This window comes from Balaenoptera ricei, chromosome 18 (assembly GCF_028023285.1).
Source record: "Balaenoptera ricei isolate mBalRic1 chromosome 18, mBalRic1.hap2, whole genome shotgun sequence".
Taxonomy (NCBI): Eukaryota; Metazoa; Chordata; class Mammalia; order Artiodactyla; family Balaenopteridae; genus Balaenoptera; species Balaenoptera ricei.
Window position 1 is genome coordinate 77,643,287 of NC_082656.1, and position 144,179 is coordinate 77,787,465.

Below are 144,179 nucleotides of genomic sequence, written 5' to 3' on the forward strand. Positions count from 1 at the left end.
ACCCTAGTCTCAAGCAATTTGTCTCCTGTTCAAGATAAACCTCCGTTCTCTTCTCACCCATCTTTACCCTTCTCCTCTGGATGTGTCTTTTTTGGTCTATGTTCCTCTTAAAGAGCGGACACGAGTTGTAGGTGTGATGTGTCAATCTGACTCCCTGTTCCTCTCAAGGTTGGCACCACTCACATTTGCGTTCTTGGCCTCCATTATTCTCTGTGCTCTCATACTGAGCCTTCAGCCAATTAATACTGCACATCTTTCTTGTAAAGGCTGCTCTGCATCCTCATGAAGACCCATCTATCCCGGGCGCTTATCTTTTGGACTTAGTGTGGGCTTTTATAATTCCATTATACTTCACATCCTCAGGCTTTTTTTTTAACCTTTTCAAGAGCATCTCAGTTTCTGAAATGTTTTAATGGGAGTCTGATCATTTCACGACTCTGTTCAAAAAACTTCAAAAAATACCTAGAAATCCACCCGATTAAGGTGAACTATTCCTAGCCTAGGATTTAATTCCCTCCTACTAGCCCCTCAGTAGACTTTCCAGTCTCATTTCCTGATCAGAAGTTGCACCTGTGTGGCTGGGGATACCCACCCAGCCCCCCACAAAAGAGAAAACAATCTAAGTCACACGTTTTCTGTAGTGAATCAGGGACTACATTATCTACCAAGACAGCTCCTGAATTGGTCCGAGGCAAAGGAGGTAGCATTTGTAAAAGCTCACTGACAACATTTAAGCTTTAAGAATAAGGTAACTGTTTTCCCAGGCAAAGTGATCTACTTCCTGTAAAATGTTTTTCAGCCTTCATGCTTTGGGATATACACTATTAATTATCACTGTATTTAAAGGTTTTTTTTTTTTTTTAATCACACTTCAAATTATTGAAATACCTTTGATCTTGAATTATCCACCTCTGTGAAATTACTCCTGTGTCCTCCTTCATTAAAATCTCATCACATTTTACTTCCTTCATGGCAAAAGGAACTTACTGTAGAGTGGATTTCTATACTTTGTTTTTTCCTTTCATCTTATATCTCAACCCCCAAACTATAAGATTCTTGAAAATTGTTTCATACTCATTTTTAACATCAATATCAACTAACACAAGCTGCTGCATGATTATTAGTTATATTGAGTTAAATCAGTGCTTCTTTCATCTTACAGTTTCTCATACACCAAATCTATCAGAAATCGATGTTTATGAAGAAGTCAAAGGAATGCTTTTCTATTTTGTACATCATTTTAGAAATGATTGAGTTCTTATCTTGAATCCTTCTTTGAAATTTGAAATGGGAACAAAAGAGAGAGAGAAAGTCATACTGTAGCATGAGTGTTCCAGGGGCAAAATAACGACCAGGAAGGTAAATGACGAAAGACGTGCAGTCCCAACAGGAGAGCAGCACTATGTGTTTCCCGGAGTTTTAAGAAGCAGAAGCAAATCAACCTGCATCTTGGGTATCTGATTCCCTCTTTGAACTTAATTTGAGTCATGACATTGCATGATGCAGGAGGCCATCTTTCACTGGCTCTAAGCCAGATCAATCAGTGTATCCCTATCAGAACTGTTTCCATGATCCAGGAAGATGGAAAGCAGAACTGAGGCCCATTAAATTCCATTTGGCTATTTCCATATTGCATGAAAGTGCAGATAAAGCCTATGTCCAGATTTACTTAAATTACAGTATGATGTCTTCTCTGTCTTCTGGCATGTCACTCAGTGTAGTCGGTTTCTTATATTGCTTATATATCTATGTGTGTAAGTTATAAATTCATGAACTTCAATATTTGTGTTTACATATGTAATTCACTTGTACCAAATTAGTAATATGGGAAAAATACTAATCCTTAATCTCAATGCCCCCTTGAGAATTTCAGGAAATCAGAACAAGGCGTCAGGACATTTATTTACCTAACAGACCCGAGGTAACATGAATTAAATATTAAAGAATCGAAAAGAGATGGAAAATAGGAAAGTTTGCAACAAGTGAGGAATCAATCTAAATGAATAGGAGACAGGGAAAGTAGTGAGATTATATGTGATATGTGAGTCTTATTGCTTATGTCATCTGAAATATCAGAGTCACATAGACATGCATTCCACTGACATTCTTTACAACAGCATGAATAAGCTGCATGAATAATAGATGGCAACACATCAACAAGAACAACATCCTGGTAAATGAGTAAGGCCGGGACAACAGCAAGACCTTAATGGTCTAATGTACCTATCATTCCATCTCTTCAGTGACAAGTTCTCTCTCTCTCTCTTTTTTTCTTTTCAATTTTTCTCTTTTCCGGAAATGTGTTTTTGCCTTATTAGCAAGAGCTTTATCCTTCATGTATTATTTTCCTACAAAATGATCTTTAGGTTCAATTCAAAAATATTACAAACGTGTGTTAGATGTATATTGATTGCATCACTTGTGCAACTTACCAAAATGCATTAACAAAATCAAAGTGTTAATGTTACAGAAGCTTGATTGAACCAAGCAGGATTTTCATATTTTCTTTAAAGTGGATAAATGGAAATAATGTAATACGTAAAGTTATTTTATGATTCAATATCTATTTTAAGTCTGACAATGTTTAATCAAAATTGATTAAAATGTGAGATTAGACATTATCTTAAGACATTGCTAAAAATCAAAAAGTATCTTTTGTTTTATGTTAACCTTGACAATTTTTAAATAATTGTCCTTTCATAGATTTCTGTAATTTAGTTAGAAATGCTGTACAAATATCTATATGAAGAATCATCATGATAAATTTTTTTCCCAAAGATTTTATTTCCCCAACACAGTTTATTTCTAAAAAGACTGTTAAAGATTAAACATTGAGGAGTACTTGTAAACTAAGATAGAGAGGGGGAAAGTAACATTAGCACATTGGTAACAAATATTTAGTTTACAGTATTGTTTAAAAATATTTGAAATATCTTTGAGCAAACAAAAAGTTCATTTATATTCTAGAATATTCATTTAAGCTATTTCTATGTTAAAATATCAATTCTATAATTTTTCAAGTCTGACAAATCAGTGCACCGATTTCCAGGCATAGGTTTGAAATAAAATATGAGATTGACCACTGTAAGCACTGGTTTGAGAAAAAAAACACACAAAAGTCTACTTTCAAAACAAATTTTATTCTAACACGTACTGTATTTTACATCTACTTAGAAAACTTCTAGTATAAAGGAAACTCTTGTGTATTTTAGGGCTCAGACCATATCTATAAATCTGTAACTTAAATGAACAGAAAAAAGAAATCACTCTATTCAATATCATGAAATCTGTATATTTAGGTAGTCTTCAAATATAAATCTGTAAATACTTACTAAAAAATAAATATTCTAATTCAGCAACTGATCACACCCATGTGCATATAAATACATTAATTATTTTTAAGTTTAGCCAAAAGTATCATAAAATAAATAAATCTTACATAAGTATGAGTTAAAATCTCTAGGGCATTGTTTATGGCACCAGAAACCTGGTGAATACAATTAAAAACTTAAGTCAATATGATATAATTCAGACATGAATATTTTCTTTTGCCACTGATTATCTTATGAAGGAAAGCAGAAAGTTATGAGTCTTATAATTATTGTAGTAAGTACATTATACCAAAGATGAATTTTAATTTCATAAAACATCTTCCTGTAAAGTACTTGATCCATCTAGGTGCAAAATAGAATGGTAACAAATATACTGTTGACCTTACAGTTATTCAGGGACTTAGATTAATAGAAATTTATATGGGAAACTATTAAATGAAATTAATCTAAAAAGCAAGTCATAGGACATACCTGGCCCATTGATATTTGCATGCTTTGTCTTCTGTCCTGCTCAAAACCATGGTTTCCTGGAATAAAACTTACTTCCGGGCAGAGTTTCTACTAGACTGCTAGCCAAGCATTAGAATGGAAGCAACACTGAGTACATGTTTCTTCTTGTTGTAGATATTTATACTGGGAGTAAGCCCCATTATTTACAGTGTATATTTGCGATTTCCACCTGGTCTGATCCCTCTGAGTTAACAATATTATTAGACTTTGTTTTTATTTTTTTTCTTACAAGTCATGAAAACTGCTCTCTCACAGAAGGGTAGGAGTCACAGTCTAAGCCTTCTTGAATTCAGTATTATCCACAGCAGTGAATATCCATAGCAGTGACTATACTTTAAAATAACTTGGGACGATCTGCATTTTAAATACTAATGCCAGGAGAATCTGGTTCAATTGGTCTGGGAATAGTAGTAGTTAATCCGTACGCTGTTAAAGGTCCTCAAGTGAAACAAATTTCAGCCAGAGTTGAAACCACCAGCATATACAATTCCCAGCACAGACAGATGACATAGAAAAATTATTAGTTATGAAAAAAAATAGTCAAAAGAAAATCACCTTAAAGAATCAGAGAAAACCAATAGTCAAAAGAAAATCACCTTAAAGAATCAGAGAAAACCGCTGTCACCAAAATGTATCTCCTGCAAGAAACAGGAGAAAATTTGAAAATTGCCTTTAAGATCTTTCTCGACAAGATTCTATAACCTATTGCATCTATTAAACAATGTTTTACCTTCAAATAAGTAGACTGGAAAAATCTACAAAATACATCAAGGTATCGGAATAGTATAATTATTATTGTTGTTTTCAAAAGTTCAACAATAAGGCATTGTGTTTAAATTTATAAAAAGTAAGATGATTAATATTAAGAGATATTTTATTTACATATTGAGAAAATGTTATGAATGCAGAAATATTTTAAAAACTTAAGATAAAGAAAAAGCTTAAGGAGCAAGGAATAAATGAATGTATACTAAATACTCGAACTTCAAATAATAATCCATCTATATTTTTAAAGATAATTTCATAGTACAGTTATTATTATTCAGATTGCCTTGGAGATTGAAGATGAAGAAAAGGATACATAGTACTGACTTGTGATAAAATTATCTGGCTGTATCTAGATATTTGTCACTTTTCCTCTTTTTGTCTGCCAATCCTCCCAGGCTGCTTCCCGCTTTTGCACAAGACTTTGTGCTATGTGGAGTCTCTCTCTACATTTTCCTCTACAAAAATCAAAGTGTGCAGTCCCTTCTTTCCTTAAGCCCCTTGGCATTCAAAATGAAATCATGTCCCAAAGTCACCACCAGGAATTTTGAATATTACCAACAATATAATACCACCAAGAATTTTGAAACTTGAGTGGATGGTGTAAAGATGAAAGTTTAATATTTGCATCCAAGGTTTTAATAGTCCAGTAAATGATGTACTAGGAAGGCTGAATCCAGGGGTTGCTTTCTCTGAATTCTCTAAATATTTTCATATATCTCCATTTCATTGATCAGTTTTCAATTTTTTCCTTTCAATGGCTTAAGCTTTAAAAGTTTAAGCTTTAAACTTTTCTTTTTCACTTGGGATCTTTGAGTGGAAGCACAATTAAAGCATTTTTATTAACATAAGCAGAAAAATAAGTTAGGATAACAATAGGAAACTTATAAATGTGTTCTTTTCCAGAACCGTTTTAGCAGCCTTAGCATATAAGGGGATTACCTCAAACAGAGAAGACAATTCTCATCTCACTTTCTATTTACCCAATTTTCATTGTCTCTAGACCTGGAACTTGAGTCAGAGCCAAGCCTAAAATAGGAGTCAACTATACTCAGAAAAAAATGACATAGGAATAGAATTGTTAAACATTTATATCAGCGATATTTGTGAGACTTTTCATAGAAATGAATTCTGAGGGTGCTCAAATAACCGGGAAATATTACTCAGGGTGGGTGAATATTTCCAAGTGGACACTTACCCAAAGATTCTGGATAGAGTAGGTTATTTTGAGCAGTTGGACATGTTTCTACTTGTTTAATAAGCATGCTGGCTAAAAAACTGGGATTAGGCTCAGTGGAAACCTATGAGAATATGATGCCAAAAATCCACTGGATTTAAGGTAGGGAGGATGCAAAAACTTTGGAATATGGAAATCCTAGAATGTCTGTCAAGATTATGACTTGCCTAACCATTCACTAGGTATGAATCTCCTAGGCCATTCCTTTCGTGAAGAGATTAGATAACCTTTTACCAATAGCTGAGTGATGCCACGGAAGACAGGTCTCTTTAAAAACATTGGGACTGGGAGTATTTGTGTTGTCAGAAACCAAAGACACAGGATTTACCCACAAGATGCAAAGGGCTGTTGTAGCCCCGAAAAACGTCAGGGCCATTGGAGTCATTAGAACTCCATGACCCATGGATTACTGTAGCTGTAAATTGACCATGGATTCCCAAGGATCATAATTAATGTCAGCCTACTAAGATACTGTTACATTTTTATTTTTTAAAAGTATTCTAGTTCTAGTGCATAGAAGCCTGATTCAGGCCACCAAAATAAAGTTTTGCTCTTCACTTAATTCCCAAATTTGAGTCAAATCACAGATCAAGTCCTTTAAATAAAGTGCAGGTTAGGGCTTCCCTGGTGGCGCAGTGGTTGAGAATCTGCCTGCCAATGCAGGCGGACATGGGTTCGAGCCCTGGTCTGGGAATATCCCACATGCCGCGGAGCAACTAGGCCCGTGAGCCACAACTACTGAGCCTGCACGTCTGGAGCCTGTGCTCCGCAACAAGAGAGGCCGCGATAGTGAGAGGCCCGCGCACCGCGATGAAGAGTGGTCCCCACTTGCTGCAACTAGAGAAAGCCCTCGCACAGAAACGAAGACCCAACACAGCCATAAATTAAAAAAAAAAAAAAAAAAAAGAGCCGGTTTATATTTCTGAATAAAGATATTGTGAGGACGTCAGAAGTTAGTTCCATACATATTTTGTAGTCTTCTGTAAAGGTGTCTGCATTCCTATACCAGAGTAACTGTGCACTAGTGAAAAGAAATACATTAGATACCAGCTTTACTTTAGTTTTGGGAAAACCAGAGCTCTCTGTCAATCTAGAGTCAAAGAGGAATTACACTGAGTTCAAAGACAATGAAGTTGTTCCTAATTCTGCTTCACAGTATGCCATGGATATTTCCCCAGTTCATGATTAAAAAGTCCTCCTCCCCCAAATGTTTTATTTATCTAAATTCTAAACAATTCATTGTTTCTCCTGAATTTAATAATATACATTTAAACATCAAGTTAGCATATATTTATTACTTGTTATTTAATAAATATTGTATTCTACATGGATGTGAAATTAGAGAACCTGCAGTTTTACAAGTGACTCTAAAAAACACTGATTCAGAGTTAGTCATCTATCTCCAGAAAAAGTTCATAGATATTTGGGATCATTTAGATTTGCTTCCAGCACAATGTCTATATCTGAATCTTGTGATACCATATATTCCTATGTTTTAACAGTTGATTTAAAATAAACAATTACAACAAAATGGTTATAAAGATGAAGAAAAAGAAATTGAGTAACTTTAATTCAGCCATTCTCTGTGATTATTTTAAATTTTATTCCTCTTTAATTTTTTTAAACTGCAGACATTCAAAAGCCACTAGAATCAACCCCAAAGAAACAAAAATATTGACAGTACTGTAATTTCGAGAATCTATTGTGCAATGCAATTTTTATCACTCTGCCAAACAGCCATCTGTTTAAAATGTTCCTTACTATATATAATTCATATATGCTGTTTCATAAGAAATACATTTTGAACCTAAAATTAATTAAAAGGGTTTGTTGTTCAATTCTAACTGAGGATAATGGACAATTTTAACTATCTTCTATTTAGCACACATATGTAAAGACAATTTGACAAAATTAGTTGTACCATATTTCAGATGTTTATTCAGAGCATATACAGCCTTCTGGAGAACCTCACCCCAGCTCTGCAAGGCACCACTGAGTTGGTGCTGGAATTGAATCTTCAAGAGGTCTTACTTACTACCATTCTACCAAGCCAGCTGCTTGGCATGATGGGGGCTAGGGTAAGATGGGTGAATTCTATGGACATGGGTTCACTATCACACTTCTTTTGCTGTGAAATGAGTTCCTGGGTCAGAAGCAGTGTGAATATCATGGCAGTGCACAAGATGTCCAATTTAATCAGCCTGCCACCAAGTAGCTGGCTGATCAGCCTTAGAATGGTCGGTCCCATGTTGGGGACTCAGTCTTGGTCTCTGCTGGTGGCAGACTGTGAACTCAGCAGTGGCTGTGGCCTGGTCAGCCTTGGTAAGTGGATTTCCATGTTATGAGTTCAATATAACCTCCTTCCCTCCCGCCATGGCCACTTGGTTCATAAGCCCACTGGGCGATGACGGAGATGGCTGAGGATAAGACTGACTGTATCTGTGGAATGGGTTATCCTATCCACTTGATTGTTAAAATCCTCCTCTGCTGAGATCACCCCTTGGTGACTTCATTAATTTAGTCAACATCACGCAATTCAATAACTTGAAAAGTATTTATATTAAATACAAAAATATAATCCATCAAGGGAACTTCTATGTTAATAAAATGAACTACTAATACCTCCTATTTCAAAGAGCTTTCACCCTCAAAGAGTCTGTTCTTCCCAAAGTTCACACAGATAAGGTTTGAGAGAGGTTGGGTTAGGACAGAGGTATCCTGCTACTCAGAGTATTATTTCTTTTTTAGAAAATTTAGTAAATGTCTAAAACCTAGGTGAGGAGGTTTAAGTTTCAACCTCAAGGTCGAAGAGTTGAAGCTGAAAATCCGTGTGGATTCTCGCCATTGATCTTTCCTTTGTGTACAGGTATTATCATTTCATCCAAGAGGGGGCTCTGATATGATCTTCCAAACTTAAATATATTTTTCAAGAGATCTATACAATAACGATGGCCATTGATTATTTCCTTTGTACTGGTCATTGTAACAGTGCTTTCATATATTATCTCCTTTAATCCACACAACAAATCTATGATGTAGGTATGGACTCTCCTATGAAGAAAATGAGACAGAAAAGGTTTAGTAACTTGCCCAAAATAATGCAGAAATAAGCAGAACCAGAAGCCTCTCTTATTTGTGTATGTCTGCAAAGTCTACGTTCGTAACTGTTACATTAAGTTGCTTCCCAAAGTTATAACTCATTTTATTAAATTCTAATGCCATGACCACTTTGTAACAAAGGGGTGTGTGTGTGTGCGTGTGTGTGTGTGTGTATGGTGTATGGATAGGTACTCTATAAATGGGAAATACATATGCATATTTGTGTTCATATTCATACTTGTAATGTGGTAACCTATAAAATGACTGTTATACTCCCTGGCACAAAGTGTCCAAGAAAGCAAAGGGTATATCGTGTAGTCAGCCACTAGCCTAGTTATTTTCACACATATTAGATATTTTACTGCTCATTACAACCATGAGTGATAGCATTTATTGCCCCCGTTTTCCAGATCAATACATTGAGCTTAGGAAATTCAGGTAATTTGCCCGAGCTGACATAGCTAATAATTGGAAGATGTGAAATCTAAGCCAGCGTCTGTTAATTCCAAAGCTCCTGCACTTCCGGGATAACACACTGCCAGTCTGCTTGCGATCCTGCTAGCCAAACACCGAAAGTTTCTTTTAACTGAGGAAGAGTTACTATTCCATGCCTTAAACTGCCAGACACAATGAGATTTTAAAGCCAAATTAAATAGAATAGTCTCGCGCATTCTCCTGAGTTCCCTGCAGCAAAGACTTAGTGAAATGTCAGGGTTGTAGCCGGGCAATCTTAACTGAAATGTACTTCTCTTCCTGGATGAAGTTAGCAAAACCCAAAACACCTGGTAATGTAAAATCTGTAAGCCCATTCCTAAAGTTTTAAAACTATTACTATAGTTTTCAAAAACACTATTTCTTTGTGGTTCACAGGGAAAAAATGTTAAGCTGGTAGCACTAACAGTTTAAAATAAATTTCATGAATGGATAATACCAAGATACTATAACCATGAGTTATTACCAACTTTAAATCCTGAGATTAATAGATATTTCTAAATAGGATGGTTTTTCAGAATTTTAGTACCCTGAGTTTTCAAAATCTATATCCTTTTTTTAAGAGACTATATCAAAAATACAACTTTGCATCTGTGACATGTTTTGTGGCCTCAATTTTATATACTCAAAGTGATGTTCTTACCAAATACACCTAAAACATCAAGATAGTTGGCATAATATTGCTGTTATAGATTATCATCAGATTCATCTCTGCTCTAAAGATTTTTCAACGAATGTTGTGTACAAATGCCTCAGTAATAGAATTTCTGGAACCACTAGAAGTAAGAATAAAAGAGAATTTAGTAAATTTTCAATGAATGAAAACATAAGCCGTTCTTTTTCTCTGAAAAAGAATTACTGAGATGCTTTGATACCCTTATTATGTAACTTTCTCTCCTTGAGTCTTTGTCTGGAAAATTGTCTTTGGGGTCTGAAGATACTCAGGGTAATGTGGTGGGAATTAGTACAACAGTTCATTTTATTCGTTTATTCAACAAGTACATATTGCCAGGCACTGTGTTCAGTTCTGGGGTGACAATGGTAAGCAAAAAGCAGACATGGCCTCTATCCTAATGGAATATACAACGTATGGCTAGGAATTCCACACGAGTTGTGACATCCTACTATAGCTTTTTTCTCTGAATTAAAAAAAAAAAAAAAATTCCCAGGTAATACTGATACAAGCGATTAGCCACACCATTTGTATGAAGAATCGTGCTAGACCATGGCACGAGCTCTCCAGAGATAATGTCTTTAGAGATGGCCTCTGGAAGCCTTGGAAGGCAGTGGGAGCCAATGGGGCTTGCAGTACACAAATCATGGGACTGAGGGTTGCTTGGGACATAACTCCTCTTCATGTGGGAACGCTTCCTCAAGCCACCACCCCTCTGAAAATATCTGGCGAGAACTGCTCTGAGGTTTGGAAGAAAGTCAACAGCCCTTGATTCTGGACAGAGCTATTATTCTAGTGAGTGAATGGAATAGCCAAAAATAAAAAATCACTTCATTTTCTCCTTGACAACAAGGAGGGCCTCAGGGCTGGCTCGTCCATGCCTTCTGTATCCTGAAGCAAGCTCAAGTTCAGAATTCACAAACTGAAACTCTCGAGCTAATAAAGACCTCGTTCCACGGGCAGTATTGGGTAAGACAGACATATACCCATTTGGAATTCTAGTTGGGAGAGGCCGGAGAAGGTGGAGTACTCAGCCTCACATCAAAGGGCACGGCTCTACCTTAACTGGTTTAAGTACAGGAGGAATAGAAAGCTGACACTGCCAGATGAAGCATTCACTGTTTCATTCACTCAGAAACCCACTTCAAAGGTTCATTATGTGTAATGATGCGTCACTCTGTTGATAGATGAGCATGAATTTCTTATAGTATGAGATGACGTGTGGAAGTCAGTCACCTCACTAATAAGCAGAGAGACTCTCCATCCCACAGATCGTTTTTTTAAACTGAAGTGTAGTTAGTTTATAATGTTGTGTTCGTTTCAAGTGTAGAGCACAGGGAAGAGATGCAGTTATGTATATATATGAATATATACATATATATTCTTTTTCAGATTGTTTGCCATTATAGGTTCATCCCATAGATATTAAGTTGGCTTTCTTGATAACGACACACACATCAATAATTTTTTTTTCTGTGTGAAAACATTATAAGTTGTTAGTTTTGGTGATGAAAGTTAAGGAAAGGTAAAATATTCTATGAAAGTATTGCTTTGGTGGCTGAAAACAGATATTTAGATTTAATGAAGGAGCATCATACCTTGTATTTATGAAATCATCCAGGGTCTAAATGGATCACTTTGAATCTTTAATTACATTTTATTGCATTTATGAAGTAAATTAAATGCAATAATGTTATTCACAAATTCGGTGATTTACAAAGTACATACACATTTTATAAATACTCAGGATCTTCTGTACAGATTCTTTATAAAAGTGCAAGCGCATTACTTTATTTGTAATTATAATTCTTCTAAAGTCTTTTCTGTTAACTAAAAGGAAAATTAACTGAATAATGATATAAGCTATAACGTAACAGGAAAGAAGTCAGCAGGATATTAAAACTTCCTAGCCCTCTCTGTGGTTTCAAATATTCCTTTGATTTCCATAAAAAGTCTTTAAAATTTGGTAGCCAGGTGATGTGCAAAAAAAGAAAAGATTGGCATCATTCACTACGCTTGGAAAGCTCCATATGCAAATGTGTCGTTCACAGGAGACAATCCACAAATTACACTTTTGACTTTATATCAGAATTCCATTTTTTTCCCATGTTTATATCACATTTGCTCCCTTATCTCACAACTGGTTTTTGGCACCCAATTCAAGCCAGACGTTTTCAGCACCCTCCTCATTTAACACGTATTTCCCTGATCTCCAAACAAATGCATCCCTTCCCAGCACAGGGCTATGACATTTCATAAGGGAACTCTGAGTAATTAAAAGATGTAACGAATATGTCTTTGCTAGAAGTTTATCAGTTGACAGTTTTATAAACAAAAGGGTGAGTCGCTATTCAAAGGAAAGTTTAGCATCACTTTTTGTTATTTGGCTTCAGCAACTTAAAACTCTCTCTCTCTCTCTCTCTCTTTCTCTCTGTGAGTCGGGCTCTATATAGGAAGTACATTCAGGGACTGAGTTTGTAGATATTAACATCATGTGTAAGTGGATTCCTCATATGAAAACCAACACAGTCCCTCTTTAAACAAACTAGGGGAATGACTACTTCCACAGATTCTTTCTGTCTGGTCAGGAAAATGTCTGGAGATAAAACTACTGTGAGATAATTCTTTCTATGATAAGCATACGGATGACAGCTTAACAGTGCTTTGAGAAAGAACAGATATGCATCTCTGTTAAGCAGATATATGACATTGATATTTTTATCAGCCATTTCCTTTAGTATTTTACTCAAAATGCACTCAGCTGTTAACTTTCTAGCCAGAAAACATTCAAATGAATAGAGATAATCCTCAGGCACTTGAAGCCCACTTTAGCCACTGAACTACAAGTGGCTTACCACTGGCCCAAGTTTCTGGGGTCTAATCCGAGGGATTTTGTACACCGTTAGTTTTTTTTTTTTTTTTTTTTCTAGAGGGAAAAAATAATTAAAGTACAGCAACTTGGCCCATGATGCATAATTAACAAATTCTATTTTTAAATTAGTAAACTCTACCATCCCTCCCAGTTCAGTGATTAAAGGCAACCAATGCAGCTCCTTGCACAACAACAGGGACCAGTGGCTTAAGACTTTATTTACAGCGTAAAGAGCAGATATAGGCCACAACGAACAACCTTCAGTCTTGAAGGCTGTGGGAAGGGAAGCTGGAAAGATGAGGATAACAGTGCCTTGTGGAAGAAGGAAGAGAATTCAGATCAGTTGGAAACCGGTGGGGTTTTTGCTGAGGATGAGTGGCATTTGTAAAGCTTTCCCACACAGCACCATATTTAATCAGTAATCTATTATCTACAGATTTTAGGTGGAGACGTTTTACACATTATAACATATATATATATATTTATACTTACATGTATCTTGTATATATATATATAGAGAATATACATGCATAATAATATACATATCTTGTAATGTGTTAATATTATATACTATAATATGTATATTGGTCAGTAGGGTATGGTAAGTAAATTTCAGTCACATTTCAAGCTTTAAAAAGTTTGAGTAAGTGAGATCACAACAGTAAATTCTCTCTGTTCCCTTCCACAAGTTCCTCTTGGCCTTTGAGTGTGTAGCTCCAGAGCTAATAATCCATTAAGCCACAAGGAGTTTGGAAATCATGATGGTGCCACTGTTATCACAATCCATGGACTTAGAAACACAGCTGTCTCCACTGGGCACAATTCTCAAAGATGTGAGAGCACATTACTCCCCTAATCGTGAGGACAGAGCAGAACCGTGTGTTAAGTTTTGTGAACTGACAGCAGCTATACAGAAACCAGCCACGTGCTCCACAAGGAGGCTAGGACCAGCACGTAGCTATAGGTATAGGTACAGGTATAGACATAGGTACGGCTATGGATGGATATAGATACAGATGTATAACTACAAATACAGTTATAGATATGGAAGACAGAGAGAGAGAATCTCCAAAGCAACCACATATTTTCCCTCTTGTTTTACACAAGGTCATGTCTTGAGAATTTTAGAATCCTGGGGTTTATTTTCTCATTAAGAATATAATCATTCATACCTGAAGCCAGAACTGCCTAAGTATCAAACATTATGTGTTCGGGCTTCCCTGGTGGCGCAGTGGTTGAGAATCTTCCTGCTAATGCAGGGGGTACAGGTTCGAGCCCTGGTCTGGGAAGATCCCACATTCTGTGGAGCAACTGGGCTCGTGAGCCACAATTACTGAGCCTGCGTGTCTGGAGCCTGTGCTCCGCAACGAGAGAGGCCGCGACAGTGAGAGGCCCGCGCACCGCGATGAAGAGGGGCCCCCGCTCGCCGCAACTAGAGAAAGCCCTCGCACAGAAACGAAGACCCAACACAGCCAAAAATTAATTAATTAATTAATTAACAAAACAAAACATTATGTCTTCATTCAACAAATAGTTTTTGATTGACTACTGCAATATAGGTAGAAAATAAATTGAGGCTATGATACAGATACATTAAAAAAAGTCTGGCTCCTGCCTTCAAGGGGTTTGAGGTGGAAAAAGGTAATTTAGCATGTGCTGTTCCTCAATCAATATAACCACTGAAATGCAATCTGACCAGTAAGAATGACATCAGCACCCAAATATTTCCCTTTTCTCACTGTGGGAAGGGTATTCCTAATTAAATATAGAACTATGGCTCATTATTGAAACACATCTAAAATATTACTGTAAGTATAATAACATAATCAAGAGGTCTAAATTACCGGCATTCTAGGGAACTAGAAAACCCTAAAAGAGTTTAAACATTACTGTTGTTAAAACACTGAGGCATACCTTGGCCTTGGGAAATTATATTCAATAGTGTCAAGAGCAATAAAATCCCCTTAAGGTAAAACGAACAAATATGAACTATACCATCAAACTTTTTCTTTAGTGCAGTGGTATTATAATGAATTGCAATCTTCATGTTACACCTTGCGTGATGTCAAAGGACCAAAGTTAAGTATGCACTCGCCTCATCAATTGTCCTCAAAAGTCCCACATTCTTGGCTATGACACACAGAACGAATGTATCCCCAGAGGTCAAAGTGATCTGATGGCTTGAGAGTCATCTGAAAGGTTTTGTGGATGACGGCACCAATTTTTGAAGATCTCATGTATTACAATGATGCAGGAGAAAGATGCTTGTTGGCACCAAGTTTGTCTGTTTTCCTGCAATCTGTGCACAGTTCAGTGACTTGGGGCTAAAAGGAAAAGGAGGCAGAGAGAGGGGAAGTAGGTTTGGGTACGTGTGAAGACGAGAATTACATGTGGAGAGAAACTGCCGCCAGCATGTGTATGGTCCACTATTCTACTCTAACTCTGACACCTCCCTCCCCACCATCACCACCACCTTATTGCACAGTCTTCTAAAAAGACCTGCTGCTAATAGTTAATATGTACAGTATTACCTTGCTCCTCCTCTGAAAGCAACTGGGAACTTCACCTTAAGAAGGTTTTGGAACTCAAGACTTCTCTTGGTATTTAAAGCAGCTAAATACGTTTTGCAGTACAATTCTACAAAACTACGGTATGTCTGGACTTGCTTATACCATTACTTATGAGAAAGTATGGTGATATAGGGAAGAGATGAAGGGACTATTCCAGAAATCATTACGTTTTGTTAATAGGCTTATTTTCACGACCTTCACTTTAATTGTTCACTCCTCTGCCCTTTCCCAGGAACATTTGCACCAACTTTAAGTGCAGCAATTACCATGTCTGTCATACCAAAAATACACAATAAATGAAAGGCATGGAGGCACACACCCTCCAAAAATGATCCAGAGAAACTGGTTAAATTTCTAACAAAGCATCGTGCACCATCACATCACAATGCCAGTAAAACGGCACGTGCACACACATTCCATGGTAAATTCTTAAGTCATTCCACAGTCCTGTTGAACAGACTTAAAATTGTGTTGAACAAAAGCCATTCTGCTGCACTCATTTGCAAAAGATATAATTAGCTGTTCTTTCAGTTTCCCGGATAAAGATGGCACATATGAAAAATAATAGGTTGTCAATACCCTAAAGGGTTAGCAGTATGAACTCAACAAAGGAATCCACTTTAGGGCAACAACAGCTTATTTTCCCCCTAATATCTGTGATATTTTAGGATCCCTTATGGCATGAAAGCATATGTTTAAAATGCAACAGTGAGTGTATTTCTATTTTACTTTTATCTTTAGGTCCTCAAATTCTTCTAATCACAATTTTTAAAAAAAAAATCATGACCAATAGTAAGTTTACAAAGCAGAATAACATAGAAGAGTACCTCTAAAAATTAGTTATCAGGGTGAATTTTGACCCACAAAATGTATGTTAACCAATTACTTTCATTTTTGGGCTTCAAAATAAATCATTAATCGATAAGCATCTATTGAGGAAATACTATGCTTCAGTCATTGCTTTCATGTAATTTTGGAAGAAAAAAAAAGGAAAAGAGGAAAATAGATAGGTTAATCACAAGTTCTACATTGCACCAAAGTTAATGTAGAACATATTAGATTGTTATACAATTTCTGCCTATCTATCTATCTATCTGGAAATTTATCAATACTAAGTGATCCTTACCAGATTTTGGACCACCTCTGGCTTAAAGATGTTATGAAATCTTTGCCCTCAAAATCGCAAGTAGTTGGGAAAAAACCCTCAGGAGGTGATGCATCCATTGTCAGGGAGCACCTTTACCTGTGAGGCCACTAGCAACAGCAGGTTAAGAATGACAACCTTAATTATGAGAGACACAATACAGTTAGAGTGCCATTTGGATCCACGGAAACTTAGGTAATAGACAAGATATATTTACTTCTCCATGTTTTATGATAATAACTGCCAACAAAGAAGAGCAGACAAGCTGACAATCACAATTGGCAACAGAAGCTCATATTCTGCAGTGAAATTGTAGTCTTTTACTTTCAAACATGATTTCTGTTAAAATTTCTGCTTCCCAGGACAGGTGGCTCCTGGGATTGGGCCCCATGTTGGCAGGATGCACTAAGGACTGTAAAAGGTGAGACACTGATAAGCATTATAAACTGGGCGGAGGATGGGGAGGACTCTTCTAATGGCACTTTGTCAGGAAGCCAACTCCTTTCTGCTTAAGAGGTAATGTGGGCTTATGAGCCAATAAATTATCCCTCCCATCATTCAGGTACTTAAGAAGACAAACTAAGAGGCCACCAAACCTCCTCGACAGAGCAGGGAATAGCTTTTAGAGGAAATGACCATGCAAGACTAAGATATTCATCAAGAAAATGAAGGCAGATGTGAGCTCAAAGCTGGGTTGCTCCAGCAGCACTGCCTAGACTCTCAGGCTCACAAGATCTCCTGTATCCCCAAGAGACAAGGCTGGCCAGATCAACCAGATCAAGAGTCCAGAAGAACATGTGTGGGGAAGACTGTCACGATGTATATAGAGTACAGGGCATGCTAGAGAAGACTCTAGAGAGAAAATACATATCTACGGATGAGCATATCTATTGAAACCCTAATAGAAAATGATGGGGAAAAATCCAAGAGACAATGGGAAAGACTCTATCATGTAGAGAAAATTTTAGAAGGACCACTGAAAGCAACTCAGATGAAGTACTAGAATTTAGAGCAGCAGTTGTGGAAGTATAGTGCACGGATCCGTGGATGTCGCTGAGACACTTTTAGGGGGTCTGCAAGGTCAAATCTATTTTCATCATAATAATATGAAGACATTTATTTGCTTTTCTCCCTGCTGTGTTGACATTTGAATGATTGGAGCAAAAGTAATATTGGGCGCAACTGCCCAGGAGCACAGATCTAGTGCAGGAGCTACTGGAATAGTTGACATTGAAGTCTTCAACACTGCATCCTTTGCAGACGAATGCATAAAAAACAATGCTTCCAAGAAGGTCCTAAACAAAGCAGTGAAAAGGTTAACTGTATTAAGTTTCAACCCTTGAGTACACGTCTTTTCCGTAGCCTATGTGACAAACCAAGCACTTTGGCTGCATACCCAAGGGGAATGTTTGACTCCCAGGAAGAGAACTCATGCAGTTGTTTCAGTTGCAAAGTTAACTGGCTGCTCCTTTCGTGAAATTTCACTTTTTGCTTGAAAGAACAAGTGATAAACTGTGGTTATTTGGAAAAGGGTATTTGGTAGACACCTTCTCAAGAACAAACAAAAAGTTGAGTCTTACATTAAAGAAAACATCTGACAGTATGTATTGCCCATGATGAAATGTGAGCCTCCACGTGAAAAGCAGAATTTTGGAAAACGTGTGTCTGCCCCCACCAGCTTGGCAGCCTCCCAATACTTAAAGGCCCGTTTGAGATCAGTGGTGATCTTCTTGCGATTCTATGATGAAATGAGTCAACATGTGGAAATCTATAAAATTCAGTGAACAAACATTTTCCAAATGACCAATGTAGTACACTACAAAACCAATTTTCAGTAAAAGATCTATTCAAAGTAAGAATGACCAATCAACTTTAATGTAACTTTATAAAAAGTTGGTTGATATGGTTTCAGGTTCCACTTTGCAACATTAGACAAGTTAGCACTTGTTGAGTTTTGATGCAGTACCAAAAAAGAATATTCACAATTATCAGAAAAGGTAATTTAAATACTCTGCCATTTTACATATCTCTGGAAGGCGAGATTTTTCCTCCATATTCTTCAACCAAAACAAAAGATTACAGTAGGTTAACTGCAGAAGCTGATGTCAAAATCCAGCGGCCTGCTATTAAGCCAGATATTAAAATACTTTCAAAAATGTAAAATAACACTCTAAAACACTAATGTGTTTTAGGAAAATATTTTAGTAAACATCTGATTTATATTAAACTATAATGGGTTTCTTATTGTTATACTTAGATTAATGAATATTTTAAAAACTTTTCTCAGCTTTATTCCTAGTATAGTTAATATTAATAGATATGCCTTATATAAGCCAAAGCTCTGTAGGACCCTCAGTAATTTTTAAGAGTATAGAGGATCCTGAAATAAAAATGTTGAGGACAAGTGTTTTCTAGAAAAATCTTCTCTCTTTCTTTGAACTCAGGACAGTGTCCAGCACAGTAGGCACTCAAGAAATATTTAATAAATGAAGTAATTAAACATAGGTTCAGTTTTCTCTAATAGACAACTGCTAGTATCTTTTAACAAGAATAGATTTTTAATAATTGCACACTTTTATATACCTATATTTAGTTGGCTGTTCAGTTAATTCAATGAGTCTTTCCAACACTTTTTATTGAGATTTCACACAACGTAAAATTCACCCTTTTCAAGTGCACTCTTTAGCGTTATTTTAGTATAGTCATTGTGTCGTCCAACACTACTATCTAAATCTAGAATATTTTCATCACCCCAAAAAGAAACCCTGTATCTATGAGCAGTTAAGCCCAATTCTCCTCTTCCTCTAGCCCCTGGCAACCACTAATCTACTTCCTGTTTCTGTGGATTTGCCTATTGCAGATGTTTTACAATACATGGTCTTTTGCATCTGATTTCTTTCACTTAGCATATTTTTTAGTTTCATCCATGTGGTAACATGTAACAGTACTTCATTCCTTTTTATACTGAATAATATTCCATTGTATGGAGATATCATATTTGTTTATCCATTCATCAGGTGGTGGACATTTTTTCCTACTTACTATTATGAGTATGCTGCTATGAATATTTATATACTTTTTTTGTTTGAACGTATGTCTTCTCTTCTCTCAGGCATTTATGTAAGAGTGGAATTGCTGGGTCATATGGTAATACTATCTTTAACTTTTTGAAGAACTAACAAAATGATTTGCACAGTTGCTACACCATATTACATTCTCACTAGCAGTGTATGAGGATTCCAGTTTCTCCATATCTTCACCAGTCTTTGTTATTGTTTCTTTATTATAACCATCCTAGTAGCTGTGAAGTGGTTTCTCATTGTGGTTTTAATTTGCATTCCCTCATGATTAATGATGTTGTGCATCTTTTCATGTGCTTGTGGCCATTTGTATATCTTCTTTGGAGAGTAATCTATTCAAATACTCGGCCCAGTTTTTAATTGGGTTGTCTTTGTGGATTGCTGAGTTGTAGGAGTTCTTCATATATTCTGGATGCTGGATGCTTATCAAATATAAGTTTGCAAATATTATCTCCCATTCTGTTGGTTGTCTTTCACTTTCTTCTAGTGTCCTTCGATGCACAAAAGGTTTTAGTTTTAATGGAGACATCTATTTTTCTTTTGTTGCTTGTGCTGTTGGTGTCATATCTAAGAACCCACTGCCTAATCCAAAGACACACAGATTTTCACCTATGTCTTCTTCTGAGAGCTTTACACCTTTAGTTCTTACATTTAGGTCTTTGATACATTTGGGGTTAACTTTTGTGTATGGTATGAAGTGAGATAGGGGTCTATTTTTATTATTCCGTAGGTGGATATACAGCAAGTGTTTTAATTTTAATGATTACTCATTATTGTTCCCTTGTCATGGGATGAATGATGCCAGAAAAGCTCTCTGTGGTGCCTATTTTTGTCTGCTAAGCACATTTCCCCTTTTCTTTATTTTTCTCTGATAGATTCTGTCCTTTTCTCTCAGTCTGCCACCTAGGGAACATTTTAGGGCTCCCATGGTTGTGGTCCTATTGAGATAACCTGTACAAAAGAAATGACAGGTTGCTTAAGCTTACATCCTCTGTCGTTAAAAACAAAGCATAGTATTTTTTAGAGTATCTGGCTATGAGTCATTTACAGGGTGACCTGAACATGGTCCGGCTTTTAGGCAATCAGAAGGATCTCCATCTGGCCCAGCCTTTAGCTGTAGCAATTCTGCTTCTTAGCCTCTGTAACCAACCACACCAATAATGATGCCCAAAGAAACTGTAGGGTATTCATAGAACTTGTAAAAACTTGAAGAACCAAATCCTAAATTCAGACACAGACCTCGTAAAAATGGTTTCTCTTATAAAATAGATTTTTAAGAAGTACAAGTGTCATAGTAAAGAAACAGATGTGTCCTACCAAAGTATTGTCTTACCTTTCACTTTATGCTAGAGGCATATACAAAAATCCAGTGCTGCATTAGGAACACTTGATAGGAAAAGTGGATATAATTAATCTGGTTGATAACAGACCTTTTCACCATTTTCTCTGAAAGAAAAAGAAAATAACCCAGATCTGATGCCACATCTGCTTAAATTTTAATCTGGAAAGAGAAAGTCATGTTCTAAGCTAGTGAAGGAGCCTTTGAGCTCATCTAGTCCAGAGGAAGAGTGTAAAACCCAGAGGAACAATGTGACTTATCCAAGGGCACATGACTGGTGACTTGCATTGACATGTCAATAGTAAGTTTAGATGGAGAGCTAGAATAAGAACCGTTTTGTTCTCACTTCCAGGTAATATGCTTTCAACTGCATGACCACCTCCTATATTTACAGGCCCAGTGGATTTTTCTGCCTTTTCCCCCCCTCCTTATCACAAGCCTCTTGTCTAAGAAGAAAGGCAAGAAAAGCAGCTACAGTTTTTTTGGAAACACACTGTTAAACTGAGTCTCATTTTGCAAGATTGCAGATTTCTTTTGAATCAAAAATTATAGTTTCTAAAAATGGCTATGAGTAAATTGTGCATATGATTTTTTGTATCATGTAATATTTTGAAAAATTAAAGGGAATGGAATCCAATGTCTATACCCAAACTCCATGGCTTTTACAAAAGCAGTTTGATCATAATTATTAGTTCAAAAAATATTTATGAAGTGCTTAACATCTGAGAATATTTATATTTTTACAGTGTTTTACAGAGTTAAACAGGCATCCGGTTTAGTAAAGCCAAGCAAAAATCATTGAGGGTATTGTAGATTGCTATGGGTATAAGATATATATATGACATACAAATTGAATAGATTTATTGGATCATTAACTGACCTACGGTTAATAAAAATATTATTAAAAATAATACTTTAAGGATAATGCATAATAAAATAGACTTTGTTTTTACTCATGGCATTACTTTCTATTTCTAATGAAATAAAACCCAGTCAAAAAGCTTTAAAATATAGTTTACATAATTTTGCTTAAAGAGGCAACAGAGCTTAGAACTTAGAGCTTAGAGTGATATTAAATTACATTTTCAGGTCTGCAGAATATCTTTCTAAAATTAATACTAGGACAGTATATAGGAAGTTCACATTTTATATGAAGTCTGCATCAAGACCTGGAATTATTCTAAATTCAGAAGCCAAGACAAATTCTGACAAAGGATGGCCAATATCACCATTTATCTGCTGAAATGGTGTCATCCAGCATCAATAGACCCATTTTGTAGTTCACTTGGTCCACAAGCTAAAGAATTATGCAAATCTCAACACATTTTTAACTTGAGAGAATTGCATTACTGTGTATATTGGAAATAGCCTGAAAATCTATTAATTTTTATCACACTATTTGAAATGCGTGTATTTAAATCCACGTGAAATGTGATCTCACCTTAAACTGACAAGAACATTTTAAGTTATGATCAATGGGAGAAATGGTACCATTCCTAATATTAAGAAATGGCCAGAGGCACATTGCAGCTATACGCCATCATTTGGGAGGGGCCTCCTGGGAAACATCTTAATGTGGTAGCTTTTTTCCAAGGGATGGCTTTCAGCTTTTCAGGTTAAAAACTCTACATGTTGTGGATAACCCATATGTCAGTTTCTTGGTGGACACTCCAAAAAAGCTCACAGGAGAAAGATGTCTACGCCATAATGAAAATACATTTGCTTACAATGTGAAGTCAGTATGCCAAGAAGACAAACTCATTACATCAGACGGTCATTTCAGCTTTTCTGCGTTTAAATATCTATTTGAGCCACCTAGATCTACACCGTGGTAAAATATTTATTATTTGGCCATCCACAATTAATTCATATGTTAAACAGATGTCAAATATCTACCTTGCCTAATTCACAATACATCGTAAAGGTAAAAAAAAAAAAAAAAGATGTCACATTAAAATATGCATACTCTTTGGAAAAAAGATATTAAACTAAACAGGAAAAGAAGGGTTCTACATTGTAAATTAAAACATTAAAGACGTTTTATGAAGATAAAGAGACTTACCTGTCCCTATATGAAATTTACTTTCTTTGAGTATTTCCTTCTATTCCGGGATATTCATGTTTTTTATCTTAAGTTTTTTAGTTCAAGATATTAGTAAGATGAACTAGTATTTTCATTATCATATATCATTACTGACAATAGATTAAAAAATTCATATCTATGAATAATTTTAGATTTTAACAAATCTATATGTAGTATCTACAGAATCCTTTGATGGATAACTCAGAACAATATTTGACCAAACTTACAGTATTTTTCAGGCAAAATCTGTAAGTAAAAATAATTCAATCTATTGATTAGTAAGTCGACTAAGTAGGTGCTTTCAAGATAAGACTGAGAGGGGAGCAAACCCACTTTGCTATCCAGTGGAAACCAATGGAAAAGGTTATTATCTGGGGGCAGAAGAGCATGATGGTTAATAGAAAATACACAGGAGACAAACAGACCTGGGTTTGGATCTTGTATCTGACTTTGTACCAGGTGACCTGGGAAAGTCACTTCATATTTTCTTTATCTTTATCTTTCTTTCTTTATCTTTACAGGTGCTATCTTTATTTCACTTATTTTGTTTTTTTGTGTATGTGACATTTTTTGAATTGAAGCATAACATAACGTATAACAAAGCACATAAAATGCAGTCATGCAATCACTACATAGACTGAGAAATAGTGTCCAACACCCCAGGATTCCTTACGCCCCTGCCCTGTCAATACCCTGTAAGCACGCCTACGAGTCCTGTCACCATTACATAGTTTTTCCTGTTCTTAGACGTCACTTGAATGCTTGCTTAATGTTTCTCGTTCTGCTCATCACACTTGATCTTCTCAGTGATATTAGATATCCTGATGCCAAACAACAAAATCCCCTACCTCCCTCTTTCCTTCTGACCATGTCTCCTCTCCTTTCACACATTCCTTTCTTCTGTCCACACTTCATTTTGAAAAACGCAGAGGTCCTCTTCTCCCTGCCATCCTTCCCCTCACCCTCCTCTTGTCTTCTGTCTAGTGCCCTCCTTTCTTCTCTCCTCTCTCCTTTTCTCCCCTTCATATTCTCTCAGATTTGCTTCTTTCCCAGCCATCCTTAGTCTCAGCCAAGGAAGAACTATTCATTTCTCCTCTCCCCTATGAAATCTTGGAGTCAGCTGGGGTGACCCCTCTCACACACCCCCTTGTTACCAGTTACCGCCTGCTGTGGATTCAGTTTAATCAACACGTTACCATCTCTTGTACTCACTCACTTTTTAAAAATTTACTGTTGCTGCCAAAATTGGTTCAGGCTCTTTGACTCACCTGTTTCCACATTCGATCCATTCCCCATAGGAAGTCAAAATTAGCTTTCTAAAATGTATAGCCAATCACCTAATTCTTTACCTTAAAACCTTCCAATAGGTCTCCATTACATTAAAAAAATTAAATTCTCTCTCCCTAGATATATAGATGATCTTCCTCCCAGATCACTTCTCTAATATCTTACAGGTTTTGTTTCTTGAATTGGATGTTCTACCTCCTTCATGCTTCACATATTTGTTCATCCTGCTGTTGCCTCTCTGTTCTGGAAAACACTCACCTTCTTGTCTGCAAGGATTATACCTTCATTTATCCTGAGATTCAATTCATCTGTTCCATGAAATCATTTTTTTCCACCTAAGTATAATTGACTATTTCCTTCTTAGTGTCTCTATCGTACCTCTGTGTTTCTGTCCTAACAGCTTATTCCAATTATTTTATGTTCTAATATCCTTAAGGGTAAAAAACATATCACATATAACTCTCTTTCTATAGGGCTAGCGTAATGTTGGCATATAATGCATACAAATACATTTTAATTAACAAGAACATTTTTTTTTAAAAAAAAATTAGTTAACAAGAGTAATTGAACTCTTACTTTGTGGACAGCATCTTTAACTAGGCGTTAAAGAAAGCTGTAACTAACTAGTTCCCTTCCCCAGGATCTCACAATCTATAGACAGTTAAAGATACGCATCCAAACAACTCCAATATAAGGCACAGAGTTTGTCTGCAATCATAGAGGTATAAATAACAAATAAATGTAAGAACACCAAAGCGGAAGATGAGTTTAAATCTGACTGGAGGGTACAATTACAACGTAGACCACATAAATGATATAGTGCTAGTAAAACTGGGGGTACCTTAAGGGAAGGTTACGAAATAATTTAAGAACCATTTTGAGAATTTGGATTCTATTACACATGTAGCAGAGCCGTCAAAGACAGGATAAGCAGGAGACCAAGTTAGGAGACTGTGCACTTAAGACCGATGTTGAAGTGTTTATTAGTGGGCACTCTGTGACACAATGTGCTAAGTGTTATGGAAGATGCAAACATCAACTATTTTTTTTGTCTTCATTAAAGAGCTTAAAAATCTCTTGATAGAGAAAGACTTGGAACTAACACAGAAGGCATCGAGATCCTAAGAGAAGCACAAATATGGTAGCCCGGAAATAGTTTTTTCTGCTAGAATTTATGCTCCCTGAGGAAAAAGCCTGGTCTGTCTTGCTCTCCAATACATCCCATTTTATGAAATACGCATCATGTGCTTGTCTAGTGAAAGTGGATGTATTGAAGAAGGTTTGCGGGATTAGAAAATGGCTTCTTGGAGGTAGCAACATTTACATAGAGCTTTGACAAAAGTTAAGGCCTTGCTTTGATGACCAGTAACCACTTTCTTCTTTTCTGGCAAGGGCTCTGAGTTTCCTTGAGGGGAAATTACTCTTGTATCCTGGGCTCGCTCACGGAAGCTGCCAAGCCAGACGGCTGTCCTGACCTGAACACACAGGGTCACCAGGGTCTCTTTCTCAGCATCTGACCCTTAACTGGAAGGACACGTGGGAGGAAAACACCCATGCAGCTGATTTACCCTTGGGGAGGGACGTAAACGAGACGAGAATGAGGTTCTGTACAAGGATGCCCAGGGCTACTCTTTCTCCTGTCCTTTCTGAGTCTGGCTCTGTAGCTGCGTCTTTGATTCTCTAAGCTACCCCTCATCCCTAACTTCTTTGCTTAAATCAGGCAGGCACAGTTGATTTCTTTGATTAGTAGCTAAAGAACACAAACTGATGCAATAGTTAATGTACCAGGAATTTTGGTTTCTGTTGTTGTATTTACATAATTAAGTATGACAACACAGACCATGTTGTAACTAATTTCATAGACTATGTCTCAGTTGGCTAAGCATCAGGGCGTCTTGGGGAAAACACACTCACACAGTTTCCAGTCAACCAACTCATAGATAACTGAGTTCTAGGAAGTCTTTACACAATTTTGGTGTGGAATGCTAGACAATTCACCAAGCTTTTCTGAAACTTAGTTTCATAAAAGTTGACACTCTTTACTTGCCTAATATATGACTTGTTATCTGATCATTAGCATGAGTCTAGTTATGTTCTTTATTCAAACTACATTGAGTAAGGGAATGATTGTAATGGCTTTGCCAGCGTCCTTGGGATGTGCTGACATGGAATACAGCCCCTTTAAGCCATGCTTCACATGTGCCCATTTAGGTTGTGTAGAGAAAGAGGGAGGGTTTGTGAGAAATTAATTTATTGACCAAGTGCCCTTCACTGATGAGTAGAGAAAGAAGTTACCTGTGAAAGAACACATTCCTTTTTTTCCTCTCCTTTAATGCTTCTGTTTGTTCTGATATGCTTTTAAATAAAATATTAAAAATCTTCAAGGGAATAAAAGCCAGTGGATTAGGTGATCGAATAAAGAATGTGTTAGTCTATAACAGGAGTGGACCTCAGATTTCAGAAGTGAAAGACCACTGCACAGGGATCCAGGATCCCAGTTTCCTCATAAATATTCTGCTGGTCTTCATGTTTTCAATCTGGAAAATAAAAACTAATAACCATATGATTTTAATAAAAAGATGACCTGGGTCAGGGCAGGAAATTTCCAAGTAGCCCCTCAGTTGATTCTTGGGAGTGGAGAGAATGCCTGGGACCCCACAGATGGTTTATCAGACCACTTTTCACCTGCCTTGCCTCTCTTTCATCCTACCTAAGAAGGAAATGATGTTTATGAATATACTTCTATATTTATAAATTGTTTATGAGACCATCAGAAATTATTCTTTGGAGTCAAACAAATTGTGTGTTTGCACACTCATTTTTTAGTTCCCTAGAGAAGCTTATGGCCATAATATTGAAAATAATTTAGTTATTTTTTCCCTTATCAAGTACAAAACATAAATCTTCCATAATCACCAGGGGATCACCCTATATTTAAAGACTTTAAAGAAGGGAATTTTTTTTAAATGTGTTTTTTTAAGTCTTTATTGAATTGGTTACAATATTGCTTCTGTTTTATGTTTTGGCTTTTTGGCTGCGCGGCATGTGGGATCTTAGTTCCCCCACCGGGGATTGAACCTGCACTCCCTGCATTGGAAGGTGAAGTATTAATCCCTGGACCGCCAGGGAAGTCCCTAAAGAAGGGAATCTTTAAGAAGAAGATCCCTCAGACAAAACAGTCACTGTCAAAATAAATTTTTATATGTATTCCAAAGCGCTTGTGCTTTAGCCAAAGCCTGTAACTTCTTGTTATAATATTCCTAAGTAAAAAGTTCATATCATTTGTGGAATAACATAAGAAAATAATTTTTCCCCTCTGAATTTAAATAATTCTAGAGTTAATTAGTAACTTGGGAATTAAAATAAACAACAATAGATCAGGTTCCTTAAAGTCGAATTTTACATATATCTCACCTATACATAAAAACTCTTGTTCATTTTGGCTGATATTAAATATAAATATAAATTATATTGGATTTTGTACACAGAATTGAATTCCTGTCTTGGTCACTTATTAAGAAATCTCAAATAAATGGCCTAACCTTTCTGAATCCCACATCTGTCATTTATAAAGTAGGGATAGTAATAACTACACCACAGGTTTGTGGTCTGGCTTAAATGAGGTAATATGTGTAATAATATGGCAAACTGCTATCTAACTATCTGCTGTTATTATTATGGACAGAATGTAGAAATTGATGTCAAGAGTGAGGAATATCTCTCAACAGCTGACCAGAATAATCAGTGATGATTTGAGATTAAAATTGTAGCATGTTCATTGAGCATTTATATAAACTATGAACAGATTCAAATGAAATCATTATGGACACACTCATATCATACTATAAAATGCAATCATATGGCAGGAATCTATGAATATAAGTGCTCGAAAATAAAACCATCAGCATATGTATTTTAGTTAAGGCACAGTGAATATTGCATAAGTAAACAATATTTAAGTAGAATTTGAAACTCACAACTTGGCAGGCATTGTTGAATCAAGGCCTTTCCACTTCTGATGAACAGTAATGCAACAATTACTCATTTTTATTTTCTTTAAAATAAATTCTTCAATTATGGACTTGTAAAAAATATGATTGTAAATTATAACTTACACTCAGGAGTTAAAAAATAAAATAGAAGAGCCATCAGCTTAAACGGCAAAGTCATATTTCTGTTTTTAATGTTTTAAATTTTAATGACTTTTTTGGGACTACAGAACTTTAGAAGAGAAGCTTGTTTTTAATGTCATTTGAGATATGGTGAGGCTAGCTCTAAGTAGTATATTATATTGTTTTATTTAAATACTATTGGAACATAGGATAGAATTGGATAATAAGGAAACATAAATGTGTTATTAAAGTTCTATGTGAGTAGAAATAGATCAAGTGATTTTTGAAAGACGTGTTCACATGACAAAACAATATGTATCTTTATTCTATTTTGGGAGTGAAAGCACTATGTCTCTACAGATAGAGAATCACGCCACACAAAAAAGCACCATATTAGACCATTTTTTGGAAGAAACTTTGAAAATAACTACGAAAAATAAGTTTGAAAGCTCTTCTGAAATTTTCAAGGGTAATTTTAAAGAAATGTAAGAGGAATTGAAATCAGGCATAAAACAATCCAGGGTACCAGTCAACAGTTTCTCATTTTCTTTGGTGTTCTTGTTTTTTCCAGAAATGTTTCTGCTACTTGTAAGACTGCCACTTTAACAATTAAAACAGGGTGGACTTTTTCATCCCTGACAGTCAGCTCATATTGTAATTCCTCCTAAAAATGTTGATACTAGATTACTAAGTCTTGTAAGTATCAGATTGTAATTTCATAGTCATCAATTAAATTCAATAGTGTACTTTGTCACAAAAATTAATGACAATTTATATGAGATGATGAATCTGAAAAAATATTATGGAAAGCTTAAAAATAGGAAACAATTTTTGCCGCTGTCCTATGGTAAAATATGTCAAAATGCTATGATTTACCACTGTCATATAGTAACATGTTTCAAAATGCTGTGATAAGTATTAGTATAAAAATAGATCAATCATTACATGTAGCTTGCTGTGAAGTGCTTTCCCAAACCTGTTGGTACAAAAAGGGATAAAGAATGAAAATGCCCTTGCACTATGTGTTTTGCATAAGAGACACTAAACAAATGTCAGATCTTTTTCTCCTCCCCAGAGAATTAGCAGAACTAAACAACTTAGGACAAGTTAATGTATTTATATAACCCTCAATCTATCCCTAATTTTGATGTTCCTGGGGGAGACCCCTCCCTCCCTCCCTCCTTCTCTCTGTACGTTTTGTGTGTGATTCTCTTTATTAGGAAGACCCTGCAAATTTTATATTTCTATTATTAATTGCAAAGACTGCTTTCTTCTGTTAGTTGAAACAAATATTATGTTTACTGAGCACCAATAATTTATCAGTACTTGTCTAAGGTTTAAATGTACAAAGACAGAAAATGGAAGAAATCCTTGATGGGAGTGGCACTTCTAATGGTAAAACACTTGGATGAGGATTATTTCAGTACAATGTGATAAGTGCTAGGAGAAGGATCGTACCAGGTGTTAACCTTTTATTTCAGTATATTTATCTATCTTTGCTAAACTAATTCAAACACTTTTGTGCCATGCTGTATTACAATCACTTATTCCTTCACGGAGATAGCAGAGCTAGTTTTCTCAGTAAGATACTTCTGATACTTATAGCCTTTATATGATACAATACAGATCTTCCTCAAGTTATGATGGGGTTATGCCCCAATAAATCTGTCCTAAGTTAAAAAGAGCCTAAGTAGAAAATGCACTTAATACATGTAACCTATCTAACTACATGGTTGAGCCCAGCCTACCTTAAACGTGTTCAGAACACTTACATTAGCCTACAGTTGGGCAAAATCATCTAATGCAAAGCCTATTTTATATAAAGTGTTGAACATCTCATGTAATTTATTGAATAGTGTACTGAAAGTGAAAAACAGAATGGGTGTCTGGGTGCAGAGTGGTTATAAGCGTATTGGTTGTTGACCCTCGTGATCATGGGGCAGACTGGGAGCTGTGGTTCACTGCCGTTGCCCAGCATCACAAGAGAGGATGGGACCACACATCACTAGCCCAAGAAAAGATCAAAATTCAGAATTTGAAGTACAGTTTCCACTGAATTCGTATCACTTTTGCACCATCATAAAGTCAAAAGTTAGTTGAACCATCTTAAGTTGGGGATTCTCTGGACTTAGAACACAAATTATGTACCATATAATCAATAATGCCTATAATGTAATGTACATATATTTTAAATTCATTTGTAATGCATATTCTTACAGAGTTTTGGCACTTTACACAATGTACTGACTTTATAAGTTACTTAGCAAAGCAAATTATGTATTTTCATCACCTCATATTGAGTGAGCGTGTGTGTGTATCTTTTTTGAAAGACATGCAAAATGTTGAAAGAGTTGTCAATTAAGTTTATTTATAATATTTTTCATGACTTTTCCCCTCTGCTATTAAATCTATAATAACATGTAGTATATACACTTCATGTTTTAATGACATTGGCAGATGTAAGCATTTAGTAAATTGAATTTAGAAAACCAATGAGATAAATATTAAAATACAAATACTCATTCACTTCAATTATTTGAAGCCCCACAGTTAGAAAATGTTGACAGGGAAAGATGGCCTTTGCCCTGAAGTATGGGAAAAGAGTGATATATTTGCATAAAGTTTCTAGATTCTGTAGAAACTGAAGACACTTTATAAGGTTTTCTAGGGTCAAGTGTTATATAAAACAAATGTAAAGCAATAAACACAGTTGGAGTTTTGTCCAGTCAGTGGTGGATAAGCTATAATTTCATCATTTAGTCCTAAAGGAAAAGTTGTAAAAACAAGAAGCATAGCTCATTTTCTTGTAAAAACCTAACTGTTCTATCAAGGAAGGTCAGACAATTTTCACCCCAAAGAGTATCTGTTTAGCACAATGCAGTTAAATATATAGCATGTGTACATGAGGCTCACTCATCTGTCTTCGGTCTCCTCACAAAATAAGCCAAGAAGCTATCAGTTTAAGATGTATATGAGAGTTAGAAAAAAAAAAAAAATGACTGCACTAATCAAAAACATAGTGGCTGTATATTTCACTCCTATGCTATTGTTTGTGTTTGATATATGAAGCCATTAAACACAATTTTGAAGGCAGAGCAAGGCATCAAGCAATTAGGATATGGGTAGCACTTGCACAATTATTTTTTTTCTCATGACTAAGACATCAGAATGCCTTCCAAATATCCCTAGAACACCAGTGCTCCCTGATGTTAGTATTGGGTGGGTTTCTCTAGGTTAACTCTTCCTCCTGAAATGGCAAAATGACTTGCTTTTTTCCTTACTCGTTAGAGATATAAGAATTATAACTTTTTGGAGTTTAGAGATAAACATCTGAATTCTGCCGCATTCACGCATGGGGCCAGAGGTGTCACTGCAATAGACAAAGTCCCCATTTCCTTCTCTATGTAAGGTAAATCATATCTACTTCATGGGGCTGCTGTAAGATTGACTGAAATATCAATAATATGTATGAAACATTTTGGGCAACGTCTGGCAAACTGAGTGTTATCATTATTATAAAATTGTTCTCGTTAGAGTGTCCACTCATCACTTGCAGTTAGTAGAGAACTTCCATGGGGTACAAGACATTTAGATTTAAAAGGATCCTCCTCTAGAACAGGGGCCTGCAAACTATGGCCCGTGGGCACCATCTGTCCTTATCAGGCCTGTGAGATAAGATTGATTTAAAATTTTTAAATAGTTGGGGAAAAAACAAACAAAACAAGAATAGAATTTCATGACAGGGGAATATTATATGAAATTCTAATTTTATATAATGTCTATAAATATGTATCCATAAATAAATATATATAATATATAAATAAACAGTGTCCACTAATAATTTACTGAAGCACAGCGCCATTCATTGGTTCGCTATTGCCCATGGATTCTTTCATGAGACCTTATGGTGCACAAAGCTGATACTATTTACATCTGGCCCTTTCAGAACAACTTTGCCCCAGAAAGACTGTGAGACGTGTGAATTACCTGAGGCAACTCTGTAAACTTTCTGTGAAAAGTGAGGTTTGAATTAAGTGATTCCTCAGAGACCTTCTGACCTGGTACTAAAAGGAGGGTTTTCAGGGCCATAAACTAGGTGATCTCCTTCCTTGCTTACTGAGCTCTGTGATCTTGGAGAAAGTCTTTATTTCTCTGTCATTCTTTTTCATGTCTAGCTACCTTAAATGAGTATTTTAAAAATTGAATGTTATTATAATGTGAAAAACTCTTAGCCCAGCGACTGACATGCAGTTGGTGCTGAATAAAAGTCATGGTAGGTAGAGTACAAAACACTATCCCATAGAAACACAGACTATTACAGCTGGAAGGAACATGGCCTTCGTATTTTCTAAATCAGGTGGAAAAAAATTCCAAACAGCTGACAAGTCTTAGAAGTAGAATTGGGAATGGAAACGAAGGCTACCGGCTCTTAATACAGTAGTCATTTTGAGTGATGTGTTTACTACCCTTCTTCAATTCACTGATACTGAGCCCTACAATGGAAATGAAAGGAAGAATTTATAGTCTTTTTGAATGGCAGGATTTGCCCTGTATCTTTAGTGGAACAAGAGGATTGTGCAAGAATCAGAAATTTTAGGATTTTTAGAAATTTTAGTACTGGCATTCTGACTTCCCAGAAGAAAATTCTATGAAGTTACGGGTTTAGCCCATGTTTAGTCCACTTCTATTAGAAGCTTTCATGGTTGGAGTTTTTCTCCTGATTTTTATATACAAGAGGCAAATGCCAAAATAGTAATGGTACTATTAAAATTCTTGGTAAGGTTTCGTAATATTAACATAATTTTTAACAATGTTAACGTTCCGTAATTTTTACTGTGTGATCTAGAGACCATCAGATTATTTCAAATATTCTGAAACTATAATAAAACAAACTATTCAGTTGCTTATAGCAGGGCTAAGTTCAAAATTAAGGAAACATAAGTGTCAGTTATTCACAAAATATAATTAGTCAGAATGGGACGTTCATTCCATCCTCTGTGAGTTCATTGTATCTTTATGTTTTCAATATAATAAATGATCATTACATAGCATTCAACACATGCCTATATAATAAACATGCTAAAGTAAATAAACTATGAGATTAAATTTATTTTATTTTTAGATCAAGGATAAAATTATGGTTTTCACAACAGAATTTGGTTTAGTCAATATATCTGTGAGAAACTAATTTCATTAAATGTCTGGTGAAAATTGAATCATCATGGTTGTTTTTAAAGTGGCTTTTGTGAATTGATCAAAACAAAAATTCGTGGGAGGAAGTTAAGTTTTAAATCAACATAATATGCTAACTAGAAAATTCCGTATATTTTCTATTCTGTATTGTGTATATTTTAACTGGGTCCACTGATTCTAAAGATAGTTATGAGTGAAGAGGAAGCATCCAGAGAGCAATATGAAAGTATGAACAATCAAATATAATAACTATTTATTAGTGAGATTTATCAAAAGGTTATAGCAAGATTGCACTTCCAATAGTACAGAACTTGGAACGGTAAAATATTTTCCTCAGCTGTACACAACTTTTAATCTTACTCAATGCCAATGCATATTGGCACTTTATTTCCTCATTTTTAACCACTTACATTTTAACTGAAAGTATTATTCTTGATTTTAGAGTTCAGTGGTTTATTTTTATCTCTCAGCAAAGAGGCTTGGGTTTGAATCCCATCACGTTGGTAAAATCATATCCTGGGATTTTCTAAGGAAAATATCATTCTGGACGTTTTTGTGAATTTAATTTGGAGCCACCTGCTGAGTTCTCAGTAGAATATCTGATAATTTAGAAACCATTTCTCCAATTTTTTTAAAGACAATCAGGAAGAAAAGAGGAAACTTTATTCTACGGTCTCTTTCTCATTCTTCTCCCATAACAAATAGATCTAGAATGAGTCTTGGGGGTAAATATCTGAAAGAAATGCTAGAATTTAAGGCAGTATATTAAAAACATAAGTCTAGCAGATTTTCTTTGTCAAGTTTATCCTATAGGCTCTGAGGTTAAGAAAAAATATCAAATAAATAAAGGTATACATCATATTTTTGTAAGGAAAATGATATCCTCGGTGGGTACATTTTGACAAATTTATTAAACTAAGTATATTTATCCAAGATCCAAGGACTCTTACTTTCCCCTAACCTAAGCTCATTACACTAATTTCAGTTGTGCTTTGTTATAAGAATTCTCAAGATCCATAAAACTGAGCTACTCTACAAGATCAGGATGGGATGAAAATCAGTGTCTTTATGAGGCAAAAGGATGGCTTAATCATTGGCAAGGATCTCACACGTGCTTTTCATATTACAGTTTCCCTCATTCTTCATGTGTCACTCCAAAAATTTTATGAGAATATTACTTATGCTATCCAAACACATCCCCCAGTCCAGATATAAATTTTCACAGGATGACCATATATTTAGAAGTTCTTCCATTGATCCCTGAGCATGTCTCCATATGCTTAGCAGATTTGCTCCTTTACTGGGGAGAATAATGTATCCACTGATGAAAACTTCTTGTTCCCTATTCAATGTGTATTTGGGTTGCCTCTTCCCCCCCACTGTGCATACAGATTATTCTGCTGCTAATGCCTGACGTGCTGTCGGAGGAGTTGAAATAAGACATGATACATGAGACAGAAGAGAAGACATACCTGGGAAGGAGAACTTCCAGGACAACTTAGAAAATAAACTTGAACCAAATCCCACAATGATCTTGGAATCACATGCTGTGAATGTCTGGTGAAACTATTGTGTGTTTGCTCTGTCTCCATAAACTTACTGCAAATACAAAATTTACTGGAAACTAAGAAGCCACGTGATTTTGAGCCCCCCCTTTACCTATTCCAATTTTTTAATTGCTTCAATTGTCTTATTTTACTTCAGTACTTTCAATAGCCAACTGAAGCCAAATTACTCAGTTTTGCAAATTTGTTCTATGTTTCCAAGCTATCTTTGGATTTGGGGATTAGAGCTGAAAACTAACTAAGAAAAAAAAGGCAAAAATACGTTTTTTAAAACTACCAATCATATATTAACTGAATTGACTTCAAGAACTTACCAGCCAGTTTTGAATTAAGTATAGTGATACAAACAAAAATTAATAAACAATTTTCTGATTTCAGGGCCTCAGAATTCACCTGAGTCAAAATGAACACAAAATGTAACTACAGTAAATAGAGTATGATTCGTCTTTCAGCTAAGCATAATTTCCCTCTCCTTAGTAAATACCTGGGTCATATACTACATACTTTAACCAGTGCCTAGTTGGATCACTGTTACATAGTTGCTTTCCTAGCCTCAGTTTAGTTATATTTAGTGGCCTCTTCATGATCAAATATGATGTTCCGGAACCATCTTTGGTATTTGGCCGTAAGACATGCTGTTTCATTTATAAAATCTCACTCCAGCCAGATGTTCAACATAGGTTATTAGGAACATCCATCATATTTTGAAAATTCCTTGCAATGTGCTAGACAAGAAATCTGTGTACTCAAAAATAATGTAAGCATGAAGTAAGACAATATACTTTGCTTTAGCATTCATACCTATTCTGGGTCAATCAAGGTATGCCAACATTTGAGGAAGCTACAAATGAGCGTTTGAATAAACATAATATTTTCAATTTGCCACATCATATAATGCGAAAACTATGCAATTACATGTCCATTATCTGAAGACTTTCAAAAGTATCATCGCTTATTCACATACACACTAAATATATTTAAGCTTCGTCATCATCTGAGCTAGTCTTCCCCTTGATCTTCTATATCAATTCAACCATCAAAGTTATATTTACTGTGCTTTCAAAACAAAACTCATGGATAACCCTTCTCCTCTGAGGAAGAAATCTCTACAGGAGTTTTCTGAAGTATCCTTCCATCTAGATCTCTATACTAATGATTTAAAAAAATTTTTTTAAAGAATATTTATTTATTTGGCTGCACTGGGTCTTAGTTGCAGCAGGCGGGATCTTTAGTTGTGGCATGCAGGCTCCCAGTTGCGGCATGTGGGATCTAGTTCCCTGACCAGGGATCGAACCTGGGTCCCTGCACTGGGAGCATGGAGTCTTAACCACTGGACCGCCAGGGAAGTCCCCCTACACTAATGATCTTAAACTCCAACACCCTCCTATTTCCGGGAGATGAAGAGCCGCAGGCCCAGCCTTAGTCGTAACAACGCGGAGCTTACAGGCTCTGTTGACAGTGGCAGTAAATACCCAGTTCCTGCTAATCATTACCATGTGGAACTGTAGAGTCCGTTTTACCAGGTCTTTACAATTTCAAAAGAGTGCAAACTTTTTTGTTGGTGGTGTCATTTCATTACTTTTTTGGGGTCAAACATTTTATGGGCCGGTTCATCTCTGGAAACGATGGTTACCAGCTTGATCTCTAGCTCCAACTGCCTCAGATGGACATTCCCCTTTTCTCTGTGTCTGACAGAAAAGGATGCCTGATTGATGCTTGGAAATACTTCTCATTATCCTTGAGATCAAATCCAGCCCTGCTAGCCCGGAGTCCATGGCTTTCTGATACCCTCTGATACAAAATCATCTTCCATCCCCAGCAGTCAAGCCAAACTTCTCAATACCAGATGAGACTGCCTCATGTTTTTTTCACTTCTGTTTTCCTTATTCTTTCTATTTTTCCTATAATAACCCTCTTCCCTCTGACTTCTCAGTTCAGCTGATTCTTACCTTTGCTTTTAATATCAGCCCAAAGCTTGTCTAATCTAAAATTTCTCTGACCCCTCTGACTCTCTTCCTCCCTCCTTCCTTGAAATCCCTTGACCATTTTTTTCTGTACCATATTCACTCGACATCATTTAGAAGAATGACAGAATTCATAAATTCAAATGGAATTTGGGCAGACACAGTGTAGTCCAACCCTTTCACTTTACACTGGTCCAGACACAAGAACAGGCTTGTCTAATACAGAAAGTTAATAATAGAGAAAGGACTCCAATCCTGCTTATAATTGGTTTTTCCATTTATCTCGTCTTATCAATGGTATTCGAAACTCCTCAAAGACAAAACCATGCTCTGTACTTCTTTCAAATCCACACTATGACAATACCAAAGGCAAGTTGCTATGAAAAACTTTTAAAAACTCTGAAAAGCTGAAGAATTCTTAGGTTTTTGCCTCCAACTGAAGCATGGACATTCAATCAGAGACAAAGGATGGAGCTGCTCTCTACAGAGGGGTCAAATAGCGATGATCTGCGAGACAAAGTCAATGTTGACTTTGCTGCCTTTTCCCATCTCAGCTGGGTCCAACATGCCTTTGCATAGCCCTCCCTCTGCATAGTAGACAGCTGAGCCCAGGTGCCTATAAGTTTTGATCGTGTACTTAGGAGAATAAGTGATGCTGCAGTGTTGCCCTAGGCTACTGTGATTACGTCACGAGTGTGGCTAAGGTTGGACTGAGTTATTTCCTATCATTTTGCACGGCTATAGTAGGTATTTCATCTGGAAAACTAACCACTTTTATGGTTAAATGTGGATTTGTTAATGCAAATCATAACTGTTTACTAAGCATTCTAATAACTTTTGTGATAAATTTGAGTATCATAATTTTATATGTATTGCATTTAATTAGTGTGTGTATGCGCAAAGGAGACCACGATGATACACTTTATTGAACTTGCGGATTTGTTTAACCCTCCAATTCCTTGACCCTTTCAGACGTTGTTTCTCAGTACAACTATGAGTAAATTCATGAAGACTGTTTTAAATATTATGTCGCCAAGTATTATATAAACACTGTAATACCTGTCTGGGTTATATGAAACATGCTTTTCTTCCTTCATGCTTTCTGAGAACAATACAGAAAGAAAAAATGGATATAGACTTTAGAACTAGTCAGGCCTGAGTTTGAATCCCAAATCCACAATTTACCTGTCTCTACAAATTACAATCTACCAACTATGTTACAAGAAGTTGTTTCCCTAGTACACACTGTATATAACACTAGTATCAAAATAATGATTGAAAACATTAGTCAGCTGCCCTCCCCGTTTGCCTTCAGCGTTTTTCAAAACATACTATAACTTTACTGCCACTGTCTGTAATGTGGAAATAGGCTCATTTTCTCTATCAAAAACAAAACAGGGGAATTACAGCTAGAGTGACTTAGATAAGATAATGGAAAGGACTTCCTGGATGCTTATACCCATCATCCCAAAGGTCACTGAAGTAGGGGCTTTCATGCCCCGATGGGAATTAGTGAGAAAGACACAATTAACTTAAAAGGTTCCATTCTCTGGAATGGTTTTCACAAAAATGTGTGCCTTACTTTTTCTACTTCTGTCCTAAGGCCCAGCTACATTTTAAAGGAGCCCTGTCATTAAATGATGACACATAATATAGTTTTAAAAAGCACAAGATTGGGAGTAACATATACACACTACTATATAAAATAAACAACAAGGTCCTACCGTATAGCACAGGGAGCTATATTCAATATCCTGTAATAAACCATAAGGGAAAAGAATATGAAAAAGAATATGTATATATATGTATAACTGAATCATTTTGCTGTACACCTGAAACTAACACAACACTGTAAATAAACCATACTTCAATTTAAAAAAGCACAAGATGAAATGGAAAACAACAAAATATAGAAGCACAGTCTTGTGATCTTAAAGTGAGCCTATAAAAAATGAAAAGAAGGAGTTAGATTCTGTTCCTGCAGCTCACATATCTTTTACTCTCTCTCCCATTCTCACATCAGGATTTAAAGTTTAAACATTATATTGTGCTCAACTCCTAAGGACATCCAGGAAACTGGAACCTTGCACAAGGCCTCCTGCTCCTTTTGTTCATCTGACAAGGGCCACATGTTGGAGCTAACAGGCTATTCTGTTCTTATCTTCCAGAATTCACATGTCTCAGAAAACCAGCAGGCAGCAGAAAAACCACCTGGATGCTGGCCACATCTCAAGAGCTGAGCCAGGCTTTGGTTCCTGCCCTAGAATTTCCTGACTTGGGAGTAAAAATCCCACACTTAAGCCATGCTGTCACTTAGATGGGTTCCATTGTGATGGCCTATCTACAAACCAACATTTTCTGAATAGGTCCTTGTTCCATTTGGTGCTTTCCTGAGGCGGTTTTATCAGTGTTCTGATGTACAGTAACCTGATAAGCCTTTATTTAGTATCCATGTATCACTCCTTAACCTTTAAGGAAGACTGCTGGCAGCCAGGCCTTTCCCACTTGGGTAATGATAAAGTGTTCACCACTATTTGACGCAGATTAACCAGGTACCGTTTTGGCAACCTTAGGTCTCAAGATTTAGTAAGACTCTCTACAATAATGTCAGACTCTGGAGCACTAACTATTTATCTATGAGAAGGTTTGAACGCTTGTAAATTTAGGTATATATGTAAGTTTATATCTCACACACACACAAAATCAGCATTTGATAAAATTATGTTAGCTTAAATTAATATATCTTTCTTTCCAATTTTTTTAAAATTGAAATATAGTTGATTTACAATGTTGTGTTAAATCGATATGTCTTAATAAGAAAGATTTACTCCAGGACATAAGAGAAGTTAAATCTCCAAAAGTCAAGCTTTAAAAAAAAAAAAATCTTTTATAGTGACTTTGCCTCATACCTCAGCTATTTGCATTTTAAGTGTCTATAAATTAATGATGTTCTGAAGTGTTATGGTCAACATATTTTTGTGGTTTGGCAGATTAAGATCCGTGTCAAAAATGTTGAGAGACACAAACACTTTATTACTTGAAAATCATGGTATAAGATAAAAAGGTATCAGGTGAACACAGAAAACAGTTTTCTGATCCAAAATTTAATCTGAGTCTTGTACCTGATGGAGCCTACGGAAGCCCATGAGGGTATTATCAGGATATTCTTAGATCGTGAAACATCGGGAAACAACTCATTGTAATCACGTTTTGAGAGGTGCTCATTTTCATTCATTTAAGTTTGGTAATGGGCAGCAGCCTACTTAGAAGAAATATCCTTCAAACTTGGCCTTGAAGGGTACGTGCAGTTCATTGCTGAACAAGAGCCATGTTAGGACCTGAGAGTGGAAAAGCCATGGCCACATCCTCAGGCCCCTGTTGTGTCCTGTGACGGAGCTTTTGACTTTATTTTGTTCATAGTGGAGAGTTTCACTCATTTGTAGTCAATCATTTTAAGCCGAAAATAAAACCAGTGTCTCCTGGGAAGCTGTCTGAAACACAGATTCAAGCCCACCCTAGACTCACTGAGCGTGCAAATCTGGGGGCGGAGCCCCAGAACATTTTTTTACTAAGACCTTCAGGCGATTCTTAATGCTTACGGTGCTAGGGGTTGTTTGGCCAGAAACCTAAAAGCAAAACAACTAAAAACCTTGCCACAAGCTCAAATGTAGACTAACTCACTACTCTAAGTACAAAGGCACGTGCATGAATTCTCTATGCACGCATCATGGAATGTGTCCACTGAATTAAAACTACCCTAACCTTGTATTTAAACGCTACTGGCCGTTCTAGGAGTTAGTAATAATGATAATGTGTATGATACTTTAGGTGGGTCTGAAGAAACTATGAGCTTAGGAAGGATAGATCTGGTAGCGGTGTTTCCCAGTAGAGGAGATATTGGCATTTTGTGCAGATCAAGACCTCATTTTCATTTTGCAGACCTAACGTGAGTAGTGAAAGAGGTTTAGTACACTTGGCCCTACCTTCTAAATTCTAACAGCATCTCAGAACTTGTTATACTCGACACAGGTGTACATACATCCCAATGCCTCAGGAGAGCTGGGGAGGGCAGGGGACAGCCAAGAGGCAACGGCGCTGCCCTGACGGAGGACAGAGACCCCTGGTGAGAGCACTGCGGAAGGGAGAGTCTGCTGAGCTGGTCACAGGAGAGTTAGGGTATAATTTTCTGGCGTAAACCCTCTGTGCCTTGTTGCTTCACTCGTGAAGTTTGGACTGGATGACCACTGTTAGCAAAGGACGTGGTGCCTTGCTTAGTGCCGGGCGCAAAGCAGGATCTCAGTAAACCGTCACTAAAATGAACTGGACATGTGTACCATCCCCTCTTGACTCAAAATTGTTCTGTTAAAAACAGATTACAAACAACAAGGTGTCAGAGAAATGACTACTGTTGTTACTTTTAATTGAACGAGTCCCTTCTTCATTGTTCAAATCCAAACACAAATTAATGAAAAGGATGAAATAATCAAAATATAGAAGGTAGAAAGCATAGGCCCAATACGTCTATGAATCTTTCTCTAAAAATAATTCTACATAAAACATTAGATAATAAAGTATGCTATTCTTTTAAAAAGGTTATTCGGACACACTACAAAGCCGTTACACTAATGCTACACTAATAACACACAGTATGGTGCTACAGTAAGAACATATAAATTGACCAATGGAGCCAGATAAAAAACACAGAAACAGATGTATATATACGTGGAAACTAAATATATGACGGGGGAAAACCAGGTTGCTTAGGAGAAGATACAGACACATATAACTCACCATGTGTGGAGGAAAATAACAGCACCACATACAAATTTGTATTCCAGGGGCACTAAAGACCCAAGTGTGAATGGCAAAACTATACATTTAAAGCCTGTTACTACTATTATTAATAATTAAAATAATGATGGTTATAATAATATTAAAATAGGTTTAGAATTCCTTACCCTAAAAACGCAAAGCATAAGGTAAAAATAATTTTGTCAAAATTAGGGGTTTCTGTTCAACAAAGATCAAAATTAGCATATTCTAAAAGATCTTTGCAATACCAAAAACTAACAAAGGATAGATGGAGTAAATATGGAAGGGATTCAGAAACAGAGGAAACCCAAAAGGCTTAGAAGTGCATGGAGAGATTCTCTAACTCGTAAGTAATCAGAAAACATAAAAACAGGCAGCAGTGAGCTTTGACTTTAAACACATGAGATTGGGGATGAGGGAAATTAAGACACTCTATGTCCTGACTGTACCAATGTAACCCAGAGATCACGCTGACAGCAAGCTCAAGTGTGTGCAGCCCCAGTGGTCTCCTTCTGGATCAAAGAGAAAAGCTTACACAGTCTTGGAAGATGCTCATCTTAGCCTGGATTGTGGCCACGGGGAACTGGCTGCCTTCTAGGTGTGTGTCACAGTGGAAATGAAAACATAGTAACAGGCATGTGCTTAGTAGACTATGAGCAGTTAGACATGCACATATTTAAAGTTTGCATTAAAACGTACTAAATTCTATCAAAAGCTCTGATGGACTGACAGAGTGCAGCAGCCATCCCGCTTGTCATTTTTACGCAGCATCTCAAGATCTGTCTGGCTCCCTTCTGACTTCATCTGAAGCATGTGCACTATCCAGATTTTAAGACTGATTCCACGCAGCTATGAAACTTGACTTCCTCTACCTGCTAACATCCAGGCTTGGCCACTTCTAGTGACGTGCCTAGCAAAACGTCAGGTTTCATTGTAATATTCTCACATGCTGTCAATCATCCTGACCCACTGGGTGTGTGCACTTGCCTTTTTCTCCGCCCACTGCTGATGAGTCCTTTTAGCTCTCAGTTCATTTGCATATCAGAGGTGATGGGCAGACTCGGACATAACTCACTGGATCAGGTGATCCGTGACGTTTACTTCACTGATGTGTTCTAGTGACTTAAGTGCTCTAAGGGTAGAGGCTGTAAAAGTTTTTCAAAGTACTACGTGATTCTAATTCATTATTTAAATATTTAACACATATTAACCCAGTACATACAAGTTATAATATACATCCCCAGCCAAACAAATGTGGCACTAACTTGAGTTTTTCTCAGCAGACTGGCAGCTACATGTTATGAATTACCAAGAAAGTTTCTCTTAGTTCTATTCAAAGTGTGGTCTGTTCACCAATATCAGACCAAAACTGTTACAGACACTGCTGATATGCATTCAGAAATTGAAAGTAAGATTTTTGGACACCTTAATAGAAAAGTGGTATTGCCATGACACCCATGCCTTAATGGACTCATCTCATGGAGCTGGTTGGAGACCAGTCAGGGTTTGGTTGAACCTGGTGAACTGTTATGTGTTACAAGCTACAAACATGCCGTGTGTGCTAGATCAAACATCATCATGTTGGCTCACAACACAGTGGAAATCGATACAAATAAAAAACCTGCTTCTTCATCGGAGATTATCTGGGAAGGCGTGACCATTCTGCTCATGTGGTCAGGGGAAAGGCTCACTGTGATAGAAGCAAAACCCACTTTCCCATGGGTCTGACCTTACCTATGCCTTCGGAATGTAGCTGTTTCTTAAGCCAGACGGGTTATGGATAAGACTGGAGGTTAAAGGCTTATGAAAATTAAAACCCACCTGAAAGTCAACTGATGGTCCTATCGATTTTTATAGATTTCTCAGAGAAAAGGGAACTCACAAATAAAGGGATGCATCTCAGCACCCAATTACTAAAATAAGTCCATTCTGGCACTAAAATTGTGTGACTTTTATGTCAAGCATAAACATGTATAAGGTTGAATGAGTATAGCAGAAGGAGTTAGTATGTAAAAAGAGTGGGGATATTTCTGCTTTTATGGATGACGCTGTGGCTTTGGAATAAAAGTGATTGAGAACTGAGCCCTCCCTCTCCCACTCTCTGTGCAATCTGCTCCAAACCACTTTCTCTACGTGATGGTTTCATCATCCTCAGTATGCGGGTAATTCCCTCATTCACGGATCCTGTAAATAACCAGGCCCTCAACGTGTATTCAATGAGAATTCCTTTTGGAAGTTACAAATATTTCTATTTTTATGCAATTAATGTTTCCTTATACTTACATTTCAACAAGGAACATTTTAAGGACAGGACGGCAAAACCTCAAATCTTTTGAGAAGCTTCTTATTTTAGAAACACCAGAATATTCTGGCTGTTTAGCTCAACTCAATCTTGTGAAAAAAATTAAATCAACCCTGGCAAGTTGTAGATCTTAATTACAAGCCTAACAGGAAAGAGATTTGAGAGTGAACTGCATTGTAACAAATCTTCAAGTATATATATATATGTTTACATATTTGTGTGTTTATGTTTGAAAGCATGTGCATATGTGTGCAGGTGTGAAGGTGTGAGTATATTAAAATCAGAGGTGACCTCTATGTATATATATATGTTGTGAAGCTAGGAATGAAAATTAAAAGAAAAATACTTAGAAAATATATTTGTTAGAACAAATTATGAACAAATATATTTTCATCTTAGAAAATATATTTGTTCGTAATTCATAGCCACAGCAACAATTAGGCTCTGGGTTTTGTTTCTTGTTTTTGTTTTTTTAAAGTGAAGTATAGTTGGTTTACAATATCGTGTTAGTTTCAGGTGTACAGCAAAGCGATTCAGATATCTATCTATCTATATGCTTTTTTTAGATTCTTTTCCATTATAGGCTATTAAAAGATATTAAGTAGAGTTCCCTGTACTATACAGTAAATCCTTGTTGTTTATCTATTTTATATACAGTAGTTTGCATCTGCTAATGCCAGACTCCTAATTTATCGTCCCCCCACCCCTTTTCCCTTTGGTAACCATAAGTTTGCTTTCTATGTATGTGAGTCTGTCTCTGTTCTGGTTTTGACACGTCAGAGGGTCAGGCAATGTCACTGTTTGAGTTAGAGCTTTAGGACCAAGACCGCATGCACCGTAGACTGAGCAATAAACATCCGCAGAGGAGAAGTTTCTAATTTTGGATTTTATATTAGTACCCAAGGCCTCATAAAGCTGTGGGAAAGAGAGATAATAAAAATAACATGGAACATTTAAGATTATATATTTCCCAGTTCTTACATATTTATATCATCCTAATTTTCCATCAACACTCTTGACTACACTTTTATAGAAATTCTGGCATAAATGAAGCTTACAGATTCATTTAAAGAATGTTGCATCTTTAGCTGATGGCACCTTAGCATGAATTAGGCAGGACAAATACCCAGACTGGGTTCTACCAGCTAATGGCTCCAATTAACATAATTAATAAGAGAAGGGATTTAACAACCATAAGAAGTGAAACCTGTCAGGCTTGTTCTTGGATAGAAAGCTTCAGGTCATCTTTAGTAAAACTAGACAAAGAAACAATATCAAATTAAACCAAAGTATCCTTTTGTGTGTTGAAACTTTGCCCCTCCTTTTGTGTATACAAGTTATGGATTCATGGAGTTTCTTTCAAAGTCCCATGTTACCTTCCATAATCATTTCCTCGAATTTCTTTAAAGGTGGAAAGCACTGTTTTCCTTGTTTCACTCAATTCAACACTTTACTGTTTGCTTTCACTTCTCTAGAAATCTTTTACATGTGTTTGGCTTATCCTCTCACTACTAATATAATTTCTTTGTGGAAAAATGTTGGGTAAGGCTTTTGTATCTACCACAGAAACTAAAGAGTACCTGATACATGGAGGATATATGGAAAATTAATGCTGTGAAGAAAAAAATATCTGTCACACCAGAATATACTCTGTATTCATTCCAGAAAGTTTGTTAATTATCACTTTGCCCATAATATTTTTATGTATATGCATATAGAAAACACAAGCTCTCAAATACACCTGAAATACAATGAGGTCAGTATCACAGGCAGACATAGGCTCCAACATTCTTTAGTGACACTTTTACAGCCTGCTTGAATGGGAGTGTTTGACTTGATAGACACTGCTCTTGATCTACGTAGCTATGTGATTGAGAAGACAAAAACCTAAGATACACTGACGACTCAAACTGGGTCAAAAACTATTATTTCATAAGATTCATCTTATCAGAGTAATTCTTTAGGGCCAAACAGTGGTAACATTCAAAACGGTTAAAATGCACTCTTGCTTCATCCCCTCCATTCTCGCATTCCTCTCCCGTCTTCTGAGGCCCTCTCTCCTCTGCTCCCCTAAAACTCTTCTGATTACTCACAGCTCTCTGCTCTGGTATTCCTCCCAGGCACACTTTTCCTTTTATGCCAAAATAACTTCTCTCTCCAACCACTATCAAAATTTCTATTTCCTTAACGGAAATTATATCAGATGTGTGGAGAAAAGTAATCTGATTTTTAAGCCATTTCATGTTAAAATGAAGGTGACTTTTCTATGGTGCTTATAATATACCAAGGGGTGCCATGCATTTTAAAGAGGACATTGGTAGACTCCAATAAATCTCTACCTGGAAGAATTTCCTGAGGGAGGCAAAGCTATCTTGCTGCAGTGGAGACTTCTGGACTTTTTTACTCTGCCCTGGGCAAGGGAACACCTGGGCAGGTGTAAATCTGACCTTGCAGCTGGGCCCTAATCCATTCAGCAGATTGTGAAATGGGTATAAATGCTCACTCTAAACTTGTTATATTTGTTCAAACTGTTTCATTCTTTTGAAAAACATAAAGCACTTAGAAATTCTTTTTAAAGAAGTCTGCATCTCTGTACATACTGATTCTGACCACTTGAATGTCCCCTTCAGCTACTGAGATGGAGACTGTCTTTTAAGATGTTCAAATGCCAACTCCTCTGACAAAATCCCCACAGATAAACTGAGCCAGAATTGATTAATTTCACTTAGAAATATGGAAAGACAGCGTTCACATTTGTTATTGTCTACCTTGTATTATAATTTAAGTAAAACTACTTAAGCTCTTAAAGCCATTTTTTTGGTCAGCTATCGTTCCCTAACATTTGAAGGAATCCTAAAAACAAAAGAAAATAAAGCCTGTATTTTCTTTGATTGTCATTAGATAACTATTTTCTGAATGTTTTCAAAAGTCACTATTTTTAATATTGAAAATGTATAAAATACATTTCTACCCCACAAAAAGAAACTAACACAGCAAACGTTGGCCATAACGTTCTATGGCACGTACAAGACTAGACAAAAACTCCAATGTTGCATAGTATTTTCAGTTGTATTAAAATTTCTAATCAAGCGTACAGTATTATCTGTCCTGTACTGTATTAAAAACAAAAAGTAGAGATCACTGAAAATTTTGATTTAGCTGTTATGAAACACATACTTCTACTGAAAAGTCTTCTGCATCCAAAATGAGGCCATTTTACCCATTAGTGGAAAATAAATCCATTTTGCCCTTTTTTTTTTTTTTTTTTTTTTTTGGTTCATTTTAATCTCAGTGAAATAATACAAATCTTGGCCCGCGGCATTTCCTGTGGCTTATTAACCAGCTGGACCTCAAGCCATCATGTCCTCTCGGGCAACCATTAGTTCCTAGGAAACACTCTTTGCCTTGATCATTATTGCATAATCAAGACAATTTTGTGTTCCTTTAATGTAATGTCAATTATTGAGGAGAAATATAATACTCAAAAAAAGTGATGACACTGCTTTGTACAAAAAAGAAAAAAGCAAGTGATCAGTCCTAGGAGATTTTTTAATAACTGTCCTTCAAAAGAAAACCGACATCCAAAGTTAAGTTGCTAAAGATCTTATTTCAATATTCTTACTTGCAGATAATCTGGCAAAATGGATAAATAAAGAATCCAACAAAGGAGACACCTGCCTTCAAATAAATTATTACAGAATAGGCCCAGTCCTTTGGACTGTAAGCTGCAGTGTTTGAATAGCATTCCCAAATTTAAGTAAGCAGCAAACCGAGCAGCCAAGAATATGTACTGAGCTCTTTTGGTTTTAAAAAAAAAAAAAAAAAAAAAAAGACCCTTCTCTTCTCTTATTCCTTCTCTATTATAATCAATGGACTTATTTTGCATTGAAAAGATGAGAGAACAAAAGGGACCCTACTGACGCAAACGTATGGTGTGCTACAACTTGGGCCATAAATCAGAGGAAGTCAAAGTGCAAGAAGCTGAAATACAGGTGATTTAATCAACTTTAAGAATATCCTGAAGGAAAGAAGGGATGAATTTCTAACACAGGAAATGCTTCTGTGAGTTTTCTTATTGTAACAGGCTCTGCTTAGTGAAATAGGCAGGCCTCACATGGGCCAGAAGAGGTAGAATTGTTGAGTGAACTAAGGAAAAAAAAAAGGGAAAGAAAGCAACTAAAACGATTCTTTTACTTACAAAGGGAGGCAAAAACTTCAAATGAACAATCTTGTCAAGTTGTCATTTGACAAGGCAATATCATCAGTGTAGAGAGTATAAATATTGTGTACGTTTATGGTTAAAATTCAAGCTTCTGAGAATTTGCTTTGGGCCATTCTGTAAGAAGAGATTCTGGAACAGTGCTCTAGTGACCACTCCCCTCCCAATATATAGAGCTAGTGAGATTTCCATGGATTTTCTGCACTGGAGTAATTTTCTCAGTACTGGAACAGACAAGGTCACGTCCTGCAGGGGTAGGGGGGTGGACAGGCCATTTCCAGTTGCATACTTATTTTGTCTGGCAGTTCAGCGTTATACACATATCAAGATCAGCTGCTGATCTTGTTGGAAATTTTAGCAAACAAATTCAAAACAATCTGTTAACAGGAACTGTATTCTTACCTGATAGAGGTCAAGTGAATCTGAGCCTCTCCAACCATTCTCAGTTCACTGTTGTCCCTTCAGCATCTTGTTTGTCTGTCTACCGTCTTCCAGAAAGTCAAATTCATTCATTTATGTTAGAGCTTGGCCACTGTGTGTTTGTATTTAAAGCTGTTGATAAAGCATTTAAAGCGATTTTGTTAAAAATTGGTGCAGTAAAACTGATTAAACATTCTTGGGTGGCTGTTTAACTTGTTACTGTAGCACAATACATTACGTGGCAGATTATAACCGATGTGTGTGAAATAAATAGACTGTGGTTTATTTTTAAGTATTTTTTGTTGATAGCCCATCTAAAATTGTTTTGGTGTTAATAAATATGCTATGAAAAGGACTGGATAGTTATAAATATTCATATGACTTTACATATTTATCTACTTTCCAAATTCACAAGTGTGTCCCTCAAAACTTGTATGCCCAGTGAGTCAGCAAACCTAGTTCCAGGTGTGACAGTCACAAGGCTTTCCTGCTGTGATTTCATCTGATCCAATCAAGGCAGTTGTAGAGGATCATCACGTTTGCTTTTGCCTGTTGGTCTCTTCCAACTATGACTGTGAGTTCAGCAGGCAATTAGCTTTGTCCTCTTAAACTCTAAAATCATAACCTAAAATATACACAGCCTGTCTCTTAAGATAGCAGAATAATCTTCTGCAATCACATGCCCCTCATAATACCTGATTGGATATATCATCTTGACAGTACTTACTACTTGATTGAATCATAAATGCTTCTAATCACAATCTCTTCATACTTTCACATTTTAACCAGAATAGACAATGTGAAATGTAACCTCCCTTGTCAACCCTACATATTTTAAGCAAATAATATATAGATATCATAGATTGGGAGTTTGGGATTAGCAGATGCTAACTATTATATATAGAATGGATAAACAAGGTCCTACCGTACGGCACAGGAAACTATATTCAATATTCTGTGATAAACCATAATGGAAAAGGATTTAAAAAAGAATGCATACATATGTATAATTGAATTGCTTTGCTGTACAGCAGAAATTAACACAACATTGTAAATCAACTACACTTCAATAAACTAAATTTTTAAAAAATAGATAAAAGATAGTAGATATAAATAGATATTGATAGCTCAATTTGGGTATATGTCTATAAATATTAATGTGAATTATAGATACCCGCATATGTTTTCTAGAGCTTATGCTCTTTTTTTTTTTTTCTTTTTATTCACTTCCAGAGGCTTACATTGGCTTTTATCGAGGCCCCAAGTTATACCGTCTTGTGCACCCAGCCCCCTCCTCTGAAACTTCTTGCTACACTGTGTTGTCTGTTACCAGTGATTCCATCATTCCTCCTCCTTGAATCTCAACCTATTCCAACAGCTCTCCTAGATCAGACACAAAGCTCATTGCAGTTTACATGGTCAGCTGTGTTTAAGAAATAGAAAAATAGAAATAGCAGGGATCACCATACTCCTCCAAAAGGACCAACTTTTACATATCATGACAGCCTCAATGTCCCCAAATGATTCCCTCATTATAACAAGTGAATCAGTCAAGACATAGAAACTTAAGAATCAGCCACCCTTAGAAAAAGTGAGTTGACGACCCTGAGGCTTTAAAAGTGGTGTTATCTCACATTCTTCTACTGAAATGTTGCATTAAAATATTTACATATTTTTTTAAAAACATCTTTATTGGAGTATAGTTGATTTACAATGGTGTGTTAGTTTCTGCTGTGTAACAAAGTGAATCAGTTATACATATACATATGTTCCCATATCTCCCCCCTCTTGCATCTCCCTCCCACCTTCCCTATCCCACCCCTCTAGGTGGTCACAAAGCACAGAGCTGATCTCCCTGTGCTATGCGGCTGCTTCCCACTAGCTATCTATTTTACATGTGGTCATATATATATGCCCATGCCACTCTCTCACTTCGTCCCAGCTTTTAAAGCTAATTTTCTGTGGAGGATGAGGAGGCATCCATTTACCATTTATCTCATAAATTTCGAGACTTGAAACTAAGTTCTCGATTGTATTCTCCCAAAAGCTTACTTGTGTGAAAGCTTTTGAGCTGAATAATAGGGAGAGCTTAAAATAAATTCCCACCAGGAAATGATGTTTAATGGAATTAAATGACATAGCATTTCCTATCTAAATGATGCACTGGTTCTAACTGAGCACAAAGAGAGGGTCCACCATTATGCCTATTGATTAGACACTGCAGAAATGTTAGCAAAATTGGTGTTTATTAAAAAAAAAATATGTGAAATATTAGGAGTTAGAGTACATTTAAGTCAGAGGTACTTTCCCTAAGATAAAAATGGCTGTTTCTCACACCCCAAACACCATTTATTTTTGTTTTAGTGGTTATTGATTTCATCATCAGTGCATGTCAGTTACATTACAGCTACAGCTGAGTTATGATAACTCATAAAAGAGCCAGAGTGGGAAGACGATGAGGTTTCCAGATATTCAGGGAGATGCTTTTCACTCAGCAAGACAGTATTTTCTGGGTTTGGTGGCAACGTTCTCTTTGGTATAAGTATTGACTTTCTGGTAATCCTAACTCAGTCTTGTTTATTAAGAAGGACAAGTATCATTTGTCATTTTTCATGCAGAGAGAAATAAAAGTTGCAGTTAAAAGCAGATCTCCTCAAACTGCAGTGTCGTGGAGGTTACTAAAAGTCTAACCCTCCGGCAGCCAACAGCATAAAATGATCTTTTAGTTTTTTCACTTTGTATAAATTTGAGAGAGTGTCTTAGAGTCACATTACCATGCAGAGCTGTTGCTCAGCCTGCAGCCACTGGAGCAGGTTCTGATTGGGTAGTCTCCCATGCTGTTTGGTTACTGCCCATCCTTGTACCAGGTAAATGCTTTGCAATACTTGTCTACCCTGTAAAAGCACAACAAAGAAGTGCCTGTCAAGCCCTCTCCCCAGTGCCTGCTGCTGTCCTCTCTCTCCTGGACTCTTTTTTCTTAAATTGAACTATAGTTGATTTACAATGTTGTATTTAATTTCTTCTGTACAGCAAAGTGACTCAGTTATATATATGTATATACATACATGCATATATATATATATATATACACATGCATATATATATATATATTTTTTTCATATTCTTTTCCACTGTGGTTTATCACAGGATACTGAATATAGTTCCCTATGATATACAGTAGCTCCTAGACTTTTGAAAGTGCCTAATGTGCTAATGGCTTCCCAGTTCTTTTCGGATAGATTCCAGACTTCTTGCCTAATCAAGCCCCTGGCTTCTTGAGCATCCTCTCAAACTGCTGTCCTTCACCCCCTGCTTTCTCCTCAAGTGTGAGTTTCTTTCCATTCCTTGAGTGGGTCCCACTCCTGGTCTTTTCCACTATGACCTCTCCTGGAATGCCCCCTACACCCTGCCCAGGCGGCCCCGTATCTTACAGATTTCCTTCAGCTCAATCAATAATTCTTCAGGAAGAGGGAAAATTTCCCTGATCTCTACTTTAAGCCAGTTTCATTGACTTAGGCCTCTTTCCTTCAGAATCCTCATCTAAATTTGAATCAAGCATACATCTATTAATGTGATCATTTTATTGATATTGTTTTCCCAGATAGGACTATACATTTTACATGAAACCTATTTACATTGACCATCACTGTAAACACAGAGCCTGGAATGGATGGACATTCAATCAATATATGTTCTATCAAAGAACAAGTGTTTGTCCTTATGAGGAAGCAGGGTTTTACAGCACCTTAATTAATTATATTTTTATATAGGAACTGACTTTTATCTTTGCAAACAAATTTTAACTTGTCACACTATGGTTGATTTGTTCCATTAAGCACATTAATTCTGGAATTCAGAAATACAGTCATTGGATTGATAAATAATCAATGAGTCATAAAGATTAACTGGGTATACCAAAGCAGTATCCCTCCCTGCCCCCTACCCAAGAAAAATACATATATCAGGCTTTTTAGAAAACAGTTTTTCAAATTTAATTTTAAATTATCATTATGATCCTTCTAAAGTGCTAAAGAGAAATCTAAATATATGTGATATTTTCGAAGCTCCCATACTACAAGCTTAATGTTAGAGAATGTTAACCATCTATTAAATGTTATTGGAACAGCAGAGTAATAACATTATGAAAGAATATGGTTTTTCTCCCTCTGAATCCTCAGTGGAATCCTAAATAAGTCACTTAAACAAAACTACAAAAATTAACTTACTTAACTATAAATGTCACATTAGCTATTGAGTATACATGAAGGTCTGCAGAAGAATGTAACATATTAAAGAAACATTGGGTTTTTTATTATTCAAATACTATGCAATAAATAAAATTGCAAAATTATTTTTTACTTTAGATTTTAGGACAAACCAGTAAAAGAGATTAGTCAGGGGTCTGCATGACCTCGTATAGGTTAAATTTAGCCTGCTGGTTTTATATCAAAAACACAGTTCTGTAAGATCTGACAGACCTGAAGACATACACATTTAAATGGACAAGACCTTGCATTTGTTTAATCCTTGGTAAAGTTTCAAAGTATTGCTCTTTTGGATTAATTTTAAGTCTGAAGGATTCCATCCAAATCTTGAAATGTCTTTTGACGTTGTATTTGAAAACGTGCATGCATGTGCGTTCATGAAGGGCAGAGACTTGATGAATGTTCTCATTTGAGTTACAACCAAAAACACAGCCTAGGCAGCTGCCGTGAGCTTTGTTATTACAATTTTGTCCTGACATGCGAGTTGGAAAATGTTGAGAGCGTTAAAAGCCTGCACCACCCAGTCTCCATCACATTCAGCTACGACTTTCCCCCCACAAAAGACACAGAACAGCACATAAGATGATTCAGACTTACGCATCCTCAGCCGTTACTGGATTACTTTCTAAAACCTTGACAGACTTTCCAGAGCATTTTTGAGACACTATCTGACAGTCTAAAGTGGTCAAAAACCCTATGCCCAGCACGCTGTTCAGTTTCTCTTCCTATACTGATATATTTCAAAAGAATGAACAAACATAAAGAGTCATGTTTTTTAAAAAAGATCCTTTTCAAAGTTGAAAGAAATTTTTTCTCTCAAAATGTCCTACTGAAATTATTAATATAAAAATCTAAAGGCATATGATTCTTTAGACTGACATTACACTTATTCTGTTTAGATAACTAAGTATATCCCAGAAGTATCATCTCACCAGGGTTTCAAGTCCTTTCTTCAATAAGTTGCACCCTCCCATCAAAAATCAATGTTTACCTCCCAAAGTCAATAGGGGATTTTAATGTGAGCAGAAGAGAGATTTTTTAATCCCTAAAAGTTTTCTTTACAAAGGGGGAAAAAAATGGTAGCTATTAATCAATACAAAATCCAGCACCAAGAGAAGAAATGTATGCTCCCAGAAAGCAGTGTTTTCAGAACACCCATTTAATCTTTAGCAAGGAAAGAAAAGTACCTTCTCCTAGATGATCTTTCAGGCCCTTTGCATTTCTCGAACCTTATGGGGCCATAATCTCTTTTCCATAAATCCCAATTCCAGAAGGTCTTTATTCCTGGAATTATGTTACAGTCTCTTTAAAACCAGATTTGGAGAGTTGGTATACGAAAATTTTTCAGTGAATCCTTAGCTAGCTTTAAATTTTACAAGTATAATTTTTCCTATCTTAGATATTTTATACACAAATGGAATTTATTTCCACACATTTGGCTGTCATATTTCTGTGCAGAATTACTACTGGTGTGAGTTTAAGAAAACCATTGCATTCAAAAGGCTATTTATAAAATTTTCCTTTATGTGCTCATGAAGAAAAGGGTATTAAACAACCATATTGGCTTGTAACTCCAGACACTGTTTCCCCCGTCAACCTGGCTGTTCATACAGAGGACTAAGAATGGATTTTTAGTTTATTTAAAATTAGCCAGAGAATATTTGAAACTTTAAATCAAATAACCAAATATTAATATAGATATACAAATTAGTACATGGAAAGAGCCAATGAAATTTAGGGAGCCTTCATTATTAAAAAAGAAAAAAAGATTGACAGTAAACAGCAAATTTAATGAACTGTTGGTTGATATAATCCTGAACCATGTATATTAGTTTAACATGTGATACTTTTTTTTAATGTGGCAATTACTATCTAATCTCTCTGGAACTTTTACAGTTCACTCTAAATCACTTTACAATAAATAACATCTATTATTACACTGAAAAAATTTTGAATAATATGATTGAGAGGAATCTATTTGCCCATTTCAATATGATCCTTTTAAATGATTATTATGTAATCATTTCATTAATAATGAAATTATTTGTAAAAATTTTACAAATACCAAAAAAAAAACCTCCATTAATATGTCTGTTTATACTGCACAAAATGTTCAAATGTCTCTTTTATCAGTGTGTTTTTTCTTGTTAAAAAAAACCCTCCAAAATAGCCAATGTTTATTTTTTCATGCAACGAATATTGTTTAAGTACTAACTATAAACCACAAAGCATGCTAGGAATGCCAACATTAAAAAAAATGCTAAAGTGCTATTTTTGACAAAAATTAAGTTAAAAAATAAAAATTATTTTGTTGAGTGCCATTGAGTTTATGAGGCAATAGTTGTAGTAAAGAAGTAACGAGAATATAAATTGATGCAAATGATTTTCATAGTATTTGCATAGCATTTGGAAATGCTATTCTATGTTTTTAATATGGAGTATGACTCAGCAACCTAATTTTAAAGACTCATCTTGCAGTAGTCTGTAATATATCTGTGGGTAGAGAATATGGTAGATTGATACATGGACCAGTAAATAGAAATATGGCTAATGCTCATTAAGGCATTCCTTGTCTTGGGGGAAAAATGTAAACATTAAATAACCACTGAGAGTAATTTACACATGGAAATACTATACAGTCATTGAAAGGAAAGAGTAAATCTATCTATCTCTCTCTCTATATATATATACATATATATATCAATATAAAATAAATACCTCATCTGCACAGCGAGAGACTTCCCCTAAGAATAGACAAGCATTTAACACAATATATATCATTCATTACTTTCAGAGACAGATAATATTTGAATTAGTAATACTGAATTTGTTTTTTAAAATATTTCTCCACTTTAGGATAAGCACAGCTTCTGAGCAGAGACCAAGCCGACAGGGCCTCTAAGAAATGGACAGGTAGAAGTTAAAGGGTCCTGAGTATTTTCAGTGAATCATGGCTTGAATTGCTCTTGAAGCATTTCCAATGTACAATCAGACAATTTTGTTAAAACCTTTCCCTAAAATGAAAGGATACAAACTTTCTTTTATAATAAATAAGAGTGAATCTACTATCATGTATTAGTTGATTGACAAATAACAGTGGCCCCAAAATACAAATTATAAAAATTATTATTATTATTATTATATTGTTATTATTGTTGTTTTCTTCTCCCTCAAACTAACTTCCAATCGTGTTGAGAAGTGTTTTCTGTTTGGCTTTGGAGTTGGTAACACAATATTAATATTTTCTTAATTTGTTTCTTTTTGAAGTGTTCTTATGCCCTTCTTCAACATTTTAACATTTCTTATTCTTTTCTCAAGGGAAAATGTCTGTGGACTTTAAAAGTCAAGAACTACAGTTAAACATATTTTAAAAATTTCAGTTTTAATCCTATCTTTTCACAGGTTTTTTTGACTGCTGGCATTTATGTTTGCTTTCTGCCTGATATAATTGCTTCTTATTTAAAATCCTCAATTTTTAAACTGAACTATTGGATTACTGTTCACAACGATGGTTTGGAAATCTCTTCAAGAGATGCACATTTTTCTATTTTTTTAACCTTTAAAGAAAACAAGTTGAAGCATGCTGTGGTAGATATTTCTGCAACAACCTAGTTGTCTCTGGAATTGCACACGCTTAACACTGTCTTTCAAAAAGAAATGTCATTTGAGAAAGAGTGGTCAAGCCCTTCTCTCCCAGACACAAACTATTTCTTCCCCAGAGCAGTACTTCTCAATTATCCTTTTCTGTCATCATCACCTCCTTCATGTCTGGGCTCATCAACATTTCAGCCAAGTTACTATGCTTCAAAGTCACTAGGAAAATCAGGAGCCCACACAGAGGTGATCGTCTCACACACACACAAAACCCTATGACAGGGCAAGAGAGATCAAATATTTCAGATAGAAAAGTGGGATATTTGTCTAGATAGGTGGCCGGAAAGTCTAGTCTGATTAGGAAAACTCTGTTAAGCACAAAGTATAATTTGCCTTCCTATTGAATCCAAGCAAAATGAAAATCTCTGCCCTGGACCAAATGGAATGTAGCAAATAAAACAGGACTTAAAACAGGGTCCATGATGAATACAAAATATCAACTTTCTGTTAAACAGTAACAAGGTATCTTATTCACCCACTTGCTTGGCAACATTTCAAGAGATTGATAACATGCACCTTTTGTGAGGGAAAATGGGCACTCTCACAATGGTATTGATGGGAGTGAATATAGCTTTTTTTAAAGTCAAACTGACATTACCTATCACAATTAAAATATGTATGACCTTTGATCCAGGAGTTTCACTAGAAATTTTACTTCAAGGGGTCTGTCCTACAGAAATACTAGCTTATTTACAAACAAAAGAATATGTCTAGGGATGCTCATTGAAGTGTAGTTTACTAGCCAAAAATTGGGGGAGAACTCTCAATTAATATAAAAGTGGTTAAATCAATTATAGAATATATCTTAAAGGAAATTCATAGAGCAATTAAAAAGAAAGTTATAGATTTATATGCACTGACTTGGAAAAATATTCATTGTAAGTAAAACAAAAAAGTGCATTGCAAAATCATTTTTATTTGGGGAAAAACAACAAAAATGTATATTCCTAATAAGCATAGAATAGAGTTTGGGATTAACATATACACACTACTATATATAAAACAGATAAAGAACAAGGACCTACTGTACAGCACAGGGAACTATACTCAATATTTTGTAATAACCTATAAGGGAAAAGAATCCGAAGGAAAAAAATATATATATATACATATATATCTGAATCACTGTGCTATACACCTGAAACTAAAACATTGTAAATCAACTATATTTCAATTAAAAAAATTAAAATTAAATTTAAAAATTTTAAAAAGAATAAAGTCTAAAAGAATATAAAATGATCTCTTGATGATGGCTATAGAGCTAGGGGCTAAAGAGGCAGAAGAGAAGGAAAGGAGGAATTTCATTTATTTCATATCCATTCAAAGATAAAAGTGGGATTATGATAAAAAACAACTTTATGAACAGATGTAATTTTTTTCTTTAAATAAACACAAAAAGTTTGTATTTCACAGACCAAGGTATCATTTATACTAGATTTATTTTTGCAGACACCTAAGTTTCATGAACTGCCATTCATCAAGAAATGGAGACATGGAAAGAACTTTAAATGCAAAATGTTAGATTTCAATTTTGTTTTAGGCAACTGTGGAAGTGACTCTTTTGTATATTTGTATAACACTATAAATGTGTACCCCACAGCCAAGGAGACTGTATAAATTTTCCCCTGGCATTGCTACTATTTCCAGCACTGTTCAAGAGTCTATTTTATCTTCACTGTGTATATATATATATACACATATTCAACATTCATTAACATTAGCATTTATTTTGGTTCCTGTTATGTGTGTGTATATGTGCTTTTATTTAATAATGTTAGTTAACATTTCCTTTTTTTTTTTTTTTTGTAAATAGTGATACTATGATTTGAAAAGTTTGGCCCAGTTCCCAGACTTAGGTCAAGCTAATACACGAATACATTTAGTCCAGTTTACTTTTTAATTGGAATTTGATGTTAAATGACTTTGTTTTGGAAGACTATTCCTCGTCATGCAAGTTCTAAAAATGATTCTGAAAAAGACAAAGCCTGGTTTCCTTTTCATCTTTATCTGTAATAAGAAGGTGGATCTAATTTGGAAATTCCAATTTACAGCCTATGTATTTTGAATAACATGGGAGGCTTAAAATTATGTTGGACATGAGAAATTTTTTCTAGCTTAGTCTCTGGCATGAAATTATGTTTTATTATTTTTGCTTGCCTCAGAACTTTGGAAAAAGGAAAAGTATGCAACTACAGCAAGAATTACAAATTTACAATGTCCGAAAACAAATCCAACCTCCTTCTCCTAATATGTATGGTTTGGTTATATTTCCAAACATCACCATCTTCATATCAGACATGAAATTGAAAATCTCAGGGTTACTGTTGACTCTTTCTTATTCCTGGCTCTTAAGTCTTTTGTTTATTTTTATTTTTTCTAATTTCATAGTGGAAAAAATTCCACTATTTTTTTCTGATTTCTTGTTTGGTCCTCTGTAACTTTTAATATAAATCAATGAGTTTCTTAATTGTCTTTTGTAGTTCACTTTCTTTTCTCTCCAATCCCTTATTCATTTCAAAGCCAATACAACCTTATATTTACTTCCTTTTAATTGTTTCTCATTTTCTAGTTAAGTCAAGTTCAAGAGAGCATTCAGGCATCTTTTCTGTCATTCTGGCTATGCCCAAAAATTACTTTTGGTGAGTTTTAAGCTAATCTCTGGACCACATGCATGAGATTTCAATTCAGTATACTGGGAATGGACCTATGTCCTGAATTTCTAACACAATTTATGGTGTTTTAGTGGTGTTAAAAAACCCCTCTGGTAATCTAGTATCAATACAATAGCTGGCTAATAATAGGGCTAAATATATATATTTATGGAGCAAATGAATCACTGGTGCTTTGTGTGACTAGCTCCTTCTCAACAAAGACTTTTCTGGAACCCTGCACAGATGTGCCCCTGCTATGTCTGAAATTCCTACTAAATTCTAAGTTGTGAACAATATAAACTTGTCCACTCTGCAAACAACCTCCCCTGCTTACAAATTCTGTAGGCTTAATCATTCCTGAGTTTTCCTTATTTCTCACAGATTTATATCCTAAAAATTGGCATCAGGTATGGCAAGCTACCACATTAAAAATCTAGAAACCTGGACCAGACACATCACTGCAGTCTTGAATGCCTACATGTAGGGACTCAATAAAATAACCAAACAGCTTTAATTGAAAATGGCTAATACTCATTTAATATTTTACCATTTACAAAGGGATTAACCACAGCAATACCAATCTTGAGTCAGTTTCCCAATTCAGGAAGGATTTTGGATATATCAAACACTACATTATTTTCACCAAGCTGACAGCTGGTATGCCTAAATTCATCCTAAAATGTGTGTCTGCAACTGCAAGTCATTGGGATGAAAATGAAAACAATTAATTGCCTGACGATTCCTTAGTGACCAATGTTTGGCTCAATAGATTCCAAGTAATAAGAACATTGACATTTGAATGAATATCCATTTGAATGAAGAGTAGAAGATGAAGCCATGGACAACATTTCCTTTTAAAATTTACTAGAAAACCAGAAAGTGGAGTGAATTATATAATGTGTGTGTGATTATTACATATTGACATCGGGCAAAATTATCAACTATTACGTAGTCAGTATTCTGATTACCTTTTGCTGCATAACAAACTGTGCCCAAATCAGGTGGCTTAAAGTTAATGGTAGTTATTATATTTCATGATTCTGAGGGTCAGGAATCTGGACCAGGTGTAACAGGGAAGGTTCATTTCTGTTCACAGTGTGCAACTTAGCTGGGAGGACACAAATGCCTGGAAAACTGCATGGCTGCTGGGCTTCTCCCCTCCGCTCTCCCTTGCGCATCTTTATGAAGTTAGCTTGCGGTTCCTCACAGCATGGCGGCCTCAGTGTAATCAGACGTCTCCCACCGAAGCTCAGGGCTCCAGAGCCAGTGTCCCAGGAGACAAGGTGTAGAAGCTGCCAGAGCTGGTAGCCTAGGCCCAGTATCTGATGTAGCCTCACTTCTGCCATATTCTATTAATCAAAACAGAACCTGCCCAAGGATCACCCATGATCAAGGGGAGGAAACCTAGCCCCTCAACTCTCCCTGGGAGGAGCATCAGAGAGTATGTGACCCTCTTTAATCCACAGCAGGCAGTCGGAGTTCCAATGTATAAACTCCCACTCTGCCTGCCTGTACTAATCGTTCACAGGGATTTGTTTAGCACCGTGTAGACATGGGGGTTATCTTTGTGCTTATTTTTCAGTTAGAAGGGAGAGGCACTAGGTTAGAGATTTTTTAAAAGCAAAAGTCTGGGAGTCAGTAGAACCTGCAGCGAATTCTCCTGTCATTTCCCAACTCTACATGATTGCACCAGTTATAACTAAATGTGAGCCTCAATATTCTCATCTGTAAAAAACAGTAAATGTAATACTTACCTGGCTGGATTTGTTAAGAAGATTAGAAATATTATATGGGACATACCTGATACCTATTATGTATGTGATCAGTGTTTTCTATTTTTATTCCCTTTTGCAGGACATCAAGTAATCTACACATTACAAGTATTTTCTTTAACTTTTAATTCAAATGTAAATTGAGTAAGGTATTTCATAGATTTCCAAAGCCATAGTCTTCTGGGAAAATCTAAAAACTCTTTAAACTCCCTTGCTGTGTTACTTTTAATCTTTATATTTAGATTCTTGAAGAAATTAGATTAAACTGTGGTAAAACTGTATAATACTTCTGACATTTTCAAAAGTAGAGCGACTTCAATTAATTTGCAAGATACAGACTCCAATTTTTCTAATTAAAATATAACTTTCGGTTGCTGGAGTGTTAATAACCATTCAACACTTATAATTCAGGAAATGCACCTTGTGAAACATATAGAAGCTTCTTCAAAGTTTATAAACAAATATCTCTCCATGCAAAGCCAAAAATTAAATCCTTTCACTCAATCTCACGCTCCGTTTGTGAAATATTACCTTACGTAGCAAAAGAGATTTTGCAGGTGTGATTGTTGTTAAGAATCTTGAGGTGGGGAGAGTAACCTGAATTATCCAGGCAGGGCCAAACTAACCACCTGAGTGCTTAAAAGCAGAGACTTTAAGCAACTTAAGGTAGCGATTTTGCTTTCACATGAAAATCTCGAAAAGAGCACCTGGTAAATACCTTCATGCACAAACCCAATCCTAGGTCTATAGTTCCTCATTTAATTATCTGTCCAAGTTTAATTTGGTTAAATCCCTGGACAGTTAAAATGTTTTCAAAAGATACGAGTTAACTATAGCTGCTTCATAGAGCTTTTCTAAACTCTCACAGTTAACTTAAAATATTATATGCCAAGATAAGGCCTTGTGTTAATTTTCTATCACTGCCAGAGCAAACTATCATAAATTTAACAGTTTAAAAAAACCACATATTCATTATATCACAGTGCTATACATCAGAATTTCGACATAGGGCTCACCGACTGAAATGAAGGTGTCGGCAGGGCTTGTTCCTCCCGGAGGCTCTTGGAGAGAATTTGTTCACTTACTTTCCCAGCTTCTTAGGGCTCCCAGCCCCTTCCTCCATCCTGAAACTCAACCGCGTTGAGTCCCTCACCAACCTCCCACCATCTTGCCTCTCTTACCACAGGTGAGAAGAGTTCTCTGCCTTTAAAGACTAGATTAGATTGGCCTCACCTGGATAAACCGGCCTACTCTTCCCGCCTCAAGGCCCTTAGCATTAATCACACCTGCAAAACCCCTTATGTTGTAGGAGGTAATATATCCACAGGTTACAGAGACTCAGAACTCGCTATCTTTGGGGGGCTATTGCTCTGCCCTACCACAGCCTGTGATAGCATAATCAGCACACAGATTTTCTTAAGATTTTTCTAAATTGAATTTTATTTTTCTGAAAGGTACAGACAATTCATATTAGATGGCTACGTTTTCAATGTTGCTTTGAGAGTTGGCTCCTCCTACTTTTAATTTCTGACCAGAAATGAATGGTTACTCGAATATCCTGGCTCCCCAAGTAATTTTATTTACTTTTATTTAGTAGAATAATCTTATTTCAATTAATAGACTATCTTTAACAATCCTAAAAAATTATAAATGTTAGCTGAGGGTAACGGAAATAAAACATATTTATAGCCCAATCAATGCCTCACGGGATAATTTGAGAAGCAAAATAATTAGACACAATTTCCTTTGTAAGGCATGCAGTACGTTAATTTCTTCCACTTAGCCTTTAGCAAAGCTAAGACTGTTGGAATGAAAACAAGCTTACTGTCTTCTAATGACGGCCATGCCTTGGAACACTATTCCCTCCAGAGACTTGTCCCTAGTTTATGGCATCACAATAAAATATTATGAAAATAATTGTGAATAAACAGAGTGAAGCCAGACATGAAAGGAAGCGAGATCTTGGAATAAATACCTCTTTCATGCTAATCTCCATCACTAGACAAATTCATGAATAAAGAACGTTGGGATGACGAAGGAATTTTTTTCCAAATGTATATTTTCATCCGATCAAGGCTCACTTTAAAAAACAAGTGTAAAATTAGGGAAGGCACCAAAGTCAATACACTTCAGTATCTATAGAAAGAAGTAGGTAAAGCATCTCAATTTTCTACAGGTAGGAGAGATTTATCATCCTTTGTTACATATTTAAGAACTATACCGTATAGTTCAATTAAGTTAGTGCTAGACAGAATCCTGAAGCCAAAATACTGAAAGGCAGAGTTGTCTTTGAAGTTCTCTTATCACTCACCCAGTCTTAACTTCCTAGGTGCACCCTGCTGTGTGCCCTGGCCATGAGTCTCTACTTTATCTTACAAACTCCCTGCAGCAAAACTCATTCTTTGACGTCATATTTTATTAGGGCCTTATGTTCTAATGTTGACAATAAGTGAAAAGTAACAGATTTTACAAACTCAAGGTTATAAATTACTTTCCAATTATGGTTTCACTACTCAAAAATAAAGTAGATTCAATTGACTTTTAGGTAACATTCCTTCTTTCTCTGTGATAGCTTTCAAAAAAGAAAGCCCTAAATTTGTAAAGAAAAAAAAAAAAAAAAAGAAATATCAAGCTGTTTTTTGTGATGTACAGGGGAACCAGTTGAGGAAAATTTTCTGTCACTACCTAATTTATTTTCATCCTATTTCTAAACATTCAGAAGTTAACATTTAATCTTCTGACAGTTGTGTTTTCCCAGTTTCTGATGAATGCAAAGAAAATCTCTCCATGTCCCTTTTATCTCAGATTGAAAATTATTTTTAAGTTTTCTATTTCTTGGATGATCTCTTATTATTTGCTTTTATAATAAATTTCAACCGTTGGAAATTCTGGAATTCTGGTAATTCATCTCAGTTTCCTTCCTTTTTTTAAATCACCATGACTACTAAATAAAAGATGCTTTTAATTTCATGCATTCTTATTGTTCTCATTTCTAAATCAACCAACAAAATACCAAGCGGCACATTCATTAATATTGACTATATGACTTATTAGATGTTTATGAATTATAAAGGCTAGACTTGTTAAAGCAGAATTCGTTAAGAAATACTACCTATATGAAGATAAGAAAGCAGTACAAACATGCAAAACCAACCAGAACCCCTCCTACTATAAAATTACTGTTTGATAAGTGAATTAGAGCAAATGCATCGAGAGTAAGAGTGGCCTTATCAGAGTGTGGCAAGTGGACTTCGTATTTACCAAGGTGAAGGATGTTAGTCTGGAAAACATGGTATAGAGTTTGAAGTAGGTGCCAGTCCTGGGGCAACAAGGATATCAGAACAGATTTGATAGGGTATTTTCAAGCAGACTTCTAGGAAATGTTCATGCTTTATTATGAAAGACAAGCCAATGGGGCAGAATTTCAAATAAGTTTTTGCCACTCACTAGAAAGTAAAGAAGGGAGTGCTTATTGTCTAGAAGCTAAATTAATGATAAACGATAATGTATTAAAAACGTTTAATCGTAAGTTCATACAGATGTAAAATGAACACATAGCAAACAATTTGCTTAAATCATTAATTAACAGGACAAACAATAAGATGTTACAACCATTTCAAAGGGGAATTTAAAGTTACATTTTAGGTAAAACAGGTCTATTCACAGGGCAGTAATCAATAGCATTTCACTGGACACAATAACTTTGCAATTTTAAAAGAAACTTATTTGCATTAATATTATGTTCTTATGATTTACAAAGTTATAAGATAGCTCAAAAACTGTGAAAGGCAGAGACATCTTGGAGGATTGTGCTGCACAGGTCATTAACTAAGCTTTTCAGTCCATTTCAAATTTTTTTTTATTCATACCTACATACAACATCATACCTCATTTCCTTTATGCGTCCAAATTAAAGGAATTATTTCTACCCAAATTACCAAATATCCCCTCCAAAAAGGCGATTTCAAGCAACACACTGCATTGATTAAGGTCTTTATTTGTAGAAATTTTATTCTAACCAAAAACTTCTGCAAAATTAGGTAAACTACAGAATTCCTATAATCTCTGCATAATCACTAAAACGTCATGTATGTTAAAAGATGATATAGCTAATATCCATATTTGTCATTTTAAGTAGTGTTGCAGGAAAGGAGTATTAAAGAAGAAGGATGGAAGGAAGGGAGGGAGGAAGGAAGGAAAGAAGGAAGGGAGGGTGGGAGGGAGGGGGGAAGGAAGGAAGGAAGGTCATCCAGACATTTATTTTCAAATGCCACGGAAATATTTATAGAGATGATTATGTATTTGAATCACTTACTCTTCACACCAGCCCTGAGCAGAGAATAAATCTACTTCACTTTAAACTTTGAAGCATAAGAAAACTAACTGCTTATAGTGGACTTTATGAAAACAACCTCTCAGGATTTTTTAAAATCAGAATATACTCAATTTTTAATTACCTTCTAGCTCAAAAGTTCTTTATTTCCCTATTTTTTTAAAACTCTGTTTAAAATAAGTATTTACAAAACTATGATGAATAAAATCAAAGAAAAACAAAATACATGGAGAGATAGCCCATAATCATGGGTAGGAAGACTCAATATTGTCGAGATGTCAGTTCTCCCAACTTGGTCTATAGATTCAATGCAATCCCAATCAAAACCCCAGTAAGTTATTTTACGGATATTGAAAAATTGATTCTACAGTTTATATGGAGAGGAAAAAGACCCAGAAGAGCCAACAAAATACTGAAGGAGGAGAACAAAGTTGGAGGACTGATAACACCCTACATCAAGACATTATAAAGCTACAATAATCAAGACAGAGTATTACTGATGAAAGAACAGACAAATAAGGAATGGAACAGACTACAGAGCCCAGGAATATACCCATGTATGTATGTAGTCAGCTGATAGCTGACAAAGGAGCAAAGGCAATACAATGGAGAAGAGAGCCTAAATGGTGTTGGAATAACTGGACATCTATGCAAGAAAATGAATCTAGACACAAACCTTACATCCTTTACAAAAATTAACTAAAAATAGACCACACACCTAAATGTAAAACACAACATTTGAAAACTACTAGAAGATAACACAGGAGAAAACCCATATGGCCGTGAGTATGGTGATTTTTTTTTTTTTTTTAAGATACAACACCAAAGACACAATCCATGAAAGAAAAAATTGATAAGCTGGATTTAATTAAAATTAAAAATGTCTGCTCTCCAAAAGAAAATGTCAAGAAAATGAGAAAACAAGGTACAGGTTAGGAGAGAATATTTCTAAAAGACCTATCTATCTGTTAAAGGACTATTACCTAAAATATAGAAAGAAGTTCTAAAACTCAACAGTAAGGAAGGAAAGACCTAATTAAAAAAGGAGGCCAAAGACCCAGACACCTCAACAAAGAAGAGATACAGATGTCAAATAAGCATGTGAAAGATGCTCCACGTCAGGGAAATGCAAATTGAAACTACAAGCTACCACTACACACCTATCAGAACGGCAAAAATCTGGAGCACTGACAACAAATGCTGGTGAGGTTGTGGAGCAACAGAAACTCTTAATTCATTCCTAGCGGGAATACAAAACAGTGCAGCCACTTCGAAGGACCATTTGTCAGTTTCTTACAAAATTAAACACACTCTTACCATACGATCTACCAACCATGCTTCTTGGTATTTACCCAAAGGAGGTGAAAACTTACGTCCACACAAAAACCTGCACGTGGGTGTTTATAGCAGCTTTATTCATAATTGCAAAAACTTGGAAGCAACCAAGATGTCCATCAATAGGTGAAAGAATAAATAAATCGGTACATCCAGAAAATGGAATATTATTCAGCGCTTAAAAAAAAAAAAAGACTATCGGGCTTCCCTGGTGGCGCAGTGGTTGGGAACCCGCCTGCCAATGCAGGGGACACGGGTTCGAGCCCTGGTCTGGGAAGATCCCACATGCCGCGGAGCAACTAGGCCCGTGAGCCACAACTACTGAGCCTGCGTGTCTGGAGCCTGTGCTCTGCAACAAGAGAGGCCACGATAGTGAGAGGCCCACGCACTGCGATGAAGAGTAGCCCCCGCTTGCCACAACTAGAGAAAGCCCTAGCACAGAAGCGAAGACCCAACACAGCCAAAAATAAATAAATAAATTTAAAAAAAACAAAAACAAAAAAAACACTGTTTAAAAAAAAAAAAAAGACTATCAAACCATGAAAAGGTACGGATGCACCTTTAATGTATATTACTAAGTAAAAGAAGCCAATCCGAAAGGACTACACACTGTATGATTCCAACTATGTGACATTCTGGAAAAGGCAAAACTATGTAGGTAATAAAAACATTAGTGCTTGTCAGAGGTTGGGAACTAGGAGAGACAAACAGGTAGAGCACAGAGCAGTTTCAGGAGAGTGAAGATACTCTGTACGCTAGTATAATGATGGATACATGGCATTATACACTTGTCCAAACCCATAAAATGCACATCACCAAGACTGAACTTTAAAATAAACTATGGACTTAGGGTGATTTTGATGTGTCTATGTAGGTTCATCCTTGGTAAAAAAAATGTACCATTCTGGTGTGTTATGTTGATAATGGGAGAAGACATACATGTGTGGTAGCAGAAGATACATGGGAAATCTCTCTACCTTCCCTTTGATTTTGCTGAGAGCCTAAAACTGCTCTTAAAAAACCAAAACAAAACAATCAAAAAAAGTCTTAATTTAAAAAAGAAGGTATTCATTGATTTCTTCATAGTTTCTCATCACACAGACTCTTTCTAGTCCTTGTTCTTAAAGTTTATTCCTTTGACGAACTACTTGGAAACTTTGTTAAATTTGCAGATTGCCAGGCCCTATACCAGCAGTAAATTTGGATGGTCTATAAAATAATCATCTTTATCAAGCACCCTGGGTGATTTTAATGCTGGATTACACTCTGAGAGCAACAAAGCTATAGAGAAAGAGGAAAATAAGTAGAAAACAAGTATCATAATGGTAATATGAAAAAGGAAAAGTATGAATTTCAGACTGCCTACTCTAGTGGTTTTTTTCTTTGTTTTAATAGAAAATACTTAAAACATTTTTTTCAGATTCTTTTCAACAATTTGACTATCTTATACTCAAACTCTGCCCAGCTGCAATATCTGATTCTATCTTTCCCTTCTCCCGTATGGCTGCTTTGTAATAATTTCTTATTTGGCCAATAGGGGTTGTTTTTTGCCTACATTTTTTTTTTTTAAATTTTCTCTAAGTTAGTCATCGTAGACTATAAGCAAAGTTTAAATAATTTCATTTTATCTTTCTAGACTTGTATAAAAAAGAGAGTAAGCTAGAATCAATGGCAAAATAAGATTTTTAAAAATAGTTCAGAAATTCAGTGATCCACTTTTGGTTTTCTTCTTTTAACTACTGATAATTTAGTGTTGACATTTCATGTTTTATCTGTGGCTATTTTAATTTGTCATTTACAATATTCCTGAGGCCCTTCAGTTTGCCACAGTAAAGTATAGCTGAGCAGCTAGAAAATGGAAGAGTCACTCAGTGAAACTATATTTATAGGGACAGTGACAGAACTATTGCAGAGCAATTCCACAGTGATTTTTTAGTCATACTGATGAGCTATAATCTGTCTACGAAGGAGTGAGGCTATAGTTTATTGGTTTGAATCAAAGTTAAATTAAGATGAGTTCTGTAAGAGGTTATTTCTCCTCATTCTCAGTCTAGAGTTCTAATCAGAGCTACCTAATCTTTGCACTACAGGAAAATGAATTAAATAAATTCTCACATCTCCAAAATGAAGCTAATTTCTCCAATTTTCTTACCAGAATTTCCTCTGGAACAAGGAATTAGGCAAGAACACATTGTAGATACAATCCTGTGAAAATCATTCATATGCTAGAAATTTACTTGACGAGAAGAATCCAAGTCACAATTCTCAATTCTAAAACAGATAATCTAATTTTAAAATATTTATATTTAACTTGCCTGTATTAAATATTTCATGGTAACTTATTTAATTCACTAGAAATAATGAAAAGAATTTAGAAATACTGAATAAATTTGTTGTTGCCAAATACTTAACATCTGTATCTTTGTTTCATTGAGACAACAGTCCATGTGATGATTCACAATAGTCTTTCCAAAAATACTTAAACCACACAAGGCATCATATAGAAAGAACTTGTTTTAGTTGTCTAGACATCTTTTAAAAAATGTATACTCAGAACACTGCTTATTGCTAGTAAAACGTATATTCAGCATGTATATTTTAAGAGCATGGTCATTTTTACTGTTAAATTAATTAAACAATGAGTCCATTAGACAGAGGTGGATTTAATGTCTTAGTAGTTCCATAAAGAAACCCAAACCTAAACCTGTAAATGTCTCCAAGTTAAGAAATAAAAACCTAAGGACAATCAATCACAAACAGCCAGCTAGGTTTTCCTAAATAAGGCAACTCCTTATGCTACAGCCAATTAAATAATTTCCTTGCTTTGCTTCCACCTGTTCTCTCTAAAAGTCTCTACCCCAGCTCCCATTGGTGGAGTGCTCCTAACCACTTCCTGTTTGGTGCTCCCCGACTGGAATTAATTTGCCCAAATAAACACTGAAAATGTGTAATATGTCTCAGTTTATCTTTTAACAGTTCAGAAGTGTAGTCTTACAGGCCACCTTTCATCTCTCAAGATGGTCTCAGGACAATGGGCGAGACATTAATCAATATGTGACAATGTTCTATCCACTCAGATTTTATAAAATACAGTTAGATACTTCTTCTACAAATTTATAATCAATTATTTCATAGTTAAATGAATCAATTTGAGGGTTTTAGAATTGAATAGCTAAAGTCAGTAACCACATATACAAATATAATGTCATGAAATCTGATATGCATCCATTTATAAAAATTATATGAAAGAATCAGCCCCAAGAAAGTATTCCCGAATTGGAAAAGTTAACATTGTAATGACTCTCTTCAACTTGGAATGGGGAGGTGGGGAGGAGAGGAAGTTGGAGAAACGCCAGAGTCAAAACTTTCCTGAGAAATAAAGAAGAGTTGAAAGAGCATTCTTTTACAAGTGTCTTGAAGGCTTTGAAAATGTCATTCCTCTTCTAGAAATCTCGTGACTTTTAAAAGTTATGATAAATCTAAAATTAAGCAGAAGATAGTATTTCCCTTTGCTAACACTCACCTCTCATTTTTTTCTGGACAATTCCAGTGTGAGTCTAAATGGCAATTTGCACTGTCATTTTGATACCCACCGTTAGATAAGAAAGCAGAAGTTAAGTCAACCTCAGAAACCAGATACCCAGACTCCTGGGCCTTATTTCTTAAGCCACACTCCCATTTAATATATCCACTGTGGCTTTTACCATGACAAAAAAAGTAATTGGATCCATGAATGCAGAGCTTTGGAGGGTGCTATCAGCATTACACATTATCTTTCATCTTGAAATCACACAAAGCTTTATTAAACTGTTCAAAAAGGAAGTGTTATTGTTCCCATGTACCTCTCTCTCCCCAAAAGATAGCTCAAGTGGATTTATCAGGTGGCTAAATGGAGGTACTAAAGAGGTTAAATTTAATTCAGGGGAAGATATTTCCCTTATGAACAGAAGAGCTTTTGTAATGTTGGTGCTAAAATGGTCCCCTTGTCAAAGACTTATGTCCTATGTGGTCCTCCCAAACAAGTTAGAAAAGAGACAGAAACTGTGTTTGGTACATTTGAGAACTAAAATGTAAATTTTCATTCCATGGCACGCTCTAATGCAGGGAGGTTAAAGTGTTTCAGATTTATCAACGGCTAAATTATACTAATCAAAAAGCAGTATTTATAAAAGCAAAGTAAAGGGAAGAATTGATTTAGAAATTACCTGGGTAATTTAAGCTGAAAAATATTATTTCATGAACCTTTAAGACATTCTGAAATGCAAACATTTTTCATTTTAAAAAAAGGTTAAATTTGTAGATACTGTCTATTATGTTTAAGGCAGAAGGTAGGATATCCGTTTTGTTTTTATTGGAATATCCACTTACAGAATCTTGGTGGAAAAGTGTCTGTATAATGTCTTCAATTATTCACATTTATTTTATGTATCTCCCATAAAGAAAAACTAACAACTCTGCACTAATCTTTTAGAAACACACAAACATATATACATACACTTTTCTTTATTAAATCAACCTTAAATAATAATCATTGGAGGTTCTCATCCTTATGCCAATTTACTAAAACTTTATCTCAATAATTCTCCACATTAATACAATCTATTACTAATTTTTTCCAGCCCTCCCAGGGACATTTTTACTCACCATTTAGAGAAAACAAGAGAAGAAAAAAAAAATGTTCTTATCTGAAACTTGAACTTATCAAAACTCACTTGTCTAGAAATTAGCCTGGGAATATCCAGGCACTGGAATTTCTCACTTTTTATTTTCTTTCTCAACTTTAAATACTGAAAGGATAAAGACATTTCCAAATGCCTATGTTCTGAATTTTCAAATAGATCACATTTAGAGCTCTGAAAATACAATAATCAGCTTGCTTCATGATTCCCATAGTAAGTAATATCTTTTTAATATTCATAATCATTTTCATGCAGTGTTTTTTTCTTACTGAAGTATAGCTGATTTACAATGTTGTGTTAGTTTCAGGTGTACAGCAAAGTGATTCAGTTATACATACATATACATCTATTTTTTTCCATCCAGTGATATTTTTACAGAAAGTGAAAATGATGCCTTCTCACACTGAAACATTCACCTGTCCTGAATCACACAGGTCTTTTTTAAAGTTTTAAGTTACATATAAGGTATCAAGAAAAAACCAGGGGGAGGTCAACAGGCCCAATTCTCTCTGGGTGATTTATGATGTGGGTGTGAAAAAGGAAGTGGGTATACAAAAAGAGGCCTTTCTTTTTCTCTACGTCTGGCGAACGGCTGTAGACGGAGAATGAACTCTTTGGCCAGATACAGTCCCAATTTCCTTCTTCTCAACTCACTTTATTCGGCTACACTATCTGGGGGGGACCAAAGCCCTTTGAGCCTTGACACCACTTTAGCCATCACCGTCTCAGAATCGCCAGGTGCCTGCTGGTCAACTGGTGCCCGATGCCCTATCTCCCTGCATAGCTCTGACATCACCAAACTGCTAACGGCTCATGGTAGTACATCCGAATCTGCTTAGGATGTTCTCTGTAAATTCTTCTGAGAAGCCAGCAGCAACATTTGGATGAAATGTGTCCATATTCCCAGGTTCAGCTGAAGAACTATGCAGACCTTCCTTTCTGTCGTCTCCCTCCTCCAATTCTCCTAATCCCAGGCCTTCGCTCTAGGAAGTCAGGCCCACTTGGTATAAAGCAGACATTTACTTCAAAAGCTCTGACCTCCAACCGATGGGACCTAAAACCACACTCCTCCCAGACCTGGGATCCGGAGGGTCAGTCTTTGTGCTGCTGATTCCTCCAAAGACATAGTCGTCCATCAAAACTGAGATACCCTAGTTTGAGTGTAGTCATATCAGCTATAATTTCTCCTATTTTCCTAAGTTATACTTCCTGCAGTCCAGATAGATAAGTGATTTACTTCCGAGTTACATACTTAAAATATTGTGGTTATAAAAATAATTTTACTCATATGAATATAAAAATAAATTTTTATATTTCATATAAAAATAAACTAATGTGTAAATATAAAAATCAAACTAAAAACATCTTTAAAATGTATTCATGAAGTGTTTTAAGAGAAAATATTGTTCTTAAAAAGATTAATTAATAAATATTGTAATAACGAATTAAATATGACAGAAAAACATATTTTGAGATAGATACCTGGCAACATCAGAACAATTTTAATTCCTAAAATAGGCACGTGGATTTTAAAATAATAGAGAGCTTTGAGAATCATTTCCAGAATTAATTCTGTGCCTTGGACGTTAATTCCTTTGCCTGTCAAAATTCATTAAAATTGATTTAACTTCTTATATTTCAGCCTTTGCCCCAAACTGAAATAGAATCTATCATTCAAAATAATTTTCACAAGATCTCTACTGTTCAGTATTACTTAATAGTCTGTAATGGTAGTTCATACCATGAAACATAATTGGTTTCCTGGTCACCTCTGACGAACTAGTTAGGCAATGATAATACGCCCAAAGCAGCTGATCAGAAACTCAACTCTTAAGTTGATCTTAGGCTGAACACCATCTTAACGATACAGCTGCACTTCTATTTGAAAGGACTGTCGTTTTTTACACAAATGTATCATATACAAACGCATTTTTTCAAATAGACCTTTTCTTCAGATTCAGTGGGAGGTCACAGTGTGTAACTTTCATTACAGAATTTCTACGGGGCTTCCCTATTGCGTAGCTGCATCCCTTAGGTACATGTTCAATAATCACCTGGCATTGAGGAAAGCCGTATCCTGTGTGGCTGTCCCCACTGAACAAAGCAGGCTTATGTCCATACCAATTGTGCCTTTACAAACATGTACAAAACCCCAGAGAGAAAGGTCACTCCTTTCTGCTCAGGAAGGGACAGATTACACATTTTTATCCAGGGGTAAACAAGCAAAAAGGGACTTTCTAGTTGTCTTCATCCAGAGACTAGACCTTCTCTGCTCTTTCCATGGAAGGGAACATGAAAGATATTTTAAACCAATTGATTCTCCTGTTTATTCCCGGCCACTCCAGCCCAACTGTATCCTTATAAATACTGCACGGCACAAACTCTGATTTTCCCCACGCTCCTCCTACTAAATCATGAGAATGTGTACTCCATGAGGGCAAGACTTTGCTTTGCTCTTTCTTTATTCCAAGCACAAAGAACCATGTCTGGTGTGTAGTAGATGCCAAAAACTCAAACAAATATGCGTTCAATGACAGAAATGAGTGATCCTCAATGTTCGGTCAAATTTTGTCTACCGTTGTCTCCTCCTTTATGTGTTGCTTATTGTCACACAGATTGACCATATTATCATTCATTGATTTATTCACGTGTTCAATAACCATTTATTGAACACTAAAATACGTTTTAGGCTTTGTGTAGTGTTTTAAGAATTCAGATGTGAATAATCTGTTAGGGGGTCTTTCTCTCTCTCTATCATTGCTATGAGCTTCTTTCCCTTGTAGAACAAAGTCTCCCTACCTGTCCCTTCTGTGCTGCTCCTGAAACAAATATCGTTTTGCTTTTGCATGTATTTATTTATTTTGTTTTTTTCGAGTTTTCAGCCAATCACAATGGAGAGAGAGGAAAGACCAAAAGAGCAACAAACATTAGGGAAGTGTAATGGGGTCTTGTCTGTGGTCCTTCACATTTATTGAAAACTTTTAGAATTTTGTATTAGTTTGCTAGGGGTGCCATAGCATGTTATCACAAATTGGGTGGCTTAAACAACAGCAATTTATTGTCTCAGAGTTTTGGAGGCTAGATGTTCAAAATTAAGATGTCAGTAAGTTATGGTTACCGAGGGGGAAAAGGCAGGGGAGGGATAAATTGGGAGATTGGAATTGACATATACACACTACTATAGATAACTAATAAGAGCCTGCTGTATAGCACAGGGAACTCTACTCAATACTCTGTAATGACCTAGATGGGAAAAGAATCTAAAAAAAAAAAAGAGTGGATATATGTATATGTATAACTGAATCACTTTGCTGTACACCTGAAACTAACACAACATTGTAAATCAACTATACTCCAATAAAAATTAAAAAAAAAAAAAAGGATGTCAGCAGCTTAGTTCCCACTGGAAGCTCTGAAGGAGAATCTGTCCCATATCTGTCTACTGGTCTCTAGTGGGGACGGCAATCCTTGGCTTGTAGCTGCATCACTCCAAGCTCTGCCTCTGTCGTCACATGACTTTCTTCCCTCTGTGTCTCTGTGTCTCTTCTCCTTTTTCTATAAGGACAACATTCATATTGGGTCTAGGACCCACCCTACTCCAGTATGACCTGATCTTAATTGATTGCATATGCAAGACCCTATTTCCAAACAAATCACATTCTGAGGTTCTGGAACAGACAGGAAGTTTAAGAGGACACTATTCAACCCAGTACAGACTACTTTCCTGAACTTTAAACAATCCATAAAAACTGTTCCTCTAATCGCCCTACTTTTCCAATGTCTTATTTAGCAGAAGTCTTTATGAACTCATTCTTCCAGAAGTATTTGTGAAAATAAAGTAGTTTGGGATAATAGTCTTGCAATTATAAAAATTATTACATAACATGTATTGTATTATTTATCATTGAAGTAAATGAGAATTCTCAGCAAGCGACATTTTACAAATTAAAATAGTAAAATTAAAATTGCCTGTCACTAAAATTTTATCTTTTTTATCCGAATGAAAACTAATGATTTTAGCCTTTTGGGAGGCTTTCATTTTTTTGTTTTTTTTTAGTCAGTGTTTGAATAATAGCAGATTGTGCTATGTGAACTGGCAGATATAATGTTGCTTGTTATTTCTGGCTTGGGTATTACATAGAATTTTACATTTAATCTCAGTTGTAGCACGTCATTAGGAAAGATGGAAGGTATGTCAATGGTAGGCATTTGTCATTTGGTTTTCACTTGTTAGCATCTAAACCAGCTTCCTTTTTGAAGGGGGAACTTCACATGTTAATCAGGTGAGGTAGACCTTCATTTCCAACAAGACTCTGATGGGAGAACTTCTTCTTGGTATTGAATTCTTTGGGGAGTTTTCTTTGCAGGGAGTAATGAGAGATATTAATATGACCACTGTCTTTCTCTTGTCTCCTTCAGAAATAGTAATGATCATGGGCACAATTTGTTCAATACTCTCTAAGAGTCAGGCCCTGTGAAGACAGAAATAAATTGAAGCACTTCATTTAATCCTCCCAAGAAGCCTATGAAGCATGTGCTGTTATCATCCAGACATGGAGAGGAAGACATGGAGGCTGAGCTTGGCTCTATTACTAGCTCAGTGTTGCAGGATTAGAATCCAAATCCCTGTAACTCCAGTGACCCAGGTCTAAACCCACTATACATACTGCCTGTCCCACTCTCTGAAAGGACTATTTCAAATATTTTGTACTCATTAAAATTCTGACCCTTCATTCAACCACTTAAATCTCAGCAGATGTGCATTCCTCCTAAATCAAAGAGAAAATAAAAACCAGAAAAAGATCCCCTTAATATCCCACCATTAGGACCCAGTATTCAGACCTATCTGCTCCATCCCTCCCCTGAGGAAAACATATACCTCCCACCAAGCCTCTGTGACCCACCCTCCTCTGTGGTAGTGGAAACAAACTATTGATTCAATTATTCTCTCTTCATTGGCTGTCTTCATCAATATTTAATGTGCTAGGACTTGAACCAACTTCATAACCAGAATCATTTACCCTTCAGCTAACAACCTCTTTCTCTCTCTCTCTCTTGCTCTCTCATTCTTGTGCTCTCTCCCATTCTCTCTCTCTCTCCCTTTTTTTTATGGATGGAAACATGATTTTAATCAAGCACCAATCACATCTAATCACTCAAGAATGAGGCAATAAAAGAAGGATGAGGACATAGAAATAGTCATTTACATAAAAAAGTAATGATCAATATATAAAGTAGACAAAAGAGTAAGTGAAATATTTGCCAAATGCAAAAGGAATCATTGGTGTCTCTTCTTTTAAAAGACAAACCTCTAAAAGGTCTGTCTTTGCTATCTCTATTTTATCATTTCTCAGTCAACTTATTCTCATGTGTCCCATGCCTAATCGTTCAACTAAATTCTTTTGCCTTAGTCCATGATGTAAACTTTGAATCCAATGAATGGTTTTAAGTACTAAATGTGCTTTACCTCTACCTAGCATTAGAAGAAGTTGCCTGGTCCCTACTCTTGGCTTCTATTATAACTCACACTCCTTGTGCTTTATCACTCTGCTCTTTTCCTTAATCTCCTTTGCCAGCACCTTCACTTTTACTTTGATGTAATTTTTTTAGAATGTGTAATCATACGGTAGGTTTATGCTTAGATTTTAAAGAAACTGCTCAACTGTTTTCTAAAGTGACTGAACTATTTTGCCTTCTTACCAGCAGGAGATGGTAGTTCAGTTCCTCCATATTCTCACCAATACTTGGTATGGTCAGTAGTTTTAATTTTAGCCATTTAATAGATATGTAGTGCTACCATTGTGCTTTGGTTTGCATTTCACTAATGGCTAATAACTATTGAGCATTTTTCAATCCATATTGGCCATGCACGTGTCTTTGGTGAAGTGTCTGTTAAAGTTTGGATCTTTTTTTTATTAGATTGGTTGCTTTCTTATTATTGAGTTCTGAGATTTTTTTATACATTCTAGATACAGATCCTACATTAGGTATATCATTTGCAAATATTTTCTTGTAGGCTATGGTTTGTCTTTTAATTCTCTTACAAGGACTTTTGAAGAGTCAAAAATTTTGTTTCAATTCATTTTAAAATTTTGATGAAGTCCAATTTGTCAGTCTATTCTTGCATGAATCATGCTTTTAGTGTTGCATTTGCGAAATCTTTAACTCAAATTCATAAACATAGTCTCCTATTATTTCTCCTGGTAGATTTATAGCTTAAGGTTTTATATTTTGGTCAACGATTCACCTTGAATTACTTTTTATATACAGTGATGGATATCATCAATGTTCAATTATTTTGTAATAAATACCCAATTGTTCCAGCACCATTTGTTGAAAAGATGACACACTTTTCCTCCAAATTCCCTTTACCTCTTTGTCCAAAATCAATTGTCCATATACACATAAGTCTATTTTAGGACTCTCTATATTGTTCCATTGATCTATTTGTCTATCTTATTGCCAATATCTGTATTAAAATTATTCTGATTCCCAGTTTTGTTTTTCTTTTTAAAAAATTATTATGACTATACTACTTCCTTTGTATTTCCATAGAATTTTAAATTCAGCTTGTCAATTTCTACATATAGCTTACTGGAGTTACATGGAATTTATAGCTCAATTTGGGGAAAATTGACATCTTAAAAATATTGAGTTTTCTGACCCATAAAAATGTATTTTTCTGCAATTTTTAAGATAATCTTAATTTTCTCTGTAATGTTTTAAATCTGTAACTGTATAAGCCTTTCACATATTTTGTCAGATTTATTAAGTATTTTTTATTTCATGCTATTATAAGTAGCATTTTTATTTTAAACTTCAGACTGTTCATTACTGTTATTTAAAAATATAATTGATTTTTGTATATTGAGCTTATATCCTGCAACCTTGCTAAAATTACATATTTGTTCTAGTAGTTTTCTACAGATTCCATTAAGTTGTTTATGTAGCTCATTATATTGCCTGCAGCTAAAATCAATTTACTTCTTCCTTTCCAATCTGCATGACTTTTCTTTATTTTTCTTACCTTGCTGCTATGGCTGGACTCTCCAGTACTATGTCAAATAGAAGTTGTGAGTGCAGTTATCTTTGTCATGTTCCTGATTTTAAGTAAGCAATTATAGGGCTCAATTTGCCTGCTTTTTTCTGGGCTTTCAAAGATTTCTCTCCTTGGTTGCCTGACATCCCATGTCTTGCAAACCATTGTTTCAAATGTTCTGTCCGTTTTTTGTTTGTTTGCTTGTTTGTCATATGTCAGGGTAAATCTGGTTCCTATTTGCCCATCTTGGCCAGAAATGAAAGTCCGTTTTGGCCTTTTAAATGTTTAATGTTGACATTAGAATTTCTTCTCTTCTAAATATTATCTTGCTGGGGAATGTTATCTACTTTCAGAGTTCTGATTATCATTTATACACAAATTACTCTTACGTTTATATCTCCAGCCCAGATCTCTCATTTTGAATTCCAAGGGCATTTTTCAGTCACCAAGTCAACATACAGTTTCACATGAAAATTCACAGACCAGTTAGACGTGGCATGTCAAAAATGAACCCATGCTCACCCCATCACTTATTTGATCTATAGAACTTCCTGTCTCAACAAATGGCATCATCATCTATTATTTGTGTCAGAAACTTGGAAGTCAACCGTAACTCTACCCCATCCCTCAAATCCCACTCAATCACCAAGTCCTGTTGAGTCTACCACCATAAATATACTTAAAAACTTTTTCATGGTTCCTTTCAACTACCCATCATGTCATTTCCTTTCAAAGCCCCCTCTTAGGTTAAGTTATGTCTCCCCCAAAGATGTGTTAAAGTCTTAACCCCAATACTTGTGAATGTGACCTTGTTTGAAGTAGAATCTTGGCAGATGTAACTAGTTAAGATGAGGTAATTTGGATCAGCCCTAATCCAATATGACTTCTGTCCTTATAAGAAAAGGAGGAGAGACACAGAGGCAGACACACATGAAGAAGATAATGTAAAGAGACACAAGTAAAATACTATGTGATTTAGGAGACAGAGATTTGAGTAAGGTATCTACAAGCCAAGGGATGCAAAGGATTACCAGCAAAGAAGCTAAAAGAAAGGTATGGAACAGATTCTCCTCTAGCACCTTCAGAGGTGCCCTGCTGACACCTTGACCTCAGACTGCTAGTCTCCTGAACATTATGTGGTTTCAAGTCACCCAGTTTGTGGTACCCTGTTACGGCGGTCCTAGGAAACCAATAAATTCCCTATTACCTCATTTCAACAAGGGCCTCTCAATCTCCTTCTGTGTCACCTGGCGTCAGTCTTAGCCTCTTTATATGCTACTTTCCACGCAGAGGTCAGAGTGGGCTTAAAAGGCAGATCTGATCACATTGTTGCTCTTATTAAAAACTTTTAGTGACTCATTATTTAAGGATGCAGTCAGGGATTTTTAATGTGGTCTAAATGTACCCCAATCATCACCTCTCCAGCCTCCTTTCTGAAATGCTTTCTCTACCTTCAGTTTTTTCTCTCCTTCAGACAAGCCATGCTCATCTTGCTTCTGAGGATTTCACACATTGCTATTCCCTCTGCTTGGAATACTCTTGTCCCCTGGTTGACTTCAATAAATTCCTTAGGAACCTACTGAGATGCCACTTCCTCAGAGAAACCTCTTCAAGGTAACTGGTAACAAAATCATGTATTTATTTCTCTTCCACTCTCTTTCTCCATGGACTAATATAGGGACATACATGTACAATATGACATGCTCATTTATTCAATAGTGAATACAGTGTAAGTGCAAAGTATCCTTGGGCGTCACTATCCATGAATATGACTGTGTTCTCAGCCTCAGCAACCTCAGTATCAACCATTTTCTCCCACATTCTTTTCCTCACTCTTTCCCTTCTCCACCCCAGCTCTACATTTCCAATCTATTCCAAGGTAAAATTAATCACCCAAGCCCAGAAACCTGTAAGGACTCAGAGAACGGGGGGAGGAATCAGGACGAGAAAACAATGAGGGAGGAACAGAGAAGCAGGAAAACCATGACAGACAGTGGCGTATAGGGAGTGACACCATTGGCCAGCTGGCTTTGAAAATGCTAGTCTTACATTTATTCAGTTATTCATCAATCATTTTCCACATTTAACAAATCAATAAATGGATTGGTTCTTCTTATGTATATTTATATTTGTAGTCCTGGCTGGACATCCCCTCTTCTCTCCTGGGGCTTTTGTTGTTGTTGTTGTTTTTATTATGGCCATCTTCGGGGGTTTTTTGTTGTTTTTTCAAACATGATTTAATTTATACCATAATATTCTGATGGAGCCAGGGAATAATGTAATTTGTTCTATTATTTTTATAACAAGAGCTTCTGAGTTCTGTACCCAGTAAGAGCCATACTGGCAATCACTTCCAATTACTCAGTGTTTTTGGAATTTACATTTTAGAAATCGTTTACTGCCCCTGACACCTCCCCCCTTTACTTGTACAAAATATATCTCGGCGTGATAAGGTGGAAACTGAAACTATTACAGGGGAAATAAAAAAAAAATCAGTCTGCAAGATGATAATCGAATACTAGAGGGAACAAAATACATAATCATCAGTAAACTTGAAGTGAAAACTAGAAAATGATTTAACCAATTTTGAAAATGTAGCTATGTACTATTTTTGAATAAAAGCCTATGTAAAATATAGTGAATTTCAAATATCTGCTTTTGTTTGGTCTAAAATGAAATATTTAGAGAAAATTGATCATCAAAGTCCTGTTCAACACAGTTCCTATAATTGCCTGCTATCTATTTCACCTTTTCCGATGGAGTTAATGGAGTGACCAGTGTCAACAGGCAACATTTAAAAAGCCATTTCTTTGCGATTTAGAATACTTTGCCACCCCCGGGGACATGCTTTGAATCTGGCAAGAACATTAGCTGATCATGCTACTTCAATCTGACAGCTTCAGATTTTTAACAGGGGAAAAAGGCAGAACTAATGGATGTGAATAAGCTTAAAAGCAAGGGAACTTATCAATCACGGTAAACAGCTGTATTTTTGGAAGCTAGTAGAGGTACTTCTAAAAACACAAAAAGTCAATAGATATTTTTCTGGCAACTAATAATTTCAATCAGGTCTTCTTCATTTGTCTCTCCCCCCACCCCAAACCCACCTCCTTTCTCCTCTTAGTCACTATAATATTCTTGTCAGCATTGATTAACGCGAAAATGTTCTCTTTACTCTTTCCAGAAAGGAATGACACAGCATCTAATTTTATGAAGAGATAACTCTAAAGATGAATGAAGCAAATCAAATTATTAAAATGGTTATAATCCTTTTTCTTCCTTTTTTGATTGCATAATAGAGAGCGTATACACACAATGCTGTCTATAATTGGTACATTACTCGGTAACGACTATACCTATTTATCTTTTTACTCAACCTCAGGCACATAACATTTTACATGTATATTTCAAAGAGCTTGGAAATGGGATTATCTGTTTTGCTTTACAATCATTTCAAAATATTCTACTATTGTATTCCTACACAGAGGCCTCTGACCCATTCTTTTCCAGAACAAATTCATTTTAGAATGGATTACTAGTGTGACAATGATTAAGAAAGCACAAGAAAACTCCGCTTACTCCACCGGAAAAGTGGAAAACATTTAATTTTATTCTCTAAAGGATTAGGATCAGGCCAAGCCGTCGGGCCTTAGACTGTGATGAAGTAAATGCCCTCAATATGGAACCCCAAGGCTACAAGCCTGTTTCAAATGCTATGATGGTCCTCTCTCAAACTGAGAGGCCACTTTTCCATTAACATAGCTTGACTATTTGGGGTAGAACTTAAAAGGCATCAGGATTAATTTCCTCCTATGCAGGTTGCATGATGTCATTTGCAAGGGATAATGCCACACTTAAAAGGCAGCCACACTCCAACGAATTAACTGTTCACCAGGAGAGACAAACAGAATAAACACACACATTGCATTAGAATACGACAGGGCCCAGGTATCATCATGGGTAGTACCCACAGGGCCATGTGATTAACTGTCTACTGGGTGTGTCTAGGACTTTTTCGATGGAAGGGAATATTTTCTGAAAAATTGACTTTTTTCCAGATAGAGAAACATTTACACGTAGATGGATAAAATTTAATGTCAAGTTTAATAGCATAAGCTTTAAAGTCAGCTGCCTGAATTTGAATCTGTGCTCCAACATTTTCTAATCGTGTGACCCTGGGAAAGATACTTAACCCCAATACCTCAGTTTTCTCACCTGAAAAATGAGGTTTAATAATTGATTTTAATTCTTTCAGAGTACTACCCAGTGTTTGCATTGGGTTTGAATCAGGTCTGCCAGGCTTTTTCTTTTGGGTAATATTCCAACAATTGTTTTGGAGAAATAATCTTTAATACCTGTACTGTTTAAAAAAAAAAAAAAAAAAATTTCCCCCAAAGACAAGTCAGATAGGTTTTTGTACTGAGTAAAATCATATGAACAGATCAGCTTTTTTTGTTTTTTTAACTTTCAAGTAGGCTAGACTTGTCTGATATAAACCTCACAGACACAACTAAGTATCCACAATTTTAAGGCAATCCCCATGACTCTTATAAAGCTTTGCCCCTAACTAGCAGATCTAGCTCAGATTTGCCTAGGACAAGTTTAGCTATAGTTTCCTTGTCATGAGTGAGGCTTGGGAGATCAGAGTTCCATCCCATAAGTTTGCAGTGATTAGTACTTTGCCTGGAACATGAGAGCATCCCATAAGTGTAAGGGTTATTATCATGGGAAAGCCAATTCTATGAAAACGGAGGCCTTATCCATCTTTTCTTGAATATGCAGGTATTTTAATATGTAATCAACTGACATGAACATACATACTAGCCAATGTTCAAGTAGAATATTCCAGTCCAGGTTACATGTAAACTGCTAACATCCATTTGTCATAGTGAGCCCCTGATTTACCTTCGCTCAGAATTACACTTTAGAATAGATGTAAAGTATGCTCATGCTATTCTACCATCTGCCTGAGAAGCTACATTCAAATATAAACGTGTGGCAGACAGACCCAAAGGGGAACCCCATATTCCCACCTGCTGGTGTTCACCTCTTTGTGTAATCCTCACTTACTTGTGTCCATACCTTTCTGTAACCCCTGCTCCCTGAAGGTGAGCAGAAGCTGTGACTTACTTCTACTGGAATATGGGAGAGAGGTCACAGGATGTCACCCCAGTGACAAGGTTACATCACACAAGAGTATGTCCTGGCCAACTGAGGCCAGACCTCCTCTGAGGCTTGATGAAGTAAATGACCACGTTGGAAAAGTCCTCATGGCAGAGAACTGTAGGTGGCCTCTAGGGACTGCAGGCAGACTCTTTACCTAATGGGGACCCCCAGCCCCAGCTGGTAAAAAAAGCCAATCATACAGCCACAAGGAAGGGAATTCTACCAAAGCCAAAAGAGTTTGGAAGCAGATACTTCTGGGACTTCCTTGTTGGTCCAGTGGTTAGGACTCTGTGCTCTCATTGCCATAGCCCTGGGTTCAATCCCTGGTGGGGGAACTAAGATACCGCTAAGTGATGCGGCTTGGCCAAAAAACACCAAAAAAATTTAAAAAGATTCTTCCCCAACCAAACTTACCAGTGAGAACTGAGTCCTGCCAGCATCTTGACCGCAGCCTATTAGACCCTGAGCACGGGATCCAGCTACCAGCTAAGCCATGCCCAAGACTCCTGACCCATCAGTGTTGTGAGCTAATGAACACGTGTTCTTTTAAGTCATTAAGTTTCCTGGTGATTTGTTACACAGCAATGAATATTAATACAATAACTAATCAGAATGCTGCCTTTGGCTTGATATTACTTCATCTCTATTATTGAAAGTTATATGGTCACATGCATACTACTTTGAGAGCTATTTTCATCAGTAAAACAAACAAATAATACAAAGTCAAGAGTCCTGTGGAGTGTTCTGAATTGTTAGTGAACTTGTGTACAGAAATATTCGGAGATTAATTTATCTCAAATAGTAATGAACATCTCCTGTCACCATTGTTACGGATCTATAATATGGTACATTGAACACGGTATTTTCAATTGATACTGCTGACTGACCCTTTGCTACTTTTACTAATTCAAGCTATTGTTTTAGGGAGACGGCTAATGACTAAAATGTTACTCATTAATTTTTGTAAATTACTCTGGAAATATTTGTTTCTTATGTTGTTTCTAAGACTATTAATAAAAAGAGAAATTACTGCTGAGTTATGTTTCACTTTCCTTCAAAAGCATCTGATGAGGTAAAGCAAGAAAGAGGAAAGAATTCGTTTGTGCATACCTGTTCAGATGCAAAGCTGACCTATTATTTTTTTTAAAAGGCGTTTTTTTTTTTTTAATGTGATAGGATTGTAGTTGCCAACTATCTGGTAAGTGAGTGATAAAATACCATTTCTATGCACCCACTGGCCTGTGGATTTTCATTTTTTTTAAATGCACTTCAGGGTTAACAACTGACTTCTGTTGATGATGTGATTAATCCTCCTGTGTCTGTGCACAACACAGATGATTTGCATATCTCACCTTGGCAAAGCTGCTTCAGCTAGGGTGGATTTTTAGTAAATACTTCTAAGAAAAAAAAAGATAGAAAGAAAAGGATGATGTGTCTAGTAGAATAGCTATAAAGGAAATCTTCTGTCCTCATCTCATGGGATCATATCTTTGTAGATACTGTACTTGGTCCTTAGACAAAATCTATCAATTGTAGATCTCACTCCAAGGATGGGATGACCTACTGTCTGCAATTTCTAAACATATACCAATTTTTATTGAAATTCATGTACATATATAATTTTTATACATGTAATATGATCATATATATATATAGATATATATATCTAAAGATTTTACAAATACTGGGCTCTACGATGTTTTAGGAGTCACAGATGTAGGGAGCAAAAATAAAAGAAAAACTAGCAAAGGCTTGTTATGCAAGAAATAAACTATATAGTCACTTTTTTTGCTGCTCGTTTTAATCTAGCTACTAAACTTTCCTAAGCCACAATTTACTCAGTTATGAAATAGACATAGTAAAAAGATTTATCTCATAAGTCTGTAAAAGAGTTAAAACCTGAAAAATCTTTGGGTCCAGCCTAACACACAGAAAGAGCTCAGTAAATGTTAGCGACTGTGGCGGGCTTGCTATATGCTATATATTATGAGTTAAGAGACGCTATGCTTAATAGATTGGATATGCTCCTTTGCATTGTGCTTAGAAGGTTGGATTGTCCTGGGCAAAGATTTATATAAATGTAAACCAGGTGTCTCACACTTACTCAGCCTTCAGGGGTGGGTCATGCTTCCCTTTAATGCCTAAATAGCAATAGCCCATGTCCCTTTGTGTATTATGGCAGAAAATCTACTCTTTTATGGGGTTTCTCTCCCCAAGTCTTTCTGGGAATCTCTAGAAAATGCTTACATATCCCACAACTTTGTACGTCATAGTTGCCTATTGCCCTTCAGCAAAGCATCTGATTCTAGAAGCCTCCGGCACTTTCCCACATTCATCCCTGTTTTCTTTGTTTGGCTTCCTCAAGCAGATGCTGCACCCACACCATGCAGCATCGCTTCAAGGCTGGATCTGTCCCTTGGTCCCCAGCAACACAGCTAAAATCAGCCTTTCACTGGGCATGAGTTTCACTGAAGTTTGCAAGACACAGAATACATGACCATGCAGAAAGAATCACACCCGTCAACTTTCTACTGCATAACGCTGCTTGATAAACAACCAGGAAGCCCAGAGGCCGGCAACAGCAAACAGTCAGTCCTTGCTCATGACCCTGGTGGTCCACGGTGGCTCAGCCAGAGGCTGCTGGCATTGGCAGGACGTGGCTCTAAGCCGTGATTTAGACCTAGCTCACCCGCATGCATGCACCTCCTCATTCTGGGACCCCTGGTGACATGGAGCATGTTCCCCTCTTGACAAATGGCAGAAGCACAGGAGGCCAAGACGTATCACAGAAGTTCACTTAAAACCTTTGTCACATTATGTTTGCTAAACTTCCATTAGCTGAAGCAAGTCAATCAACCAGATCAGAGGCAACCTCCAGGCCAAGGGATGTGCAGTTAACATACCCTCCTGGAGGGTCTATGAAGTCACAGGGCAAAGGGACGGGAGTGTCATCCTATCACCGCAGGGAGGGCAGAGTTGAGAACGGTGAAGTGGATATCACCTATGACCACTCTAAGACTTATTAGGCTAAGCCCCCTCCAAAGGGGTTTCAGTAATGGTCATTTTCCCCCTTACCCTCATTTTTTTTTTTTTTTTTGGCAAATTGTAAGACCCAAATTACCAGTGAAAATGTCTTTGACAGATTTATTACTAGAAGGCAATTTTTAGTGTCCAGAGACGCTGCAAAGGGTAAAGGGTTTCCTAAAAACAATAGCATCCCATGATGGGATTGTACTAGCAATGAAGAAAATCTTCTACAATATTTAAACAGCTCATGGTGCATGTTTCATTGCTGATTTTTCCAAACTGACATGTTTCTGAAAAAAAAAGTTTGTTTTGTGTAACCAAATAACTCATTCTTTTTTTCTCTCTCTCTCTCCAAAACAAAGGGAGAGTGACCTCACAGTATTGCATTCAAGATACTTCTATGGGAAGAGGCACCTTATTTGCTGGCTGCATTGGCCGTCTTTTTTTAAATTCTAGTCTTCGATATGGCCAAGAAATATTGGGCGATCTAGTCTCGGCCAGGATTTTCCACTGCAAACTGTTTCAAGTAATAGATCTGCAAAAGGAGTAGGTTAATTTAAGAACCGTCAAGAATCAAATAGGCAAAAGGTAGGTGAGAACCAAATGCTACAGGGGTGATAACTAAAGACTCTCCCCAGGGAATGGGAGGACTTTCACTTTTCCAGATCCCTTGGGAAATGAGCCCATCCACAGTCAAGTCACTTTTCTGGACAGGCTGCCTGCACAGAAGACATATAAACAGAGACACAGGTGACAGATCAAAGAAGGGTTGCATTGAGAGCAATAGGTACTTTCAGTAAGATATAGAAAGCCTAAGATGAGTTTATTTCCTGAGAACAGGTGCAAAGGTACCCAGTTACGATCTTGGCAGTTTATGGGTTCTCAGATTAGCCAATTCATGTTAACCATGTGTTGGTCCTTCCATGTACTTGCAACTCTACCCGAATACCTCGGGTAATCATTGTGTAGCCTTGAGCTGTACCCCATTGAGTCATGGTCAAATTGACAATAAAACACAATGGTTTGTATCATATACTTAAAGACACCGGAATCAGACAAATAGAATAAAACAACAGAAAAATGTAAAACACATAAAATTTGGAACAAAATAAAAGAATTTTATTTTCATTTTGTTAAATAGATAGAGGTGAAAAGATTTGTGTTTGTGAACACTGGGTGTGTTTATGAACACAAAGTCAGGAGTGAATAATAGCAACATTTAAGATTTTAAAATATCAGCAGACTAAATGTAAGAAATAGGTAAAAAAGGTAAATATTTCATACAAATGAAATGATTAACAATTACTTTTAGCAAAATTTAAATTATTTTTAGAAAAATATTTACACTACCCACGTGGTTGTATTTATATTTTATCATCCCATCTGCAATCATTTCTGCTTTTGTAAAAGCAGAAAAACAGTTAATTCTGAGACTGCTCAGTATTGGTAAACTCACCGGTGGTTTCCCTAGATATAATCTGATATACTTCTTGGAAAATAAGTAAATAGTTTTTGGCTCCAAAACAAACACAGGAAGTTTTACGAAACTTGTTCTTACAATCTTCTCCACATGTGGCTGAGATCTACTGAAAACTTTGCTTTGCAGGAACAGGGCTGGAAGGTGAGAGCTGTGAGAGGTTCAGCAAAAAAGGCAAGGCTGGTCTCTGAAGGGTCCCTACCTGGTAGGAAGGAGGGAGACACTGAAAGGATTAAAGCAAAAAGAAGTAACCTCAGATCGTATTTTACAAAAGTAGCACAGACTGGAGTTAGAGAAAAGTACATTTGAGGGAAAATGGTATCTTAAGTAGAAAAAAAAATGAGAATGGAGGTGAGGAAAATGAAGAGTTACTAAGTAGGAAGAAAAGATTCCTGTTTTGTTTTGTTTTCTCCAAAACCATATCTTCTTCAAAACTAAGACTCCTTCATACAATAGACCAGATGCTCTCCTTTGGCAATACCAGTGGAACACTCATGGCTCTAAGAGAGATAGGTATCTGACAGCCATGCCCCATGATAAGGAGAAATGCATGGTTTCTTAGAATGAGTGAATTTTGATTTTTCCTTCCTGTCTGCTGGGGAAAATTTAATGCGCTCTGAGGAGCTGACCAGTGGATGATGGCGGTAATTTGGTGAAAATCAACAATTAGTCATGCCTGGTGTAGTGAAAAAATAAAATTGCATAGAAAAATGAAAAGACATGAATTAGGAATTGCAAAACACAGAAGCAAAGAGGCTGTTTTCCCATTAATTCACCAAGGGGATAAGCAAAGTGCATTTCCATATGCCAGAATCCTAAACACAACCCAGAGTCTAGGAAGCTGACGAGACTTTAACAGCCACCTGCAGAGAATGTGCGGCATTCCTCCCTTTCCAGAAGCAGCACCAGCTACGTGTGATCTGACAGCTCTACATAAACGCACATATAACTTGCGTTATTTAGGGTGCCTAAAGATTTCACTTAATCTGCAAGAGAAGACTCTTCTAAATTATGACATTCTACTTTAAATTCCTATTCTTCCTTGTTTGCCAAAAAGTCCATGCTTGGCATTTCTTTCCCCATACCTCTTGCTTGTGATTGCTCTCTCTTTCTCTTTTATTACGTTTCTTCACGTGGAACTTACACTTCCTTGAGGGGACTTGCAAAGATTTTTTTCAGAAATCATTTTTCCCCATTCTAACAGAATTTCACATTAAAGTTGGTCTCCCAAGTGATCGTCCTTTTTGCAGTCATGTTTCTTTTCTCTCCTAGTCTGGCTGACATCCCAGATGGAGATCATTGGTTCCACAGTTGATTGGCCCCTTGACTATGGACTGAAGAGTTCCTGCATCCATGTCCATACGTATAAAATGTCATCAATGTAACTGATGATATATTTCAAAAAGTCTTTCTTCCTGGTTCTTTGTATGCTTTTTCATAGGTGGAAAATGGTAACACATCTCTGCATAGTGATTCATTTCTTGTATTTAAGTTCCATATGACAGAAAATATTCTTTGTATAGATCACCAGGTCCAAAGAAATACTCAAATGTGACATCTATTACCCACAGTGTGTAGACACACTTAACAGTTCTTCCCCCAAATTTCATATAGTGTTTCAATATCATCATATTAAAATGGTTTCGCATATAAATGTCTAAATTAAAATGTATGTACAATCGAATGCTATTATGGAAAAGAGAATATGTTGGATCGTTATTTGAAATTAGAACTTATAGTGGTTATTGACATTTTTCAATCAGACATCTGTGCCCTCTTCTTCTAGAGGAATCCCAATTTTCCTCTAGAGGAAAAACATAACAAAATCAAATATATAGATTATACTAATGTCTATTTATAGGCATATGTATATATGTGTTATATGTTCATACCCACATATCCAAATACTTTATATTTAAAAATTAGTCTACTCCTTCAAAATAAGAATTTACTAGCCCTAAAGAACACTGTATACAAAAGTTCTTTCAAACTGTAAAAAGTGGTAATTTATACTTAAATGTCTTGAGTATTTCAAGACAAAAGTTGTCATCTAAGCCTATGCTCTAAAAATGTCTATAATAGAGTTTAGTACCTCTTGTGTAATATTGTATGCATTGCATTTTGTTACACTTATTATACAAATTGAAATGAATAATAATTTGCAGTTTTACATCCCATGAATATTTTTTAGTATTCTCCAGCAGTAGTTAATATGCTAACCAACCTTACTGAAAGGCATACAGATGTGGAAGAAATCTATCTCGGGATTTTAATTATCACCTTGTCAAATTCAAATTATTAACTCGTGAGTTCATTTCCATAAAGTATCCCCTTTGCTGTTCCATGACTTAACATCTCTACTTTTTCTTATCTCATTTGTATCTATCTAGAAGCTCTAATCCTTTCAAAGGAGATACTTCTCTGTAAGACTGTGATCTTTACCATAAAGGATTTGATCAAAAAAAAATTTTTTAATGCTTCATTCTGGCAGAAGATAGGTCTGTACAAGGCATAAAATAGACTTACTATCAATAATGTCTACAGCATCTTGAGTTGAGTGTCCTGTGAGGAGCTTAAGCGCATGTCCCGAGCTGAGCTAAACATGTCGGCTCAGCTGTTTCACGAAGAACTCTGGTCTGAAGGTCTGGGGGCAAGGCCTCTGCACGGGGCCCACTATGAGCAAGTGAAACAGACTAAGCACAAAGGGAAAAAAGGTGGAAGGGCTAGGGCTGAGGTGAGATTGCCAGATTTATGTCCTTTCCAGATGAAATGTGGATCCTCTAGCAAGAGGAGGTGTGAAGAGAGAGGACCTTCAAGATGGCGGAGGAGTAAGATGTGGAGATCACCTTCCTCCCCACAAATACATCAAAAATACATCTACATGTGGAACAACTCCTTACAGAACACCTACTGAACGCTGGCAGACCTCAGACTTCCCAAACGCCGTGTGGCTGACAGGGTCTTGGTGCTCCGGTTGGCTGTCAGGCCTGAGCCTCTGAGGTGGGAGAGCTGAGTTCAGGACATTGGTCCAACAGAGACATCCTGGCCCCACGTAATATCAAACGGCGAGAGCTCTCCCAGAGATCTCCATCTCAACGCTAAGACCCACCTCCACTCAACGACCAGCAAGCTCCAGTGCTGGACACCCCATGCCAAACAACTAGCAAGACAGGAACACAGCCCCATCCATTAGCAGAGAGGCTGCCTAAAATCATAATAAGGTCACAGACACCCCAAAACACATCACCAGACATGGTCATGCCCACCAGAAAGACAAGATACAGCCTCATCCACCAGAACACAGGCACCAGTCCCCTCCACCAGGAAGCATACACAACCCACTGAACCAACCTTACCCACTGAGGGCAGATACCAAAAACAATGGGAACTACGAACCTGCAGCCTGTGAAAAGGAGACCCCAAACACAGTACGTTAAGCAAAATGAGAAGACAGAGAAATACACAGCAGATGAAGGAGCAAGGTAAAAACCCACCAGACTAAACAAATGAAGAGGAAATAGGCAGTCTATCTGAAAAAGAATTCAGAATAATGAGAGTAAAGATGATCCAAAATCTTGGAAACAGAATGGAGAAAATACAAGAAACATTTAATAAGGAACCAGAAGAGCTAAAGAGCAAACAAACAATGATGAACAACACAATAAATGAAATTAAAAATTCTCTAGAAGGAATCAATAGCAGAATAACTGAGGCAGAAGAATGGAAAAGTGACCTGGAAGATAAAATAGTGGAAATAACTACCACAGAGCAGAATAAAGAAAAAATAATGACAAGAATTGAGGACAGTCTCAGAGACCTCCGGGACAACATTAAAAGCAACAACATTCAAATTATAGGGGTCCCAGAAGAAGGAGAGAAAAAGAAAGGGACTGAGAAAATAGTTGAAGAGATTATAGTTGAAACCTTCCCTAATATGGGAAAGGAAATAGTCAATCAGGTCCAGAAAGCACAGAGAGTCCCATACAGGATAAATCCAAGGAGAAACATGCCAAGACACATATTAATCAAACTATCAAAAATTAAATACAAAGAAAAAATCCTGAAAGCAGCAAGAGAAAAGCAACAAATAACATACAAGGGAATCCCCATAAGGTTAACAGCTGATCTTTCAGCAGAAACTCTGCAAGCCAGAAGGGAGTGGCAGGACATATTTAAAGTGATGAAAGGCAAAAACCTACAACCAAGATTACTCTACCCAGCAAGGATCTCATTCAGATTCGATGGAGAAATTAAAACCTTTACAGACAAGCAAAAACTAAGAGAATTCAGCACCACCAAACCAGCTTTACAACAAATGCTAAAGGAACTTCTCTAGGTAGGAAACACAAGAGAAGGAAAAGACCTACAATAACAAACCCCAAACAATTAAGAAAATGGTAATAGGAACATACATATCAATAATTACCTTAAGTGTAAATGGATTGAATGCTCCAACCAAAAGACATAGACTGGCTGAATGGATACAAAAACAAGACCCGTATATATGCTGTCTACAAGAGACCCACTTCAGACCTAGGGACACATACAGACATTCCATGCAAATGGAAATCAAAAGAAAGCTGGAGTAGCAATTCTCATATCAGACAAAATAGACTTTCAAATAAACACTATTACAAGAGACAAAGAAGGACACTACATAATGATCAAGGGATCAATCCAAAAAGAAGGTATAACAATTGTAAATATTTATGATCCCCAAATAGGAGCACCTGAATTCATAAGGCAAAAGCTAGCAGCCATAAAAGGGGAAATCGACAGTAACACAATCATAGTAGGGGACTTTAACACCCCACTTTCACCAATGGACAGATCATCCAAAATGAAAATAAATAAGGAAACACAAGCTTTAAATGAGACACTAAACAAGATGGATTTAATTTATATTTATAGGACATTCCATCCACAAACAACAGAATGCACTTTCTTCTCAAGTGCTCATGGAACGTTCTCCTGGATAGATCATATCTTGGGTCACAAATCAAGCCTTGGTAAATTTAAGAAAATTGAAATCATATCAAGTATCTCTTCTGAACACAACGCTATGAGACTAGATATCAATTACAGGGGAAAAAATGTAAAAAATACAAACACATGGAGGCTAAACAATACACTACTAAAAAACCAAGAGATCACTGAAGAAGTCAAAGAAGAAATCAAAAAATACCTAGAAACAAATGACAATGAAAACATGACGACCCAAAACCTATGGGATGCAGCAAAAGCAGTTCTAAGAGGGAAGTTTATAGCAATACAATCCTACCTCAAGACACAAGAAAAATCTCACATAAACAACCTAACCTTACACCTAAAGCAATTAGAGAAAGAAGAACAAAAAGACCCCAAAGTTAGCTGAAGGAAAGAAATCACAAAGATCAGATCAGAAATAAATGAAAAAGAAATGAAGGAAAGAATAGGAAAGATTAATAAAACTAAAAGCTGGTTCTTTGAGAAGATAGACAAAATTGATAAACCATTAGCCAGACTCATCAAGAAAAAAAGGGAAAAGACTCAAATCAATCGAATTAGAAATGAAATAGGAGAAGTAACCACTTACACTGCAGAAATACAAAGGATCATGAGAGATTACTACAAGCAACTATATGCCAATAAAATGGGCAACCTGGAAGAAATGGACAAATTCTTCAATATACGCAAATCAATCAATGTGATACACTATATTAACAAGTTGAAGGATAAAAACCATATGATCATCCCAATAGATGCAGAAAAAGCTTTCCCCAAAATTCAACACCCGTTTATGATAAAAACTCTCCAGAAAGTAGGCATAGAGGGAAACTTCCTCAACATAATAAAGGCCATATATGACAAACCCTCAGCCAACATCATTCTCAATGGTGAAAAACTGAAACCATTTCCACTAAGATCAGGAACAAGACAAGGTTGCCTACTCTCACCACTGTTATTCAACATAGTTTTGGAATTTTTAGCCACAGCAATCAGAGAAGAAAAACAATAAAAGGAATTCAAATCGGAAAAGAAGAAGTAAAACTGTCACTGTTTGCAGATGACATGATATTATACAGAGAGAATCCTAAAGGTGACACCAGAAAACTACTAGGGCTACTCAATGAATTTGGTAAAGTAGCAGGATCCAAAATTAATGCACAGAAATCTCTTGCATTCCTATACACTAATGCTGAAAAATCTGAAAGAGAAATTAAGGAAACACTCCCATTTACCACTGCAACAAAAAAGAATAAAATACCTAGGAATAAACCTACCTAAGAAGACAAAAGACCTGTATGCAGAAAACTATAAGACACTGATGAAAGACATTAAAGATGATACAAACAGATGGAGAGATATACCATGTTCTTGGATTGGAAGAATCAACACTGTGAAAATGACTATACTACCCAAAGCAATCTACAGATTCAATGAAATCCCTATCAAACTACCAATAGCATTTTTCACAGAACTAGAGCAAAAAAATTCACAATTTGTATGAAAACACAAAAGACCCCGAAGAGCCAAAGCAGTCTTGAGAAAGAAAAACGGAGCTGGAGGAATCAGGCTCCCTGACTTCACACTATACTACAAAGCCACAGTAATCAAGACAGTATGGTACTGGCACAAAAGCAGAAATATAGATCAATGGAACAGGACAGAAAGCCCAGAGATAAACCCATGCATATATGGTCACCTTATCTTTGATAAAGGATGCAACAATATACAACGGAGAAAAGGCAGCCTCTTCAATAAGTGGTGCTGGGAAAACTGGACAGCTACATGTAAAAGAATGAAATAGAACACTCCCTAACACCATACACAAAAATAAACTCAAAATGGATTAAAGACCTAAATGTAAGGCCAGACACTATAAAACTCTTAGAAGAAAACAGAGGCAGAACACTCTATGACATAAATCACAGCAAAATCCTTTTTGACCCAGCTCCTAGAGAAATGGAAATAAAAACAAAAATAAACAAATGGGACCTAATGAAACTTCAAAGCTTTTGCACAGCAAAGTAAACCATAAACAAGACGAAAGGACAACCCTGAGAATGGGAGAAAGTATTTGCAAATGAAGCAACTGACAAAGGATTAATCTCCAAAATATACAAGCAGCTCATGCAGCTCAATATCAAAAAAACAAACAACCCAATCCAAACATGGGCGGAAGACCTAAATAGACATTTCTCCAAAGAAGATATACAGATTGCCAATAAACGCATGAAAGGATGCTCAACATCACTAATCATTAGAAAAATGCAAATGAAAACTACAATGAGGTATAACCTCACACCCGTCAGAATGGCCATCATCAAAAAATCTACAAACTATAAATGCTGGAGAGAGTGTGCAGAAAAGGGAACCCTCCTACACTGTTGGTGGGAATGTAAATTGATACAGCTACTATGGAGAACAGTATGGAAGTTCCTTAAAAAACTAAAAATAGAACTACCATATGACCCAGCAATCCTGCTACTGGGCATATACCCTGAGAAAACCATAATTCAAAAAGAGTCATGTACCACAATGTTCATTGCAGCACTATTTACAATAGCCAGTACATGGAAGCAACCTAAGGGTCCATCGACAAATGAATGGATAAAGAAGATGTGGCACATACATACAATGTAATATTACTCAGCCATAAAAAGGAACAAAACTGAGTTATTTGTAGTGAGGTGGATGGACTTAGAGTCTGTCATACAGAGTGAAGTAAGTCAGAAAGAGAAAAATAAATATCATATGATAACACATACATATGGAATCTAAAAAAAAATGGTTCTGAAGAACCTAGGGGCAGGACTGGAATAAAGACGCAGATGTAGAGAGTGGACTTAAGGACATGGGGAGGGAGAAGGGTAAGCTGGGACGAAGTGAGAGAGTGGCATGGACTTACATACACTACCAAATGTAAAACAGATAGCTAGTGGGAAGCAGCTGCATAGCACAGGGAGATCAGCTCTGTGCTTTGTGACCACCTAGAGGGGTGGGATAGCAAGGGTGGGAGGGAGACGCAAGATGGAGGGGATATGGGGATATAAGTATACGTAAAGCTGCTTCACTTTGTTATACAGCAGAAACTAACACACCATTGTAAAGCAATTATACTCCAATAAAGATGTTAAAAACAAAATGCCCGCAAATCAGACTGAAAACTAATTTTTTATGAACTGTATCAATTTAAGGGAGACATTAAAGGGAAGAGACTATGATTTACTAGACATCATTTGAAAGAGCATCAATGCTGCAACGGTGTAGGTTATTTCAGTAGTGAGAAGATTTGCAGTAGCCACAGGATTAAGAAAATGCATGGGCCTCATAATTTATGCTGAGACATATCTGCTGGTGAAAAGTGGGAAGAGTGGCAAAAGAAATAAAGAAGTTTATGTTTCTCTTCCTGAGTCAAGATCAAGTATTTCTAGACAGAAGTTTCGGAGAAGGAAAAGTAAAGGCTTATAGGACAAAAGAGACTTTAGTTCATTCCCTTAATCATTCATAAAGGGACAGTATTCAACATTTAGATTTACTCAGTTTATTACGGCTTAAAATATTTATCTTGAATTAAAATCAGAAGTTAGTATATGTTTGAACACACTGGGCAGCTTTTATAATAAAATGGATGGAAAATAATACCTTGTTTTGACTTTCCTGTAATTTCAAAAGCTCTCACTGAAAAGACTTAGTGTTATTTAGGGGGACCCTCAATAATTATTAAAATGTGTTAAAGTATAGCTTCAAATATTTCAATAAGCATTGCCTCTAAGAACCTCTATTATCACCTGTCATGCACCCACCCCCCAAAGTTACAAATGAAGAATTAAAACACTACTTTTAACTAATGAGGTGGTGGCAGTGAATCGGTGACTAAGCTAAGGATCCCACCGCCATCAGATCCAAACCCAGAAATGTTTCTCACCTCCAAGTGTTTATCAAAAAGGCTGATTTGCCGAGTTAAGTACATGTATCAGGACTAAGGTTTCATATCATTTATTAGAGGAGAGTGAATACCAGGCAAAATCTATTGTGCTGAGGAAAATCAGGAAAATGATAAGCGCTTCTGAAGAGAGTCCCTTAAAATGAATGGAAAAAAGACCAAAAAGATCTGAGTTAGAAAAAAAGCAAGGCAGTCAACAGTAACCAGGACCATAACCCAGACAAAATCAATCTGAGGATCTTTCTCGGAAAGGACTTGGCTGTCAGCGCTCCCATCTACTCCAAGCTCTTCAATGGTCATTACTGGATACCCACTTCAGAAATACGTCTGGAGAGTATCCCTTTGATTTAAAGTGATAAATCAAAGTAACAGAAAGTACTTTTTAAATAAACAAGACAATCAGTAAAAAAGAAATCTAGTGTAACTCTTTTGCTGAAACTAACATATTTCTCTTTCTGTGGTCCTATCAGACAGAAACATGTAAATTTCCACCACGTGTCACCCACTTACCTAGTCAATATTTCTTCACTTTTTAAGTATGCTGACTGACATTTTCTCTCATTCATCCTTGAGACGCTGTCTAATTCTCCCAAATATTGTTGGACGAATTGCTATGCAATTTCTCTTTCCAGGCAGCCTCATCATGAATGAACTTTATTCAGACCTCGAGAGGAGTGACAGTTCATGTTGTCACCATGGATGCAAAGGCCACTATTCTGATTCATAAGCCAGCCAACTCCTCTACAGAGCTGCAAATCAGGTCTTGTTTCAGAGTTTAAATAAGTAAATACAACTCTGTCTTCCCATCTGAAAACAAGCCAACCCAGCACCACTACTGCAAACAGATTTGTTATTTCTTTTTTCCAAAAGGAACATTTATATGCATTCGGGAGACAAATATCATATCTTGCTTACATTTTCATGGGCAAACTTCTGTGTATCTTGTCAATCAAATTCCCTTTTAAAAATCCTGCTATTCCATCTTCTTAATCTGCCTCCTCATTTTATTATTCCTCTTTCCTCTTTTCCAAATTTCCCAGACTCTCACTTATTTTCTCCATGTTGACTCTCACATTAGGGATGGCTGGTGAAACCACTGCCCCATTGTTTTACATGTTGAACACAGTGAATGTGCCACAGGTGAACTATAAACAAGCAAACACCAAAGTTAGGTCTGCAATCCAAAACTGCCAGGGAAAAACCAGGAGAAGAGTTAAAATGGGTCAGGCCACAATTCTTTTGCACATAATGCTTTTTCATATTTCCGGCCATCAGAACTAATTTAAAACTATTTTGTGTGCATGTAAGAAACTTTGAAACAAATTGTTTTTGCTGTGTTGAATGCAGAGGAAAAACTGCCAGTAGGGAGTACTGAGTTGGAAGAGACAGGAAACCTAGGACTACTTTGGAAAGTAGTAGTACTTTCCAAGTACTTTGGAAAGCACTTCTGATGGGAGAGGTGAAATGAGGCACAAACTTTTAAACTGTTGCTATTACCCGCAGCAAAACAGGGCCAAAGGGGGTGTGATTTCCTTAATTTAATTTAGCCGTGATAGGCATTTGAGATATTTACCTTTAACTACATCCAAGACTAATAATTACAACAAATACGGGCATATACAGCTGAGATAAATAAAAACAGCTGTGTCTGCATCTGAACGTGCAAAAATAATAGAGCTGTCACCTGTGTCTCTTTCAAATTAAAGCTTTACTAAACGCAGTCCTTTGGAATTCTGAGCCAAGTGGTACTTTCAGGGCACATGTTGGAGAGACAGCCATGAAATGTTTAATCCACATTCAGAGCGCTGATAACTTGTAGTCTGCCCCCATTCTGCCGCTCCTCTGTGGTGTAAAGAGAACCACTGATTTCTGTCAACTGACAAGCAATCAAGCATAAAAAACTAGTAGCAGAGGTACCCATGGAGTAATTCCCACTAATTCTTTCCCCAGGGTTCTTTCTGTAAGGAAACCATTGATTTTCACTTGTTTTGGTGGATTTTCCAAAGTGATCTCTTTAAAAGAAAATTTCTATTCTAGACTACCTCGAATAAGGAACCCAAATTAAATTGCATGAAACTGGTGGAACGAATCGAACGTCCCAAGTTTTCCAGGCAGAAATTTTGCCTCGGGTTTTGTTTCATTTAAAGAAGGTTAAGGCAAACGGAGGACAGAAAAAGCACAAAAAAAGGGGTTTTTTTTGACGTTTAATTTATGACCTCAGAATGATTTTAAATTAAGTGTATGATGAAAATAAGAACGTGTTTAAATTGTGTCTGATGAAAATAACTTTAAGTAGTAAGGATAAGGAAGAGCATTTTTACATTTGATGCTTTAAAGAAAAAAAATCAATCTAAGAAAAAATATTTAGGAGCAATTCAGCATTTGGACAATTCCAGATAAGCACTTTCAGGGATATTTGAAAGAAAAACAGCAAGGCCATAGTAAAAAATAAAAAAGCAAAGATTAAAATAAATAACATTAACTGAGGGGGAAAAAAAAAGCACCATGTTCATCCATAGGTTCCTCTGGGATATAAACAAATGTTCCAATTTTTAAAATTTAAAAAAGAGATTTGAGTTGCATAAATTACTGATTTTTATCCCCTTCACTTCTAGGTGAGAAGTGCCAGAAAAGCGCTTTAGGCCATCAGTGTGGCTGGGTTCGCTCAGAACAGGAAGAGCACAGGGTAATCGGGTGTTTGTGGAAGCCGGTTTATAACAAGCGCGGAGCGTGTGCCATCAAAATGCTATAGAATTTACAGTGTTTCTCTCACCTGTAGAACCACTGAGACATTTGTGTTAACAATAGCCATAATTAAATGAGTGATCGGACCATGTGCCAGGCATTATGATACATGATTTGTTAATTTCTTACCCTAATCTTGTAAGATTTTTATAAGATTTTATTATTCTTAAAATAATCTTATAATTATTTTCCCCATTGTATAGGTAAAGATACCAAGCCAAAGAGAAGTCTCGTATCTTGTTCAGTGAAATCAGCTATGAAGTGGTAGAACGTGAATTTTAAAGTTCTTGCTTCTCCATTTAAGCATTAAAATAGCGGTTTTCAAAGTGTGGTCCCCAGACCGGCAGCATCTGGGGACTTGCTGGAAATGGAAATTCTGGGACCTCCCCCCAAACCTACCAATTAGGAACTCAGGAGGGAAGCCTAGAAACCCTCCAAGTGATTCTGATGCACCTTCGCATTGAAAGAACTACCCTAGATTCCACTGCCACCCAGTGCCACGTGAGGAAACCGGTTATTACATAAGTGTTCACACAACCAATAGAAACCGACCTTTCATTAAGTGAAATGCCAAGCAGACTATGCCTATTTGCCAGTTAGATTAATTCTTACCCCACTGAATTAGTAATAATAACTGCTTTGTAGGGACACGGTGAGTTAGAAAGAAAAGAAGCTGACTCTTCAGAGAACACAGATAACAAAATAAATAACAAACATCAAAAAGATAATTTTGAAACTGCAATGTATTTTCTGAGGTTTTTCATTCTGGATTAACTACATACTCCAGGATATTTGTCAACTGACAATTTTTTTTTAAATATCCATTGAGATAGCTTTCCTAACAAAATATGACACATCTAAAACAAGTGGAAAATATGCCGAGTGTTACCAGGTGCTGGATTTGCCCAAGTGACTCCAAATGCTCTGGAAATTTAGAGACGAGTGTGCAATGGGAAGGAAAGATAAAGACGCACAGACCTGGATTTCAGCCTCCGTAAATAAAGGTGTGTGACAGCACTCATACTTCCTCCTCTGTAATGGTTAATTGTACGCCAACATGACTACGCTGTGGTGCCCAGCTGTCTGTCAAACACCATCATAGATGTGGCTGAAGGTATTTTGCAGATGTGATGAATAGTTACAGTCAGCTGACTTTATGTAAAGGACACGTCCTTCTGTTGCATGGGTGGGCCTCATCCGATCAGCTGAAGATGTTACAAGCAAAAACTGAGGTTTCCCAGGAGAGAAGAAAGGCTGCCTCCAGACAGTGCCCTAGAAATCCTGCCTGAGCTTCCAGTTTGCTGGTCTGTCCTATGGATTCTAGTCTAACTAGTCCCCACCCATCATGGGAGCCAATTCCTTAAATATATCTCCCCCTCTCCTTCTCTCCAATTGATTCTGTTCCTTTGGATGAACCCTGACTGACAGACTCTGAAAGCTCAAAACTCCTTCTGGATGGTGACCAGTTCTCATTTAGTCAATTCTGTGTCCCGGTGCCCAGCACAGCTCCTAGAACCCAAGCCATCAGTCAATTATTTTTCCTATGAGTTGCTGTAACTCATACAAGACTTGGCCTTGAAAGAAGCACTTGAGAAAAACTTGGAAATCCTGAAGCTGGGAAAAGTTCTTATAAGCACATAGACCTGGATTTGAATCCCGATGCACCCTGGCCTCACGGAGTCTCAGTGAGTTGGGGGAAAGAAACATCAGGATGAGTGCCTAGAGCACCACAGCTGGTGTGCAAATCTTAATTCTTGACACCAAGTCTTCCTACTGGCATAATATTAGCCCTCAGAACACTGAGGGTCAGGAAAAATATGCTGAAGCTTTTACACACCACGTTCCCTATCTAGCTAACTACTTAATTCAGTACATATTGTTTCTCTTAGTTATTAAATGAGGAGCAAATATTCAGTAAGATTAGGGAATGTGCCCAAGATTTCTTACTAGGATGAGATTTAAATCCATGTCTTTCTAATTTCAAATATTATTTTCCTGTGCCTCAAAGACATAGGTCCATCCTTTAACCTGCCCTGGGTCCATCCTGTCAGTATCCATTCACTGACTGTCCAGCTGGCAGGTGTGACCTGCGAAATTGGTTCAGCTGCTAAGATTAAAAAGAGGGATGAATTTGAAATAATACCCAAGTTGGAATGGTGAATATAGCTGAGAGTTCCTCTCCTAATTAACCTCTCTAATTTGGTTCACATGTGAAACTGGTCTTCTAGAGAATGGTTTTTAAAACTGTGTTTAAAATCTAAATGACCTTTCAAAGGGTGGCTTCAAATCTTTAGGATTGATTTTTACATAATTTATACAGATCATTTATGAGAGAGGCAAGAGATAATATAACATTAAATATATGTACATGGGTGAACAGAGTACACTTTTGAATGTAGTCATCTTAAAATTGAATGTGATATAAGCAAAGGATGTAATTATTTTCATGTCTTTAGAATAACAGCCACAAAAAGAATTGCTCTAGAAAATGTTTTTATTTTTACATTTTTCTTGAGGGTCTGTGGCTCTATAACATTGGGTTGGCCAAAAATTCATTGGTGTTCTTCTGTAAGGTGTGACGGAAAACCCTGAACGAGCAAAATTTTTGGCCAACCCAATACTAGCCAGGAAAACATTTTCTTCTTCTTCAATTGAGAAACCTCCTAGAAAAAAATACAATTAATACTAATTTTATAAAAATCCTCAGGAAGCTGTGTAAGATAATAGCACAGACCACTTTTTAGATAGAATCAATGAGTTTAGGGTCTAAATTTTAAGTCCAACTCTACCGTTCACCAATCGAGTTCTCCTAGCCCTTTTTGTGTGTTTGCCTCTCAGTTTCTACATCTGTAAAATGGGAATAACATCTGGCTCATAGCTTTACTTAGAGCATTTTTCCCCAAACATTGCCACTCATAAGACACCCTGGGGTGATTTAAAAACACCACAAACCAATCAAAACAGAATCTCTTTGAATGGGACCCAGATGTTAGTTAGTTTTTGTTTTGTTTTTTTTAATTTCTTCACTGCTTTTCAAACTTTGGTGCATATTGGAATCTCCTGATAGTTTACTAAAGCCTGCGTCCCAGGAGCACAGTTGAAGAACACTGATTAGACCAGTGTTTCTACAAGTGCGATGTGCGTTAAGGATCATGCAGGTTTTTGTTAAAATACAGATTTTGACTTATCAGGTCTGGAGTGGGCCTGAGGTTGTGTACTTCAGACAGTCTCCCAGGTGATGCGGCTGCTGCGGTTCCCAGACCACACTTGTGAGTATCAAGTACGTAGAGTTAGAACACAACCCCCCAGCTGGTTGCAGGCATGCAGAAATACGGATCCCTCATCTTTGACTAGGCACCTCCATTCACATACTCATATGTGTACACTGTGACAACATTACCACCTTCTATCTGTACCCTGATGCAAAAAAGTCTGGGAAGGTCTGGTTTCGATGTTGAAGGATATATACAAAATGTCTAAAGGTTACTAGCACATAGTAGCTGATCAATAAATGCTCATTGGCATAAATTGAAAACTTTTGCCTTCACAATGGAACTGTAATAATCTCCCAATTCTTTGTAACCCCAGACCTGATCCTACCCCAGCCGGTGTACCCCTACTCCAGTGATACACACTTAGTGAGGAATGAGGTTTCCTAAGGAAAAGTGACACGGAGGAGGAGGGCAAGGGCTCTTCTTTTGTTTCGTGTTTTCATAACACATATGATTCTGGGAGCCCAGAGGATGTAGGGGTGATCTGGAAATACCTTAAAATTACACTCTTATCAAAACCTCTCTTAACAAGAGATCGCTATAATCAGGAGAAACTCCTCAATAAAGCCTGAGAGTTACATCTGCAATAGTAGCTTCCAGTGAGGGGTGTAAATCCTAAAACTTCCCAGGGGATGTCAGAATTGAAAAGGAACAACCCAAGTAATCTTGAGGTTTCTGGCAATCGCTCTACCACTAATCAGCTCTGTGTCCTGAGATAAACTGCACAATTTGTTGAGTTCTCAATGATCCCATTTGTAAAGTGAAAGTAATATCTTCCCCGAATAATTCATAGGAATAATATAGAGGAAAAAACAGATATCCTAGGTCTGAAAATGAAGGCATGCTACATAAAAAATACACTGTCACTGTTATTATATATATTATTTATACTCAAACAGAATGGAATCAGCATGCTATTTAAATTGGTTTTTTTCTTGTTGCTAAATATATTCCTAAGTTTACTCTGTATCAAAACTACTGTTCCAAAATAAATAAAGGTTGCATTTTAGGTTATTTCTCACCCATGATTGTGGAAAAATATCTTTCAATCTAGGTTTTTGTGATTAACTTTTGCTTTTCATAAGTAACATTTGTTGAGAGATTAAGCAGATTGCTATTATTTTAGCATAAACTTTCACTTGATGATTCCAAAGCATTTGAATGCCTCCTATTAAAACTGCCAATGGGGTGAGATGTGACAGGGTAAGAGAGTGTCATGGACATATATACACTACCAAATGTAAAATAGATAACTAGTGGGAAGCAGCCGCATAGCACAGGGAGATCAGCTCGGTGCTTTGTGACCACCTAGAGGGGTGGGAGGGAGGGAGATGCAAGAGGGAAGAGAAATGGGAACATATTGTATATGTATAACTCATTCACTTTGTTATAAAGCAGAAGCTAACACACCATTGTAAGGCAATTATACTTCAATAAAGATGTTAAAAAAAAAAAAAAACCCATGAAACAAAACAAAACAAAAAAAAACTGCCAAGTTACCAGCAATTATTCCTGTTTAAAATAGAGATAAATTTACATTAAGTTATTAGAGGACACACAAGTCACATTTCCAGAAAATTCCTAAAATAATTTTAAGTTTAGATGTAGATGGTAAGAATTAATTTTATAATAATTAACTAGACCAACTAAATTCCTAATCTTGTAGGGAGTAGCACAGATGTAACGCCTTTTTTTTCCTTAATGTTTTTCACATGTTAATACATCTTTCAAAGTTGAAATATTGGGTTGGCCAAAAAGTTCCTTCAGTTTTTACGTAAAAAGAAACGACACATTTTTCATTTTCACCAAGAACTTTATTGAACAACGTATTCACTGTTTTGTTCCACTACATTCTGCCATTTTTCAGGCAACTTCATAATTCCATCTTCCCAAAACTTTTTATCTTTTTGAGCAAAGAACTGTTCCAGGTGCCTTTTACAGTCTTCCAGGGAATTGACATTTTTTCCATTAAGAGAATAAATGGAAATCCAAAGGTGTAATGTCTGGTGAATATGGCAGATGAATCAGAACTTCCCAGACAAGCTGTAACAGTTTTTGCCTAGTCATCAAAGAAACATGCAGTCTTGCGTTATCCTGATGGAAGATCATGCATTTTCTGTTGACTTGTTCTGTACACTTCTCATTGAGTGCTGCTTTCAGTTGGTCTGACTGGGAGCAGTACTTGTTGGAATTAATCATTTGGTTTTCTGGAAGGAGCTCATCACAGAGGACTCCCTTCCAATCCCACCACATACACAACATCACCTTCTTTGGATGAAGACCGGCCTTTGGTGTGGTTGGTGGTGGTTCATTTCGCTTGCCCCATGATCTCTTCTGTTCCACATTATTGTACAATAATCCACTTTTCATCGCCCAACACAATTTGTTTCAAAAACGGAACATTTTTGTTACATTTTTTTTGGAATTTTTGAATTTTATTTTATTTATTTTTTTATACAGCAGGTTCTTATTAGTTATCTATTTTTTACATATTAGTGTATATATGTCAATCCCAATCTCCCAATACATCACACTTGCTACGTTTAAGTAGAGAATCACATGTGGAAATACGGTCAAGAAGGTTTTTTTAGCTTAACTTATGTGGGACCCAAACATCAAATCGATTAACATAACCAAGCTGGTGCAAATAATTTTCAACTCTTGATTTGGATATTTTGAGTATGTCGTCTATCTCCCACGTGGTATAACATTGATTGTTCTCAATGTCTCGATTTGATCGCTATCAACTTCAACTGGTCTTCCCAACTGTGGAGCATTGTCCAGCAAGAAATCTCCAGCACAAAACTTCGCAAACCACCTCTGACACATTCAATCAGTCACAGCACCTTCTCCATACACTGCACAAATCTTTTTTTGTGTTTCAGTTGCATTTTTACCTTTCTTGAAATAATAAAGCATAATATGTCGAAAATGTTGCTTTTTTCTTCCATCTTCAATATTAAAATGGCTACACAGGTGCAGTGAATAAGAATCTGCATGCCATTGCAGGGGACACGGGTTCGAGCCCTGGTCGGGGAAGATCCCACATGCCGTGGAGCAACTAAGCCCATGCACAACAACTACTGAGCCTGCACTCTAGAGCCCATGAGCCACAACTACTGAGCATGTGCTCTAGAGCCCGTGAGCCACAACTACTGAGCCTGCATTCCACAACTACTGAAGCCGGCGTGCCTAGAGTCCATACTCTGCAACAAGAGAAGCCACCAAAATGAGAAGCCCACGCACCACAATGAAGAGTAACCCCCACTCGCCATAACTAGAGAAAGCCCGCGTGCAGCAATGAATACCCAACGCAGCCAAAAATAAATAAATAAAATAAAATAAATTTTTTAAATGGCTACACAAAAATTCACCAATTTTGATAAGTTTTTTTTTTTTTAATGCATGCTGATATGACAGCTGTCACAATACAATCTAACAAAATTGTTTTGAATGAAGAAAAAGACAACTAAGTGTTACCAGAGCCATCTTACGGGAAAAAAACAAACGAACTTTTTGGCCAACCCAACAGGTTCTTCCAAGGATCTCACCCAGGGGAAAGCATTTTTTTTAAATGTTACCATTACTTCATCATCACATTTCCTCTTTTTCACATGACATCTAACTGCTCATATTTCTTTAGCATCAATCCAGTGCATATGCAAACAGTACAATTCCAGTGATATGCTATATTGGAGAGTTGTCAGTGGCTTACAATTTTGATCAACTAAAGCAAATCTCCCTCAAAACTTTTTTGTAAAGGTGGAGGATTCTTTACAAATAAAAATCCCACCATCTGTTTCTATGAGCTTGATTATTTTAGATTCCTCATGTAAGTGGAATCACTCAGTATTTGTCCTTGAGTGTCTGTTTTATCTCACTTAGCAAAATGTCCTCCAGGTTCATCCGTTTTGCTGCAGGGGCTGGAGGAGGAAGAAATTGGGAGTTATCAGTCATTGGGTACAAGTTCCTGCTCCACAAGGTAAGTTCTGGGGATTTACTGTACAACAATGGCCCTATAAATAACAATACTGTACTGTGCACTCGATGATTTGTTAAGAGTTTGAATCTCATGTTAAGTGTTCTTACCACAATAAAAAAAAAATGTCTCTTGGAACTTTTTCATTTCAGTAATGCCTCTTTGAAAGTTGACTACTTTGGAGAATAAACTCAGTTGACAATTCTCAGGAGACCCCCCTCTGGAGACAGTTAACACGGCTGGAAAACATCTGAATGATGCATCAGACAGCCATACATCATAAAATACAGTATAAGGACTCGCCTCTGAAGCCAGAGACATCAGAAATAAGGACTCAAATTTCTAGAAATATGGAAATGTCAGGAGGATATATCTATAGACCAAACTTCTTGAGAAACCATTTCCTTTGGTGTGACTGAGTACAGGGTTTCTTCAGCTCACAGCTGGGACACCTTTTTCTTTCACCTGAGCCTGTGCATATATTTGGCACAGAAACTAACAGAAAACCCAAGACCCGTCTCTCACCCTTCTCTCACCATCTTCACTGATGAGAAGAAAATCTAAACTGTGCAACCCTGCATTGGAACCCCTTCCTCCCACTATAGATGCCCCAGTTAGGGCCACGGATGCATCCTAGGGTCTCTCAATCAGTTGCTCCACCAACCAGCAAAGCAGGGAAGCAAAACAACCAAGACACCTTGCAGATGGTAGTTTCCAGCTGGGAGTACCAGCTGTGGTCCATCAGTGGCCGAACTGGCACCATCACTGCCCTGAAGTTTGAATTTTGGTTGGTTCTTGCCCCTGGTCTTCTGGTCTCTCTGTCATGTGCAGAATATGTCTCTCTGGCCTTCCTGGAGATTTGTGAAATCCCCAACACCCTTTCAATTAAATCCATTCTCACAAAAAATGGGCAGAGATGCTTTTTACAATTTTGCAGTTACACCTATAATAGTAGCTCCCAGGGAGGTAAGCAAATCCTTTTTCTTTTTTCTGAAACTAAGTTCCCACAATGACAATCCTTTAGTATTTGATAAATATCTCATTTATATCTCAAATATCATTTTTTTCTTAAAACTGGATGTCTTAATTCAAGAGCTAAAGTGGTTCTACCAGGTTGTTTTTTATTGACAATCAGCAGCTGGTAGAGGTAGCAGAGCATAATCTTTCCATCCCTGTGGAAATAAATGTTTATAATTACAACAAAGCGAGAATGCTGCTCATAAAGATAAATAATAACTAAAACAATAAAAAATGTTTGCTTTCTTTCTATCTCTCAGGTAGGCTGGAAATGGATAATGTAAGAAGTTATTATAAAGCACTTTCCAAATATAAACTGGAAGAAAAATTTTAAATTGTAACAATAATTTCACTTCCCTTAGACACCAGGGGGGCATCATTTTATTTCTTTATCAATCATTTCAGGAGTTTCCTGCAGCTCCCCTTCCACTATTCACACTGGCATTTATCGAAATCATTTGATTAACTCCTGACACCATAATGTAATTTTTTTTTGTAGAATTCTAGATTTCTATTTCCCAGGAAGGAATTATTAGCAGGTGATGTTTCATCGTGCAAGCTTTCTTTTATTTGCAAGTTCCTCATATCTTGGACTTCCTTTAAAAGAGAACTTTCAAAGAGATTCACACAGAAAGTTCCAGTTCCTTTCAAGTCCCTCTCTTTTTAGTAGTTTCCCAGTCAGTGGTCAAAGAGATAAGTACTCTGGCAGAAGCCAAGTTGCAGAGGCAAAAGGCCGGAGCAAAGGCCACCCAGATATTTTGTCCCATGATCTTGGCACTCCCAGAGCTCGCCTAGGAGAGGGTGCTTACCAGCCAAGCTGGAAGGAGTCATTGACTGCCTGGGTCATCTGCTCCCCTTTCTCAGACAGCTCTTAGAAAACACACCGTGTGATGTTAGTGCATCCTAGATTTATCCATGTATGTTACAGGGCGAAGTTTTTTTTTTCTTCCCCACTTTATGGTTCATTTGTTTAGCTTCATGTCCTCATTTGCAGAAAAATGCAGAGATGGGTATTTAATCACTGAGAAGATTCAAGTCAAAACTTAAATTAAAAATGTAATTTTTTGATAATCTGTTTCATTGTTGAAAGTACCCTCTGTGTTTCTTTTATGTGTACGGATAATTATGCATGGTACGATACTGAGCATAGACGCCCTGTAGTCTCAATTAAATATTATAACTACTTAATGAAAGGCAACAGGGATTTTTGCAGTTAGTAATTATAACCATAACCTAGAATTGAAACTTTCAATTCACCCTCAGACTGCTTAATAAGTTGGAAGATGAAATGGTTGTGGCCATTATGTCTCTGAGGGAACTTTTCAGGACAGAAGAATAATAGTAGCATGATGAAAATTACCTACAATTGTTTTGTTAAAAGCATGGAAAGTTTTTTTTTTCTACCTTTATCTTTTTTCCCTGGTAATACAGCAATATATGATTTAAGATTTTAGACTTGTCAAACATTTATTATTATCCCATGTAAAATTAAAAGTCCTCCTTTCCTAATAGTCCATAGATTTTTAAGATAAAAAGTAGATATACTAATAGATCAAGTCGATTATTTTCTACACAGCATATAAAACAATAAAGATAATATATAAAGTAAGCATAAACTTAAATTCAAAATTAAGATCCTTTAAAGGAAAAGGAGTTAATGGGAAAGGAGTTAATGGTAAAGGCTTATATTTTTTGTTTTCACAATAATGATACTACAAATTTTAAAGTAGAGTATGTAATCCTCTTATTTGAGAAAGCAAAAATAAGTGTTTTAAAATCGGATTTCAATAGCAGTTCTTTTTAAAATAAAGTTGCTTGCAAAATCTCATAGAATTTCATGGCTGAAGCAAACTTAAAGTGTGTATTATCCAACCCCATAACCTGTGCCTGACTCTTTCAGGCTAATCACAGATTAAAATGTGGCTTCATAAGACTTCCAGAAACACAGAAGGAAAACAAAATTAGTAGAAGGTTTAAGGGGAGGAACAATTTTTCCAATATCCAATTAGTTGTTTAATTAATGTAGCTTTTTTTTTTTTTTTTTAAACATCTTTATTGAAGTATAATTGCCTTACAATAGTGTGTTAGCTTCTGCTTTATAACAAAGTGAATCAGTTATACATACACAATATGTTCCCATTTCTCTTCCCTCTTGCATCTCCCTCCCTCCCACCCTCCCCATCCCACCCCTCTAGGTGGTCACAAAGCACTGAGCTGATCTCCCTGTGCTATGCGGCTGCTTCCCACTAGCTATCTATTTTACATTTGGTAGTGTATATATGTCCATGACACTCTCTTACCCTGTCACATCTCACCCCACCCCCTCCCCATATCCTCAAGTCCATTCTCTAGTAGGTCTGTGTCTTTATTCCCGTCTTGCCACTAGGTTCTTCATGGCCTTTTTTCCCCCTTAGATTCCGTATATATGTGTTAGCATACTGTATTTGTTTTTCTCTTTCTGACTTACTTCACTCTGTATGACAGACTCTAACTCCATCCACCTCATTACAAATACCTCCATTTCATTTCTTTTTATGGCTGAGTAATATTCCATTGTATATATGTGCCACATCTTCTTTATCCATTCGTCTGTCGATGGACATTTAGGTTGCTTCCAGGTCCTGGCTATTGTAAATAGAGCTGCAATGAACATTGTGGTACATGACACTTTTTGACCTATGGTTTTCTCAGGGTATATGCCCAGTAGTGGGATTGCTGGGTCGTATGGTAGTTCTATTTGTAGTTTTTTAAGGAACCTCCATACTGTTCTCCATAGTGGCTGTATCAATTTACATTCCCACCAACAGTGCAAGAGTGTTCCCTTTCCTCCACACCCTCTCCAGCATTTATTGTTTCTAGATTTTTTGATGATGGCCATTCTGACCGGTGTGAGATGATATCTCATTGTAGTTTTGATTTGCATTTCTCTAATGATTAATGATGTTGAGCATTCTTTCATGTGTCTGTTGGCAATCTGTATATCTTCGTTGGAGAAATGTCTATTTAGGTCTTCTGCCCATTTTTGGATTGGGTTGTTCGTTTTTTTGTTATTGAGCTGCATGAGCTGCTTGTAAATCTTGGAGATTAATCCTTTGTCAGTTGCTTCATTTGCAAATATTTTCTCCCATTCTAAGGGTTGTCTTTTGGTCTTGTTTATGGTTTCCTTTGCTGTGCAAAAGGTTTTAAGTTTCATTAGGTCCCATTTGTTTATTTGTGTTCTTATTTCCATTTCTCTGGGAGCTGGGTCAAAAAGAATCTTGCTGTGATGTATGTCATAGAGTGTTCTGCCTATGTTTTCCTCTAAGAGTTTGATAGTGTCTGGCCTTACACTTAGGTCTTTAATCCATTTGGAGTTTATTTTTGTGCATGGTGTCAGGGAGTGTTCTAATTTCATACTCTTACATGTACCTGTCCAATTTTCCCAGCACCACCTATTGAAGAGGCTGTCTTTTCTCCACCGTATATGCTTGCCTCCTTTATCAAAGATAAGGTGACCATATGTGCGTGGGTTTATCTCTGGGCTTTCTATCCTGTTCCATTGATCAATATTTCTGTTTTTGTGCCAGTACCAAACTGTCTTGATTACTGTAGCTTTGTAGTATAGTCTGAAGTCAGGGAGCCTGATTCCCCCAGCTCCATTTTTCGTTCTCAAGATTGCTTTGGCTATTCGGGGTCTTTTGTGTTTCCATACAAATTGTGAAATTTTTTGTTCTAGTTCTGTGAAAAATGCCAGTGGTAGTTTGATAGGGATTGCATTGAATCTGTAGATTGCTTTGGGTAGTAGAGTCATTTTCACAATGTTGATTCTTCCAATCCAGGAACATGGTATATCTCTCCATCTATTTGTATCATCTTTAATTTCTTTCATCAGTGTCTTATAATTTTCTGCATACAGGTCTTTTGTCTCCTTAGGTAGGTTTATTCCTAGATATCTTATTCTTTTTGTTGCAATGGTAAACGGGAGTGTTTTCTTAATTTCACTTTCAGATTTTTCGTCATTAGTGTATAGAAATGCAAGCGATTTCTGTGCATTAATTTTGTATCCTGCTACTTTACCAAATTCATTGATTAGCTCTAGGAGTTTTCTGGTAGCCTCTTTAGGATTCTCTATGTATAGTATCATGTCATCTGCAAATAGTGACAGCTTTACTTCTTCTTTTCCGATTTGGATTCCTTTTATTTCTTTGTCTTCTCTGATTGCTGTGGCTAACACTTCCAAAACTATGTTGAATAATAGTGGTGAGAGTGGGCAACCTTGTCTTGTTCCTGATCTTAGTGGAAATGGTTTCAGTTTTTCACCATTGAGGACAATGTTGGCTGTGGGTTTGTCATATATGGCCTTTATTATGTTGAGGAAAGTTCCCTCTATGCCTACTTTCTGCAGGGCTTTTATCATAAATGGGTGTTGAATTTTGTCAAAAGCTTTCTCTGCATCTATTGAGATGATCATATGGTTTTTCTCCTTCAATTTGTTAATATGGTGTATCACATTGATTGATTTGCGTATATTGAAGAATCCTTGCATTCCTGGGATAAACCCCACTTGATCATGGTGTATGATCCTTTTAATGTGCTGTTGGATTCTGTTTGCGAGTATTTTGTTCAGGATTTTTGCATCTATGTTCATCAGTGATATTGGCCTGTAGTTTTCTTTCTTTGTGACATCTTTGTCTGGTTTTGGTATCAGGGTGATGGTGGCCTCGTAGAATGAGTTTGGGAGTGTTCCTCCCTCTGCAATATTTTGGAAGAGTTTGAGAAGGATAGGTGTTAGCTCTTCTCTAAATGTTTGATAGAATTCACCTGTGAAGCCATCTGGTCCTGGGCTTTTGTTTGTTGGAAGGTTTTTAATCACAGTTTCAATTTCAGTGCTTGTGATTGGTCTGTTCATATTTTCTATTTCTTCCTGGTTCAGTCTCGGCAGTTTGTGCATTTCTAAGAATCTGTCCATTTCTTCCAGGTTGTCCATTTTATTGGCATAGAGTTGCTTGTAGTAATCTCTCATGATCTTTTGTATTTCTGCAGTGTCAGTGGTTATTTCTCCTTTTTCATTTCTAATTCTATTGATCTGAGTCTTCTCCCTTTTTCTCTTGATGAGTCTGGCTAATGGTTTATCAATTTTGTTTATCTTCTCAAAGAACCAGCTTTTAGTTTCATTGATTTTTGCTATCGTTTCCTTCATTTTTTTTTCATTTATTTCTGACCTGATCTTTATAATTTCTTTCCTTCTGCTGGCTTTGGGGTTTATTTGTTCTTCTTTCTCTAATTGCTTTAGGTGCAAGGTTAGGTTGTTTATTCGAGATGTTTCCTGTTTCTTGAGGGAGGCTTGTATTGCTATAAACTTCCCTCTTAGCACTGCTTTTGCTGCGTCCCATAGGTTTTGGGTCGTCGTATCTCCATTGTCATTTATTTCTAGGTATTTTTTGATTTCCCCTTTGATTTCTTCAGTAATCACTTCATTATTAAGTAATGTATTGTGTAGCCTCCATGTGTTTGTATTTTTTACAGATCTTTTCCTGTAATTGATATCTAGTCTCATAGCGTTGTGGTCGGAAAAGATACTTGATACGATTTCAATTTTCTTAAATTTACCAAGGTTTGATTTGTGACCCAAGATATGATCTATCCTGGAGAATGTTCCATGAGCACTTGAGAAAAATGTGTATTCTGTTGTTTTTGGGTGGAATGTCCTATAAATATCAATTAAGTCCATCTTGTTTAATGTATCATTTAAAGCTTGTGTTTCCTTATTTATTTTCATTTTGGATGATCTGTCCATTGATGAAAGTGGGGTGTTAAAGTCCCCTACTATGATTGTGTTGCTGTCGATTTCCCCTTTTATGGCTGTTAGTACTTGCCTTATGTATTGAGGTGCTCCTATGTTGGGTGCATAAATATTTACAATTGTTATACCTTCCTCTTGGATCGATCCCTTGATCATTATATAGTGTCCTTCTTTGTCTCTTGTAATAGTCTTTATTTTAAAGTCTATTTTGTCTGATATGAGAATTGCTACTCCAGCTTTCTTTTGATTTCCATTTGCATGGAATATCTTTTTCCATCCCATCACTTTCAGTCTGTATGTGTCTCTAGGTCTGAAGTGGGTCTCTTGTAGACAGCATATATATGGGTCTTGTTTTTGTATCCATTCAGCCAGCCTGTGTCTTTTGGTGGGAGCATTTAATCCATTTACATTCAAGGTAATTATCGATATGTATGTTCCTATTCCCATTTTCTTAAATGTTTTGGGTTTGTTATTGTAGGTGTTTTCCTTCTCTTGTGTTTCTTGTCTAGAGAAGTTCCTTTAGCATTTGTTGTAAAGCTGGTTTGGTAGTGCTGAACTCTCTCAGCTTTTGCTTGTCTGTAAAGGTTTTAATTTCTCCATCACATTTGAATGAGATCCTTGCTGGGTAGAGTAATCTTGGTTGTAGGTTCTTCTCCTTCATGACTTTAAGTATATCCTGCCACTCCCTTCTGGCTTGCAGAGTTTCTGCTGAAAGATCAGATGTTAACCTTATGGGGATTCCCTTGTGTGTTATTTGTTTTTTTTCCCTTGCTGCCTTTAATATGTTTTCCTTATATTTAATTTTTGACAGTTTGATTAATATGTGTCTTGGCGTGTTTCTCCTTGGGTTTATCCTGTATGGGACTCTCTGTGCTTCCAGGACTTGATTAACTATTTCCTTTCCCATATTAGGGAAGTTTTCAACTATAATCTCTTCAAATATTTTCTCAGTCCCTTTCTTTTTCTCTTCTTCTTCTGGGACTCCTATAATTCGAATGTTGGTGCGTTTAATGCTGTCCCAGAGGTCTCTGAGACTGTCCTCAGTTCTTTTCATTCTTTTTTCTTTATCCTGCTCTGCAGCAGTTATTTCCACCATTTTATCTTCCAGGTCACTTATCCTTTCTTCTGCCTCAGTTATTCTGCTATTGATCCCATCTAGAGTATTTTTAATTTCATTTATTGTGTTTTTCATCATTGCTTGATTCCTCTTTAGTTCTTCTACGTCCTTGTTAAATGCTTCTTGCATTTTGTCTATTCTATTTCCAAGATTTTGGATCATCCTTACTATCATTATTCTGAATTCTTTTTCAGGTAGACTACCTATTTCCTCTTCATTTGTTAAGTCTAGTGTGTTTTGACCCTGCTCCTTCATCTGCTGTGTGTTTTTCTGTCGTCTCATTTTGCTTATCTTACTGTGTTTGAGGTCTCCTTATCACAGGTTGCAGGTTTGTAGTTCCCGTTGTTTTTGGTATCTGTCCCCAGTGGCTAAGGTTGGTTCAGTGGGTTGTGTAGGCTTCCTGGTGGAGGGAACTAGTGCCTGAGCTCTGGTGGATGAGGCTGGATCTTGTCTTTCTGGTGGGCACGTCCACGTCTGGTGGTGTATTTTGGGGTGTCTGTGGCCTTATTATGATTTTAAGCAGCCTCTCTGCTAATGGATGAGGCTGTGTTCCTGTCTTGCTAGTTGTTTGGCATAGGGTGTTCAGCACTGTAGCTTGCTGGTCATTGAGTGATGCTGGGTCTTGATGTTGAGATGGAGATCTCTGAGAGATTTTTGCCGTTTGGTATTACGTGGAGCTGGGAGGTCTCTTGTGGACCAGTGTCCTGAAGTTGGCTCTCCCACCTCCGAGGTACGGCCCTGATGCCTGGCTGAAGCACCAAGAGCCTTTCGTCCACACGGCTCAGAGTAAAAGGGAGAAAAAATAGAAAGAAAGAAAGAAAGGAAGGAAGGAAGGAAGGAAGGAAGGAGGAAGGAAGGAAGGAAGGAAGGAAGGAAAGAAAGAAAGAAAGAAAGAAAGGAAAGAAAGAAAGAAGCTATAATATAGTGAAGTAAAATAAAGCTATTGTAAAGCAAAGCTATACAGACAAAATCTCCCCCAGAAGCATATACATATACACTCACAAAAAAAAAAAAGGAAAAGGGGAAAAATTATTATATCCTGCTCCCAAAGTCCACCTCCTGAATTTGGGATGATTCGTTGTCTATTCAGGTATTCAACAGATGCAGGCACATCAAGTTGTTTGTGGAGCTTTAATCCGCTGCTTCTGAGGCTGCTGGGAGAGATTTCCCCTCCTCGTCTCTGTTCGCACAGCTCCTGGGGATCAGCTTTGGATTTGGACCCGCCTCTGCGTGTAGGTCGCCTGAGGGCGTCTGTTCCCCGCCCAGACAGGACGGGGTTAAAGGAGCAGCTGCTTCGGGGACTCTGGCTCACCCAGGCCGCGGGGAGGGAGGGGTACAGAGGAGGCAGGGCGAGCCTGCGGCGTCAGAGGCCGGCGTGACGTTGCAGCAGCCTGAGGCGCGCAGTGCGTTCTCCCGGGGGAAGTTGTCCCTGGATCACGGGACCCTGGCAGTGGCGGGCTTCACGGGCTCCCGGGAGGGGCGGTGTGGAGAGTGACCTGTGCTCGCACACAGGCTTCTTGGAGGCGGCAGCAGCAGCCCCAGCGTCTCACGCCCGTCTCTGGGGTCCGCGCTGATAGCCGCGGCTCGCGCCAGTTTCTGGAGTTCGTTTAGGCGGCGCTCTGAATCCCCTCTCCTTGCGCGCCGCGAAACAAAGAGGCAAGAAAAAGTCTCTTGCCTCTTCGGCAGCTGCAGACTTTTTCCCGGTCTCCCTCCCAGCCAGCTGTGGTGCGCTAACCCCTTCAGGCTGTGTTCACGCCGCCAACCCCAGTCCTCTCCCTGCGATCCGACCGAAGCCCGAGCCTCCGCTCCCAGCCCCGCCCGCCCCGGCGGGGGAGCAGACAAGCCTCTCGGGCTGGTGAGCGCTGCTCGGCGCCGAGCCTCTGTGCGGGAATCTCTCCATTTTTCCCTTTGCGCCCCTGTTGCTGTGGGATCCGCGCTGTTAGCTGCGGCTCGCGCCCGTCTCTGAAGTTCGTTTAGGCGGCGCTCTGAATCCCCTCTCCTCGCGCACCAGGAAACAGGGAAGAAAAAGTCTCTTGCCTCTTAGGCAGCTGCAGACTTTTTCCCGGACTCCCTCCCGGCTAGCTGTGGTGCACTAACCCCTTCAGGCTGTGTTCACGCCGCCAACCCCAGTCCTCTCCCTGCGACCGAAGCCCGAGCCTCAGCTCCCAGCCCCGCCCGCCCCGGCGGCTGAGCAGACAAGCCTCTCGGGCTGGTGAGTGCTGGTCAGCGCCGAGCCTCCGTGCGGGAATCTCTCCGCTTTGCCCTCCACACCCCTGTGGCTGCGCTCTCCTCCGTGGCTCCGAAGCTTCCCCCCTCTGCCACCCGCAGTCTCCGCCCGCGAAGGGGCTCCTAGTGCGTGGAGATCTTTCCTCCTTCACAGCTCCCTCCCACTGGTGCAGGTGCCGTCCCTATTCTTTTGTCTCTGTTATTTCTTTTTTCTTTTGCCCTACCCAAGTACGGGGGGAGTTTCTTGCCTTTTGGGAGGTCTGACGTTTTCTGCCAGCGTTCAGTGGGTGTTCTGTAGGAGCAGTTCCACGTGTAGATGTATTTCTACTGTATCTGTGGGAAGGAAGGTGATCTCCGCATCTTACTCTTCCGCCATCTTCTCTCCTCCCCCAATGTAGCCTTTGAACCATCCCTGATCTACAATTATCTGCCTTTGACTTTTCCACTAGAAGGCAGAGGCCCCTCTGATCTCATCCAAAGTTTCCACCATTTTTGATGACTGAAAGAAACAAAGCTTTTGGCCAAATACTTGACTCAACAGACCCATGAGAACAGCACAGAACCATCATGCCTGTGATTTTTTATACTACCACTTTAGTGCTCGCCCGTGGCCTGGAAAGTTTATAATTGATCTCCCCAATTCTAACTTATGAGGCAGTACTTCTACTTTTTCTTTTATTTCAAAGAAGCGAGACTAAATGTCCTTGTATATTTCTGATCGGTTCAGAATATATACACACCTACTTGTTCTACTATTCTGGAACTTACAGCCAGGCATGACCTTTTGTTTTGTGTGCATTCTTCTCTCCATTATTAACCTTTAGGATTTCGTTGGCAAATTTTCCCAACCATGTTATTAATCATTTTCTGGGGGCTTTTTAAGTATACAACAACAAAAATTCTAAAATTCTAAACAACATCTAATTCTAATTCTAATTCTAATGGTTATATTGTGACCTGGGCTATTTTTAAAAAACAAAAAAATAACAAGGAAGAAAACAAACACAAATAAGAGACACTTTGTGATGTAGTAGGAAAAGCCCTGGGCTAGATGTCAGGTTATATAGTACTTCTACAGGAATCAAGCTCCTAGAGCCTTAAACGGGGTGAACACAGAGGCCCCCTAACCACTTGATGGAACGTGGTTAGAAAGCATCCTGTATCCCTTGTGAAGATGGTTTAAATGACCTCTCCTTGCACCATGACTATTCTGAATATTCTCTAAGTACAAAATTTTAGAGCTGGTGTTGTCATAGGCTGAAGATTCGGGCCAAATCCCTTAACCAACATGGATCTCTCTTCCCAGCTCTGATGCTGGAAAGCTAGTATCGGGCAAGCCAACCTCCCGGGATATGTATTACAAATCCAAGAGATGAGTTTTGTGACTTTCTCTTGTGAACTGTAAGTGCACTCTCTATGTGCAGAGTATCATGAATAACAAATGTTTGATAATTAACCCTTAAATCTAACCTACCAGTGTTAGAATAGAAATGTGTAATATTTAAACATAAGCCAAAGATGACATATTTCTTTCAAGTTTCAGCTGGATGTGTATGCATTCCAGATTGAATGGCTTATTTCACAAGGAGAATAAACCTCATATCAAGCTTTGTAGGCAATCAAATTTCAAAGGCACACACTCCTCTAGAGTGGAGGAATACATTTTTGAAAGCTTAGTGAGATACTATCAGCAATAACTAGCACCATTCAGCATAGAACATGATTACAAGAAATTTAAATATTTACTATGAACATCATAGGAACGTTGTCATGGGACAAAAATGACCCAGCAGGGCATATGTGGAAACAGGAATAGAATTACCTGCAAATGAAACAGACATGGAGGATAGATTAAAAAGTTTCAGCCCAAGCAAACAAGACAATAGGAGACCTGTCTTGTTTCCAGCCACGGAAATTACCTGGGCTAATAGGATTTGACATACTTCAGTGAGATGCCCTTGCCCGTAATTTCTCCATTTCCTACCCTCCCCCCTCCCAAGCTATAGAGTGTATTTAGCCAGCTAAGTGGTTGAAATGCAGTTATTTTTATTTAGTTTTCATTATTTCCAAAGCATTCTTTTTATAGTACAGCTAGAAGGCATTCAAAGGAATAAATGGATATTTAAAACTATAGTTCCCAAACTATCATCTAGTAAACTCCTCGAACATTGATTTAACTACTCAATATTAAATTGACAGTTTTCTTAATATTTGTTTAACCTGGAAAATGAGCAAAGATACAATCAGAAATCAACTCATCCCCTTCACCCCACTGCTTACAAAACTCCTGGAACTGAATGAAGCACAGAGTCGATGCCATTTAGGAGCTCACTCCCAGGTAACAGAGAGTCCTCTAGACACTTTCATGCCCAAGAATCATCTCATTTTGTTAATTACAATTCCCTGTCCTCTGCAAGAATCGAAACATCAGTATTTGCTTAAATTCTCTTCACAAGTTTGGCCAATCCAGGGAGCAAGCAGTGCACTTCTTTCTTCTCTTTGTTTAAGTGTCAGACTCCGGCTCCTTCCCCACTAGGACTGAAGTGAGAGGTGTTATGGGGAGAAGAAAAGCCAGGGCACTCATGGTTTAATTGATTTGCCACGTGTAAACTTCTGGTTGATTCCTCTGAAAGTAACGGGAAGTTTCATGCTGAATTCTCCAGGGCACACCTGGGGACTCTTCGAGACCCCTCTCCGTGGCTGGTGGTCCTGCATGGGTAGCTCTCCCAGGTACGCTGGGTGCACAGACTCTGGCTGCTCTCCTGAGATTCCTCCCCAAAACCTTGACCATCTGCTGACGTCCTTCCAGCCTCGGTCTGCAGAGGTCCGCTGACTCTCCAGGGACTTTTGGACAAGAGCTTTCCCGCGATTTATAAGAAAAGTGCAATTTCGTCTGCTGTTAGTGGGAATGCAGTGATTTCCAAGCCGCAGTCTTCTTCTCTCTGCTGTGAGTGTACCAGTCTCCCACCCTTAATGCTTTCTAGAGGAAATCCCACATTTCTGTGTTCCCTTAGATCTCCGGACACACCTCGAGTTCTCTGGTGACTGGGAGGGGAAGGGGGTAGAGACTAATGGCACATCTACAATCTAAGGAGAGGCTACAACTCTTTTTAAAAAAAATTTTTTTAAATTGAAGTATAGTTGATTCACAATATTGTGTCAGGTTCATGTGTATAGAAAAATGATTCAGTTTTATATAATATATATATAGATATATAAAGATATTCTTTTTCAGATTCTTTTCCATTATAGGTTGTTACAAGATATTGAATGGCACAGCTCCCTGTGCCGTACAGTGGTAGGCCCTTGTTGTTTATCTATTTTGTATATAATGGTGTGCAACTCTTCCTTTATACTTTCCTTGTTGATATGAATGCAAGGTCAAGACAATTGTTTTGGACACTTCTCTGCAAGTCAACAATCAGTATAATTGTCATTCTCTTGAAATCTATCTTTTCTCACTGGTTATTTTTAAGATATTCCTTTTAGTTTGGGGTTCTGCAATTTTACTATAATGTGTCAAGCTGTGAATGTTTTCATTTAAGTCTCCTCAAGATTTATAGGTTCTCTCAAATATACTGGTCATTGTTATTCATCAGTTCGCAGATATGACCTCTGTAATAGTTCTCTCGCCTCTGCTCTTAGGACCTCAGGGACAGGTAGGTTTATCCTTTACATCCTATCTTCTATGTAGGCTGTTTTCCGTCATATTTCCCATTTCCTTGTTTGTGCTGAATTCTAGAACGTTTCTTCAGCTCTATCAGTTCACTAAGGCTCCTAGCCGTGCCTTACCTGCTGTCACACTCAACTCCATTCATTTTTCTTACAGTTAGAAGTTCCACTTCGTTCTTTTAAAAAATCTGCTTGTTTATTCTTCATGTTTTCTTTTCCCATGATTATATATTCAAATGAGTGTTTTTTTAAAACATATCAAATATATTTTATATATTCATTCTCTGTTTGATTGCAATAATACCTGATTGTTTTAATGGCTTTATTTTCAACGCCTCTTGTTTTTGCAGGTTCTCGCTCATGGTTATTACTTTTTTGTTTCCTTACTGAAATTTGACTGTGAGTGCAAATATTCTCTGGAGAAATTCTTTAAGTTTAGGAATGAAGGTGAAATCCTCCAAAAAGGATTTGTACTGCTTTTGCCATATTAAGTTAACTTTAAAATAAACTGTGGGGTTTGTGTTATATTTTTATCTTTTATCATGCATAGAGTGTATATATGAGGTCCAGCTTTATATTTTTCACAGGGGTTGATGGGAAGTATGTGTGTGTGTGTGTGTGTGTGTGTGTACATCTGTGTGTGCACATGTGTTCACCTCCCATGCGGTATCAGGTGTAAGAACAGGATGTTTACTTTCCATCATCTGGACAAATAGGTTCATTTTAGTTTCAGTTCACAATTTCACCACAGATTTAGCCCTTTGATGGTTCCACCTTATAGAAGGCACCTTTCTAAATAAAACTCCCACATTTTTTGGTTCTCTCCTATTTGTCCCACATTTTTTGGTTCTCTCTTATTTCTTGAATTCTGAGAGGTTCTGCAAACCAATTTTAAACAACATTTTTGGCAAATTTCCTCAGGATAAAACCTGTTTTAGAACTTTATTTCCCTCTCTAGGCTTCTTTTTCTCCTTAGTTTTCAAGTGAGAATTCTTCCTTTCTTCCTTGTATAGTGATTCATTTATGAAACACATATTTTCCATGACCTTTAGGCTTTTTTAAGTGGAACAATCAGTCGGAATACCTAGACCCCCATATTGCCTTAAATGGAAAACTGTGAATTTAAATTCAGAGAAATTTAATGACATCTTGCAAAGGAACAAATGTTTCATAAAATTTAGCCTTTTTTTGCCCAATGTCTCCTCACCTGCTTTAAGTTTGTTATTAAAATAAAACAATAAATCATTTCTATCCCCAATCTACTTAATTAAACTGTGGACTTGCAATTTAACACATATTTGGAAAAAATTTATGTACTTATGTACTGCTTTAAAACTGTTCTGTAAGTATCCTGGATAACTGACATATGCAGCTTTTAACAGGAACAGTACTACAGCGAGGATAATCTGGTGTTTAATAATGAAGCACACTGCATAATTCTTAACAAATACATACCAGATTTCTATTTTATCTATTTAACAGATTTTTTAATGGTGGGATGCTTGAGGTTTTGTTAATGGGTTTATGTGATTGATTGTAAATTTAAATATTCTAATTGCTTTTGTTATGGGCACATTGACTAAATTCTGTATGGATTCCACTATAGAGAACCCATTCTTTAAAAATACTGCCTTTCCACACTCAAAGAACAGTAATATTCTGATATTAAACTTAGCAAGTTCCCTCAACATGGTCATTCAGACCACTGATGGCTGATTAGTGTTTACAGACTGAATAAACTCTGTAATTAGTCTCAAGTTTTGGTTGATGGATGCAATTGGCCAAGGGGGAAGATCTTTATCTGGATCAGGTACTTGTTTATGAGTGTACGCGTAGCTCACACAAGGTTGTCTTTGGAGATGTCAAGTATCACCATGACATCATAAATAAACCAACACACATTCATGGTAACTGTTAAGAAGGTAACTCAGGATAAGCTTCCTTGGGGTAGAAACCCTTGGGATATCCTTGCATTAGAAAGAGGAACACAGGCTTGGAAGCTGAAGCTATTTACCAATGCCTTAATCAAAAATTCTTAAGAAAATGTTTATTCTAGCTTCCCACTTTCATAGCACATGTTCTCCATTCAAATGATATTAAGACATGAAATCAGTACACAATTCTGGTGTCCAGGTTCTGCTAAACACTCAGCATCCACCCGGAAGTCTGAGCTCAGTTATGCAACCCCACCCCCAGCCTGCTTCTCTGCCATTCCTCACAATTCCTGTCCCATGGAAGCCCTCTGATTTCAGCGCACCCCACAATCCACCTCCAGTCTTCCACCCCCAGGGGATCAGAAGATATTATTTTCATCTACTTCACTGAGAAGGATGAAATCCATCTCACCTTCCTGCTCCCTACTAACAAATTTACAAATATTTACAGTTTCCCTGCTCCTTTTCTCTAACCTCCCCCCCCCCATGCTTGTGATGGTTACAGTAACCTATACGGCAGCAATAAACAGACTAAAACATCAATAAACGCTGCAAAGGAATACAAGTGTGTTTCCGCTCAAACAGCACCAACGGCATGAAGAGACCCAGCTTCCGTCTGGCATATGGCTCCCCTTCTCCCGAGGCTACGGCTTCTGCCTTCAGTTGGCAGAAGGGGAGACAGCATGGGGCACACCCACTTCATAAGAGCTTCTGCCCTACGATGCCACATGGCATCCTCATGGCTAGAACAGAGTCACGTGGCCGTGCCTGACTGGACAGACGTGTGGGAAGGGTCTGGCTGGGGGAGAGAGAATGGAAGTGCATTGATGGCTACCCTGCCAGCTCTCCCTCCCTATGCTCCGAGCCCATCCCACCCCCTCCACCTCCAAACTTTGTTCTTTTCATCTGCTTCACATACAGTCACTTCTTTGTGCGTGGCTTTCCCCTCAGCATGTAAACAAAATGGTATCTTTATTAAAAATCATTCCCCCCTTCCCTTTTAGTTCCATCTCTTCTAAATAATAGTAATAATAGTAATCATCATCATCACCCACACTCACCGTATCAACCACTCTCCTCCAGGGTGTTCTTTTAAATATCGTTGCAAGCTTTTACCCGCTGTCTCTACTGACAGTACCTGAGAAATCATTATCAATGGTCTTGTGGTCAAATTCCATCAGCTCTTTGTAGTCTACATTTTGCTTTACCACTCTCCAGAATCACACATTGCAGACAATTCCTTTCGTTGTCTCCGTGACGCTGCGGTCCCTCCTTCGCCTTTTGGCTTATTCTGATGGGTTTCACAGCCTCTCCTCCTCTTTCCTCCCTTCAACTGCTGATGTTTCCCAAGGTGTTTCCTGTAATTCTCGTCTCTTTGTACTTTAAAAGTTTTACATGATCTGCTACTTTATGATCACTCAATAGCTTTAACAATCACTCTTCCCAGGATTACAGCCTAATGTGCATCTCCGGCCTTCATCATTCCACAAGTTCAAGCCCCATGTATTGGACTGACCATTGAACACACCCATCGTGTTATCTGGCAGACACTTCAAACTCAACATGACTACCCTGAGGTCATCACCTTAACCGAGAAGTAAGTGTCTACCCCTCTCTGAATGTCACCCATCCTCCTATTCACCCACTTTGGAGAACCTGATGTACCCCCTTCCCTTACCATCCTTCATGGTGAATCAGTGTGACCTCGTGTCAGGCTGTTTCCTTGATATCTCTGGGACCTTCACCCCCTCACACTGCAGTCGTGCTCTGTCTGTACTATGACATCACCTTGTCTGGTCCAAAGTGACCTCCACATTGACAAAAAAGGCAATCTTTGAAAATGTAAAACTGCTCATAACATCTCTTCTATAGAATCTTCCATAAATCTACACCCATAAATACACTGGGTATATTAGTTTTCTATTGCTGCAAAACAAAATAAATAACACACTAAATTGCTAAAATACCATTTACAGGCTCACAATTCTGTAATTCAGAAGTCTGGCCGGGCTTGACTGGGCCCTCCGCTCACGGTCTCATGAGTCTGAAATCAAAGTGTCAACAGGCTGGGCTTTTACTGGGAAACTCTGGGAAAAATCTGTTTTCAAGCTCATTGAAGTTGCTGGCAGAATGTAGGGCTGTGACTGTAGGACTGAAGTCCCTGTATCCTCTCTGGCTGTTGGCCAAGGGTTATTATCAGCTTTTAGAGGCCACCTGCTTTCCTTGACCTGTGGTCTCCTCCATCTTCAAAGCCATCAATGACATGATGAACCCGCTCACACTTCAAATATCTCTGAGCTCCTTCTCTACCTTAGCTCTTTGTGTTCTTTGTCTGCTTTAAAAGGCTCATGTGATAACACCAGGCTGGCCTGGAGTATCCAGGATCATGTCTCTATTTTAAAGTCAGTTGGTTATTAACATTAATTACATTTATGTACATGTATTAATATTAATGTAATTAATATTAATTACATTAATATTAATATAAATTACATGCAATATTAATTACATGGCAAAAGTCCCATTTGCCATGCACATAACATAACCATGAGTGTGACACAAGAGGGTGAAGGTCATAAGAAACAATATTATGCCTACCACACTGGATAAGTTTCAAACCACTTAGCATGGCATATAAAAGCAGTGGTTTCAATCCATTTCCTACCTTGTTAACCTTCCAGGTTTACTGCCCACCCTATGTCTAGGAAGACCATATATCTCAGTTTCCCTGGGACAGTTCTTGTTTATGCATGTTATACTAGGATAAGAATTAACAGCAGTTCTTTAATATTCTAATGCTTCCCAGTTTGGACAAAAAAAGTAAATGGCCATGGTTATGGACTAAATGTGTTCCTACAAAATTTGAATGTTGAAGCCCTGACCCCAGTGTGGTTGTATTTGGAGATGAGACCTCTAAGAAAGTAATTAGGGTTAAATGAGATCATAAGGGTGGGGCCCTCATCCATCAGTATTAGCATCCTTCTAAGAGGAGACACCAGAGGGCTCACTCTCTCTTTCTGGGCACACATACCCAGGAAAGGCCATGTGAGGACACAGAGAAAAGGTGGCCATCTGCAAGCCAAGGAAAAGCCCTCACCAGGAGTCAAATCCTGCTGGACCTTGATCTGGAACTTCCAGCCTCCAGAACTGCAAGACAATAAATTTATCTGTTTTAAAAAACTAAAAATAGAATTACCATATGACCCAGCAATCCCACTACTGGGCATATACCCAGAGAAAACCATAATTCAAAGAGACACATGCACTGCAATGTTCATTGCAGCACTATTTACAATAGCCAGGTCATGGAAGCAACCTAAATGCCCATCGACAGACAAATGGATAAAGAAGATGTGGTACAAATATACAATGGAATATTATTCAGCCATAAAAAGAAACGAAATTGGGTCATTTGTAGAGACGTGGATGGACCTAGAGACTGTCATACAGAGTGAAGTAAGTCGGAAAGAGAAAAACAGATATCGTATATTAACGCATATATGTGGAATCTAGAAAAATGGTACAGATGAACCGATTTGCAAGGCAGAAATAGAGACACAGATGTAGAGGACAAACGTATGGACACCAAGGGGGGAAAGTGGGGGGAGGAGGGGTGGTGGGGGGATGAATTGGGAGATTGGGATTGACATATATGCACTAATATGGATAAAATAGATAACTAATAAGAATCTGCTGTGTAAAAAATAATTAAATTTAAATTTTAAAATATAAATAAATAAATAAATTTCTGTGTTTAAGTCACACAGTCTATGGTCTTTTGTAATGGCAGCACGAGATGACGAACACAATCACTTACCTATAGCCCATGTCCTACCCATTGTGCCCGATTTCCTAGTTTCCAGAAATCAAAAGCCTATTTTGTAATCCTTGCCTTTGTTAACAGTTTCTGTTCCTTCCAGGCCTCAGAATGCCCTCCTCTTCATTGTCTGGAATTTTCTTATTTCTTAGATTCAGCTCAGCTCACCTCTTACGTGAAAACTTCTTCATTCCCTCTCCTGATGATTTTTTATTCCTTCCTTTTTCCCATCACTATATTTTCTATATCACTGTGATAGCAACCAAAACTTTTTTTTTTTTTTTTTTTTTGATTCCTGTCTTCCCTTCCTAGGCAGTAAGTTCCTCAGCCCTACAGACTGCACTTAATCTATATTGATGTTGCCACATCCTAAAAGAATCAGAGAGAGCTTCCTGGTCCTTTCAGTGATTCCATAGTAAAAACAAACGTGTGAACAGGCAACAAGCTGAGGCTCCAAGGAGTATATTTGGCGGAAAGCCCTAAAAGAAGGCCTCCAGTCAGATAGCTGACTTAAATATGAGTCTGGACCCACCAACTGTGTGTGTCATGACCTGAGGTGGAGACAGAGGACTGAGTGTCTACGAGACCCATTAACGTGGGGTTGGAGATGTGGCTCCCACACTTGGTGGCTCTGTGTTCCTGAAGCTTTGGGTGCCTCAGTTCTCGGAGAAAATCAGAGTCATTTCACCACTCGCTGAAGTAAGGGAGAGGTGTGTGAACCTATCCATCAGCTTCTCCTTCCCTCTCCCTAGGAGAACCATGGGGCTGTGTGCATTAGATGGTCATTGGCAAGAATTGCAGTGGGGCTATAAGAGAGGAATGGGAAGCAAGGTCATGGGACCCCCATCTGCCCTGCCCCTTTGCATACCAGGTGAGTCTGAAGGGCCAATCCTTTCTTAAAGCATATCAGGACTCAGATGGATCGACATGCAGACCATGTGTTGTCCATCACACTTGTGTGAACTGCCAACCTGCTCTAAGCGCTGTACATTGATGACAGGGGTGTAATTGGAGGAATGCTGTAAATGCCAACTGTACGTAGCAGTATCAAAACTGCTGTCCATGGCAGACTGCTGAATTTGTGGATGCTGTGGCTTGGGGTTTCTATGCAAGGTAGCTGCTAGCTGCATTTCCTAAAGCTCAGCAAAATGAATCAAAAAAACTTCCTGCCTAGGAAAGCATTTCTACATTCCATATTATTCTTAGGGGAAAAAAACAACAACAACTGTGATTTGCAAATACAGTCAAATGAGTGTGCATTTCCAAATGAGACCATTTTGACAAGGTTCTTTGTAGGAAAACTTGTATTCAGTGTTTGGCTTTATTATACCTCCTCGCCTCATGTTTTTTTTTTTCTTACCTTTTTTTTAATAATAAAATTGTGCCTGTAGTATATCTCTATGTCATAATGGATTGTATAAGTCTTTAAAATATAATAACATTCTTTTTTGTACTCAACAGTCAATAGTTTATTCCGTAGTCAAATTACAGCCTTTTTCTAATATAGAAAAAAAAAGGTGATGGTAAATTTTTTGTGGTTGAGACTTATGGTTTTTTTTAATGACAGAACTGAAAATCTGTACAATTAAAATTGTTTAGTAAATAACTATTGTCTCAACATATCTTACATTTTGTAAAACAACTACAACTCAAGTCAGAATTAGAGCTTAATTTTTATAAGTAACTAGTGACCCATGGGCTCCCTTGGGGCTGAAATGGTGGTCATCAAAGCCAAAGATGGAAATATTTTATGAAGGCTAGAATGGTCCGAAAAGTTAAATGTCAATGGGTCCTCTAGGAAACTGCACACTGAAAAAGTGTCTCTTGCCTTTAGAGCCATGTACATCACTTAGCACATTACAAACTGTTTAAGTGCATAGCCAGGATAGAAATACAGTGAAGAAGGCTGGGGAGTCCATGGGAGCTGATGAAATGGAAACGGAGAGAAGAAAACTATTTTTGTAAAACTCATTATAAACAGTTGGTAAGCAACAGTCACATGGTAAACGGAGTGCAGAGTAGGATTGAGTGAGGCTCTCAGTTTTTATTTTAATTGAAGAGACTTCTGCATTATAGAAGCTAATAGGAATCATACAGAGAGGAAATCAAGGCTCATAATTTGCTCAACATCTAAGGAAAAGTAGCAATACTTTTTTTCTTTTTTTTTACTTCCTGTGGAAATATGTTCACATTTCCTGCTTGCATGCATCAACAGAAAGCTAGGAGACTGGATGGAAGTCGAATTTAAATATCACCTTTTTTGTCAGTTTTCCCTAGGTTGGGGTACACTATTAAACAACCCCCAAATCTCAAAGGCTTACAACAATCATTTATTTCTCATTCATTTTGCATTTCTGCTGTGGGTTGTCTATGGTTTTGCTCCTCATGCCTTTCCACTCTAAAACCTAGGCTGAAAGTGCAGCCTCTATTAGAAACATGTGGTTCTCAGCGCAAAAGGGAAAAGTGTGATAGCAAAACCATATCATAGCCATTAAAGCCCTTACTGAGACATGGCAGATGCCTTCTGCTTTGAAAGGAGACAATTCTCCAAGTAATCCAGAAAAGCAGAGGTTTATGGGCAAAGAGAGCCCGATATACAAAAACCTGGAAGCCCAAAGTGAATATCTTTTTCAGGGATGAGAAGACACCAGTGAGTAAGGTGCCAGGATGGGGGATGAGAAATGAGTATATGAATGTCTGGTAGACATCAGGTAAATATGTCCAGCAGACCAAATAGAGTTTTAAGAATGGCTCTGGAAGGAGGCAGGGATTTGGAAGTCGTCAGCAATACAGAGGAACAGATAAGATGATTTGGGGATGGTCTGGGTTGCCTGCTGTAAATTATGACAAGCATCACAGCACCTTAAGCTAGGACATGATTTGTACCTTAGAAGGATTTTTCTGATGGCAGCACTCATAGGAAGCAAGACAACCAGGGAAGAACTTATTCCTCAATTGACAGAGTGAGAAATGATGTGTCTTAACCAGAAAGTGGTCGTGAGAAGGACAGTGGGTGTGAAAAGGAGTTAATAGCCTCAAGGGAGGTAAAGAGACTTCATAAATGGGACTTGGACGTGTAGGGGTTGAAAGGGGTGAAAGCTGAGTTTCTTGGTTGACTGGTTTTATAACATTACAACCAAGGTGGGGATACATGAGGAATAGAAGGCATTACACTAAGAATATCTTCTGCTTGAAAACCATGTGAGAAAACCAGGAGAAGCCTCATAGAAGATGGACATAGGATGCTAGAATCTTAGCCAGAAATATTTGACCAACAGCAGCATGTTTGTTATGCTTTAAGTTACGATAGTACATGATAGTATATGACCCACCCAGGAGGAGATGAACATCATGACAGGTCAAAGGACACAGTCCTGGAACACCAACACTTATAGAGTTATTGGAGGGAAAATATCCTGCCATTGAAGAAAAAATATCCTGCGATGTCACTGTGGTACATAATGTTAATTGTTTAACCAATATCCATTCAACTCCTTCTTTTGGATGAAAAAGAAATTTTAAAAAAGATGGCAATAGGCCTGGCTGAGAATACTAACTTTCCCAGCTTCTCTTTCACCTCAGAGTGTCAAAGCCTGTCATAATTCGGGCCAAGGATAGCTAAGGAGAATCTACTGCAAGGGTCTTAGCTTCTCCTTTCCTGATAAAAGGGAACAGAGGGGACTTTTACTAGTTTGTATCTCTTCCTCTCTGTCTTGGATTTAGACACGAGGTCTGTCCATAACATATCAACCCTGCAGAGTGCCTGCAAGGCAGCAAACGTGAGAACAAAAGCCTACAAGATAAAGTACATGGAACAGGAAGATGGAAAGTACCTGAATCTCTGACCACAGCATCAAAGAACTGCACCAGCCCTGAGCTCCTTCACTCCAGATTTCAAGATCGGTGGAAAAACAATCTTGCTTCTTTTAGTCACATTTTTTTAAAGACCTACAGTTAAAGCCATTTTTTTTACAACAAAGATACTGCGAGGAAATATCACAAAGTGGGGAAAAACAAGGGTATGCCCTTTCACAGAATCCAAAGAGGAGAAGTCAAAACTGGCAAGGACCAAACTGGGAGCTCTCCCACGATTACTCAGAAAGTCACTCTTGCCAGGAAAGTTTCAGGAAACAGGATGTGGAAGTTGGACTGAAGCATAAAACAGAGGGGAGAGCCTAGAAACCATGAACATTACAATCTTTTTCTAAGAAGGTTGACTGAAAGAAGTAAAAAGAAGTGGTTTAATAGAGAAACTGGAAGAGGGTAGAGGAGAGGTCAACAAAGTAGTGTCACGGGGGCCACCTGTTTCTGTGAATGAAGTCTTCCTGGAAATACCCATTCATTTATGCATCTATGTATCATCTCCAGGACAGCACAGCTGACTAGGGTGATGGAAACCATGTGGGACTCAGAGACGAAAATATTTACTGATTAGAGCTTCAAGATGAGGTTTTGTTCTTGCTTTCAGGGTGAGAGTGTCATTGGAATAATCATAGGAAAAGGTAAAAATAAGAGAAATGGTTAAACCACTAACAATGACCCTTGGAGGACAGGGGTAAATGGGCTGTTACAGAACTCAATACTAAAAGTATGGAGAAAGGATGATTTGTGAGGGGACAGATGGGAAGGTGAGAACTTCCTGTTTTCTTTGTGAAGAAAGGGTTGAGATACACTCTTCAAAGCGATCAGCGTGAGGGGCATGGCACCAGGCTCTCAGGTTACGTCTCTGAGAACGCAGTCGGGACAGAACTGACAAATACGATTCTTTAATGAAAAAAACAAACACACACGTCACTTTCCCTTTATTTCAATTTTAATATTTTTTGTGTTCCCCAAACATCAAAATCAACAAAAATGTGCTTGGATTTGTCCCCAAAGTTCCTGGTTTTTAGATAAAAGTTGTATTTTACCTTGTTATATTTTTCCTCCATGACTTTAAAGCTGAAAATTGGAAAACTGAAATAGACTCCACTGTCGATATTCAAGAATCCCCCCCAAATTAAAATGGGTCATTATAAGACTAGAGCGATTTCCATAATAGATAAAAGACAAAGTAAAATTTTAATATAGGAATAATACAAACTCTTCTTAATGTTTTTTATGTATTAACATTTTAAATAATAGATAAAGAAACCACTGTATAGAGTTTTTGTGTGTTTAAGGAAAAAATTAATGATTACAGGGAATCATTTGTAAGCAGAAGTGCAGATAAGAAGGCAATCTACAAAACATCCAAAGCTGTCTGACCGAATGACCAGAGTAGAAGTGAGATTCTCAAAGCATTTAAAATATCAGTTAAATATATTTCACAGGCGCAATTTACAATTTATCGGCATTTTCACTACAGGTCTCTAGTAACCAGTCTAGATCAAGTAGCAGCTCTATTTTACTACAAGTTAAAATTCTGAACTTAACTTCAAAATCCTAGGAGGAGTTAAGTGGGTAGAAACTATTCACGTATGATCTTCAGTTGGAGGCCACTGATCACTGCATTCCTCAGAGTGGCAAGGTTTCTTTAACGATATTTTATGAGTATTTAAATCATGATATTCAAAACTAGCCTTGAGTTATATGAAATAGCAGGAATGTAGATGTGATATAATGAGTGTGAGAAAATGTCACAAAATATTCAAACGAGCTGAGAAGCTGTACTAGTGCACGTCTTTAAATACTAAAAGCTGGATGTGAAGTCCTTTCAATCTGAAAAACCATGTATGAAAGTTCTGTATCAGCCATTTGAAAACAGAACCTATCACCTATCTAATCCAGCCAGTACTGGTTCACGTAATCTTCCCAAATGGTGAAACCAGTAAGAACAGGAGTATGAGACTCCAGAAAATCCAGAGAGGTCTCTTTATATGTTGAGTACTTGATAAATGACTAAAACTACTTCACAGGAGAATTCAGTTATGTTAAGTGTCACCTTTCCCCTCCTTTTTATTTATTTGGCCTCAGGTCTCAGTCACTCATTCAGAATGAAAATCTTGGAGTCGCCTTTGACTTTCTTTTAGCTCCTCCAAGCCCTCACGGAATAGCTAAGATCTGTTCATGCAAGCTTCTTGACCTTCCTCACATTCACCTGTGCCACCATACTAAACTAGTACACAAGGCTTAGACACCTGCAACAACCAGCTAACTAGTGCCTTCCCTCCTACCCTCATGCATCCCAGGCTACTGGGACTGAAATACTACTTTGCTTCTGTTGCATCACTTCTTACTATCTTTCAGAGGTTTGCCATCGCCTACAAAGATCTTATTTTCGAGACACTGCAATTCATTATTTAACCACTTTCTGACCTTAACTTTCACTCTCCCCTCTATGACAGCTCCATTCCAACAAATCCAGGCTACTGGAACCACTCTAAACATTGTTAATTCTTAGACTTCACCTAAGAGATATTTCCCCATATCACTCCCATTGAAAGTTACTGATCTCTTAAGATATAGCTCAAAAACCTATCTCTATCATGAAGCCTCCTGGAAAATTTCAGCACAAAGTGATACTCACCATTCATATGGCATTATTACATACTGTTGTGTTTCAGGAATTTGGATTTCTTAACCTCCAACATAAAAATTCTATTTGGGAACTCGTCAATTAATTCATGTCACCCTCAGTTACTTCCCAAAACACAGCTGTAAAATATAGGACATCTCACCCCAAAATAAACGTTGTTAATGCAACGGTCAGAAAACCATGTTACTAATAGGTTTTAGCCAATTTTGATCGTAAGCCTTTTGACTGAGGGCCTCAGGAAGTAATGATACTCAGTAAAAATAAGTATCATTAATTATGTCTTGAAAGGTTCTTTAAAACAGGATTATATAAAAAGTATAAAGACATTAAACGAGTGAATTATCCCACTATGAAATGAAAGCTCTAAGTATACTATCATAATACTAATTTAAGAATTCCTCATAAATCCCTTAGCACAGTACCTGCTATAGAGACTCTGTAAATACAAACTCCTGTAATTATTTAGGGCTCATCTACAGAATTTCATGGTGAACACTGCATGATGTAGTTACAATCAAAGCCTTCGGGGATATCTTACCAAGAACTCTGGGAAAACACTTTGACAGGTATGGGAAAGAAAAGTCCTATTCAGGTGTATTCTGAAATCAGTTTCCAAGTTCTGCTGATACTTTACATTTGAATCTCCCATTCTTGCCATACACTAGTCAACACATACACATGCACACAGATTGAAAGTGTCAGCGATGTTATGTTGGAAATTCTTATTTCATACTTATTTACTTGCCTAAATGCTATTTCTTATAGCAGGTGTTTGACAAAATTATTTTTATAATTAGAGGAGGTTGGCTCCTGGCGGCAGACTGCAAGATTTCCACACCCAGGGCCTTCATGGCTCTCCATTCCACTTTCACTTGAGGTCTCCATGCAATCCCCACTTCCCCTCTGGGGATCTGTCCTTTTCCATGATGAAAGAGGGAATTTAAATGTCTTTAAACTTCTACAGTAGAGTAACATATGGATTAGAACCTAAGCAACAGTGAGTCTCATAGAACAGAAATGTAAATATCCAAACCCTACCACCCCTACCCATCACCTGTTTGTTCTCTGCTACTTTGATCACTCCATTTGCCTAGGTTCTCTTTTTTGTGATTATCTTTCCATTATAGACTAGCGCCCATTCACTATTTTTATTTCTGACTTCTAGAATCTCTTCCACTGTGAAGGAACTGTTTTGCATTTTAAAACTTTATAAAAGTGTACCACTCTACATTGACTGAAATTTTGTTCTTCCCTAAGAACATTTTTCTTCCTGTAGATTTTTTTCATTTTTGAGCCAGAAGAAAATATTACCTGGTCTTTTCTTCCCATTCTTACTTCCAAACCCAATTACCAGTGCATTTCCATACATAATCCTTTCAAGTTCTATCTCCCCGTTCCTCTTTGGAAAATTTATTGAATTTCATGTAATCCTTTGCTTAGGAATGGTTACCGTTTTTTCTCCTCACTTTAGTCTATGTCAATATTTAGATCATAATACCTCCAACTTTACTGAACACTGGAATGGAATGGAGAAATTTCTAAAAACCCTAATGCTTAGATTCCACCCAAAGTAGATTATCATCTCACTGGCCTCGCGGGACCTGAGCGTCAGTAAATATTTTTAACTCTCCAGATAATTTTGATGTGCAGAGTTAAAAAATACTGATTTTGACTGATTTCACTGCTGTCAAAGTATTATCTGATAACCACAGATCAAAACTGTATTGCCAGTCAGAATGTGTGGATTTATGTCAACTTGGACTTAACAATGAAAGTGGAAGTCATTTGTAATAGATTTTCATGGATCGAGGAGTGACTTGGACATGAGAAACTTGAGACAATGAGAACAGAGTTCTTTCAGAAAGTGTGGCCCTTCTAGGGAGAAAGAGGGGGAGGAGGAGGAGGGGAAAAAGAGGAAGGAAAAGAAGGAGAAGAAAAAGAAAAAGGAGGAGGAGGAGAAGAAGGAGAAGTGTAAGCAGATAGAGTAGGGGGTTCCCGGAGAAAGAGAACCAGGCATGGCTTTCTTGACATCAGAGAAGCCATTTTTGGCCAAAGTCACTTTGTGATCTAAGCTTGGCCACAGTGCTTGCCCTTGAACAGGTCTCGGTCATGATGATCTTAAGGCAAGTGAGGGAATGCAGGAACAAAGGAAAAGCGGTCAAGAAGCAATAGTTCAGCAATCAAACAATGTCCTAATTCCTCCTCATGGGATATACATAACAATTTGATACAGACTTTGAGTCCTACGGGAACTGCAAAGAAACGGACATAATGGTAACTCTGTAGCACTGGAAATGCACATGGGAAACTTCAAAGGAGGATAGCATGGGCACAGCTATTGTGTTAGCTATGCTGCCAGTAACTTCCATCAAAAGGATCTGGGTTTACTGGGTGAGCTCTGAATCACAGCACATCTTCTGATATGGTGAAACAAAAAAGTAGAGTATCTGGGACTGTCAGATCTGGTTTATAGCCATGTTTTTATTGTTTGCCTCTCGCCATGTATCTCCCAGTCTTGTAGCAGCATTAGGTGAATTTTGCTCAGGGAACCAATCCTCCTCCACTTGAGATCTTTGTATTTTTGGTTATTTATTTATTTTTTCTACAGCAGGTTCTTATTAGTACTGTCCAATCAGAAATTTTCTGAGTCAAAGAGATTGGAAAAATGTATTTGCTCTCTCACAATGGATGCCGGTGAAGACGCACATTCCCTTAGAAGGTGCTGGCAACCACTTTAGAGGCATGAGGACAGCCAGCCTTGCTACAAAGCCAACACCAAAGAGAGGAGAACAGGTAGCCGGACAGAGGCTCTCTGCGCTGAGACAGATATGTCTGCTTTGCCACTGGATTGATGGGTGACATTGAAAATAAATGTGTCCTGTTCCTTCTGCATGTACTCCCTAGAGTAATTCAGGGCCCAGTGACACTGGCATTGACCTGTGCTGTCAGCACAAGACGTATGGATGCTTTTAGTGTGAACACTCTTTGAAGGAATACCCCCACTGTTTGGTGGGGAAGAATATCTGACAAATTATTTCTTCCAGCAGAGCCTGCACTGACCAAAGAGGAAATTTGCACGAGAAAACTGTACAATATTACGTTTCCCCTGAATCCTTTGTTTCTCATTATTTGTGCGTTCTACTGATGGGAACAAAAAGGCAATATGAAAATAGTCAGAGTAATAGTGGTTATTATCAATGCAGAAAAAGGCAAATATCTTAGTAAGATAACCAGACCATGTCAACAAAACCTAATTCCATTGTTAAGGTCACTTTCTCTTTATCAAGCATTGCAGTTGCAAAAATCAGAACAAAATTTACGTATTGTTTAATAACAGTTTTGTATTGATAGTTCAGGGAAAAAAACCATTAGTGAATAATAAATAATTTTCCCTTAATTTAAGAGATGGTAAAAACAAAAGGAAACCAGAAGTCAAAGAAGTCAAGTACCTGGGCTATATCTACACTCTCTATAATTAATTGAATAAATCTTTCCTGGCAATTTTATTTAATTACTTATAGTAATATCACCTTGATAACAGAAGTTGCATGTGTCTTTCATAAATGCCCTATATCTTTTTCTGTGTAAGTCACTGAATGTTTTAAAGTAGAATTATTTAACTGATCATTCTGCACAGATGATGAATGATTATTATTAAATTTTCCAAGTAATTAATAGAAATAGCCTGGGCTTAATTCTCCTCCTGCCATCATAGCATCACCCATTCTCTTCGGGTTTATTTGTTTTATTTTGTGGTGTGTTCTAGACAATTACATTTCCTTTACTCTTCATTTCACTAGCTACTTTTGCCCTGGTAGATTTCTCTATAAAGCTTTTGCACTTTCAATTTGCACGACTTTCTTTTCCTATCATGAGTCACATCCTTTTTTTCACATTTAACGTTGCTCCAGACAAATGTCATTCAAAGGGTTTTTTTTGTTTGTTTTTTTTTCCCCTAATCTACATACCTAATGAAAATGTTGCTAGGGCTTTATCCTTCAGCTCATTCAACATTACTGGTGAGGAACGTCCCAGTATTTTTGTTTTTGGTTTTTTTGGTAACTTTTTATGCTGAAGTAATTTCAGGCTTACAGAAGAGTTGCAAGAATACTACAAAGAAAGAATTCCTGAATACCTGTCACCCAGATTCCCTAAGTGTTAACATTTACCACATTTGCTTTATCGATTTCTTCAGGTTTTTTTCCTCTCTCTCTATTGTCCTGTACAATTTGAGAATACGTGGTAGACATGATCCCTTTTAGTTCTAAATACTTCAGTGTATGTTTCCTAAGAATAAAAGAGCGTCCCAGTGTTAATCCTAGGTTGTCCCTTCTAAACCCAACACTTTGATAATAACTTTTGGCACTAGATTGGACAAATTAAGTGACCTGGCTCTTTAGTAGTTCCGGGCTCACATTTCAACCCTATAACAAACCTGATTATTATTACTGCATCTTTCTTTTAAACCAGCTGCTGGGACGTCCACATTCTATAAATAAGGCTCAGTTTCCCTGACAAGGAAATGGGTATAAGAATCTAGGATTTAAAAGGTAGTTCATGAGTTGAAAATAATATACTTAAAATAGAATTCAAGAGTCTAAAGAGTGGGAAAAATATCCTAATGTTACAAAAATAACAATATTATGAAAAAATTATAATTTTATATAATTTAATGTAATTTAAATTCTCTAATTTACAATATAGAAAATTGTACCTTAAAACTCATGTCACTTTTATAAGCGTAGATAGTTCTTATAAGATGTTAACCCATTTTTCTGAAAGTAAATCGTTTTCTAACTTTCTTGTGGTCCAATGCCATCAGTGAGTGGAGCTCTCTGTCAGCCATTCAGGGGACAAACAAATGCTAGGAAACACCTTTGTGTCAATTCAGACATCCTGGCAAAACATAAAGGGACTCTTAGCTTAGTACCTCTGAAGATACTAACAGGAACTAAACATGATTTCATCATCAAAGAAATACCAAATATTTACTGCACGTGAGAACAACAACAAACCCTACTTCTTCTAAATTAATGAGAGAAATTGTCATGAGAAACCTTTTAATACATGCAAATAAGTGGGAAAACCAGAAAAAGTACTGGATAAACATAGAAAAGTTAAGAACCAATTATACAGCAAATCACAGTTAATGAAGCATATGTGGAATTAGTGATAATGAATGATGGCACCACCACTGGGAATCAGCAAAGTCCACAACCAGGTGGAGCCAGGCTTGTGATCCCGTCTCAATCCCCACGGCTCTTTCTTCTCCGTTAGAAGAACCTCCTCTCTTCAGCCTATCCTAGGAGACGCTGGTCCAGCTTTGGAATGGCTGTTTCTCCATCCTCTTCAACTTGGAAAACACTTTCCCAAACAGCAAAGCAACTTTCTTTTTAACCATTGCATACAGTGACAAGCCTCATGGTTAAAAAGTAATAACAATACATTTGAGACACACAGCTGAGGTTTCAGCAGGTCTTTGTATGACCACTTGATATGCATGACACGAAGTTTCCAGTACCCCACTGGCCTACAGTAGAAGCACACACCGACAGCCTTGCCGTGGCCTCACGATGGGTGGCGTGCACATCCCCAAACCTCCGTTTTTGACTTCGTCAAGTGTGCTCGTGGAGTGGGCTTGCCCTGAGTGTCTGTCATTGCGTTAGAACATACTGTGGGTCGGGTTGCTCCCCTCCCTTAGATCCGTGCCTCAAAATGAGATGCAATGAGTCAGGCTCAGCCAATTGGCAGCCTGAAGCTGATCCGCCCTCCCAGCTGAACCAAGTCAAGAGCAGCCAGAAGTCAGCCAAACGCAGAATGGAGAGCTTGACAATAAATGTTTGTTGTTTGAAGCCATGGAAGTTTGAGACAGATGGTTATGCAGCATGAGAGTGGCAATATTTGACAAAGAAAGACTTAGAGCTGTAAGCTCTGGGTTACATTTCTTACACTGAGTCTTTATCCCCCTATAAAAACCTGAATAATTAGAAAAAAATAGAGAAGTATTTAGCTCTTTCAAATTGTCTATCTGGTTTAAGGGGCCCTTTTCATTCTGTTTGCCATCATCTAGCCTTGTCTCTCATTACCTTAAACTACATTATCAATAATTTTGAAGGTCACCTCCTTTCTTTAACTCTTTCTTTTTTCTGCCAGCCATATTACATAATACTATGAATCCAATCATCCTAAAGCTGGAATTATGTGATGACATCCTAGTTCTAAGGAGTGGGAGGATAGGACATTTTATTGTATTACTCTCAAGTTGCTATAATAGAGGAACATCAAAAGGTATAGGAAAGGGATTGAGAAACCAGCCCTGGACTTCCTAACTTCAGATTCCACCTTCCGTGAGAAAAATCAATATATTACTTGTTTAAGCCACCGTCTGTTGGCATATATGCTACTTGTAGCCAAAAATATTCCTAACAGGCGTGGATGTCTACCATAGTGCATGGACGGCACAACCCGTATAACCCTCGTGTTGATTTCAGAATAGCCTCACATCTGGAATATTGTAATCAAATCACACCCTGACTGTTATCCCCAACATCTCTTTCAAGAGACTAAGCACAATATGCATCTTTAATCCCTCATTCTGAAATAAACTGTGACTGGATTATCACTATGTTTTTCTTTTGGAAGGGTTTAATGTCAACCCTTAGGATCTGAGCCACGGCAATAGGCGATTGATACCGCTCTGTCTGGAACAGTAATGTGCTACCACTTTATTTTTATTCCATGAAATTTTCAAAGGCCATTTTGCATTTCAACAAAGTCTGTCTATCTGTCTTTCTGGTTCTCACATACACAACTGAAAGTTGGTTTTTTTTAAGCATTCCCATATATTGCAAATAAATGTTTTCAAACTGTTCGTTTGTCTCTACTGTCCCTCAATTTAGCCTAATGAAATCAGCCAAAGCTAACTTTTTATCTTATAAATGGAAATATGATCTAAAAATTATTAATATTTCTTCTAACAGATGTGAGATGGATAGCCCAGAGGCCTAGGATTTCTAGGTCGTTACAGCAAGCACGAATATACTACCTCAGAACATTATCAAAAAAGATAGAAATGCAATGAATAATTTTGTGAATATTTTATAAGGGTATTTAAATAGTCCATAACTTTAGAAAATATCCTATTGAGTCAAATCTGAAATATCCTATTCGACTAACCTTACACCGGAAGGCAGTAAGAAACATAATTCCCATCAGTCCTTCTTAACACATTTTATAAAGTACTGGATTAGGAGTTCAAAAAGCAGATCCTTCTCAACCATTAAAGCACATTTACTGTTGAATAAATGACTTAAACTGAAAAAAATTCAACTTCTTAAAACGAAGAGATCAAAGATTGGTGGACATTCAATAGAATTACAGGGAGTTACTCTGCAAATCACTGGTGTTTATCCCATCTAGAAGTTCAAAGGTGGATCCCAGGAATCTTTTATACAACTCCCCAGGTGATTCTAGAATACAACTCTGTTGGCAAATCTCTTGGACTTAATCACATCTGAGGTCTTGGTCAGATGTGTTATTTGATGATTCGGTACTTACCTCTTAAAAAGGAAGGTAGTTTGAGACACCCCTTCATTTCTCCACCCCTAAATATTACCAAGTTTTAGTATCCCTTCTTGACAGACTCAGGAGAGGGCAAAATTCATCATATAACTCACCTGCTACATCACTGTAGATGGGAGAAAGCTGAGTGATTTAGAAAATTAATCTAAGCCTGGGAGAAACAGTTCAGATTTGATAGATATCTGGAAAGATTCAGAGTGGAATAAAATTTTAAGATCCTCTACTAAATTTTAGGAAATCCTTTTCAAGTACTTTACTTTGGCAAATCACTATAATTATTCTTTTCACAAAAGGAGAATGAGGTCTGTAGGCTTTATCCACTAAATGAGAAACAAGTTGAAAATTAGAGTTCTTTGGGGGATAGCTTTTTCTTACAGCATTGAATCTTTGAAACTGAGACCATTTTCCATGAATACATTCCAAATCGAATATCCAGAAAAAATCGCACATAAATCATATTCTTTTCTGTGCTAATTTTTGTTTGTTTTTCTTTGAGCATTTTCTCTTGTTAAAACAGTAACAATGGCTCTCTAATGGGAGCATAAATTCAATAACTGGTTAATTTTATTGTTCAGTGAAAAACAAAGGAGGCCCAGATTGTTAGACTTGCACAAAGGCAAAAGAACGTTTAGTATCATGTTTAGTTGGGCTCAGAGGAGAGACTTGCTACAAGTTAGCTAATAAAAAATATTGTGTCTGGATAAAAACTTTGGGAATTTCTTATAGGATGAGTCTGGCAGGATCACCGTTTCAGAATGTTAAAGGCAGCTTTTCGGTTTTAGATTCAGTTGTTGGAAGAGAAAAATGATAAAGGGCCAGTAGGGACCCAACACCTACCTAGAGCTCCAGGATCCCTACACCAAAAGCATATTCATATTTAATGCATTACATTAAGGGCTTCCAGAGTAAATATTTTCCATTCCCCCCATAACCACATTTCCCCTACATAGACAAATTAACGAACGTGGATTCTGGAGCATAAATATTCAACTAGCGTCTGTATTTATGCCTCAGCTTACAAATAACTAATGGTCCGCTGAGCCAAAATACTCATACATGCTAGACATGTAGGAAGAATTGCTGATTTCATTTATTATACCACCTGTGAACCTCCCAGGGGAAGGGCAGTCTAGTGAAATACTTTGGTGTGCTGACACAATTTTGTACTTGTTTATGAGGCTGCGCCAGCCTAGTCCTAATTTCCTGTTGTAATTCTTTGCTTCAAAGGCCAAGTCCACACATGGGAAGAATATTTTCTGCAAACAATCTCCTCACAGCTCTGCTATCTCTGTCTCCAGGTGCCTCTCTGGGTCTTCTTTTCCCTTTATACTTGTAACAGTCACGAAGGATTTAAGTTAGCATTTGGGGCGGAACAAAACCAAAAGGAGTGGAAGTTTTAGATTGCTGTGTCAATTACTTGATTTTGGTTCATCTTGAATACGGGGGAGAAAAGCTCTCTTTTCTAATTCCTGAGTGACAAATGACACTGGAAGGAGTTTTTACTCCAATGCATTTCATCTAAAGGTCAAGCAGAGGCAAACTGATCTTGCTTTCCAGCTCACAACATCTCTAAAACCTGTTTCTACCCTAAAGCAAAGAATCGATGCGATGTGGGCAGCCTAGAAGTATTCGTTCTTTTCCTTTAGGAGGTATTGATAGCATCATCTCCTGGGGGATGAGTTACTGCACTTTTTAAGGCTTCTGATTAAAATGTGCTAATCCCAGCTGGGAAGCTCAATGTTCCCAAACTGGGCAAAAAAGGTAGTCATTTCTGTCATCATGTCTATCAGAGATACTTGAAGGATTGCATATTATTATGACTTTCAGGTTTAATGCATCTTTTGTGGTTCAAGAAATACAATTTCAATGTTGATTGAATTGATGACTATCTATGAATACTTATAGCTTGATATCTTGATTTTTGGATGTTTGCTTCACCTTAAGGATTAATAGATACTTAAAGAGATGTGAATAATAGGTATCAAAGAGATAAAGAATGGATTCCAGCAGAATCCATTGCTCAACCAAAGACAAAAACAGAGCAATGAGAGATGGCATTGACTTTTCTGCAGATATGGGACAAGTTAGAAAGCTCTCAGTCTGAACCAGTTTGAGTTGGAGCAGGAGAATGGAATCAGTAACATCTGAATGTTCTCACTCAAAATGATTTCCAAAATTCCCTAACTGCTGACGAATTGAAAGTATTATAATATTAAACAGTGATCAGTTTCAATGCACACCAATGATTTTTCCATTCTTCTTTTGTCAAGTCAATTCTGGCACCATAATAAATAGCAAAAACTTAATAATACCTGGCCAATGGCTTAAAAGGAATTTTTGAAAGAAAATGAACATGCAAATAAAAATGATAATTAGAGTCCAGAGGGCACATTGCTTAACTGATAATTTGTCTGTTGTGCTTAAATATCGCAAAGGTTTCTGGTATGCTCCTCGTTTTGTACCATATGTGATTCTGTTTTGCTTACACCAAAATAGCTTTTGTTGCCCGAGCTTTAGAACCAATCTTTTCTTTTTTTTAATAAATGCCCTAATGATCACATCATTTAAAATGTCAGTATGAGTGTGTAGGCTAACATTAAGTGTATTTCTTCCTGAGCTGATTTTTTTTTTCTTGTAATGTACACATTTTTATCAGTCTTTGAATATTTAAGGTGTACTTTTCCAAAGCCATTCCTAAAGAAACTGAACTTTTTTTTGTTTTATCTAATTATCTAATAAATTAATACAACAAGGGAGCTCATTAAATGCAAAGGAGGAAGAGGGAAAAGGTGTTGCTAGAACTTAATTAGCAAGATATGAAGATACCAATTAACACCTATAGCTCAGGAAAAAAAAACAAAACTTTTTTCATGTGGCAGCATCAAAAATAAAATCACAGCTGGTTACACATATTAAGTGGGGTGCAGATGAATTTTAGTCTTCTGTTGGTATCAAGGCCTCAGGAGTAAGGAAGAGGGAGGAGGGGAAAGGAGAGGAAGAAATTTCTAGGCTGGCCAAGAAAGTACCATTTGGTTAATTTGAATGCCTTCTGTTCAGGTGTTGAGAAGAGAGTCTGCATTTTAGGAGAAAACGCTACACAAATTCCAAGACAGTAATATTTTA